The 142,779-nt window shown below is 50.0% G+C and overlaps 2 pseudogenes; both read right to left on the bottom strand.

Moving 5' to 3' along the window:
• Positions 1-30,398: 30,398 nt before the first annotated feature.
• On the bottom strand, positions 30,399-97,440 carry LOC148140779 (uncharacterized; annotated as a pseudogene).
• Positions 97,441-99,955: 2,515 nt separating this feature from the next.
• LOC148140778 (zinc-binding protein A33-like) lies at positions 99,956-120,450 on the bottom strand (annotated as a pseudogene).
• Positions 120,451-142,779: the final 22,329 nt, after the last annotated feature.

The following is a 142,779-nucleotide window of genomic DNA, read 5'->3' as shown; positions in this document are numbered from 1 at the left end:
CCCCATGTCTGTGTGGAGTTTGCACTTTCACCCCATGTCTGTGTGGAGTTTGCACATTCTCCCCGTGCCTGTGTGGAGTTTGCACACACTCCCCGTGTCTGTGGGGAGTTTGCAAATTCTCCCCGTGTCTGTGTGGAGTTTGCACATTTCACCATGCCTGTGTGGAGTTTGCACACACTCCCCATGTCTGTGTGCAGTTTGCACATTCTCCCCATGCCTGTGTGGAGTTTGCACTTTCTCCTCGTGTCCTTGTGGAGTTTGCACATTCTCCCCGTGTGTGTGTGGAGTTTGCACATTCTCCCTGTGTCTGTGTGGTGTTTGCACATTCTCCCCGTTTCTGTGTGGATTTTGCACATTCTCCCCTTGTCTGTGTTGAGTTTATACATTCTCCCCCTGTCTGTGTGGAGTTTGCACATTCTCCCCGTGTCTGTGTTGAGTTTGCACATTCTCTCCTTGTCTGTGTGGAGTTTGCACATTCTCTCCGAGTCTGTGTGGGGTTTGCACATTCTTCTCGTGACCGAGTGGAGTTTGCACATTCTCCCCGTGTCTGCGTGGTGTTTGCACATTCTCCCTGTCTTTGTGTGGCGTTTGAACATTCTCCCCGTGTCTGTGTGCAGTTTGCACATTCTCCCCGTGTCTGTGTGGAGTTTACACTTTCTCCCCGTGCCTGCGTGGTGTCTGCATATTCTCCCCGTGTCTGTGTTGAGTTTGCACATTCTCACCGTGTCTGTGTGGGGTTTGCACATTCTTCCCATGTCTGTGTGGTGTTTGCACATTCTCCCCGTGTCTTTGTGGAGTTTGCACATTCTCCCCGTGTCTGTGTGGGGTTTGCACATTTTCCCCGTGTCTGTGTTGAGTTTGCACATTCTCCCCGTTTCTGCGTGGTGTTTGGACAATCTCCCCGTGTCTGTGTTGAGTTTGCGCATCCTCCCCGTTTCTGTGTGGTATTTGCACATTCTCCCTGTGGATGTGTGGTGTTTGCACATTCTCCCCGTGTCTTTGTGGATTTTGCACATTCTCCCAGTGTCTTTGTGGAGTTTGCACATTCTCCCCGTGTCTGTGTGGGGTTTGCACATTCTCCCCGTGTCTGTTTTCAGTTTGCACATTCTCCCCGTATCTGTGTCGTGTTTGCACATTCTTTCTGTGTCTGTGTGGAGTTTGCACATTCTCCCTGTGTCTGTGTTAAATTTGCATATTCTCCCCGCGTCTGTGTGGAGTTTGCACATTCCCCCCGTGTCTGTTGAGTTTGCACATTCTCCCTGTGTCTGCGTGAATTTTGCACATTCTCCCCGTGTCTGTGTGGAGTTTGCACATTCTCCCCATGTCTTTGCGGAGTTTGCACATTCTCCCCGTGTCTGTGTGGGGTTTGCACATTTTCCCCGTGTCTGTGTGGAGTTTGCACATTCTCCCCGTGTCCGTGTGGAGTTTGCACATTCTCACTGTGTCTGCATGGAGTTTGCACATTCTCTCCATGTCTGCGTGGATTTTGCACATTCTCCCCCATTCTGTGTGGAGTTTGCACATTCTCCCCGTGTCTGTGTGGAGTTTGCACTTTCTCCCCATATCTGTGTGGGGTTTGCACATTCTCCCCGTGTCTTTGTGGAGTTTGCACATTCTCCCCGTATCTGTGTGGAGTTTGCACATTCTCCCCCTGTCTGTGTTTAGTTTGCATATTCTCCCCGTGCCTGTGTGGAGTTTGCACATTCTCCCCATGTCTGTGTTGAGTTTTCACGTTCTCCCCGTATCTGTGTGGAGTTTGCACATTCTCCCCGAGTCTGTGTGGGGCTTGCACATTCTTCCCGTGTCCGAGTGGAGTTTGCACATTCTCCCTGCGTCTGTATGGAGTTTGCTCATTCTCCCCGTGTCTGTGTGGGGTTTGCACATTCTCCCCGTGCCTGTTTTGAGTTTGCACATTCTCCACGTGTCCGTGCAGTGTTTGCACATTCTCCCCATGTCTGCGTGGTGTTTGCACATTCGCCCCGTGTCTGTGTGCAGTTTGCACATTCTCCCCGTGTCTGTGTTGAGTTTGCGCATTCTCCCCATTTCTGTGTGGCGTTTGCACATTCTCCCCGAGTCTTTGTGGGGTTTGCGCATTCTCCCCGTGTCCGTGTGGAGTTTGCACATTCTCCCCGTGTCCGTGTGGTGTTTGCGCATTCTCCCAATTTCTATGTGGCGTTTGCACATTCTCCCCGAATCTATGTGGGGTTTGCGTATTCTCACCGTTTCTGTGTGGTGTTTGCACATTCTCCCCGTGTCCTTGTGGAGTTTGCACATTCTCCCCGTGTGTGTGTGGAGTTTGCACATTCTCCCTGTGTCTGTGTGGTGTTTGCACATTCTCCCCGTTTCTGTGTGGATTTTGCACATTCTCCCCTTGTCTGTGTTGAGTTTATACATTCTCCCCCTGTCTGTGTGGAGTTTGCACATTCTCCCCGTGTCTGTGTTGGGTTTGCACATTCTCTCCATGTCTGTGTGGAGATGGCACATTCTCCCCGTGTCTGTGTTACGTTCGCATTTTCTCCCCGTGTCTGTGCGGAGATTGCACATTCTCCCCGAGTCTGTGTTGAGTTTGCACATTCTCCCCGTGTCTGTGTGGAGTTTGCACATTCTCTTCGTATCCGTGTGGTGTATGTACATTCTCCCCGTGACTGTCTGGAGTTTGCACTTTCACCCCGTGTCTGTGTGGAGTTTGCACATTCTCCCCCAACCTGTGTGGAGTTTGCACACACTGCCCGTGTCTGTGTGGAGTTTGCACATTCTCCCCATGTCTGCGTGGTGTTTGCACATTCTCCCCGTGTCTGTGTGGGGTTTGCACATTCTCCCCATGCCTGTGTGGAGTTTGCACACACTCCCCATGTCTGTGTGGAGTTTGCACTTTCACCCCATGTCTGTGTGGAGTTTGCACATTCTCCCCGTGCCTGTGTGGAGTTTGCACACACTCCCCGTGTCTGTGGGGAGTTTGCACATTCTCCCCGTGTCTGTGTGGAGTTTGCACATTCTCCCCGTGCCTGTGTGGAGTTTGCACACACTCCCCGTGTCTGTGGGGAGTTTGCACATTCTCCCCGTGTCTGTGTGCAGTTTGCACATTCTCCCCGTGCCTGTGTGGAGTTTGGACAATCTCCCCGTGTCTGTGGGGAGTTTGCACATTCTCCCCATGTCTGCGTGGATTTTCCACATTGTCCCCGCGTCTGTGTGGAGTTTGCACTTTCTCCTCGTGTCTGTGTGGGGTTTGCACATTCTCCCCGTGTCTATCTTGTTTTGCAGATTCTCCCCGTATCTGTGTTTAGTTTGCATATTCTCCCCTTGTCTGTGTGGAGTTTGCACATTCTCCCCGTGTCTGTATTGAGTTTTCACATGCTCCCCGTAACTTTGTGGAGTTTGCACATTCTCCCCGTGCCTGTGTGGAGTTTGCACACACTCGCCGTGTCTGTGGGGAGTTTGCACATTCTCCCCATGTCTGTGTGGAGTTTGCACACACTGCCCGTGTCTGTGTGGAGGTTGCACTTTCACCCCGTGACTGTGTGGGGTTTGCACATTCTCCCCATGCCTGTGTGGAGTTTGCACACACTCCCCATGTCTGTGTGGAGTTTGCACTTTCACCCCATGTCTGTGTGGAGTTTGCACATTCTCCCCGTGCCTGTGTGGAGTTTGCACACACTCCCCGTGTCTGTGGGGAGTTTGCACATTCTCCCCGTGTCTGTGTGGAGTTTGCACATTTCACCATGCCTGTGTGGAGTTTGCACACACTCCCCATGTCTGTGTGCAGTTTGCACATTCTCCCCGTGCCTGTGTGGAGTTTGCACTTTCTCCTCGTGTCCTTGTGGAGTTTGCACATTCTCCCCGTGTGTGTGTGGAGTTTGCACATTCTCTCTGTGTCTGTGTGGTGTTTGCACATTCTCCCCGTTTCTGTGTGGATTTTGCACATTCTCCCCTTGTCTGTGTTGAGTTTATACATTCTCCCCCTGTCTGTGTGGAGTTTGCACATTCTCCCCGTGTCTGTGTTGAGTTTGCACATTCGCTCCTTGTCTGTGTGGAGTTTGCACATTCTCGCCTTGTCTGTGTTACGTTCGCATTTTCTCCCCGTGTCTGTGCGGAGTTTGCACATTCTCCCCGTTTCTGTGTTGAGTTCACACATTTCCCCTGCATCTATGTGGGCTTTGCACATTCTCTCCGTGTCTGTGTGGAGTTTGCACATTCTCTTCGTATCCGTGTGGTGTATGTACATTCTCCCCGTGACTGTCTGGAGTTTGCACTTTCACCCCGTGTCTGTGTGGAGTTTGCACATTCTCCCCCAACCTGTGTGGAGTTTGTACACACTGCCCGTGTCTGTGTGGAGTTTGCACATTCTCCCCATGTCTGCGTGGTGTTTGCACATTCTCCCCGTGTCTGTGTGGGGTTTGCACATTCTCCCCATGCCTGTGTGGAGTTTGCACACACTCCCCATGTCTGTGTGGAGTTTGCACTTTCACCCCATGTCTGTGTGGAGTTTGCACATTCTCCCCGTGCCTGTGTGGAGTTTGCACACACTCCCCGTGTCTGTGGGGAGTTTGCACATTCTCCCCGTGTCTGTGTGGAGTTTGCACATTCTCCCCGTGCCTGTGTGGAGTTTGCACACACTCCCCGTGTCTGTGGGGAGTTTGCACATTCTCCCCGTGTCTGTGTGCATTTTGCACATTCTCCCCGTGCCTGTGTGGAGTTTGCACAATCTCCCCGTGTCTGTGGGGAGTTTGCACATTCTCCCCATGTCTGCGTGGATTTTGCACATTCTCCCCGTGTCTATCTTGTTTTGCAGATTCTCCCCGTATCTGTGTTTAGTTTGCATATTCTCCCCTTGTCTGTGTGGAGTTTGCACATTCTCCCCGTGCCTGTATTGAGTTTTCACATGCTCCCCGTAACTTTGTGGAGTTTGCACATTCTCCCCGTGCCTGTGTGGAGTTTGCACACACTCCCCGTGTCTGTGGGGAGTTTGCACATTCTCCCCATGTCTGCGTGGGTTTTGCACATTCTCCCCGCGTCTGTGTGGAGTTTGTACTTTCACCCCGTGTCTGTGTGGGGTTTGCACATTCTCCCCATGCCTGTGTGGAGTTTGCACACACTCCCCATGTCTGTGTGGAGTTTGCACTTTCACCCCATGTCTGTGTGGAGTTTGCACATTCTCCCCGTGCCTGTGTGGAGTTTGCACACACTCCCCGTGTCTGTGGGTAGTTTGCACATTCTCCCCGTGTCTGTGTGGAGTTTGCACATTCTCCCCATGCCTGTGTGGAGTTTGCACACACTCCCCATGTCTGTGTGCAGTTTGCACATTCTCCCCGTGCCTGTGTGGAGTTTGCACAATCTCCCCGTGTCTGTGGGGAGTTTGCACATTCTCCCCATATCTGCGTGGATTTTGCACATTCTCCCCGCGTCTGTGTGGAGTTTGCACTTTCTCCTCGTGTCTGTGTGGGGTTTGCACATTCTCCCCGTGTCTATCTTGTTTTGCAGATTCTCCCCGTATCTGTGTTTAGTTTGCATATTCTCCCCTTGTCTGTGTGGAGTTTGCACATTCTCCCCGTGTCTGTATTGAGTTTTCACATGCTCCCCGTAACTTTGTGGAGTTTGCACATTCTCCCCGTGCCTGTGTGGAGTTTGCACACACTCGCCGTGTCTGTGTGGAGTTTGCACTTTCACCCCATGTCTGTGTGGAGTTTGCACATTCTCCCCGTGCCTGTGTGGAGTTTGCAAACACTCCCCGTGTCTGTGGGGAGTTTGCACATTCTCCCCGTGTCTGTGTGGAGTTTGCACATTTCACCATGCCTGTGTGGAGTTTGCACACACTCCCCATGTCTGTGTGCAGTTTGCACATTCTCCCCGTGCCTGTGTGGAGTTTGCACTTTCTCCTCGTGTCCTTGTGGAGTTTGCACATTCTCCCCGTGTGTGTGTGGAGTTTGCACATTCTCCCTGTGTCTGTGTGGTGTTTGCACATTCTCCCCGTTTCTGTGTGGATTTTGCACATTCTCCCCTTGTCTGTGTTGAGTTTATACATTCTCCCCCTGTCTGTGTGGAGTTTGCACATTCTCCCCGTGTCTGTGTTGAGTTTGCACATTCTCTCCTTGTCTGTGTGGAGTTTGCACATTCTCGCCTTGTCTGTGTTACGTTCGCATTTTCTCCCCGTGTCTGTGCGGAGTTTGCACATTCTCCCCGTTTCTGTGTTGAGTTCACACATTTCCCCTGCATCTATGTGGGCTTTGCACATTCTCTCCGTGTCTGTGTGGAGTTTGCACATTCTCTTCGTATCCGTGTGGTGTATGTACATTCTCCCCGTGACTGTCTGGAGTTTGCACTTTCACCCCGTGTCTGTGTGGAGTTTGCACATTCTCCCCCAACCTGTGTGGAGTTTGCACACACTGCCCGTGTCTGTGTGGAGTTTGCACATTCTCCCCATGTCTGCGTGGTGTTTGCACATTCTCCCCGTGTCTGTGTGGGGTTTGCACATTCTCCCCATGCCTGTGTGGAGTTTGCACACACTCCCCATGTCTGTGTGGAGTTTGCACTTTCACCCCATGTCTGTGTGGAGTTTGCACATTCTCCCCGTGCCTGTGTGGAGTTTGCACACACTCCCCGTGTCTGTGGGGAGTTTGCACATTCTCCCCGTGTCTGTGTGGAGTTTGCACATTCTCCCCGTGCCTGTGTGGAGTTTGCACACACTCCCCGTGTCTGTGGGGAGTTTGCACATTCTCCCCGTGTCTGTGTGCATTTTGCACATTCTCCCCGTGCCTGTGTGGAGTTTGCACAATCTCCCCGTGTCTGTGGGGAGTTTGCACATTCTCCCCATGTCTGCGTGGATTTTGCACATTCTCCCCGTGTCTATCTTGTTTTGCAGATTCTCCCCGTATCTGTGTTTAGTTTGCATATTCTCCCCTTGTCTGTGTGGAGTTTGCACATTCTCCCCGTGTCTGTATTGAGTTTTCACATGCTCCCCATGTCTGTGTGCAGTTTGCACATTCTCCCCGTGCCTGTGTGGAGTTTGCACACACTCCCCGTGTCTGTGGGGAGTTTGCACATTCTCCCCATGTCTGCGTGGGTTTTGCACATTCTCCCCGCGTCTGTGTGGAGTTTGTACTTTCACCCCATGTCTGTGTGGGGTTTGCACATTCTCCCCATGCCTGTGTGGAGTTTGCACACACTCCCCATGTCTGTGTGGAGTTTGCACTTTCACCCCATGTCTGTGTGGAGTTTGCACATTCTCCCCGTGCCTGTGTGGAGTTTGCACACACTCCCCGTGTCTGTGGGTAGTTTGCACATTCTCCCCGTGTCTGTGTGGAGTTTGCACATTCTCCCCATGCCTGTGTGGAGTTTGCACACACTCCCCATGTCTGTGTGCAGTTTGCACATTCTCCCCGTGCCTGTGTGGAGTTTGCACAATCTCCCCGTGTCTGTGGGGAGTTTGCACATTCTCCCCGTGTCTGTGTGGAGTTTGCACATTTCACCATGCCTGTGTGGAGTTTGCACACACTCCCCATATCTGTGTGCAGTTTGCACATTCTCCCCGTGCCTGTGTGGAGTTTGCACTTTCTCCTCGTGTCCTTGTGGAGTTTGCACATTCTCCCCGTGTGTGTGTGGAGTTTGCACATTCTCCCTGTGTCTGTGTGGTGTTTGCACATTCTCCCCGTTTCTGTGTGGATTTTGCACATTCTCCCCTTGTCTGTGTTGAGTTTATACATTCTCCCCCTGTCTGTGTGGAGTTTGCACATTCTCCCCGTGTCTGTGTTGAGTTTGCACATTCTCTCCTTGTCTGTGTGGAGTTTGCACATTCTCGCCTTGTCTGTGTTACGTTCGCATTTTCTCCCCGTGTCTGTGCGGAGTTTGCACATTCTCCCCGTTTCTGTGTTGAGTTCACACATTTCCCCTGCATCTATGTGGGCTTTGCACATTCTCTCCGTGTCTGTGTGGAGTTTGCACATTCTCTTCGTATCCGTGTGGTGTATGTACATTCTCCCCGTGACTGTCTGGAGTTTGCACTTTCACCCCGTGTCTGTGTGGAGTTTGCACATTCTCCCCCAACCTGTGTGGAGTTTGCACACACTGCCCGTGTCTGTGTGGAGTTTGCACATTCTCCCCATGTCTGCGTGGTGTTTGCACATTCTCCCCGTGTCTGTGTGGGGTTTGCACATTCTCCCCATGCCTGTGTGGAGTTTGCACACACTCCCCATGTCTGTGTGGAGTTTGCACATTCTCCCCGTGCCTGTGTGGAGTTTGCACACACTCCCCGTGTCTGTGGGGAGTTTGCACATTCTCCCCGTGTCTGTGTGGAGTTTGCACATTCTCCCCGTGCCTGTGTGGAGTTTGCACACACTCCCCGTGTCTGTGGGGAGTTTGCACATTCTCCCCGTGTCTGTGTGCATTTTGCACATTCTCCCCGTGCCTGTGTGGAGTTTGCACAATCTCCCCGTGCCTGTGTGGAGTTTGCACATTCTCCCCATGTCTGCGTGGATTTTGCACATTCTCCCCGTGTCTATCTTGTTTTGCAGATTCTCCCCGTATCTGTGTTTAGTTTGCATATTCTCCCCTTGTCTGTGTGGAGTTTGCACATTCTCCCCGTGTCTGTATTGAGTTTTCACATGCTCCCCGTAACTTTGTGGAGTTTGCACATTCTCCCCGTGCCTGTGTGGAGTTTGCACACACTCCCCGTGTCTGTGGGGAGTTTGCACATTCTCCCCATGTCTGCGTGGGTTTTGCACATTCTCCCCGCGTCTGTGTGGAGTTTGTACTTTCACCCCGTGTCTGTGTGGGGTTTGCACATTCTCCCCATGCCTGTGTGGAGTTTGCACACACTCCCCATGTCTGTGTGGAGTTTGCACTTTCACCCCATGTCTGTGTGGAGTTTGCACATTCTCCCCGTGCCTGTGTGGAGTTTGCACACACTCCCCGTGTCTGTGGGTAGTTTGCACATTCTCCCCGTGTCTGTGTGGAGTTTGCACATTCTCCCCATGCCTGTGTGGAGTTTGCACACACTCCCCATGTCTGTGTGCAGTTTGCACATTCTCCCCGTGCCTGTGTGGAGTTTGCACAATCTCCCCGTGTCTGTGGGGAGTTTGCACATTCTCCCCATATCTGCGTGGATTTTGCACATTCTCCCCGCGTCTGTGTGGAGTTTGCACTTTCTCCTCGTGTCTGTGTGGGGTTTGCACATTCTCCCCGTGTCTATCTTGTTTTGCAGATTCTCCCCGTATCTGTGTTTAGTTTGCATATTCTCCCCTTGTCTGTGTGGAGTTTGCACATTCTCCCCGTGTCTGTATTGAGTTTTCACATGCTCCCCGTAACTTTGTGGAGTTTGCACATTCTCCCCGTGCCTGTGTGGAGTTTGCACACACTCGCCGTGTCTGTGTGGAGTTTGCACTTTCACCCCATGTCTGTGTGGAGTTTGCACATTCTCCCCGTGCCTGTGTGGAGTTTGCAAACACTCCCCGTGTCTGTGGGGAGTTTGCACATTCTCCCCGTGTCTGTGTGGAGTTTGCACATTTCACCATGCCTGTGTGGAGTTTGCACACACTCCCCATGTCTGTGTGCAGTTTGCACATTCTCCCCGTGCCTGTGTGGAGTTTGCACTTTCTCCTCGTGTCCTTGTGGAGTTTGCACATTCTCCCCGTGTGTGTGTGGAGTTTGCACATTCTCCCTGTGTCTGTGTGGTGTTTGCACATTCTCCCCGTTTCTGTGTGGATTTTGCACATTCTCCCCTTGTCTGTGTTGAGTTTATACATTCTCCCCCTGTCTGTGTGGAGTTTGCACATTCTCCCCGTGTCTGTGTTGAGTTTGCACATTCTCTCCTTGTCTGTGTGGAGTTTGCACATTCTCGCCTTGTCTGTGTTACGTTCGCATTTTCTCCCCGTGTCTGTGCGGAGTTTGCACATTCTCCCCGTTTCTGTGTTGAGTTCACACATTTCCCCTGCATCTATGTGGGCTTTGCACATTCTCTCCGTGTCTGTGTGGAGTTTGCACATTCTCTTCGTATCCGTGTGGTGTATGTACATTCTCCCCGTGACTGTCTGGAGTTTGCACTTTCACCCCGTGTCTGTGTGGAGTTTGCACATTCTCCCCCAACCTGTGTGGAGTTTGCACACACTGCCCGTGTCTGTGTGGAGTTTGCACATTCTCCCCATGTCTGCGTGGTGTTTGCACATTCTCCCCGTGTCTGTGTGGGGTTTGCACATTCTCCCCATGCCTGTGTGGAGTTTGCACACACTCCCCATGTCTGTGTGGAGTTTGCACTTTCACCCCATGTCTGTGTGGAGTTTGCACATTCTCCCCGTGCCTGTGTGGAGTTTGCACACACTCCCCGTGTCTGTGGGGAGTTTGCACATTCTCCCCGTGTCTGTGTGGAGTTTGCACATTCTCCCCGTGCCTGTGTGGAGTTTGCACACACTCCCCGTGTCTGTGGGGAGTTTGCACATTCTCCCCGTGTCTGTGTGCATTTTGCACATTCTCCCCGTGCCTGTGTGGAGTTTGCACAATCTCCCCGTGTCTGTGGGGAGTTTGCACATTCTCCCCATGTCTGCGTGGATTTTGCACATTCTCCCCGTGTCTATCTTGTTTTGCAGATTCTCCCCGTATCTGTGTTTAGTTTGCATATTCTCCCCTTGTCTGTGTGGAGTTTGCACATTCTCCCCGTGTCTGTATTGAGTTTTCACATGCTCCCCATGTCTGTGTGCAGTTTGCACATTCTCCCCGTGCCTGTGTGGAGTTTGCACACACTCCCCGTGTCTGTGGGGAGTTTGCACATTCTCCCCATGTCTGCGTGGGTTTTGCACATTCTCCCCGCGTCTGTGTGGAGTTTGTACTTTCACCCCATGTCTGTGTGGGGTTTGCACATTCTCCCCATGCCTGTGTGGAGTTTGCACACACTCCCCATGTCTGTGTGGAGTTTGCACTTTCACCCCATGTCTGTGTGGAGTTTGCACATTCTCCCCGTGCCTGTGTGGAGTTTGCACACACTCCCCGTGTCTGTGGGTAGTTTGCACATTCTCCCCGTGTCTGTGTGGAGTTTGCACATTCTCCCCATGCCTGTGTGGAGTTTGCACACACTCCCCATGTCTGTGTGCAGTTTGCACATTCTCCCCGTGCCTGTGTGGAGTTTGCACAATCTCCCCGTGTCTGTGGGGAGTTTGCACATTCTCCCCGTGTCTGTGTGGAGTTTGCACATTTCACCATGCCTGTGTGGAGTTTGCACACACTCCCCATATCTGTGTGCAGTTTGCACATTCTCCCCGTGCCTGTGTGGAGTTTGCACTTTCTCCTCGTGTCCTTGTGGAGTTTGCACATTCTCCCCGTGTGTGTGTGGAGTTTGCACATTCTCCCTGTGTCTGTGTGGTGTTTGCACATTCTCCCCGTTTCTGTGTGGATTTTGCACATTCTCCCCTTGTCTGTGTTGAGTTTATACATTCTCCCCCTGTCTGTGTGGAGTTTGCACATTCTCCCCGTGTCTGTGTTGAGTTTGCACATTCTCTCCTTGTCTGTGTGGAGTTTGCACATTCTCGCCTTGTCTGTGTTACGTTCGCATTTTCTCCCCGTGTCTGTGCGGAGTTTGCACATTCTCCCCGTTTCTGTGTTGAGTTCACACATTTCCCCTGCATCTATGTGGGCTTTGCACATTCTCTCCGTGTCTGTGTGGAGTTTGCACATTCTCTTCGTATCCGTGTGGTGTATGTACATTCTCCCCGTGACTGTCTGGAGTTTGCACTTTCACCCCGTGTCTGTGTGGAGTTTGCACATTCTCCCCCAACCTGTGTGGAGTTTGCACACACTGCCCGTGTCTGTGTGGAGTTTGCACATTCTCCCCATGTCTGCGTGGTGTTTGCACATTCTCCCCGTGTCTGTGTGGGGTTTGCACATTCTCCCCATGCCTGTGTGGAGTTTGCACACACTCCCCATGTCTGTGTGGAGTTTGCACATTCTCCCCGTGCCTGTGTGGAGTTTGCACACACTCCCCGTGTCTGTGGGGAGTTTGCACATTCTCCCCGTGTCTGTGTGGAGTTTGCACATTCTCCCCGTGCCTGTGTGGAGTTTGCACACACTCCCCGTGTCTGTGGGGAGTTTGCACATTCTCCCCGTGTCTGTGTGCATTTTGCACATTCTCCCCGTGCCTGTGTGGAGTTTGCACAATCTCCCCGTGCCTGTGTGGAGTTTGCACATTCTCCCCATGTCTGCGTGGATTTTGCACATTCTCCCCGTGTCTATCTTGTTTTGCAGATTCTCCCCGTATCTGTGTTTAGTTTGCATATTCTCCCCTTGTCTGTGTGGAGTTTGCACATTCTCCCCGTGTCTGTATTGAGTTTTCACATGCTCCCCGTAACTTTGTGGAGTTTGCACATTCTCCCCGTGCCTGTGTGGAGTTTGCACACACTCCCCGTGTCTGTGGGGAGTTTGCACATTCTCCCCATGTCTGCGTGGGTTTTGCACATTCTCCCCGCGTCTGTGTGGAGTTTGTACTTTCACCCCGTGTCTGTGTGGGGTTTGCACATTCTCCCCATGCCTGTGTGGAGTTTGCACACACTCCCCATGTCTGTGTGGAGTTTGCACTTTCACCCCATGTCTGTGTGGAGTTTGCACATTCTCCCCGTGCCTGTGTGGAGTTTGCACACACTCCCCGTGTCTGTGGGTAGTTTGCACATTCTCCCCGTGTCTGTGTGGAGTTTGCACATTCTCCCCATGCCTGTGTGGAGTTTGCACACACTCCCCATGTCTGTGTGCAGTTTGCACATTCTCCCCGTGCCTGTGTGGAGTTTGCACAATCTCCCCGTGTCTGTGGGGAGTTTGCACATTCTCCCCATATCTGCGTGGATTTTGCACATTCTCCCCGCGTCTGTGTGGAGTTTGCACTTTCTCCTCGTGTCTGTGTGGGGTTTGCACATTCTCCCCGTGTCTATCTTGTTTTGCAGATTCTCCCCGTATCTGTGTTTAGTTTGCATATTCTCCCCTTGTCTGTGTGGAGTTTGCACATTCTCCCCGTGTCTGTATTGAGTTTTCACATGCTCCCCGTAACTTTGTGGAGTTTGCACATTCTCCCCGTGCCTGTGTGGAGTTTGCACACACTCGCCGTGTCTGTGTGGAGTTTGCACTTTCACCCCATGTCTGTGTGGAGTTTGCACATTCTCCCCGTGCCTGTGTGGAGTTTGCAAACACTCCCCGTGTCTGTGGGGAGTTTGCACATTCTCCCCGTGTCTGTGTGGAGTTTGCACATTTCACCATGCCTGTGTGGAGTTTGCACACACTCCCCATGTCTGTGTGCAGTTTGCACATTCTCCCCGTGCCTGTGTGGAGTTTGCACTTTCTCCTCGTGTCCTTGTGGAGTTTGCACATTCTCCCCGTGTGTGTGTGGAGTTTGCACATTCTCCCTGTGTCTGTGTGGTGTTTGCACATTCTCCCCGTTTCTGTGTGGATTTTGCACATTCTCCCCTTGTCTGTGTTGAGTTTATACATTCTCCCCCTGTCTGTGTGGAGTTTGCACATTCTCCCCGTGTCTGTGTTGAGTTTGCACATTTTCTCCTTGTCTGTGTGGAGTTTGCACATTCTCGCCTTGTCTGTGTTACGTTCGCATTTTCTCCCCGTGTCTGTGCGGAGTTTGCACATTCTCCCCGTTTCTGTGTTGAGTTCACACATTTCCCCTGCATCTATGTGGGCTTTGCACATTCTCTCCGTGTCTGTGTGGAGTTTGCACATTCTCTTCGTATCCGTGTGGTGTATGTACATTCTCCCCGTGACTGTCTGGAGTTTGCACTTTCACCCCGTGTCTGTGTGGAGTTTGCACATTCTCCCCCAACCTGTGTGGAGTTTGCACACACTGCCCGTGTCTGTGTGGAGTTTGCACATTCTCCCCATGTCTGCGTGGTGTTTGCACATTCTCCCCGTGTCTGTGTGGGGTTTGCACATTCTCTCCATGCCTGTGTGGAGTTTGCACACACTCCCCATGTCTGTGTGGAGTTTGCACATTCTCTCCTTGTCTGTGTGGAGTTTGCACATTCTCACCTTGTCTGTGTTACGTTCACATTTTCTCCCCGTGTCTGTGCGGAGTTTGCACATTCTCCCCGTTTCTGTGTTGAGTTCGCACATTTCCCCTGCATCTATGTGGGCTTTGCATATTCTCTCCGTGTCTGTGTGAAGTTTGCACATTCTCTTCGTATCCGTGTGGTGTATGTACATTCTCCCCGTGACTGTCTGGAGTTTGCACTTTCACCCCGTGTCTGTGTGGAGTTTGCACATTCTCCCCGTGCCTGTGTGGAGTTTGCACAATCTCCCCGTGTCTGTGGGGAGTTTGCACATTCTCCCCGTGTCTGTGTGGAGTTTGCACATTTCACCATGCCTGTGTGGAGTTTGCACACACTCCCCATATCTGTGTGCAGTTTGCACATTCTCCCCGTGCCTGTGTGGAGTTTGCACTTTCTCCTCGTGTCCTTGTGGAGTTTGCACATTCTCCCCGTGTGTGTGTGGAGTTTGCACATTCTCCCTGTGTCTGTGTGGTGTTTGCACATTCTCCCCGTTTCTGTGTGGATTTTGCACATTCTCCCCTTGTCTGTGTTGAGTTTATACATTCTCCCCCTGTCTGTGTGGAGTTTGCACATTCTCCCCGTGCCTGTGTGGAGTTTGCAAACACTCCCCGTGTCTGTGGGGAGTTTGCACATTCTCCCCGTGTCTGTGTGGAGTTTGCACATTTCACCATGCCTGTGTGGAGTTTGCACACACTCCCCATGTCTGTGTGCAGTTTGCACATTCTCCCCGTGCCTGTGTGGAGTTTGCACTTTCTCCTCGTGTCCTTGTGGAGTTTGCACATTCTCCCCGTGTGTGTGTGGAGTTTGCACATTCTCCCTGTGTCTGTGTGGTGTTTGCACATTCTCCCCGTTTCTGTGTGGATTTTGCACATTCTCCCCTTGTCTGTGTTGAGTTTATACATTCTCCCCCTGTCTGTGTGGAGTTTGCACATTCTCCCCGTGTCTGTGTTGAGTTTGCACATTCTCTCCTTGTCTGTGTGGAGTTTGCACATTCTCGCCTTGTCTGTGTTACGTTCGCATTTTCTCCCCGTGTCTGTGCGGAGTTTGCACATTCTCCCCGTTTCTGTGTTGAGTTCACACATTTCCCCTGCATCTATGTGGGCTTTGCACATTCTCTCCGTGTCTGTGTGGAGTTTGCACATTCTCTTCGTATCCGTGTGGTGTATGTACATTCTCCCCGTGACTGTCTGGAGTTTGCACTTTCACCCCGTGTCTGTGTGGAGTTTGCACATTCTCCCCCAACCTGTGTGGAGTTTGCACACACTGCCCGTGTCTGTGTGGAGTTTGCACATTCTCCCCATGTCTGCGTGGTGTTTGCACATTCTCCCCGTGTCTGTGTGGGGTTTGCACATTCTCCCCATGCCTGTGTGGAGTTTGCACACACTCCCCATGTCTGTGTGGAGTTTGCACTTTCACCCCATGTCTGTGTGGAGTTTGCACATTCTCCCCGTGCCTGTGTGGAGTTTGCACACACTCCCCGTGTCTGTGGGGAGTTTGCACATTCTCCCCGTGTCTGTGTGGAGTTTGCACATTCTCCCCGTGCCTGTGTGGAGTTTGCACACACTCCCCGTGTCTGTGGGGAGTTTGCACATTCTCCCCGTGTCTGTGTGCATTTTGCACATTCTCCCCGTGCCTGTGTGGAGTTTGCACAATCTCCCCGTGTCTGTGGGGAGTTTGCACATTCTCCCCATGTCTGCGTGGATTTTGCACATTCTCCCCGTGTCTATCTTGTTTTGCAGATTCTCCCCGTATCTGTGTTTAGTTTGCATATTCTCCCCTTGTCTGTGTGGAGTTTGCACATTCTCCCCGTGTCTGTATTGAGTTTTCACATGCTCCCCATGTCTGTGTGCAGTTTGCACATTCTCCCCGTGCCTGTGTGGAGTTTGCACACACTCCCCGTGTCTGTGGGGAGTTTGCACATTCTCCCCATGTCTGCGTGGGTTTTGCACATTCTCCCCGCGTCTGTGTGGAGTTTGTACTTTCACCCCATGTCTGTGTGGGGTTTGCACATTCTCCCCATGCCTGTGTGGAGTTTGCACACACTCCCCATGTCTGTGTGGAGTTTGCACTTTCACCCCATGTCTGTGTGGAGTTTGCACATTCTCCCCGTGCCTGTGTGGAGTTTGCACACACTCCCCGTGTCTGTGGGTAGTTTGCACATTCTCCCCGTGTCTGTGTGGAGTTTGCACATTCTCCCCATGCCTGTGTGGAGTTTGCACACACTCCCCATGTCTGTGTGCAGTTTGCACATTCTCCCCGTGCCTGTGTGGAGTTTGCACAATCTCCCCGTGTCTGTGGGGAGTTTGCACATTCTCCCCGTGTCTGTGTGGAGTTTGCACATTTCACCATGCCTGTGTGGAGTTTGCACACACTCCCCATATCTGTGTGCAGTTTGCACATTCTCCCCGTGCCTGTGTGGAGTTTGCACTTTCTCCTCGTGTCCTTGTGGAGTTTGCACATTCTCCCCGTGTGTGTGTGGAGTTTGCACATTCTCCCTGTGTCTGTGTGGTGTTTGCACATTCTCCCCGTTTCTGTGTGGATTTTGCACATTCTCCCCTTGTCTGTGTTGAGTTTATACATTCTCCCCCTGTCTGTGTGGAGTTTGCACATTCTCCCCGTGTCTGTGTTGAGTTTGCACATTCTCTCCTTGTCTGTGTGGAGTTTGCACATTCTCGCCTTGTCTGTGTTACGTTCGCATTTTCTCCCCGTGTCTGTGCGGAGTTTGCACATTCTCCCCGTTTCTGTGTTGAGTTCACACATTTCCCCTGCATCTATGTGGGCTTTGCACATTCTCTCCGTGTCTGTGTGGAGTTTGCACATTCTCTTCGTATCCGTGTGGTGTATGTACATTCTCCCCGTGACTGTCTGGAGTTTGCACTTTCACCCCGTGTCTGTGTGGAGTTTGCACATTCTCCCCCAACCTGTGTGGAGTTTGCACACACTGCCCGTGTCTGTGTGGAGTTTGCACATTCTCCCCATGTCTGCGTGGTGTTTGCACATTCTCCCCGTGTCTGTGTGGGGTTTGCACATTCTCCCCATGCCTGTGTGGAGTTTGCACACACTCCCCATGTCTGTGTGGAGTTTGCACTTTCACCCCATGTCTGTGTGGAGTTTGCACATTCTCCCCGTGCCTGTGTGGAGTTTGCACACACTCCCCGTGTCTGTGGGGAGTTTGCACATTCTCCCCGTGTCTGTGTGGAGTTTGCACATTCTCCCCGTGCCTGTGTGGAGTTTGCACACACTCCCCGTGTCTGTGGGGAGTTTGCACATTCTCCCCGTGTCTGTGTGCATTTTGCACATTCTCCCCGTGCCTGTGTGGAGTTTGCACAATCTCCCCGTGCCTGTGTGGAGTTTGCACATTCTCCCCATGTCTGCGTGGATTTTGCACATTCTCCCCGTGTCTATCTTGTTTTGCAGATTCTCCCCGTATCTGTGTTTAGTTTGCATATTCTCCCCTTGTCTGTGTGGAGTTTGCACATTCTCCCCGTGTCTGTATTGAGTTTTCACATGCTCCCCGTAACTTTGTGGAGTTTGCACATTCTCCCCGTGCCTGTGTGGAGTTTGCACACACTCCCCGTGTCTGTGGGGAGTTTGCACATTCTCCCCATGTCTGCGTGGGTTTTGCACATTCTCCCCGCGTCTGTGTGGAGTTTGTACTTTCACCCCGTGTCTGTGTGGGGTTTGCACATTCTCCCCATGCCTGTGTGGAGTTTGCACACACTCCCCATGTCTGTGTGGAGTTTGCACTTTCACCCCATGTCTGTGTGGAGTTTGCACATTCTCCCCGTGCCTGTGTGGAGTTTGCACACACTCCCCGTGTCTGTGGGTAGTTTGCACATTCTCCCCGTGTCTGTGTGGAGTTTGCACATTCTCCCCATGCCTGTGTGGAGTTTGCACACACTCCCCATGTCTGTGTGCAGTTTGCACATTCTCCCCGTGCCTGTGTGGAGTTTGCACAATCTCCCCGTGTCTGTGGGGAGTTTGCACATTCTCCCCATATCTGCGTGGATTTTGCACATTCTCCCCGCGTCTGTGTGGAGTTTGCACTTTCTCCTCGTGTCTGTGTGGGGTTTGCACATTCTCCCCGTGTCTATCTTGTTTTGCAGATTCTCCCCGTATCTGTGTTTAGTTTGCATATTCTCCCCTTGTCTGTGTGGAGTTTGCACATTCTCCCCGTGTCTGTATTGAGTTTTCACATGCTCCCCGTAACTTTGTGGAGTTTGCACATTCTCCCCGTGCCTGTGTGGAGTTTGCACACACTCGCCGTGTCTGTGTGGAGTTTGCACTTTCACCCCATGTCTGTGTGGAGTTTGCACATTCTCCCCGTGCCTGTGTGGAGTTTGCAAACACTCCCCGTGTCTGTGGGGAGTTTGCACATTCTCCCCGTGTCTGTGTGGAGTTTGCACATTTCACCATGCCTGTGTGGAGTTTGCACACACTCCCCATGTCTGTGTGCAGTTTGCACATTCTCCCCGTGCCTGTGTGGAGTTTGCACTTTCTCCTCGTGTCCTTGTGGAGTTTGCACATTCTCCCCGTGTGTGTGTGGAGTTTGCACATTCTCCCTGTGTCTGTGTGGTGTTTGCACATTCTCCCCGTTTCTGTGTGGATTTTGCACATTCTCCCCTTGTCTGTGTTGAGTTTATACATTCTCCCCCTGTCTGTGTGGAGTTTGCACATTCTCCCCGTGTCTGTGTTGAGTTTGCACATTTTCTCCTTGTCTGTGTGGAGTTTGCACATTCTCGCCTTGTCTGTGTTACGTTCGCATTTTCTCCCCGTGTCTGTGCGGAGTTTGCACATTCTCCCCGTTTCTGTGTTGAGTTCACACATTTCCCCTGCATCTATGTGGGCTTTGCACATTCTCTCCGTGTCTGTGTGGAGTTTGCACATTCTCTTCGTATCCGTGTGGTGTATGTACATTCTCCCCGTGACTGTCTGGAGTTTGCACTTTCACCCCGTGTCTGTGTGGAGTTTGCACATTCTCCCCCAACCTGTGTGGAGTTTGCACACACTGCCCGTGTCTGTGTGGAGTTTGCACATTCTCCCCATGTCTGCGTGGTGTTTGCACATTCTCCCCGTGTCTGTGTGGGGTTTGCACATTCTCCCCATGCCTGTGTGGAGTTTGCATCACTCCCCATGTCTGTGTGGAGTTTGCACATTCTCTCCTTGTCTGTGTGGAGTTTGCACATTCTCACCTTGTCTGTGTTACGTTCACATTTTCTCCCCGTGTCTGTGCGGAGTTTGCACATTCTCCCCGTTTCTGTGTTGAGTTCGCACATTTCCCCTGCATCTATGTGGGCTTTGCATATTCTCTCCGTGTCTGTGTGAAGTTTGCACATTCTCTTCGTATCCGTGTGGTGTATGTACATTCTCCCCGTGACTGTCTGGAGTTTGCACTTTCACCCCGTGTCTGTGTGGAGTTTGCACATTCTCCCCCAACCTGTGTGGAGTTTGCACACACTGCCCGTGTCTGTGTGGAGTTTGCACATTCTCCCCATGTCTGCGTGGTGTTTGCACATTCTCCCCGTGTCTGTGTGGGGTTTGCACATTCTCCCCATGCCTGTGTGGAGTTTGCACACACTCCCCATGTCTGTGTGGAGTTTGCACTTTCACCCCATGTCTGTGTGGAGTTTGCACATTCTCCCCGTGCCTGTGTGGAGTTTGCACACACTCCCCGTGTCTGTGGGGAGTTTGCACATTCTCCCCGTGTCTGTGTGGAGTTTGCACATTCTCCCCGTGCCTGTGTGGAGTTTGCACACACTCCCCGTGTCTGTGGGGAGTTTGCAGATTCTCCCCGTGTCTGTGTGCATTTTGCACATTCTCCCCGTGCCTGTGTGGAGTTTGCACAATCTCCCCGTGTCTGTGGGGAGTTTGCACATTCTCCCCATGTCAGCGTGGATTTTGCACATTCTCCCCGTGTCTATCTTGTTTTGCAGATTCTCCCCGTATCTGTGTTTAGTTTGCATATTCTCCCCTTGTCTGTGTGGAGTTTGCACATTCTCCCCGTGTCTGTATTGAGTTTTCACATGCTCCCCGTATCTTTGTGGAGTTTGCACATTCTCCCCGTGCCTGTGTGGAGTTTGCACACACTCCCCGTGTCTGTGGGGAGTTTGCACATTTTCCCCATGCCTGCGTGGGTTTTGCACATTCTCCCCGCGTCTGTGTGGAGTTTGCACTTTCACCGCGTGTCTGTGTGGGGTTTGCACATTCTCCCCATGCCTGTGTGGAGTTTGCACACACTCCCCATGTCTGTGTAGAGTTTGCACTTTCACCCCATGTCTGTGTGGAGTTTGCACATTCTCCCCATGTCTTTGCGGAGTTTGCACATTCTCCCCGTATCTGTGTGGGGTTTGCACATTTTCCCCGTGTCTGTGTGGGGTTTGCACATTCTCCCCGTGTCCGTGTGGAGTTTGCACATTCTCACTGTGTCTGTGTGGAGTTTTCACATTCTCCCCTTGTCTGCGTGAATTTTGCACATTCTCCATGTCTCTGGGTGCGGTATGCACATTCTCTCCATGTCTGCGTGGATTTTGCACATTCTCCCCCATTCTGTGTGGAGTTTGCACATTCTCCCCGTGTCTGTGTGGAGTTTGCACTTTCTCCCCATATCTGTGTGGGGTTTGCACATTCTCCCCGTGTCTTTGTGGAGTTTGCACATTCTCCCCGTATCTGTGTGGAGTTTGCACATTCTCCCCCTGTCTGTGTTTAGTTTGCATATTCTCCCCGTGCCTGTGTGGAGTTTGCACATTCTCCCCGTGTCTGTGTTGAGTTTTCACGTTCTCCCCGTATCTGTGTGGAGTTTGCACATTCTCCCCGAGTCTGTGTGGGGCTTGCACATTCTTCCCGTGTCCGAGTGGAGTTTGCACATTCTCCCTGCGTCTGTATGGAGTTTGCTCATTCTCCCCGTGTCTGTGTGGGGTTTGCACATTCTCCCCGTGCCTGTTTTGAGTTTGCACATTCTCCACGTGTCCGTGCAGTGTTTGCACATTCTCCCCATGTCTGCGTGGTGTTTGCACATTCGCCCCGTGTCTGTGTGCAGTTTGCACATTCTCCCCGTGTCTGTGTTGAGTTTGCGCATTCTCCCCATTTCTGTGTGGCGTTTGCACATTCTCCCCGAGTCTTTGTAGGGTTTGCGCATTCTCCCCGTGTCCGTGTGGAGTTTGCACATTCTCCCCGTGTCCGTGTGGTGTTTGCACATTCTCCCCGTGTCTGTGTGGAGTTTGCACATTCTCCCCGTGTCTGTGTTGAGTTTGCGTATTCTCCCTGTTTCTGTGTGGTGTTTGCACATTCTCCCCGTGTCCTTGTGGAGTTTGCACATTCTCCCCGTGTGTGTGTGGAGTTTGCACATTCTCCCTGTGTCTGTGTGGTGTTTGCACATTCTCCCCGTTTCTGTGTGGATTTTGCACATTCTCCCCGAGTCTTTGTGGGGTTTGCGCATTCTCCCTGAGTCTATGTGGGGTTTGCGTATTCTCACCGTTTCTGTGTGGTGTTTGCACATTCTCCCCGTGTCCTTGTGGAGTTTGCACATTCTCCCCGTGTGTGTGTGGAGTTTGCACATTCTCCCTGTGTCTGTGTGGTGTTTGCACATTCTCCCCGTTTCTGTGTGGATTTTGCACATTCTCCCCTTGTCTGTGTTGAGTTTATACATTCTCCCCCTGTCTGTGTGGAGTTTGCACATTCTCCCCGTGTCTGTGTTGAGTTTGCACATTCTCTCCATGTCTGTGTGGAGTTTGCACATTCTCGCCTTGTCTGTGTTACGTTCGCATTTTCTCCCCGTGTCTGTGCGGAGATTGCACATTCTCCCCGAGTCTGTGTTGAGTTTGCACAATCTCCCCGTGTCTGTGTGGAGTTTGCACATTCTCCCCGTTTCTGTGTTGAGTTCGCACATTTCCCCTGCATCTATGTGGGCTTTGCACATTCTCCCCGTGTCTGTGTGGAGTTTGCACATTCTCTTCGTATCCGTGTGGTGTATGTACATTCTCCCCGTGACTGTCTGGAGTTTGCACTTTCACCCCGTGTCTGTGTGGAGTTTGCACATTCTCCCCCAACCTGTGTGGAGTTTGCACACACTGCCCGTGTCTGTGTGGAGTTTGCACATTCTCCCCATGTCTGCGTGGTGTTTGCACATTCTCCCCGTGTCTGTGTGCAGTTTGCACATTCTCCCCGTGCCTGTGTGGAGTTTGCACACACTCCCCATGTCTGTGTGGAGTTTGCACTTTCACCCCGTGTCTGTGTGGAGTTTGCACATTCTCCCCATGCCTGTGTGGAGTTTGCACACACTCCCCGTGTCTGTGGGGAGTTTGCACATTCTCCCCGTGTCTGTGTGCAGTTTGCACATTCTCCCCGTGCCTGTGTGGAGTTTGGACAATCTCCCCGTGTCTGTGGGGAGTTTGCACATTCTCCCCATGTCTGCGTGGATTTTGCACATTCTCCATGTCTCTGGGTGCGGTATGCACATTCTCTCCATGTCTGCGTGGATTTTGCACATTCTCCCCCATTCTGTGTGGAGTTTGCACATTCTCCCCGTGTCTGTGTGGAGTTTGCACTTTCTCCCCATATCTGTGTGGGGTTTGCACATTCTCCCCGTGTCTTTGTGGAGTTTGCACATTCTCCCCGTATCTGTGTGGAGTTTGCACATTCTCCCCCTGTCTGTGTTTAGTTTGCATATTCTCCCCGTGCCTGTGTGGAGTTTGCACATTCTCCCCGTGTCTGTGTTGAGTTTTCACGTTCTCCCCGTATCTGTGTGGAGTTTGCACATTCTCCCCGAGTCTGTGTGGGGCTTGCACATTCTTCCCGTGTCCGAGTGGAGTTTGCACATTCTCCCTGCGTCTGTATGGAGTTTGCTCATTCTCCCCGTGTCTGTGTGGGGTTTGCACATTCTCCCCGTGCCTGTTTTGAGTTTGCACATTCTCCACGTGTCCGTGCAGTGTTTGCACATTCTCCCCATGTCTGCGTGGTGTTTGCACATTCGCCCCGTGTCTGTGTGCAGTTTGCACATTCTCCCCGTGTCTGTGTTGAGTTTGCGCATTCTCCCCATTTCTGTGTGGCGTTTGCACATTCTCCCCGAGTCTTTGTAGGGTTTGCGCATTCTCCCCGTGTCCGTGTGGAGTTTGCACATTCTCCCCGTGTCCGTGTGGTGTTTGCACATTCTCCCCGTGTCTGTGTGGAGTTTGCACATTCTCCCCGTGTCTGTGTTGAGTTTGCGTATTCTCCCTGTTTCTGTGTGGTGTTTGCACATTCTCCCCGTGTCCTTGTGGAGTTTGCACATTCTCCCCGTGTGTGTGTGGAGTTTGCACATTCTCCCTGTGTCTGTGTGGTGTTTGCACATTCTCCCCGTTTCTGTGTGGATTTTGCACATTCTCCCCGAGTCTTTGTGGGGTTTGCGCATTCTCCCTGAGTCTATGTGGGGTTTGCGTATTCTCACCGTTTCTGTGTGGTGTTTGCACATTCTCCCCGTGTCCTTGTGGAGTTTGCACATTCTCCCCGTGTGTGTGTGGAGTTTGCACATTCTCCCTGTGTCTGTGTGGTGTTTGCACATTCTCCCCGTTTCTGTGTGGATTTTGCACATTCTCCCCTTGTCTGTGTTGAGTTTATACATTCTCCCCCTGTCTGTGTGGAGTTTGCACATTCTCCCCGTGTCTGTGTTGAGTTTGCACATTCTCTCCATGTCTGTGTGGAGTTTGCACATTCTCGCCTTGTCTGTGTTACGTTCGCATTTTCTCCCCGTGTCTGTGCGGAGATTGCACATTCTCCCCGAGTCTGTGTTGAGTTTGCACAATCTCCCCGTGTCTGTGTGGAGTTTGCACATTCTCCCCGTTTCTGTGTTGAGTTCGCACATTTCCCCTGCATCTATGTGGGCTTTGCACATTCTCCCCGTGTCTGTGTGGAGTTTGCACATTCTCTTCGTATCCGTGTGGTGTATGTACATTCTCCCCGTGACTGTCTGGAGTTTGCACTTTCACCCCGTGTCTGTGTGGAGTTTGCACATTCTCCCCCAACCTGTGTGGAGTTTGCACACACTGCCCGTGTCTGTGTGGAGTTTGCACATTCTCCCCATGTCTGCGTGGTGTTTGCACATTCTCCCCGTGTCTGTGTGCAGTTTGCACATTCTCCCCGTGCCTGTGTGGAGTTTGCACACACTCCCCATGTCTGTGTGGAGTTTGCACTTTCACCCCGTGTCTGTGTGGAGTTTGCACATTCTCCCCATGCCTGTGTGGAGTTTGCACACACTCCCCGTGTCTGTGGGGAGTTTGCACATTCTCCCCGTGTCTGTGTGCAGTTTGCACATTCTCCCCGTGCCTGTGTGGAGTTTGGACAATCTCCCCGTGTCTGTGGGGAGTTTGCACATTCTCCCCATGTCTGCGTGGATTTTGCAAATTCTCCCCGCGTCTGTGTGGAGTTTGCACTTTCTCCTCGTGTCTGTGTGGGGTTTGCACATTCTCCCCGTGTCTATCTTGTTTTGCAGATTCTCCCCATATCTGTGTTTAGTTTGCATATTCTCCCCTTGTCTGTGTGGAGTTTGCACATTCTCCCCGTGTCTGTATTGAGTTTTCACATGCTCCCCGTAACTTTATGGAGTTTGCACATTCTCCCCGTGCCTGTGTGGAGTTTGCACACACTCCCCGTGTCTGTGGGGAGTTTGCGCATTCTCCCCATGTCTGTGTGGAGTTTGCACACACTGCCCGTGTCTGTGTGGAGTTTGCACTTTCACCCCGTGTCTGTGTGGGGTTTGCACATTCTCCCCATGCCTGTGTGGAGTTTGCACACACTCCCCATGTCTGTGTGGAGTTTGCACATTCTCCCCGTGCCTGTGTGGAGTTTGCACATTCCCCCCGTGTCTGTTGAGTTTGCACATTCTCCCTGTGTCTGCGTGAATTTTGCACATTCTCCCCGTGTCTGTGTGGAGTTTGCACATTCTCCCCATGTCTTTGCGGAGTTTGCACATTCTCCCCGTGTCTGTGTGGGGTTTGCACATTTTCCCCGTGTCTGTGTGGAGTTTGCACATTCTCCCCGTGTCCGTGTGGAGTTTGCACATTCTCACTGTGTCTGTGTGGAGTTTGCACATTCTCCCCTTGTCTGCGTGAATTTTGCACATTCTCCATGTCTCTGGGTGCGGTTTGCACATTCTCCCCGTGACTGTGTGGAGTTTGCACACACTGCCTGTGTCTGTGTGGAGTTTGCACATTCTCCCCGTGTTTGCGTGGAGTTTGCACATTCTCCCCATGTCTGTGTGGAGTTTGCACTTTCACCCCGTGTCTGTGTGGAGTTTGCACTTTCACCCCGTGTCTGTGTGGAGTTTGCACATTCTCCCCGTGTCTGCATGGAGTTTGCACATTCTCTCCATGTCTGCGTGGATTTTGCACATTCTCCCCCATTCTGTGTGGAGTTTGCACATTCTCCCCGTGTCTTTGTGGATTTTGCACTTTCTCCCCATATCTGTGTGGGGTTTGCACATTCTCCCCGTGTCTTTGTGGAGTTTGCACATTCTCCCCGTATCTGTGTGGAGTTTGCACATTCTCCCCCTGTCTGTGTTTAGTTTGCATATTCTTCCCGTGCCTGTGTGGAGTTTGCACATTCTCCCCGTGTCTGTGTTGAGTTTTCACGTTCTCCCCGTATCTGTGTGGAGTTTGCACATTCTCCCCGAGTCTGTGTGGGGCTTGCACATTCTTCCCGTGTCCGAGTGGAGTTTGCACATTCTCCCTGCGTCTGTATGGAGTTTGCTCATTCTCCCCGTGTCTGTGTGGGGTTTGCACATTCTCCCCGTGCCTGTTTTGAGTTTGCACATTCTCCACGTGTCCGTGCAGTGCTTGCACATTCTCCCCATGTCTGCGTGGTGTTTGCACATTCGCCCCGTGTCTGTGTGCAGTTTGCACATTCTCCCCGTGTCTGTGTTGAGTTTGCGCATTCTCCCCGAGTCTTTGTGGGGTTTGCGCATTCTCCCCGTGTCCGTGTGGAGTTTGCACATTCTCCCCGTGTCCGTGTGGTGTTTGCGCATTCTCCCCATTTCTATGGGGCGTTTGCACATTCTCCCCGAGTCTATGTGGGGTTTGCGTATTCTCACCGTTTCTGTGTGGTGTTTGCACATTCTCCCCGTGTCCTTGTGGAGTTTGCACATTCTCCCCGTGTGTGTGTGGAGTTTGCACATTCTCCCTGTGTCTGTGTGGTGTTTGCACATTCTCCCCGTTTCTGTGTGGATTTTGCACATTCTCCCCTTGTCTGTGTTGAGTTTATACATTCTCCCCCTGTCTGTGTGGAGTTTGCACATTCTCCCCGTGTCTGTGTTGAGTTTGCACATTCTCTCCATGTCTGTGTGGAGTTTGCACATTCTCGCCTTGTCTGTGTTACGTTCGCATTTTCTCCCCGTGTCTGTGCGGAGATTGCACATTCTCCCCGAGTCTGTGTTGAGTTTGCACAATCTCCCCGTGTCTGTGTGGAGTTTGCACATTCTCCCCGTTTCTGTGTTGAGTTCGCACATTTCCCCTGCATCTATGTGGGCTTTGCACATTCTCCCCGTGTCTGTGTGGAGTTTGCACATTCTCTTCGTATCCGTGTGGTGTATGTACATTCTCCCCGTGACTGTCTGGAGTTTGCACTTTCACCCCGTGTCTGTGTGGAGTTTGCACATTCTCCCCCAACCTGTGTGGAGTTTGCACACACTGCCCGTGTCTGTGTGGAGTTTGCACATTCTCCCCATGTCTGCGTGGTGTTTGCACATTCTCCCCGTGTCTGTGTGCAGTTTGCACATTCTCCCCGTGCCTGTGTGGAGTTTGGACAATCTCCCCGTGTCTGTGGGGAGTTTGCACATTCTCCCCATGTCTGCGTGGATTTTGCAAATTCTCCCCGCGTCTGTGTGGAGTTTGCACTTTCTCCTCGTGTCTGTGTGGGGTTTGCACATTCTCCCCGTGTCTATCTTGTTTTGCAGATTCTCCCCATATCTGTGTTTAGTTTGCATATTCTCCCCTTGTCTGTGTGGAGTTTGCACATTCTCCCCGTGTCTGTATTGAGTTTTCACATGCTCCCCGTAACTTTATGGAGTTTGCACATTCTCCCCGTGCCTGTGTGGAGTTTGCACACACTCCCCGTGTCTGTGGGGAGTTTGCGCATTCTCCCCATGTCTGTGTGGAGTTTGCACACACTGCCCGTGTCTGTGTGGAGTTTGCACTTTCACCCCGTGTCTGTGTGGGGTTTGCACATTCTCCCCATGCCTGTGTGGAGTTTGCACACACTCCCCATGTCTGTGTGGAGTTTGCACATTCTCCCCGTGCCTGTGTGGAGTTTGCACATTCCCCCCGTGTCTGTTGAGTTTGCACATTCTCCCTGTGTCTGCGTGAATTTTGCACATTCTCCCCGTGTCTGTGTGGAGTTTGCACATTCTCCCCATGTCTTTGCGGAGTTTGCACATTCTCCCCGTGTCTGTGTGGGGTTTGCACATTTTCCCCGTGTCTGTGTGGAGTTTGCACATTCTCCCCGTGTCCGTGTGGAGTTTGCACATTCTCACTGTGTCTGTGTGGAGTTTGCACATTCTCCCCTTGTCTGCGTGAATTTTGCACATTCTCCATGTCTCTGGGTGCGGTTTGCACATTCTCCCCGTGACTGTGTGGAGTTTGCACACACTGCCTGTGTCTGTGTGGAGTTTGCACATTCTCCCCGTGTTTGCGTGGAGTTTGCACATTCTCCCCATGTCTGTGTGGAGTTTGCACTTTCACCCCGTGTCTGTGTGGAGTTTGCACTTTCACCCCGTGTCTGTGTGGAGTTTGCACATTCTCCCCGTGTCTGCATGGAGTTTGCACATTCTCTCCATGTCTGCGTGGATTTTGCACATTCTCCCCCATTCTGTGTGGAGTTTGCACATTCTCCCCGTGTCTGTGTGGATTTTGCACTTTCTCCCCATATCTGTGTGGGGTTTGCACATTCTCCCCGTGTCTTTGTGGAGTTTGCACATTCTCCCCGTATCTGTGTGGAGTTTGCACATTCTCCCCCTGTCTGTGTTTAGTTTGCATATTCTTCCCGTGCCTGTGTGGAGTTTGCACATTCTCCCCGTGTCTGTGTTGAGTTTTCACGTTCTCCCCGTATCTGTGTGGAGTTTGCACATTCTCCCCGAGTCTGTGTGGGGCTTGCACATTCTTCCCGTGTCCGAGTGGAGTTTGCACATTCTCCCTGCGTCTGTATGGAGTTTGCTCATTCTCCCCGTGTCTGTGTGGGGTTTGCACATTCTCCCCGTGCCTGTTTTGAGTTTGCACATTCTCCACGTGTCCGTGCAGTGCTTGCACATTCTCCCCATGTCTGCGTGGTGTTTGCACATTCGCCCCGTGTCTGTGTGCAGTTTGCACATTCTCCCCGTGTCTGTGTTGAGTTTGCGCATTCTCCCCGAGTCTTTGTGGGGTTTGCGCATTCTCCCCGTGTCCGTGTGGAGTTTGCACATTCTCCCCGTGTCCGTGTGGTGTTTGCGCATTCTCCCCATTTCTATGGGCCGTTTGCACATTCTCCCCGAGTCTATGTGGGGTTTGCGTATTCTCACCGTTTCTGTGTGGTGTTTGCACATTCTCCCCGTGTCCTTGTGGAGTTTGCACATTCTCCCCGTGTGTGTGTGGAGTTTGCACATTCTCCCTGTGTCTGTGTGGTGTTTGCACATTCTCCCCGTTTCTGTGTGGATTTTGCACATTCTCCCCTTGTCTGTGTTGAGTTTATACATTCTCCCCCTGTCTGTGTGGAGTTTGCACATTCTCCCCGTGTCTGTGTTGAGTTTGCACATTCTCTCCATGTCTGTGTGGAGTTTGCACATTCTCCCCGTGTCTGTGTTACGTTCGCATTTTCCCCCCGTGTCTGTGCGGAGATTGCACATTCTCCCCGAGTCTGTGTTGAGTTTGCACAATCTCCCCGTGTCTGTGTGGAGTTTGCACATTCTCCCCGTTTCTGTGTTGAGTTCGCACATTTCCCCTGCATCTATGTGGGCTTTGCACATTCTCCCCGTGTCTGTGTGGAGTTTGCACATTCTCTTCGTATCCGTGTGGTGTATGTACATTCTCCCCGTGACTGTCTGGAGTTTGCACTTTCACCCCGTGTCTGTGTGGAGTTTGCACATTCTCCCCCAACCTGTGTGGAGTTTGCACACACTGCCCGTGTCTGTGTGGAGTTTGCACATTCTCCCCATGTCTGCGTGGTGTTTGCACATTCTCCCCGTGTCTGTGTGGGGTTTGCAGATTCTCCCCATGCCTGTGTGGAGTTTGCACACACTCCCCATGTCTGTGTGGAGTTTGAACTTTCACCCCATGTCTGTGTGGAGTTTGCACATTCTCCCCGTGCCTGTGTGGAGTTTGCACACACTCCCCGTGTCTGTGGGGAGTTTGCACATTCTCCCCGTGTCTGTGTGGAGTTTGCACATTCTCCCCATGCCTGTGTGGAGTTTGCACACACTCCCCGTGTCTGTGGGGAGTTTGCACATTCTCCCCGTGTCTGTGTGGAGTTTGGACAATCTCCCCGTGTCTGTGGGGAGTTTGCACATTCTCCCCATGTCTGCGTGGATTTTGCAAATTCTCCCCGCGTCTGTGTGGAGTTTGCACTTTCTCCTCGTGTCTGTGTGGGGTTTGCACATTCTCCCCGTGTCTATCTTGTTTTGCAGATTCTCCCCGTATCTGTGTTTAGTTTGCATATTCTCCCCTTGTCTGTGTGGAGTTTGCACATGCTCCCCGTAACTTTGTGGAGTTTGCACATTCTCCCCGTGCCTGTGTGGAGTTTGCACACACTCCCCGTGTCTGTGGGGAGTTTGCACATTCTCCCCATGTCTGTGTGGAGTTTGCACACACGGCCCGTGTCTGTGTGGAGTTTGCACTTTCACCCCGTGTCTGTGTGGAGTTTGCACATTCTCCCCATGCCTGTGTGGAGTTTGCACACACTCTCCATGTCTGTGTGGAGTTTGCACTTTCACCCCATGTCTGTGTGGAGTTTGCACATTCTCCCCGTGCCTGTGTGGAGTTTGCACACACTCCCCGTGTCTGTGGGGAGTTTGCACATTCTCCCCGTGTCTGTGTGGAGTTTGCACATTTCACCATGCCTGTGTGGAGTTTGCACACACTCCCCATGTCTGTGTGCAGTTTGCACATTCTCCCCGTGCCTGTGTGGAGTTTGCACTTTCTCCTCGTGTCCTTGTGGAGTTTGCACATTCTCCCCGTGTGTGTGTGGAGTTTGCACATTCTCCCTGTGTCTGTGTGGTGTTTGCACATTCTCCCCGTTTCTGTGTGGATTTTGCACATTCTCCCCTTGTCTGTGTTGAGTTTATACATTCTCCCCCTGTCTGTGTGGAGTTTGCACATTCTCCCCGTGTCTGTGTTGAGTTTGCACATTCTCTCCTTGTCTGTGTGGAGTTTGCACATTCTCGCCTTGTCTGTGTTACGTTCGCATTTTCAACCCCGTGTCTGTGCGGAGTTTGCACATTCTCCCCGTTTCTGTGTTGAGTTCACACATTTCCCCTGCATCTATGTGGGCTTTGCACATTCTCTCCGTGTCTGTGTGGAGTTTGCACATTCTCTTCGTATCCGTGTGGTGTATGTACATTCTCCCCGTGACTGTCTGGAGTTTGCACTTTCACCCCGTGTCTGTGTGGAGTTTGCACATTCTCCCCCAACCTGTGTGGAGTTTGCACACACTGCCTGTGTCTGTGTGGAGTTTGCACATTCTCCCCATGTCTGCGTGGTGTTTGCACATTCTCCCCGTGTCTGTGTGGGGTTTGCACATTCTCCCCATGCCTGTGTGGAGTTTGCACACACTCCCCATGTCTGTGTGGAGTTTGCACTTTCACCCCATGTCTGTGTGGAGTTTGCACATTCTCCCCGTGCCTGTGTGGAGTTTGCACACACTCCCCGTGTCTGTGGGGAGTTTGCACATTCTCCCCGTGTCTGTGTGGAGTTTGCACATTCTCCCCGTGCCTGTGTGGAGTTTGCACACACTCCCCGTGTCTGTGGGGAGTTTGCACATTCTCCCCGTGTCTGTGTGCATTTTGCACATTCTCCCCGTGCCTGTGTGGAGTTTGCACAATCTCCCCGTGTCTGTGGGGAGTTTGCACATTCTCCCCATGTCTGCGTGGATTTTGCACATTCTCCCCGTGTCTATCTTGTTTTGCAGATTCTCCCCGTATCTGTGTTTAGTTTGCATATTCTCCCCTTGTCTGTGTGGAGTTTGCACATTCTCCCCGTGTCTGTGTTGAGTTTGCACATGCTCCCCGTATCTTTGTGGAGTTTGCACATTCTCCCCGTGCCTGTATGGAGTTTGCACACACTCCCCGTGTCTGTGCGGAGTTTGCACATTCTCCCCGTTTCTGTGTTGAGTTCACACATTTCCCCTGCATCTATGTGGGCTTTGCACATTCTCTCCGTGTCTGTGTGGAGTTTGCACATTCTCTTCGTATCCGTGTGGTGTATGTACATTCTCCCCGTGACTGTCTGGAGTTTGCACTTTCACCCCGTGTCTGTGTGGAGTTTGCACATTCTCCCCCAACCTGTGTGGAGTTTGCACACACTGCCTGTGTCTGTGTGGAGTTTGCACATTCTCCCCATGTCTGCGTGGTGTTTGCACATTCTCCCCGTTTCTGTGTGGGGTTTGCACATTCTCCCCATGCCTGTGTGGAGTTTGCACACACTCCCCATGTCTGTGTGGAGTTTGCACTTTCACCCCATGTCTGTGTGGAGTTTGCACATTCTCCCCGTGTCTGTGTGGATTTTGCACTTTCTCCCCATATCTGTGTGGGGTTTGCACATTCTCCCCGTGTCTTTGTGGAGTTTGCACATTCTCCCCGTATCTGTGTGGAGTTTGCACATTCTCCCCCTGTCTGTGTTTAGTTTGCATATTCTTCCCGTGCCTGTGTGGAGTTTGCACATTCTCCCCGTGTCTGTGTTGAGTTTTCACGTTCTCCCCGTATCTGTGTGGAGTTTGCACATTCTCCCCGAGTCTGTGTGGGGCTTGCACATTCTTCCCGTGTCCGAGTGGAGTTTGCACATTCTCCCTGCGTCTGTATGGAGTTTGCTCATTCTCCCCGTGTCTGTGTGGGGTTTGCACATTCTCCCCGTGCCTGTTTTGAGTTTGCACATTCTCCACGTGTCCGTGCAGTGCTTGCACATTCTCCCCATGTCTGCGTGGTGTTTGCACATTCGCCCCGTGTCTGTGTGCAGTTTGCACATTCTCCCCGTGTCTGTGTTGAGTTTGCGCATTCTCCCCGAGTCTTTGTGGGGTTTGCGCATTCTCCCCGTGTCCGTGTGGAGTTTGCACATTCTCCCCGTGTCCGTGTGGTGTTTGCGCATTCTCCCCATTTCTATGGGGCGTTTGCACATTCTCCCCGAGTCTATGTGGGGTTTGCGTATTCTCACCGTTTCTGTGTGGTGTTTGCACATTCTCCCCGTGTCCTTGTGGAGTTTGCACATTCTCCCCGTGTGTGTGTGGAGTTTGCACATTCTCCCTGTGTCTGTGTGGTGTTTGCACATTCTCCCCGTTTCTGTGTGGATTTTGCACATTCTCCCCTTGTCTGTGTTGAGTTTATACATTCTCCCCCTGTCTGTGTGGAGTTTGCACATTCTCCCCGTGTCTGTGTTGAGTTTGCACATTCTCTCCATGTCTGTGTGGAGTTTGCACATTCTCCCCGTGTCTGTGTTACGTTCGCATTTTCCCCCCGTGTCTGTGCGGAGATTGCACATTCTCCCCGAGTCTGTGTTGAGTTTGCACAATCTCCCCGTGTCTGTGTGGAGTTTGCACATTCTCCCCGTTTCTGTGTTGAGTTCGCACATTTCCCCTGCATCTATGTGGGCTTTGCACATTCTCCCCGTGTCTGTGTGGAGTTTGCACATTCTCTTCGTATCCGTGTGGTGTATGTACATTCTCCCCGTGACTGTCTGGAGTTTGCACTTTCACCCCGTGTCTGTGTGGAGTTTGCACATTCTCCCCCAACCTGTGTGCAGTTTGCACACACTGCCCGTGTCTGTGTGGAGTTTGCACATTCTCCCCATGTCTGCGTGGTGTTTGCACATTCTCCCCGTGTCTGTGTGGGGTTTGCAGATTCTCCCCATGCCTGTGTGGAGTTTGCACACACTCTCCATGTCTGTGTGGAGTTTGCACTTTCACCCCATGTCTGTGTGGAGCTTGCACATTCTCCCCGTGCCTGTGTGGAGTTTGCACACACTCCCCGTGTCTGTGGGGAGTTTGCACATTCTCCCCGTGTCTGTGTGGAGTTTGCACATTTCACCATGCCTGTGTGGAGTTTGCACACACTCCCCATGTCTGTGTGCAGTTTGCACATTCTACCCGTGCCTGTGTGGAGTTTGCACTTTCTCCTCGTGTCCTTGTGGAGTTTGCACATTCTCCCCGTGTGTGTGTGGAGTTTGCACATTCTCCCTGTGTCTGTGTGGTGTTTGCACATTCTCCCCGTTTCTGTGTGGATTTTGCACATTCTCCCCTTGTCTGTGTTGAGTTTATACATTCTCCCCCTGTCTGTGTGGAGTTTGCACATTCTCCCCGTGTCTGTGTTGAGTTTGCACATTCTCTCCTTGTCTGTGTGTAGTTTGCACAATCTCCCCGTGTCTGTGGGGAGTTTGCACATTCTCCCCATGTCTGCGTGGATTTTGCACATTCTCCCCGTGTCTATCTTGTTTTGCAGATTCTCCCCGTATCTGTGTTTAGTTTGCATATTCTCCCCTTGTCTGTGTGGAGTTTGCACATTCTCCCCGTGTCTGTGTTGAGTTTGCACATGCTCCCCGTATCTTTGTGGAGTTTGCACATTCTCCCCGTGCCTGTATGGAGTTTGCACACACTCCCCGTGTCTGTGCGGAGTTTGCACATTCTCCCCGTTTCTGTGTTGAGTTCACACATTTCCCCTGCATCTATGTGGGCTTTGCACATTCTCTCCGTGTCTGTGTGGAGTTTGCACATTCTCTTCGTATCCGTGTGGTGTATGTACATTCTCCCCGTGACTGTCTGGAGTTTGCACTTTCACCCCGTGTCTGTGTGGAGTTTGCACATTCTCCCCCAACCTGTGTGGAGTTTGCACACACTGCCTGTGTCTGTGTGGAGTTTGCACATTCTCCCCATGTCTGCGTGGTGTTTGCACATTCTCCCCGTTTCTGTGTGGGGTTTGCACATTCTCCCCATGCCTGTGTGGAGTTTGCACACACTCCCCATGTCTGTGTGGAGTTTGCACTTTCACCCCATGTCTGTGTGGAGTTTGCACATTCTCCCCGTGTCTGTGTGGATTTTGCACTTTCTCCCCATATCTGTGTGGGGTTTGCACATTCTCCCCGTGTCTTTGTGGAGTTTGCACATTCTCCCCGTATCTGTGTGGAGTTTGCACATTCTCCCCCTGTCTGTGTTTAGTTTGCATATTCTTCCCGTGCCTGTGTGGAGTTTGCACATTCTCCCCGTGTCTGTGTTGAGTTTTCACGTTCTCCCCGTATCTGTGTGGAGTTTGCACATTCTCCCCGAGTCTGTGTGGGGCTTGCACATTCTTCCCGTGTCCGAGTGGAGTTTGCACATTCTCCCTGCGTCTGTATGGAGTTTGCTCATTCTCCCCGTGTCTGTGTGGGGTTTGCACATTCTCCCCGTGCCTGTTTTGAGTTTGCACATTCTCCACGTGTCCGTGCAGTGCTTGCACATTCTCCCCATGTCTGCGTGGTGTTTGCACATTCGCCCCGTGTCTGTGTGCAGTTTGCACATTCTCCCCGTGTCTGTGTTGAGTTTGCGCATTCTCCCCGAGTCTTTGTGGGGTTTGCGCATTCTCCCCGTGTCCGTGTGGAGTTTGCACATTCTCCCCGTGTCCGTGTGGTGTTTGCGCATTCTCCCCATTTCTATGGGGCGTTTGCACATTCTCCCCGAGTCTATGTGGGGTTTGCGTATTCTCACCGTTTCTGTGTGGTGTTTGCACATTCTCCCCGTGTCCTTGTGGAGTTTGCACATTCTCCCCGTGTGTGTGTGGAGTTTGCACATTCTCCCTGTGTCTGTGTGGTGTTTGCACATTCTCCCCGTTTCTGTGTGGATTTTGCACATTCTCCCCTTGTCTGTGTTGAGTTTATACATTCTCCCCCTGTCTGTGTGGAGTTTGCACATTCTCCCCGTGTCTGTGTTGAGTTTGCACATTCTCTCCATGTCTGTGTGGAGTTTGCACATTCTCCCCGTGTCTGTGTTACGTTCGCATTTTCCCCCCGTGTCTGTGCGGAGATTGCACATTCTCCCCGAGTCTGTGTTGAGTTTGCACAATCTCCCCGTGTCTGTGTGGAGTTTGCACATTCTCCCCGTTTCTGTGTTGAGTTCGCACATTTCCCCTGCATCTATGTGGGCTTTGCACATTCTCCCCGTGTCTGTGTGGAGTTTGCACATTCTCTTCGTATCCGTGTGGTGTATGTACATTCTCCCCGTGACTGTCTGGAGTTTGCACTTTCACCCCGTGTCTGTGTGGAGTTTGCACATTCTCCCCCAACCTGTGTGCAGTTTGCACACACTGCCCGTGTCTGTGTGGAGTTTGCACATTCTCCCCATGTCTGCGTGGTGTTTGCACATTCTCCCCGTGTCTGTGTGGGGTTTGCAGATTCTCCCCATGCCTGTGTGGAGTTTGCACACACTCCCCATGTCTGTGTGGAGTTTGCACTTTCACCCCATGTCTGTGTGGAGTTTGCACATTCTCCCCGTGCCTGTGTGGAGTTTGCACACACTCCCCGTGTCTGTGGGGAGTTTGCACATTCTCCCCGTGTCTGTGTGGAGTTTGCACATTCTCCCCATGCCTGTGTGGAGTTTGCACACACTCCCCGTGTCTGTGGGGAGTTTGCACATTCTCCCCGTGTCTGTGTGGAGTTTGGACAATCTCCCCGTGTCTGTGGGGAGTTTGCACATTCTCCCCATGTCTGCGTGGATTTTGCAAATTCTCCCCGCGTCTGTGTGGAGTTTGCACTTTCTCCTCGTGTCTGTGTGGGGTTTGCACATTCTCCCCGTGTCTATCTTGTTTTGCAGATTCTCCCCGTATCTGTGTTTAGTTTGCATATTCTCCCCTTGTCTGTGTGGAGTTTGCACATGCTCCCCGTAACTTTGTGGAGTTTGCACATTCTCCCCGTGCCTGTGTGGAGTTTGCACACACTCCCCGTGTCTGTGGGGAGTTTGCACATTCTCCCCATGTCTGTGTGGAGTTTGCACACACGGCCCGTGTCTGTGTGGAGTTTGCACTTTCACCCCGTGTCTGTGTGGGGTTTGCACATTCTCCCCATGCCTGTGTGGAGTTTGCACACACTCTCCATGTCTGTGTGGAGTTTGCACTTTCACCCCATGTCTGTGTGGAGTTTGCACATTCTCCCCGTGCCTGTGTGGAGTTTGCACACACTCCCCGTGTCTGTGGGGAGTTTGCACATTCTCCCCGTGTCTGTGTGGAGTTTGCACATTTCACCATGCCTGTGTGGAGTTTGCACACACTCCCCATGTCTGTGTGCAGTTTGCACATTCTACCCGTGCCTGTGTGGAGTTTGCACTTTCTCCTCGTGTCCTTGTGGAGTTTGCACATTCTCCCCGTGTGTGTGTGGAGTTTGCACATTCTCCCTGTGTCTGTGTGGTGTTTGCACATTCTCCCCGTTTCTGTGTGGATTTTGCACATTCTCCCCTTGTCTGTGTTGAGTTTATACATTCTCCCCCTGTCTGTGTGGAGTTTGCACATTCTCCCCGTGTCTGTGTTGAGTTTGCACATTCTCTCCTTGTCTGTGTGGAGTTTGCACAATCTCCCCGTGTCTGTGGGGAGTTTGCACATTCTCCCCATGTCTGCGTGGATTTTGCACATTCTCCCCGTGTCTATCTTGTTTTGCAGATTCTCCCCGTATCTGTGTTTAGTTTGCATATTCTCCCCTTGTCTGTGTGGAGTTTGCACATTCTCCCCGTGTCTGTGTTGAGTTTGCACATGCTCCCCGTATCTTTGTGGAGTTTGCACATTCTCCCCGTGCCTGTATGGAGTTTGCACACACTCCCCGTGTCTGTGCGGAGTTTGCACATTCTCCCCGTTTCTGTGTTGAGTTCACACATTTCCCCTGCATCTATGTGGGCTTTGCACATTCTCTCCGTGTCTGTGTGGAGTTTGCACATTCTCTTCGTATCCGTGTGGTGTATGTACATTCTCCCCGTGACTGTCTGGAGTTTGCACTTTCACCCCGTGTCTGTGTGGAGTTTGCACATTCTCCCCCAACCTGTGTGGAGTTTGCACACACTGCCTGTGTCTGTGTGGAGTTTGCACATTCTCCCCATGTCTGCGTGGTGTTTGCACATTCTCCCCGTTTCTGTGTGGGGTTTGCACATTCTCCCCATGCCTGTGTGGAGTTTGCACACACTCCCCATGTCTGTGTGGAGTTTGCACTTTCACCCCATGTCTGTGTGGAGTTTGCACATTCTCCCCGTGTCTGTGTGGATTTTGCACTTTCTCCCCATATCTGTGTGGGGTTTGCACATTCTCCCCGTGTCTTTGTGGAGTTTGCACATTCTCCCCGTATCTGTGTGGAGTTTGCACATTCTCCCCCTGTCTGTGTTTAGTTTGCATATTCTTCCCGTGCCTGTGTGGAGTTTGCACATTCTCCCCGTGTCTGTGTTGAGTTTTCACGTTCTCCCCGTATCTGTGTGGAGTTTGCACATTCTCCCCGAGTCTGTGTGGGGCTTGCACATTCTTCCCGTGTCCGAGTGGAGTTTGCACATTCTCCCTGCGTCTGTATGGAGTTTGCTCATTCTCCCCGTGTCTGTGTGGGGTTTGCACATTCTCCCCGTGCCTGTTTTGAGTTTGCACATTCTCCACGTGTCCGTGCAGTGCTTGCACATTCTCCCCATGTCTGCGTGGTGTTTGCACATTCGCCCCGTGTCTGTGTGCAGTTTGCACATTCTCCCCGTGTCTGTGTTGAGTTTGCGCATTCTCCCCGAGTCTTTGTGGGGTTTGCGCATTCTCCCCGTGTCCGTGTGGAGTTTGCACATTCTCCCCGTGTCCGTGTGGTGTTTGCGCATTCTCCCCATTTCTATGGGGCGTTTGCACATTCTCCCCGAGTCTATGTGGGGTTTGCGTATTCTCACCGTTTCTGTGTGGTGTTTGCACATTCTCCCCGTGTCCTTGTGGAGTTTGCACATTCTCCCCGTGTGTGTGTGGAGTTTGCACATTCTCCCTGTGTCTGTGTGGTGTTTGCACATTCTCCCCGTTTCTGTGTGGATTTTGCACATTCTCCCCTTGTCTGTGTTGAGTTTATACATTCTCCCCCTGTCTGTGTGGAATTTGCACATTCTCCCCGTGTCTGTGTTGAGTTTGCACATTCTCTCCATGTCTGTGTGGAGTTTGCACATTCTCCCCGTGTCTGTGTTACGTTCGCATTTTCCCCCCGTGTCTGTGCGGAGATTGCACATTCTCCCCGAGTCTGTGTTGAGTTTGCACAATCTCCCCGTGTCTGTGTGGAGTTTGCACATTCTCCCCGTTTCTGTGTTGAGTTCGCACATTTCCCCTGCATCTATGTGGGCTTTGCACATTCTCCCCGTGTCTGTGTGGAGTTTGCACATTCTCTTCGTATCCGTGTGGTGTATGTACATTCTCCCCGTGACTGTCTGGAGTTTGCACTTTCACCCCGTGTCTGTGTGGAGTTTGCACATTCTCCCCCAACCTGTGTGCAGTTTGCACACACTGCCCGTGTCTGTGTGGAGTTTGCACATTCTCCCCATGTCTGCGTGGTGTTTGCACATTCTCCCCGTGTCTGTGTGGGGTTTGCAGATTCTCCCCATGCCTGTGTGGAGTTTGCACACACTCCCCATGTCTGTGTGGAGTTTGCACTTTCACCCCATGTCTGTGTGGAGTTTGCACATTCTCCCCGTGCCTGTGTGGAGTTTGCACACACTCCCCGTGTCTGTGGGGAGTTTGCACATTCTCCCCGTGTCTGTGTGGAGTTTGCACATTCTCCCCATGCCTGTGTGGAGTTTGCACACACTCCCCGTGTCTGTGGGGAGTTTGCACATTCTCCCCGTGTCTGTGTGGAGTTTGGACAATCTCCCCGTGTCTGTGGGGAGTTTGCACATTCTCCCCATGTCTGCGTGGATTTTGCAAATTCTCCCCGCGTCTGTGTGGAGTTTGCACTTTCTCCTCGTGTCTGTGTGGGGTTTGCACATTCTCCCCGTGTCTATCTTGTTTTGCAGATTCTCCCCGTATCTGTGTTTAGTTTGCATATTCTCCCCTTGTCTGTGTGGAGTTTGCACATGCTCCCCGTAACTTTGTGGAGTTTGCACATTCTCCCCGTGCCTGTGTGGAGTTTGCACACACTCCCCGTGTCTGTGGGGAGTTTGCACATTCTCCCCATGTCTGTGTGGAGTTTGCACACACGGCCCGTGTCTGTGTGGAGTTTGCACTTTCACCCCGTGTCTGTGTGGGGTTTGCACATTCTCCCCATGCCTGTGTGGAGTTTGCACACACTCTCCATGTCTGTGTGGAGTTTGCACTTTCACCCCATGTCTGTGTGGAGTTTGCACATTCTCCCCGTGCCTGTGTGGAGTTTGCACACACTCCCCGTGTCTGTGGGGAGTTTGCACATTCTCCCCGTGTCTGTGTGGAGTTTGCACATTTCACCATGCCTGTGTGGAGTTTGCACACACTCCCCATGTCTGTGTGCAGTTTGCACATTCTACCCGTGCCTGTGTGGAGTTTGCACTTTCTCCTCGTGTCCTTGTGGAGTTTGCACATTCTCCCCGTGTGTGTGTGGAGTTTGCACATTCTCCCTGTGTCTGTGTGGTGTTTGCACATTCTCCCCGTTTCTGTGTGGATTTTGCACATTCTCCCCTTGTCTGTGTTGAGTTTATACATTCTCCCCCTGTCTGTGTGGAGTTTGCACATTCTCCCCGTGTCTGTGTTGAGTTTGCACATTCTCTCCTTGTCTGTGTGGAGTTTGCACATTCTCGCCTTGTCTGTGTTACGTTCGCATTTTCAACCCCGTGTCTGTGGGGAGTTTGCACATTCTCCCCGTTTCTCTGTTGAGTTCACACATTTCCCCTGCATCTATGTGGGCTTTGCACATTCTCTCCGTGTCTGTGTGGAGTTTGCACATTCTCTTCGTATCCGTGTGGTGTATGTACATTCTCCCCGTGACTGTCTGGAGTTTGCACTTTCACCCCGTGTCTGTGTGGAGTTTGCACATTCTCCCCCAACCTGTGTGGAGTTTGCACACACTGCCTGTGTCTGTGTGGAGTTTGCACATTCTCCCCATGTCTGCGTGGTGTTTGCACATTCTCCCCGTGTCTGTGTGGGGTTTGCACATTCTCCCCATGCCTGTGTGGAGTTTGCACACACTCCCCATGTCTGTGTGGAGTTTGCACTTTCACCCCATGTCTGTGTGGAGTTTGCACATTCTCCCCGTGCCTGTGTGGAGTTTGCACACACTCCCCGTGTCTGTGGGGAGTTTGCACATTCTCCCCGTGTCTGTGTGGAGTTTGCACATTCTCCCCGTGCCTGTGTGGAGTTTGCACACACTCCCCGTGTCTGTGGGGAGTTTGCACATTCTCCCCGTGTCTGTGTGCATTTTGCACATTCTCCCCGTGCCTGTGTGGAGTTTGCACAATCTCCCCGTGTCTGTGGGGAGTTTGCACATTCTCCCCATGTCTGCGTGGATTTTGCACATTCTCCCCGTGTCTATCTTGTTTTGCAGATTCTCCCCGTATCTGTGTTTAGTTTGCATATTCTCCCCTTGTCTGTGTGGAGTTTGCACATTCTCCCCGTGTCTGTGTTGAGTTTGCACATGCTCCCCGTATCTTTGTGGAGTTTGCACATTCTCCCCGTGCCTGTATGGAGTTTGCACACACTCCCCGTGTCTGTGCGGAGTTTGCACATTCTCCACGTTTCTGTGTTGAGTTCACACATTTCCCCTGCATCTATGTGGGCTTTGCACATTCTCTCCGTGTCTGTGTGGAGTTTGCACATTCTCTTCGTATCCGTGTGGTGTATGTACATTCTCCCCGTGACTGTCTGGAGTTTGCACTTTCACCCCGTGTCTGTGTGGAGTTTGCACATTCTCCCCCAACCTGTGTGGAGTTTGCACACACTGCCTGTGTCTGTGTGGAGTTTGCACATTCTCCCCATGTCTGCGTGGTGTTTGCACATTCTCCCCGTTTCTGTGTGGGGTTTGCACATTCTCCCCATGCCTGTGTGGAGTTTGCACACACTCCCCATGTCTGTGTGGAGTTTGCACTTTCACCCCATGTCTGTGTGGAGTTTGCACATTCTCCCCGTGCCTGTGTGGAGTTTGCACACACTCCCCGTGTCTGTGGGGAGTTTGCACATTCTCCCCGTGTCTGTGTGGAGTTTGCACATTCTCCCCGTGCCTGTGTGGAGTTTGCACACACTCCCCGTGTCTGTGGGGAGTTTGCACATTCTCCCCGTGTCTGTGTGCATTTTGCACATTCTCCCCGTGCCTGTGTGGAGTTTGCACAATCTCCCCGTGTCTGTGGGGAGTATGCACATTCTCCCCATGTCTGCGTGGATTTTGCACATTCTCCCCGTGTCTATCTTGTTTTGCAGATTCTCCCCGTATCTGTGTTTAGTTTGCATATTCTCCCCTTGTCTGTGTGGAGTTTGCACATTCTCCCCGTGTCTGTATTGAGTTTTCACATGCTCCCCGTATCTTTGTGGAGTTTGCACATTCTCCCCGTGCCTGTATGGAGATTGCACACACTCCCCGTGTCTGTGGGGAGTTTGCACATTCTCCCCATGTCTGCGTGGGTTTTGCACATTCTCCCCGCGTCTGTGTGGAGTTTGTACTTTCACCCCGTGTCTGTGTGGGGTTTGCACATTCTCCCCATGCCTGTGTGGAGTTTGCACACACTCCCCATGTCTGTGTGGAGTTTGCACTTTCACCCCATGTCTGTGTGGAGTTTGCACATTCTCCCCGTGCCTGTGTGGAGTTTGCACACACTCCCCGTGTCTGTGGGTAGTTTGCACATGCTCCCCGTGTCTGTGTGGAGTTTGCACATTCTCCCCATGCCTGTGTGGAGTTTGCACACACTCCCCATGTCTGTGTGCAGTTTGCACATTCTCCCCGTGCCTGTGTGGAGTTTGCACAATCTCCCCGTGTCTGTGTGGAGTTTGCACATTCTCCCCGTGTCTGTATTGAGTTTTCACATGCTCCCCGTAACTTTGTGGAGTTTGCACATTCTCCCCGTGCCTGTGTGGAGTTTGCACACACTCGCCGTGTCTGTGTGGAGTTTGCACTTTCACCCCATGTCTGTGTGGAGTTTGCACATTCTCCCCGTGCCTGTGTGGAGTTTGCAAACACTCCCCGTGTCTGTGGGGAGTTTGCACATTCTCCCCATGTCTGTGTGGAGTTTGCACATTCTCCCCATGCCTGTGTGGAGTTTGCACACACTCCCCGTGTCTGTGTGGAGTTTGCACATTCTCCCCGTGTCTGTGTGCAGTTTGCACATTCTCCCCGTGCCTGTGTGGAGTTTGGACAATCTCCCCGTGTCTGTGGGGAGTTTGCACATTCTCCCCATGTCTGCGTGGATTTTGCACATTCTCCCCGCGTCTGTGTGGAGTTTGCACTTTCTCCTCGTGTCTGTGTGGGGTTTGCACATTCTCCCCGTGTCTATCTTGTTTTGCACATTCTCCCCGTATCTGTGTTTAGTTTGCATATTCTCCCCTTGTCTGTGTGGAGTTTGCACATTCTCCCCGTGTCTGTATTGAGTTTTCACATGCTCCCCGTAACTTTGTGGAGTTTGCACATTCTCCCCGTGCCTGTGTGGAGTTTGCACACACTCCCCGTGTCTGTGGGGAGTTTGCACATTCTCCCCATGTCTGTGTGGAGTTTGCATCCACTGCCCGTGTCTGTGTGGAGTTTGCACTTTCACCCCGTGTCTGTGTGGGGTTTGCACATTCTCCCCATGCCTGTGTGGAGTTTGCACACACTCCCCATGTCTGTGTGGAGTTTGCACTTTCACCCCATGTCTGTGTGGAGTTTGCACATTCTCCCCGTGCCTGTGTGGAGTTTGCACACACTCCCCGTGTCTGTGGGGAGTTTGCAAATTCTCCCCGTGTCTGTGTGGAGTTTGCACATTTCACCATGCCTGTGTGGAGTTTGCACACACTCCCCATGTCTGTGTGCAGTTTGCACATTCTCCCCGTGCCTGTGTGGAGTTTGCACTTTCTCCTCGTGTCCTTGTGGAGTTTGCACATTCTCCCTGTGTGTGTGTGTGGAGTTTGCACATTCTCCCTGTGTCTGTGTGGTGTTTGCACATTCTCCCCGTTTCTGTGTGGATTTTGCACATTCTCCCCTTGTCTGTGTTGAGTTTATACATTCTCCCCCTGTCTGTGTGGAGTTTGCACATTCTCCCCGTGTCTGTGTTGAGTTTGCACATTCTCTCCTTGTCTGTGTGGAGTTTGCACATTCTCGCCTTGTCTGTGTTACGTTCACATTTTCTCCCCGTGTCTGTGCGGAGTTTGCACATTCTCCCCGTTTCTGTGTTGAGTTCGCACATTTCCCCTGCATCTATGTGGGCTTTGCATATTCTCTCCGTGTCTGTGTGGAGTTTGCACATTCTCTTCGTATCCGTGTGGTGTATGTACATTCTCCCCGTGACTGTCTGGAGTTTGCACTTTCACCCCGTGTCTGTGTGGAGTTTGCACATTCTCCCCCAAGCTGTGTGGAGTTTGCACACACTGCCCGTGTCTGTGTGGAGTTTGCACATTCTCCCCATGTCTGCGTGGTGTTTGCACATTCACCCCGTGTCTGTGTGGGGTTTGCACATTCTCCCCATGCCTGTGTGGAGTTTGCACACACTGCCCGTGTCTGTGTGGAGTTTGCACTTTCACCCCGTGTCTGTGTGGGGTTTGCACATTCTCCCCATGCCTGTGTGGAGTTTGCACACACTCCCCATGTCTGTGTGGAGTTTGCACTTTCACCCCATGTCTGTGTGGAGTTTGGACAATCTCCCCGTGTCTGTGGGGAGTTTGCACATTCTCCCCATGTCTGTGTGGAGTTTGCACACACTGCCCGTGTCTGTGTGGAGTTTGCACTTTCACCCCATGTCTGTGTGGGGTTTGCACATTCTCCCCATGCCTGTGTGGAGTTTGCACACACTCCCCATGTCTGTGTGGAGTTTGCACTTTCACCCCATGTCTGTGTGGAGTTTGCACATTCTCCCCGTGCCTGTGTGGAGTTTGCACACACTCCCCGTGTCTGTGGGGAGTTTGCACATTCTCCCCGTGTCTGTGGGGAGTTTGCACATTCTCCCCGTGCCTGTGTGGAGTTTGCACACACTCCCCGTGTCTGTGGGGAGTTTGCAGATTCTCCCCGTGTCTGTGTGGAGTTTGCACATTCTCCCCGTGCCTGTGTGGAGTTTGCACACACTCCCCGTGTCTGTGGGGAGTTTGCACATTCTCCCCGTGTCTGTGTGCATTTTGCACATTCTCCCCGTGCCTGTGTGGAGTTTGCACAATCTCCCCGTGTCTGTGGGGAGTTTGCACATTCTCCCCATGTCTGCGTGGATTTTGCACATTCTCCCCGTGTCTCTCTTGTTTTGCAGATTCTCCCCGTATCTGTGTTTAGTTTGCATATTCTCCCCTTGTCTGTGTGGAGTTTGCACATTCTCCCCGTGTCTGTATTGAGTTTTCACATGCTCCCCGTATCTTTGTGGAGTTTGCACATTCTCCCCGTGCCTGTATGGAGTTTGCACACACTCCCCGTGTCTGTGGGGAGTTTGCACATTCTCCCCATGTCTGCGTGGGTTTTGCACATTCTCCCCGCGTCTGTGTGGAGTTTGCACTTTCACCCCGTGTCTGTGTGGGGTTTGCACATTCTCCCCATGCCTGTGTGGAGTTTGCACACACTCCCCATGTCTGTGTGGAGTTTGCACTTTCACCCCATGTCTGTGTGGAGTTTGCACATTCTCCCCGTGCCTGTGTGGAGTTTGCACACACTCCCCGTGTCTGTGGGTAGTTTGCACATTCTCCCCGTGTCTGTGTGGAGTTTGCACATTCTCCCCATGCCTGTGTGGAGTTTGCACACACTCCCCATGTCTGTGTGCAGTTTGCACATTCTCCCCGTGCCTGTGTGGAGTTTGCACAATCTCCCCGTGTCTGTGGGGAGTTTGCACATTCTCCCCATATCTGCGTGGATTTTGCACATTCTCCCCGCGTCTGTGTGGAGTTTGCACTTTCTCCTCGTGTCTGTGTGGGGTTTGCACATTCTCCCCGTGTCTATCTTGTTTTGCAGATTCTCCCCGTATCTGTGTTTAGTTTGCATATTCTCCCCTTGTCTGTGTGGAGTTTGCACATTCTCCCCGTGTCTGTATTGAGTTTTCACATGCTCCCCGTAACTTTGTGGAGTTTGCACATTCTCCCCGTGCCTGTGTGGAGTTTGCACACACTCGCCGTGTCTGTGTGGAGTTTGCACTTTCACCCCATGTCTGTGTGGAGTTTGCACATTCTCCCCGTGCCTGTGTGGAGTTTGCAAACACTCCCCGTGTCTGTGGGGAGTTTGCACATTCTCCCCATGTCTGTGTGGAGTTTGCACATTCTCCCCATGCCTGTGTGGAGTTTGCACACACTCCTCGTGTCTGTGGGGAGTTTGCACATTCTCCCCGTGTCTGTGTGCAGTTTGCACATTCTCCCCGTGCCTGTGTGGAGTTTGGACAATCTCCCCGTGTCTGTGGGGAGTTTGCACATTCTCCCCATGTCTGCGTGGATTTTGCACATTCTCCCCGCGTCTGTGTGGAGTTTGCACTTTCTCCTCGTGTCTGTGTGGGGTTTGCACTTTCTCCCCGTGTCTATCTTGTTTTGCAGATTCTCCCCGTATCTGTGTTTAGTTTGCATATTCTCCCCTTGTCTGTGTGGAGTTTGCACATTCTCCCCGTGTCTGTATTGAGTTTTCACATGCTCCCCGTAACTTTGTGGAGTTTGCACATTCTCCCCGTGCCTGTGTGGAGTTTGCACACACTCCCCGTGTCTGTGGGGAGTTTGCACATTCTCCCCATGTCTGTGTGGAGTTTGCATCCACTGCCCGTGTCTGTGTGGAGTTTGCACTTTCACCCCGTGTCTGTGTGGGGTTTGCACATTCTCCCCATGCCTGTGTGGAGTTTGCACACACTCCCCATGTCTGTGTGGAGTTTGCACTTTCACCCCATGTCTGTGTGGAGTTTGCACATTCTCCCCGTGCCTGTGTGGAGTTTGCACACACTCCCCGTGTCTGTGGGGAGTTTGCAAATTCTCCCCGTGTCTGTGTGGAGTTTGCACATTTCACCATGCCTGTGTGGAGTTTGCACACACTCCCCATGTCTGTGTGCAGTTTGCACATTCTCCCCGTGCCTGTGTGGAGTTTACACTTTCTCCTCGTGTCCTTGTGGAGTTTGCACATTCTCCCCGTGTGTGTGTGTGGAGTTTGCACATTCTCCCTGTGTCTGTGTGGTGTTTGCACATTCTCCCCGTTTCTGTGTGGATTTTGCACATTCTCCCCTTGTCTGTGTTGAGTTTATACATTCTCCCCCTGTCTGTGTGGAGTTTGCACATTCTCCCCGTGTCTGTGTTGAGTTTGCACATTCTCTCCTTGTCTGTGTGGAGTTTGCACATTCTCGCCTTGTCTGTGTTACGTTCACATTTTCTCCCCGTGTCTGTGCGGAGTTTGCACATTCTCCCCGTTTCTGTGTTGAGTTCGCACATTTCCCCTGCATCTATGTGGGCTTTGCATATTCTCTCCGTGTCTGTGTGGAGTTTGCACATTCTCTTCGTATCCGTGTGGTGTATGTACATTCTCCCCGTGACTGTCTGGAGTTTGCACTTTCACCCCGTGTCTGTGTGGAGTTTGCACATTCTCCCCCAAGCTGTGTGGAGTTTGCACACACTGCCCGTGTCTGTGTGGAGTTTGCACATTCTCCCCATGTCTGCGTGGTGTTTGCACATTCTCCCCGTGTCTGTGTGGGGTTTGCACATTCTCCCCATGCCTGTGTGGAGTTTGCACACACTCCCCATGTCTGTGTGGAGTTTGCACATTCTCCCCGTGCCTGTGTGGAGTTTGCACACACTCCCCGTGTCTGTGGGGAGTTTGCACATTCTCCCCGTGTCTGTGTGGAGTTTGCACATTCTCCCCGTGCCTGTGTGGAGTTTGCACACACTCCCCGTGTCTGTGGGGAGTTTGCAGATTCTCCCCGTGTCTGTGTGCATTTTGCACATTCTCCCCGTGCCTGTGTGGAGTTTGCACAATCTCCCCGTGTCTGTGGGGAGTTTGCACATTCTCCCCATGTCTGCGTGGATTTTGCACATTCTCCCCGTGTCTATCTTGTTTTGCAGATTCTCCCCGTATCTGTGTTTAGTTTGCATATTCTCCCCTTGTCTGTGTGGAGTTTGCACATTCTCCCCGTGTCTGTATTGAGTTTTCACATGCTCCCCGTATCTTTGTGGAGTTTGCACATTCTCCCCGTGCCTGTGTGGAGTTTTCACACACTCCCCGTGTCTGTGGGGAGTTTGCACATTCTCCCCATGCCTGCGTGGGTTTTGCACATTCTCCCCGCGTCTGTGTGGAGTTTGCACTTTCACCCCGTGTCTGTGTGGGGTTTGCACATTCTCCCCATGCCTGTGTGGAGTTTGCACACACTCCCCATGTCTGTGTAGAGTTTGCACTTTCACCCCATGTCTGTGTGGAGTTTGCACATTCTCCCCGTGCCTGTGTGGAGTTTGCACACACTCCCCGTGTCTGTGGGTAGTTTGCACATTCTCCCCGTGTCTGTGTGGAGTTTGCACATTCTCCCCATGCCTGTGTGGAGTTTGCACACACTCCCCGTGTCTGTGTGCAGTTTGCACATTCTCCCCGTGCCTGTGTGGAGTTTGCACAATCTCCCCGTGTCTGTGGGGAGTTTGCACATTCTCCCCATATCTGCGTGGATTTTGCACATTCTCCCCGCGTCTGTGTGGAGTTTGCACTTTCTCCTCGTGTCTGTGTGGGGTTTGCACATTCTCCCCGTGTCTATCTTGTTTTGCAGATTCTCCCCGTATCTGTGTTTAGTTTGCATATTCTCCCCTTGTCTGTGTGGAGTTTGCACATTCTCCCCGTGTCTGTATTGAGTTTTCACATGCTCCCCGTAACTTTGTGGTGTTTGCACATTCTCCCCGTGCCTGTGTGGAGTTTGCACACACTCGCCGTGTCTGTGGGGAGTTTGCACATTCTCCCCATGTCTGTGTGGAGTTTGCACACACTGCCCGTGTCTGTGTGGAGTTTGCACTTTCACCCCGTGTCTGTGTGGGGTTTGCACATTCTCCCCATGCCTGTGTGGAGTTTGCACTTTCACCCCATGTCTGTGTGGAGTTTGCACATTCTCCCCATGCCTGTGTGGAGTTTGCACTTTCACCCCATGTCTGTGGGGAGTTTGCACATTCTCCCCGTGTCTGTGTGGAGTTTGCACATTTCACCATGCCTGTGTGGAGTTTGCACACACTCCCCATGTCTGTGTGCAGTTTGCACATACTCCCCGTGCCTGTGTGGAGTTTGCACTTTCTCCTCGTGTCCTTGTGGAGTTTGCACATTCTCCCCGTGTGTGTGTGGAGTTTGCACATTCTCCCTGTGTCTGTGTGGTGTTTGTACATTCTCCCCGTTTCTGTGTGGATTTTGCACATTCTCCCCTTGTCTGTGTTGAGTTTATACATTCTCCCCCTGTCTGTGTGGAGTTTGCACATTCTCCCCGTGTCTGTGTTGAGTTTGCACATTCTCTCCTTGTCTGTGTGGAGTTTGCACATTCTCGCCTTGTCTGTGTTACGTTCGCATTTTCTCCCCGTGTCTGTGCGGAGTTTGCACATTCTCCCCGTTTCTGTGTTGAGTTTGCACATTTCCCCTGCATCTATGTGGGCTTTGCACATTCTCTCCGTGTCTGTGTGGAGTTTGCACATTCTCTTCGTATCCGTGTGGTGTATGTACATTCTCCCCGTGACTGTCTGGAGTTTGCACTTTCACCCCGTGTCTGTGTGGAGTTTGCACATTCTCCCCCAAGCTGTGTGGAGTTTGCACACACTGCCCGTGTCTGTGTGGAGTTTGCACATTCTCCCCATGTCTGCGTGGTGTTTGCACATTCTCCCCGTGTCTGTGTGGGGTTTGCACATTCTCCCCATGCCTGTGTGGAGTTTGCACACACTCCCCATGTCTGTGTGGAGTTTGCACTTTCACCCCATGTCTGTGTGGAGTTTGCACATTCTCCCCGTGCCTGTGTGGAGTTTGCACACACTCCCCGTGTCTGTGGGGAGTTTGCACATTCTCCCCGTGTCTGTGTGGAGTTTGCACATTCTCCCCGTGCCTGTGTGGAGTTTGCACACACTCCCCGTGCCTGTGTGGAGTTTGCACAATCTCCCCGTGTCTGTGGGGAGTTTGCACATTCTCCCCATGTCTGCGTGGATTTTGCACATTCTCCCCGTGTCTATCTTGTTTTGCAGATTCTCCCCGTATCTGTGTTTAGTTTGCATATTCTCCCCTTGTCTATGTGGAGTTTGCACATTCTCCCCGTGTCTGTATTGAGTTTTCACATGCTCCCCGTATCTTTGTGGAGTTTGCACATTCTCCCCGTGCCTGTGTGGAGTTTGCACATTCTCCCCGTGTCTGTGGGGAGTTTGCACATTCTCCCCATGTCTGCGTGGGTTTTGCACATTCTCCCCGCATCTGTGTGGAGTTTGCACTTTCACCCCGTGTCTGTGTGGGGTTTGCACATTCTCCCCATGCCTGTGTGGAGTTTGCACACACTCCCCATGTCTGTGTGGAGTTTGCACTTTCACCCCATGTCTGTGTGGAGTTTGCACATTCTCCCCGTGCCTGTGTGGAGTTTGCACACACTCCCCGTGTCTGTGGGTAGTTTGCACATTCTCCCCGTGTCTGTGTGGAGTTTGCACATTCTCCCCATGCCTGTGGGGAGTTTGCACACACTCCCCATGTCTGTGTGCAGTTTGCACATTCTCCCCGTGCCTGTGTGGAGTTTGCACAATCTCCCCGTGTCTGTGGGGAGTTTGCACATTCTCCCCATATCTGCGTGGATTTTGCACATTCTCCCCGCGTCTGTGTGGAGTTTGCACTTTCTCCTCGTGTCTGTGTGGGGTTTGCACATTCTCCCCGTGTCTATCTTGTTTTGCAGATTCTCCCCGTATCTGTGTTTAGTTTGCATATTCTCCCCTTGTCTGTGTGGAGTTTGCACATTCTCCCCGTGTCTGTATTGAGTTTTCACATGCTCCCCGTAACTTTGTGGAGTTTGCACATTCTCCCCGTGCCCGTGTGGAGTTTGCACACACTCGCCGTGTCTGTGGGGAGTTTGCACATTCTCCCCATGTCTGTGTGGAGTTTGCACACACTGCCCGTGTCTGTGTGGAGTTTGCACTTTCACCCCATGTCTGTGTGGGGTTTGCACATTCTCCCCATGCCTGTGTGGAGTTTGCACACACTCCCCATGTCTGTGTGGAGTTTGCACTTTCACCCCATGTCTGTGTGGAGTTTGCACATTCTCCCCGTGCCTGTGTGGAGTTTGCACACACTCCCCGTGTCTGTGGGGAGTTTGCAAATTCTCCCTGTGTCTGTGTGGAGTTTGCACATTTCACCATGCCTGTGTGGAGTTTGCACACACTCCCCATGTCTGTGTGCAGTTTGCACATTCTCCCCGTGCCTGTGTGGAGTTTGCACATTCTCCCTGTGTCTGTGTGGTGTTTGCACATTCTCCCCGTTTCTGTGTGGATTTTGCACATTCTCCCCTTGTCTGTGTTGAGTTTATACATTCTCCCCCTGTCTGTGTGGAGTTTGCACATTCTCCCCGTGTCTGTGTTGAGTTTGCACATTCTCTCCTTGTCTGTGTGGAGTTTGCACATTCTCGCATTGTCTGTGTTACGTTCGCATTTTCTCCCCGTGTTTGTGCGGAGTTTGCACATTCTCCCCGTTTCTGTGTTGAGTTCGCACATTTCCCCTGCATCTATGTGGGCTTTGCACATTCTCTCCGTGTCTGTGTGGAGTTTGCACATTCTCCCCGTGTCCTTGTGGAGTTTGCACATTCTCCCTGTGTGTGTGTGGAGTTTGCACATTCTCCCTGTGTCTGTGTGGTGTTTGCACATTCTCCCCATTTCTGTGTGGATTTTGCACATTCTCCCCTTGTCTGTGTTGAGTTTATACATTCTCCCCCTGTCTGTGTGGAGTTTGCACATTCTCTCCGTGTCTGTGTTGAGTTTGCACATTCTCTCCATGTCTGTGTGGAGTTTGCACATTCTCGCCTTGTCTGTGTTACGTTCGCAATTTCTCCCCGTGTCTGTGCGGAGTTTGCACATTCTCCCCGAGTCTGTGTTGAGTTTGCACAATCTCCCCGTGTCTGTGTGGAGTTTGCACATTCTCCCCATTTCTGTGTTGAGTTCGCACATTTCCCCTGCATCTATGTGGGCTTTGCACATTCTCCCCGTGTCTGTGTGGAGTTTGCACATTCTCTTCGTATCCGTGTGGTGTATGTACATTCTCCCCGTGACTGTCTGGAGTTTGCACTTTCACCCCGTGTCTGTGTGGAGTTTGCACATTCTCCCCCAAACCTGTGTGGAGTTTGCACATTCTCTCCGTGTCCGTGTGGAGTTTGCACATTCTCCCCGAGTCTTTGTGGGGTTTGCGCATTCTCCCCGTGTCCGTGTGGTGTTTGCACATTCTCCCCGTGTCTGTGTGGAGTTTGCACATTCTCCCCGTGTCTGTGTTGAGTTTGCGTATTCTCACCGTTTCTGTGTGGTGTTTGCACATTCTCCCCGTGTCCTTGTTGAGTTTGTACATTCTCCCCGTGTGTGTGTGGAGTTTGCACATTCTCCCTGTGTCTGTGTGGTGTTTGCACATTCTCCCCGTTTCTGTGTGGATTTTGCACATTCTCCCCTTGTCTGTGTTGAGTTTATACATTCTCCCCCTGTCTGTGTCAAGTTTGCACATTCTCTCCGTGTCTGTGTTGAGTTTGCACATTCTCGCCTTGTCTGTGTTATGTTCGCATTTTCTCCCCGTGTCTGTGCGGAGTTTGCACATTCTCCCCGAGTCTGTGTTGAGTTTGCACAATCTCCCCGTGTCTGTGTGGAATTTGCACATTCTCCCCGTTTCTGTGTTGAGTTCGCACATTTCCCCTGCATCTATGTGGGCTTTGCACATTCTCCCCGTGTCTGTGTGGAGTTTGCACATTCTCTTCGTATCCGTGTGGTGTATGTACATTCTCCCCGTGACTGTCTGGAGTTTGCACTTTCACCCCGTGTCTGTGTGGAGTTTGCACATTCTCCCCCAACCTGTGTGGAGTTTGCACACACTGCCCGTGTCTGTGTGGAGTTTGCACATTCTCCCCATGTCTGCGTGGTGTTTGCACATTCTCCCCGTGTCTGTGTGGGGTTTGCACATTCTCCCCATGCCTGTGTGGAGTTTGCACACACTCCCCATGTCTGTGTGGAGTTTGCACTTTCACCCCATGTCTGTGTGGAGTTTGCACATTCTCCCCGTGCCTGTGTGGAGTTTGCACACACTCCCCGTGTCTGTGTGGAGTTTGCACATTTCACCATGCCTGTGTGGAGTTTGCACACACTCCCCATGTCTGTGTGCAGTTTGCACATACTCCCCGTGCCTGTGTGGAGTTTGCACTTTCTCCTCGTGTCCTTGTGGAGTTTGCACATTCTCCCCGTGTGTGTGTGGAGTTTGCACATTCTCCCTGTGTCTGTGTGGTGTTTGTACATTCTCCCCGTTTCTGTGTGGATTTTGCACATTCTCCCCTTGTCTGTGTTGAGTTTATACATTCTCCCCCTGTCTGTGTGGAGTTTGCACATTCTCCCCGTGTCTGTGTTGAGTTTGCACATTCTCTCCTTGTCTGTGTGGAGTTTGCACATTCTCGCCTTGTCTGTGTTACGTTCGCATTTTCTCCCCGTGTCTGTGCGGAGTTTGCACATTCTCCCCGTTTCTGTGTTGAGTTTGCACATTTCCCCTGCATCTATGTGGGCTTTGCACATTCTCTCCGTGTCTGTGTGGAGTTTGCACATTCTCTTCGTATCCGTGTGGTGTATGTACATTCTCCCCGTGACTGTCTGGAGTTTGCACTTTCACCCCGTGTCTGTGTGGAGTTTGCACATTCTCCCCCAAGCTGTGTGGAGTTTGCACACACTGCCCGTGTCTGTGTGGAGTTTGCACATTCTCCCCATGTCTGCGTGGTGTTTGCACATTCTCCCCGTGTCTGTGTGGGGTTTGCACATTCTCCCCATGCCTGTGTGGAGTTTGCACACACTCCCCATGTCTGTGTGGAGTTTGCACTTTCACCCCATGTCTGTGTGGAGTTTGCACATTCTCCCCGTGCCTGTGTGGAGTTTGCACACACTCCCCGTGTCTGTGGGGAGTTTGCACATTCTCCCCGTGTCTGTGTGGAGTTTGCACATTCTCCCCGTGCCTGTGTGGAGTTTGCACACACTCCCCGTGCCTGTGTGGAGTTTGCACAATCTCCCCGTGTCTGTGGGGAGTTTGCACATTCTCCCCATGTCTGCGTGGATTTTGCACATTCTCCCCGTGTCTATCTTGTTTTGCAGATTCTCCCCGTATCTGTGTTTAGTTTGCATATTCTCCCCTTGTCTATGTGGAGTTTGCACATTCTCCCCGTGTCTGTATTGAGTTTTCACATGCTCCCCGTATCTTTGTGGAGTTTGCACATTCTCCCCGTGCCTGTGTGGAGTTTGCACATTCTCCCCGTGTCTGTGGGGAGTTTGCACATTCTCCCCATGTCTGCGTGGGTTTTGCACATTCTCCCCGCATCTGTGTGGAGTTTGCACTTTCACCCCGTGTCTGTGTGGGGTTTGCACATTCTCCCCATGCCTGTGTGGAGTTTGCACACACTCCCCATGTCTGTGTGGAGTTTGCACTTTCACCCCATGTCTGTGTGGAGTTTGCACATTCTCCCCGTGCCTGTGTGGAGTTTGCACACACTCCCCGTGTCTGTGGGTAGTTTGCACATTCTCCCCGTGTCTGTGTGGAGTTTGCACATTCTCCCCATGCCTGTGGGGAGTTTGCACACACTCCCCATGTCTGTGTGCAGTTTGCACATTCTCCCCGTGCCTGTGTGGAGTTTGCACAATCTCCCCGTGTCTGTGGGGAGTTTGCACATTCTCCCCATATCTGCGTGGATTTTGCACATTCTCCCCGCGTCTGTGTGGAGTTTGCACTTTCTCCTCGTGTCTGTGTGGGGTTTGCACATTCTCCCCGTGTCTATCTTGTTTTGCAGATTCTCCCCGTATCTGTGTTTAGTTTGCATATTCTCCCCTTGTCTGTGTGGAGTTTGCACATTCTCCCCGTGTCTGTATTGAGTTTTCACATGCTCCCCGTAACTTTGTGGAGTTTGCACATTCTCCCCGTGCCTGTGTGGAGTTTGCACACACTCGCCGTGTCTGTGGGGAGTTTGCACATTCTCCCCATGTCTGTGTGGAGTTTGCACACACTGCCCGTGTCTGTGTGGAGTTTGCACTTTCACCCCATGTCTGTGTGGGGTTTGCACATTCTCCCCATGCCTGTGTGGAGTTTGCACACACTCCCCATGTCTGTGTGGAGTTTGCACTTTCACCCCATGTCTGTGTGGAGTTTGCACATTCTCCCCGTGCCTGTGTGGAGTTTGCACACACTCCCCGTGTCTGTGGGGAGTTTGCAAATTCTCCCTGTGTCTGTGTGGAGTTTGCACATTTCACCATGCCTGTGTGGAGTTTGCACACACTCCCCATGTCTGTGTGCAGTTTGCACATTCTCCCCGTGCCTGTGTGGAGTTTGCACATTCTCCCTGTGTCTGTGTGGTGTTTGCACATTCTCCCCGTTTCTGTGTGGATTTTGCACATTCTCCCCTTGTCTGTGTTGAGTTTATACATTCTCCCCCTGTCTGTGTGGAGTTTGCACATTCTCCCCGTGTCTGTGTTGAGTTTGCACATTCTCTCCTTGTCTGTGTGGAGTTTGCACATTCTCGCATTGTCTGTGTTACGTTCGCATTTTCTCCCCGTGTTTGTGCGGAGTTTGCACATTCTCCCCGTTTCTGTGTTGAGTTCGCACATTTCCCCTGCATCTATGTGGGCTTTGCACATTCTCTCCGTGTCTGTGTGGAGTTTGCACATTCTCCCCGTGTCCTTGTGGAGTTTGCACATTCTCCCTGTGTGTGTGTGGAGTTTGCACATTCTCCCTGTGTCTGTGTGGTGTTTGCACATTCTCCCCATTTCTGTGTGGATTTTGCACATTCTCCCCTTGTCTGTGTTGAGTTTATACATTCTCCCCCTGTCTGTGTGGAGTTTGCACATTCTCTCCGTGTCTGTGTTGAGTTTGCACATTCTCTCCATGTCTGTGTGGAGTTTGCACATTCTCGCCTTGTCTGTGTTACGTTCGCAATTTCTCCCCGTGTCTGTGCGGAGTTTGCACATTCTCCCCGAGTCTGTGTTGAGTTTGCACAATCTCCCCGTGTCTGTGTGGAGTTTGCACATTCTCCCCATTTCTGTGTTGAGTTCGCACATTTCCCCTGCATCTATGTGGGCTTTGCACATTCTCCCCGTGTCTGTGTGGAGTTTGCACATTCTCTTCGTATCCGTGTGGTGTATGTACATTCTCCCCGTGACTGTCTGGAGTTTGCACTTTCACCCCGTGTCTGTGTGGAGTTTGCACATTCTCCCCCAAACCTGTGTGGAGTTTGCACATTCTCTCCGTGTCCGTGTGGAGTTTGCACATTCTCCCCGAGTCTTTGTGGGGTTTGCGCATTCTCCCCGTGTCCGTGTGGTGTTTGCACATTCTCCCCGTGTCTGTGTGGAGTTTGCACATTCTCCCCGTGTCTGTGTTGAGTTTGCGTATTCTCACCGTTTCTGTGTGGTGTTTGCACATTCTCCCCGTGTCCTTGTTGAGTTTGTACATTCTCCCCGTGTGTGTGTGGAGTTTGCACATTCTCCCTGTGTCTGTGTGGTGTTTGCACATTCTCCCCGTTTCTGTGTGGATTTTGCACATTCTCCCCTTGTCTGTGTTGAGTTTATACATTCTCCCCCTGTCTGTGTCAAGTTTGCACATTCTCTCCGTGTCTGTGTTGAGTTTGCACATTCTCGCCTTGTCTGTGTTATGTTCGCATTTTCTCCCCGTGTCTGTGCGGAGTTTGCACATTCTCCCCGAGTCTGTGTTGAGTTTGCACAATCTCCCCGTGTCTGTGTGGAATTTGCACATTCTCCCCGTTTCTGTGTTGAGTTCGCACATTTCCCCTGCATCTATGTGGGCTTTGCACATTCTCCCCGTGTCTGTGTGGAGTTTGCACATTCTCTTCGTATCCGTGTGGTGTATGTACATTCTCCCCGTGACTGTCTGGAGTTTGCACTTTCACCCCGTGTCTGTGTGGAGTTTGCACATTCTCCCCCAACCTGTGTGGAGTTTGCACACACTGCCCGTGTCTGTGTGGAGTTTGCACATTCTCCCCATGTCTGCGTGGTGTTTGCACATTCTCCCCGTGTCTGTGTGGGGTTTGCACATTCTCCCCATGCCTGTGTGGAGTTTGCACACACTCCCCATGTCTGTGTGGAGTTTGCACTTTCACCCCATGTCTGTGTGGAGTTTGCACATTCTCCCCGTGCCTGTGTGGAGTTTGCACACACTCCCCGTGTCTGTGGGGAGTTTGCACATTCTCCCCGTGCCTGTGTGGAGTTTGCACAATCTCCCCGTGTCTGTGGGGAGTTTGCACATTCTCCCCATGACCGTGTGGTTTTTGCACATTCTCCCCGCGTCTGTGTGGAGTTTGCACTTTCTCCTCGTGTCTGTGTGGGGTTTGCACATTCTCCCCGTGTCTATCTTATTTTGCAGATTCTCCCCGTATCTGTGTTTAGTTTGCATATTCTCCCCTTGTCTGTGTGGAGTTTGCAAATTCTCCCCGTGTCTTTGTTGAGTTTTCACATTCTCCCCATATCTTTGTGGAGATTGCACATTCTCCCCGTGCCTGTGTGAAGTTTGCACACACTCCCCGTGTCTGTGGGGAGTTTGCACATTTTCCCCATGTCTGCGTGGATTTTGCACATTCTCCCCGCGTCTGTGTGGAGTTTGCACTTTCTCCTCGTGTCTGTGTGGGGTTAGCACATTCTCCCCGTGTCTATCTTGTTTTGCACATTCTCCCCGTGTGTGTGTTTAGTTTGCATATTCTCCCCTTGTCTGTGTGGAGTTTACACTTTCTCCCCATGTCTGTGTGGTGTGTGCAAATTCTCCCCGTGTTTGTGTTGAGTTTGCACATTCTCCCCGTGCCTGTGTGGAGTTTGCACATTCTCCCCGTGTCTGTGTTGAGTTTTCACATTCTCCCCGTATCTGTGTGGAGTTTGCACATTCTCCCCGAGTCTGTGTGTTGTTTGCACATTCTTCCCGTGTCCGAGTGGAGTTTGTACCTTCTCCCTGTGTCTGCGTGGAGTTTGCACATTCTCCCCGTGTCTGTGTGGAGTTTACACATTCTCCCCGTGTCCGTGAGGTGTTTGCATATTCTCCCCATGTCTGCGTGCTGTTTGCACATTCTCCCTGTCTTTGTGTGGTGTCTGCACCTTCTCCCCGCGTGTGAGTTGAGTTTGCACATTCTCCCCATGACTGTGTGGGGTTTGCACATTCTCCCCGTGTCTGTGTGGTGTTTGCACATTCTCCACGTGTCTTTGTGGAGTTTGCACATTCTCCCCGTGTCTGTGTTGAGTTTGCGCATTCTCCCTGTTTCTGTGTGGTGTTTGCATATTCTCCCCGAGTCTGTGTGGGGTTTGCACATTCTCGCCGTGGCCGTGTGGAGTTTGCACATTCACCCCGTGTCTGCGTGGTGTTTATACATTCTCCACGTGTCTGTGTTGAGTTTGCACGCTCTACCCGTGTCTGTGTGGAGTTTGCACATTCTCCCCGTGTCTACGTGGTATTTGCACATTCTCCCCGTGTCTGAGTGGAGTTTATACATTCTCCCCGTGTCTGTGTTGAGTTTGCACATTCTCCCCGTATCTGTGTTGAGTTTGCACATTCTCCCCGTATCTGTCTGGAGTTTGCACATTCTCCCCGTGTCTGTGTTTAGTTTGCATATACTCCCCGTGCCTGTGTGGAGTTTGCATATTCTCCGCGTGTCTGTGTTGAGTTTTCACATTCTCCCCGTATCTGTGTGGAGTTTGCACATTCTCCCCGAGTCTGTGTGGGGCTTGCACATTCTTCCCTTGTCCGAGTGGAGTTTGCACATTCTCCCTGTGTCTGTATGGAGTTTGCACATTCTCCCCGAGTTTGTGTGGAGTTTGCACATTCTCCCCGTGTCTGTTTGGAGTTTGCACATTCTCCACGTGTCCGTGCAGTGTTTGCACATTCTCCCTCTGTCTGTGTGGTGTTTGCACATTCTCCCCGTATTTGTGTTGAGTTTGCACATTCTCACCGTAACTGTCTGGAGTTTGCACATTCTCCCCGTCTCTGTGTTTAGTTTGCATATTCTCCCCATGCCTGTGTGGAGTTTGCACATTCTCCCCGTGTCTGTGTTGAGTTTTCACATTCTCCCCGTATCTGTGTGGAGTTTGCACATTCTCCCCGAGTCTGTGTGGGGCTTGCACATTTTTCCCTTGTCCGAGTGGAGTTTGCACATTCTCCCTATGTCTGTATGGAGTTCGCACATTCTCCCCGTGTCTGTGTGGAGTTTGCACATTCTCCCCGTGTCTGTTTTGAGTTTGCGCATTCTCCCCGTTTCTGTGTGGCGTTTGCACATTCTCCCCATGTCTGCGTGGTGTTTGCACATTCTCTCTGTCTTTGTGTGGAGTTTGAACATTCTCCCCGTGTCTGTGTGCAGTTTGCACATTCTCCACGTGTCTGTGTTGAGTTTGCGCATTCTCCCCGTTTCTGTGTGGCGTTTGCACATTCTCCCCGAGTCTGTGTGGGGTTTGCACATTCTCCCCGTGTCCGTGTGGAGTTTGCACATTCTCCCCGTGTCCGTGTGGTGTTTGCACATTCTCCCCGTGTCTGTGTGGAGTTTGCACATTCTCCCCGTGTCTGTGTTGTGTTTGTGTATTCTCCCCGTTTCTGTGTGGTGTTTGCACATTCTCCCCGTGTCCGTGTGGAGTTTGCACATTCTCCCCGTTTGTATGTGGAGTTTGCACATTCTCCCCGTGTCTGTGTGGTGTTTGCACATTCTCCCCATTTCTGTGTGGAATTTGCACATTCTCCCCGTGTCTTTGTGGAGTTTGCACATTCTCCACGTGTCTGTGTGGAGTTTGTATATTCTCCCCGTGTCTGTGTGGAATTTGCACATTCTCCCCGTGTCTGTGTGGTATTTGCACATTCTCCCCGTGTCTGCGTGGAGTTTATACATTCGCCCCCTGTCTGTGTGGAATTTGCACATTCTCCCCGTGTCTGTGTGGATTTTGCACATTCTCCCCCTGTCTGTGTTGAGTTTGCACTTTCTCCCCGTGTCTGTGTGGAGTTTGCACATTCTCGCCTTGTCTGTGTTACGTTTTCATATTCTCCCCGTGTCTGTGCGGAGTTTGCACATTCTCCCCATGTCTGTGTTGAGTTTGCACAATCTCCCCGTGTCTGTGAGGAGTTTGCACATCTCCCCGTGTCTGTGTTGAGTTTGCACATTTTCCCTGTGTCTATGTGGACTTTGCACATTCTCCCCGTGTCTGTGTGGAGTTTGCACATTATCCCCGTGTCTGCGTGGGGTTTGCACATTCTCCCCGTGTCCCTGTGGAGTTTGCAGATTCTCCCTATGTCTGTGTGGAGTTTGCACATTCTCCCCGTGTCTGCGTGGAGTTTGCACATTCTCCCTCTGTCTGTGTGGTGTTTGCACATTCTCCCCGTATCTGTGTTGAGTTTGCACACTCTCCCAGTGTCTGTGTTAAGTTTGCACATTCTCCCCGTGTCTGTGTTAATTTTGCATATTCTCCCCGTCCCAGTGTGGAGTTTGCACATTCTTCCCGTGTCCGAGTGGAGTTTGTACATTCTCCCTGTGTCTGTATGGAGTTTGCACATTCTCCCCGTGTCTGTGTTGAGTTTGCACATTCTCCCCGTGTCTGTGTTGTGTTTGTGTATTCTCCCCGTTTCTGTGTGGTGTTTGCACATTCTCCCCGTGTCCGTGTGGAGTTTGCACATTCTCCCCGTTTGTATGTGGAGTTTGCACATTCTCCCCGTGTCTGTGTGGTGTTTGCACATTCTCCCCATTTCTGTGTGGAATTTGCACATTCTCCCCGTGTCTTTGTGGAGTTTGCACATTCTCCACGTGTCTGTGTGGAGTTTGTATATTCTCCCCGTGTCTGTGTGGAATTTGCACATTCTCCCCGTGTCTGCGTGGTATTTGCACATTCTCCCCGTGTCTTTGTGGAGTTTGCACATTCTCCACGTGTCTGTGTGGAGTTTGTATATTCTCCCCGTGTCTGTGTGGAATTTGCACATTCTCCCCGTGTCTGCGTGGTATTTGCACATTCTCCCCGTGTCTGCGTGGAGTTTATACATTCGCCCCCTGTCTGTGTGGAATTTGCACATTCTCCCCGTGTCTGTGTGGAGTTTGCGCATTCTCCCCCTGTCTGTGTTGAGTTCGCACTTTCTCCCCGTGTCTGTGTGGGGTTTGCACATTCTCGCCTTGTCTGTGTTACGTTTTCATATTCTCCCCGTGTCTGTGCGGTGTTTGCACATTCTCCCCATGTCTGTGTTGAGTTTGCACAATCTCCCCGTGTCTGTGAGGAGTTTGCACATCTCCCCGTGTCTGTGTTGAGTTTGCACATTTTCCCTGTGTCTATGTGGACTTTGCACATTCTCCCCGTGTCTGTGTGGAGTTTGCACATTATCCCCGTGTCTGCGTGGGGTTTGCACATTCTCCCCGTGTCCCTGTGGAGTTTGCAGATTCTCCCTATGTCTGTGTGGAGTTTGCACATTCTCCCCGTGTCTGCGTGGAGTTTGCACATTCTCCCTCTGTCTGTGTGGTGTTTGCACATTCTCCCCGTATCTGTGTTGAGTTTGCACACTCTCCCAGTGTCTGTGTTAAGTTTGCACATTCTCCCCGTGTCTGTGTTAATTTTGCATATTCTCCCCGTCCCAGTGTGGAGTTTGCACATTCTTCCCGTGTCCGAGTGGAGTTTGTACATTCTCCCTGTGTCTGTATGGAGTTTGCACATTCTCCCCGTGTCTGTGTTGAGTTTGCGCATTCTCCCCATTTCTGTGTGGCGTTTGCACATTCTCCCCGAGTCTGTGTGGGGCTTGCACATTCTTCCCGTGTCCGAGTGGACTTTGCACATTCTCCCTGTGTCTGTATGGAGTTTGCACATTCTCCCCATGTCTGTTTTGAGTTTGCGCATTCTCCCCATTTCTGTGTGGCGTTTGCACATTCTCCCCGAGTCTGTGTGGTGTTTGCACATTCTCCCTGTCTTTGTGTGGAGTTTGAACATTCTCCCCGTGTCTGTGTGGAGTTTGAACATTCTCGCCGTGTCTGTGTTGAGTTTGCACATTCTCCCCGTTTCTGTGTGGCGTTTGCACATTCTCCCCGAGTCTGTGTGGGGTTTGCACATTCTCCCCGTGTCCGTGTGGAGTTTGCACATTCTCCCCGTGTCCGTGTGGTGTTTGCACATTCTCCCCGAGTCTGTGTGGAGTTTGCACATTCTCCCCATGTCTGTGTTGAGTTTGCGTATTCTCCCTGTTTCTGTGTGGTGTTTGCACATTCTCCCCGTGTCCGTGTGGAGTTTGCCCAATCTCCCCGTGTGTGTGTGGAGTTTGCCCAATCTCCCCGTGTCTGTGAGCAGTTTGCACATCTCCCCGTGTCTGTGTTGAGTTTGCACATTTTCCCTGTGTCTATGTGGACTTTGCACATTCTACCCGTGTCTGTGTGGAGTTTGCACATTCTCTTCGTGTCCGTGTGGAGTTTGCACATTCTCCCCGTGTGTGTGTGGAGTTTGCCCAATCTCCCCGTGTCTGTGAGCAGTTTGCACATCTCCCCGTGTCTGTGTTGAGTTTGCACATTTTCCCTGTGTCTATGTGGACTTTGCACATTCTCCCCGTGTCCGTTTGGAGTTTGCACATTCTCCCTGTGTCTGTATGGAGTTTGCACATTCTCCCCGTGTCTGTGTTGAATTTGCACACTCTTCCAGTGTCTGTGTTGAGTTTTCACATTCTCCCCGTATCTGTGTGGAGTTTGCACATTCTCCCCGAGTCTGTGTGGGGCTTGCACATTCTTCCCGTGTCCGAGTGGAGTTTGCACATTCTCCCTGTGTCTGTATGGAGTTTGCACATTCTCCCCGTGTCTGTGTGGAGTTTGCACATTCTCCCCGTGTCTGTTTTGAGTTTGCGCATTCTCCCCGTTTCTGTGTGGCGTTTGCACATTTTCCCCGAGTCTGTGTGGTGTTTGCACATTCTCCCTGTCTTTGTGTGGAGTTTGAACCTTCTCCTCGTGTCTGTGTGCAGTTTGCACATTCTCCCCGTGTCTGTGTTGAGTTTGCACATTCTCCCCGTTTCTGTGAGGCGTTTGCACATTCTCCCCGAGTCTGTGTGGGGTTTGTACATTCTCCCCGTGTCCGTGTGGAGTTTGCACATTCTCCCCGTGTCCATGTGGTGTTTGCACATTCTCCCCGTGTCTGTGTGGAGTTTGCACATTCTCCCCGTGTCTGTGTTGAGTTTGCGTATTCTCCCCGTTTCTGTGTGGTGTTTGCACATTCTCCCCGTGTCCGTGTGGAGTTTGCACATTCTCCCCGCGTCTGTGTGGGGTGTGCACATTCTCGCCGTGTCCGTGTGGCGTTTGCCCATTCTCCCCGTGTGTGTGTGTGGAGTTTGCACATTCTCCCTGCGTCTTTGTGGAGTTTGCACATTCTCCCCTTGTCTGTGTGGTGTTTGCACATTCTCACCGTGTCTGTGTGGATTTTGCACATTCTCCCCGTGTCTTTGTGGAGTTTGCACATTCTCCCCATGTCTGCGTGGAGTTTGCACACTCTACCCGTGTCTGTGTGGAGTTTGCACATTCTCCCCGTGTCTGCGTGGTATTTGCACATTCTCCCCGTGTCTGCGTGGAGTTTATACATTCTCCCCGTGTCTGTGTTGAGTTTGCACATTTTCCCCGTGGCTGTTTGGAGTTTGCACATTCTCGCCTTGTCTGTGTTACGTTTTCCAATTCTCCCCGTGTCTGTGCGGAGTTTGCACATTCTCCCCATGTCTGTGTTGAGTTTGCACAATCTCCCCGTGTCTGTGGGGAGTTTGCACATTCTCCCCGTGTCTGTGTTGAGTTTGCACATTTTCCCTATGTCTATGTGGACTTTGCACATTCTCCCCGTGTCTGTGTGGAGTTTGCACATTCTCTTTGTGTCCGTGTGGTGTATGCACATTCTCCCCGTGTCTGTGTGGGGTTTGCACATTCTCCCCGTGTCCCTGTGGAGTTTGCAGATTCTCCCTATGTCTGTGTGGAGTTTGCACATTCTCCCCGTGTCTGCGTGGAGTATGCACATTCTCCCTCTGTCTGTGTGGTGTTTGCACATTCTCCCCGTATCTGTGTTGAGTTTGCACACTCTCCCAGTGTCTGTGTTAAGTTTGCACATTCTCCCCGTGTCTGTGTTGAGTTTGCGCATTCTCCCCATTTCTGTGTGGCGTTTGCACATTCTCCCCGAGTCTGTGTGGGGCTTGCACATTCTTCCCATGTCCGAGTGGAGTTTGCACATTCTCCCTGTGTCTGTATGGAGTTTGCACATTCTCCCCATGTCTGTTTTGAGTTTGTGCATTCTCCCCATTTCTGTGTGGCGTTTGCACATTCTCCCCGAGTCTGTGTAGTGTTTGCACATTCTCCCTGTCTTTGTGTGGAGTTTGAACATTCTCCCCGTGTCTGTGTGGAGTGTGAACATTCTCGCCATGTCTGTGTTGAGTTTGCTCATTCTCCCCGTTTCTGTGTGGCGTTTGCACATTCTCCCCGAGTCTGTGTGGGGTTTGCACATTCTCCCCGTGTCCGTTTGGAGTTTGCACATTCTCCCCGTGTCCGTGTGGAGTTTGCACATTCTCCCCGTGTCCGTGTGGTGTTTGCACATTCTCCCCGAGTCTGTGTGGAGTTTGCACATTCTCCCCATGTCTGTGTTGAGTTTGCGTATTCTCCCTGTTTCTGTGTGGTGTTTGCACATTCTCCCCGTGTCCGTGTGGAGTTTGCACATTCTCCCCGTGTGTGTGTGGAGTTTGCCCAATCTCCCCGTGTCTGTGAACAGTTTGCACATCTCCCCGTGTCTGTGTTGAGTTTGCACATTTTCCCTGTGTCTATGTGGACTTTGCACATTCTACCCGTGTCTGTGTGGAGTTTGCACATTCTCTTCGTGTCCGTGTGGAGTTTGCACATTCTCCCCGTGTGTGTGTGGAGTTTGCCCAATCTCCCCGTGTCTGTGAGCAGTTTGCACATCTCCATGTGTCTGTGTTGAGTTTGCACATTTTCCCTGTGTCTATGTGGACTTTGCACATTCTCCCCGTGTCCGTTTGGAGTTTGCACATTCTCCCTGTGTCTGTATGGAGTTTGCACATTCTCCCTGTGTCTGTGTTGAGTTTGCACACTCTCCCAGTGTCTGTGTTGAGTTTTCACATTCTCCCCGTATCTGTGTGGAGTTTGCACATTCTCCCCGAGTCTGTGTGGGGCTTGCACATTCTTCCCGTGTCCGAGTGGAGTTTGCACATTCTCCCTGTGTCTGTATGGAGTTTGCACATTCTCCCCGTGTCTGTGTGGAGTTTGCACATTCTCCCCGTGTCTGTTTTGGGTTTGCGCATTCTCCCCGTTTCTGTGTGGCGTTTGCACATTTTCCCCGAGTCTGTGTGGTGTTTGCACATTCTCCCTGTCTTTGTGTGGAGTTTGAACATTCTCCTCGTGTCTGTGTGCAGTTTGCACATTCTCCCCGTGTCTGTGTTGAGTTTGCGCATTCTCCCCGTTTCTGTGAGGCGTTTGCACATTCTCCCCGAGTCTGTGTGGGGTTTGTACATTCTCCCCGTGTCCGTGTGGAGTTTGCACATTCTCCCCGTGTCCATGTGGTGTTTGCACATTCTCCCCGTGTCTGTGTGGAGTTTGCACATTCTCCCCGTGTCTGTGTTGAGTTTGCGTATTCTCCCCGTTTCTGTGTGGTGTTTGCACATTCTCCCCGTGTCCGTGTGGAGTTTGCACATTCTCCCCGCGTCTGTGTGGGGTGTGCACATTCTCGCCGTGTCCGTGTGGCGTTTGCCCATTCTCCCCGTGTGTGTGTGTGGAGTTTGCACATTCTCCCTGCGTCTTTGTGGAGTTTGCACATTCTCCCCGTGTCTGTGTGGTGTTTGCACATTCTCCCCGTGTCTGCGTGGAGTATGCACATTCTCCCTCGGTCTGTGTGGTGTTTGCACATTCTCCCCGTATCTGTGTTGAGTTTGCACACTCTCCCAGTGTCTGTGTTAAGTTTGCACATTCTCCCCGTGTCTGTGTTAAGTTTGCATATTCTCCCGTCCCAGTGTGGAGTTTGCACATTCTTCCCGTGTCCGAGTGGAGTTTGTACATTCTCCCTGTGTCTGTATGGAGTTTGCACATTCTCCCCGTGTCTGTGTTGAGTTTGCACATTCTCCCCATTTCTGTGTGGCGTTTGCACATTCTCCCCGAGTCTGTGTGGGGCTTGCACATTCTTCCCGTGTCCGAGTGGACTTTGCACATTCTCCCTGTGTCTGTATGGAGTTTGCACATTCTCCCCATGTCTGTTTTGAGTTTGCGCATTCTCCCCATTTCTGTGTGGTGTTTGCACATTCTCCCTGTCTTTGTGTGGAGTTTGAACATTCTCCCCGTGTCTGTGTGGAGTTTGAACATTCTCGCCGTGTCTGTGTTGGGTTTGCTCATTCTCCCCGTTTCTGTGTGGCGTTTGCACATTCTCCCCGAGTCTGTGTGGGGTTTGCACATTCTCCCCGTGTCCGTTTGGAGTTTGCACATTCTCCCCGTGTCCGTGTGGAGTTTGCACATTCTCCCCGTGTCCGTGTGGTGTTTGCACATTCTCCCCGAGTCTGTGTGGAGTTTGCACATTCTCCCCGTGTCGGTGTTGAGTTTGCGTATTCTCCCTGTTTCTGTGTGGTGTTTGCACATTCTCCCCGTGTCCGTGTGGAGTTTGCACATTCTCCCCGTGTGTGTGTGGAGTTTCCCCAATCTCCCCGTGTCTGTGAGCAGTTTGCACATCTCCCCGTGTCTGTGTTGAGTTTGCACATTTTCCCTGTGTCTATGTGGACTTTGCACATTCTCCCCGTGTCTGTGTGGAGTTTGCACATTCTCTTCGTGTCCGTGTGTTGTATGCACATTCTCCCCGTGTCTGTGTGGGGTTTGCGCATTCTCCCCGTGTCCCTGTGGAGTTTGCAGATTCTCCCTATGTCTGTGTGGAGTTTGCACATTCTCCCCCTATCTGTGTTGAGTTTGCACACTCTCCCAGTGACTGTGTGGAGTTTGCACATTCTCCCCGTGTCTGTGTTGAGTTTTCACATTCTCCCCGTATCTGTGTGGAGTTTGCACATTCTCCCCGAGTCTGTGTGGGGCTTGCACATTTTTCCCTTGTCCGAGTGGAGTTTGCACATTCTCCCTGTGTCTGTATGGAGTTCGCACATTCTCCCCGTGTCTGTGTGGAGTTTGCACATTCTCCCCGTGTCTGTTTTGAGTTTGCGCATTCTCCCCGTTTGTGTATGGCGTTTGCACATTCTCCCCATGTCTGCGTGGTGTTTGCCCATTCTCCCTGTCTTTGTGTCGAGTTTGAACATTCTCCCCGTGTCTGTGTGCAGTTTGCACATTCTCCCCGTGTCTGTGTTGAGTTTGCACATTCTCCCCGTTTCTGTGTGGCTTTTGCACATTCTCCCCGAGTCTGTGTGGGGTTTGCACATTCTCCCCGTGTCCGTGTGGAGTTTGCACATTCTCCCCGTGTCCGTGTGGTGTTTGCACATTCTCCCCGTGTCTGTGTGGAGTTTGCACATTCTCCCCGTGTCTGTGTTGTGTTTGTGTATTCTCCCCGTTTCTGTGTGGTGTTTGCACATTCTCCCCGTGTCCGTGTGGAGTTTGCACATTCTCCCCGTTTGTATGTGGAGTTTGCACATTCTCCCCGTGTCTGTGTGGTGTTTGCACATTCTCCCCATTTCTGTGTGGAATTTGCACATTCTCCCCGTGTCTTTGTGGAGTTTGCACATTCTCCACGTGTCTGTGTGGAGTTTGTATATTCTCCCCGTGTCTGTGTGGAATTTGCACATTCTCCCCGTGTCTGCGTCGTATTTGCACATTCTACCCGTGTCTGCGTGGAGTTTATACATTCGCCCCCTGTCTGTGTGGAATTTGCACATTCTCCCCGTGTCTGTGTGGAGTTTGCACATTCTCCCCCTGTCTGTGTTGAGTTTGCACTTTCTCCCCGTGTCTGTGTGGAGTTTGCACATTCTCGCCTTGTCTGTGTTACGTTTTCATATTCTCCCCGTGTCTGTGCGGAGTTTGCACATTCTCCCCATGTCTGTGTTGAGTTTGCACAATCTCCCCGTGTCTGTGTTGAGTTTGCACATATTCCCTGTGTCTATGTGGACTTTGCACATTCTCCCCGTGTCTGTGTGGAGTTTGCACATTATCCCCGTGTCTGCGTGGGGTTTGCACATTCTCCCCGTGTCCCTGTGGAGTTTGCTGATTCTCCCTATGTCTGTGTGGAGTTTGCACATTCTCCCCGTGTCTGCGTGGAGTTTGCACATTCTCCCTCTGTCTGTGTGGTGTTTGCACATTCTCCCCGTATCTGTGTTGAGTTTGCACACTCTCCCAGTGTCTGTGTTAAGTTTGCACATTCTCCCCGTGTCTGTGTTAAGTTTGCATATTCTCCCCGTCCCAGTGTGGAGTTTGCACATTCTTCCCGTGTCCGAGTGGAGTTTGTACATTCTCCCTGTGTCTGTATGGAGTTTGCACATTCTCCCCGTGTCTGTGTTGAGTTTGCGCATTCTCCCCATTTCTGTGTGGCGTTTGCACATTCTCCCCGAGTCTGTGTGGGGCTTGCACATTCTTCCCGTGTCTGAGTGGATTTTGCACATTCTCCCTGTGTCTGTATGGAGTTTGCACATTCACCCCGTGTCTGTTTTGAGTTTGCACATTCTACCCATTTCTGTGTGGCGTTTGCACATTCTCCCCGAGTCTGTGTGGTGTTTGCACATTCTCCCTGTCTTTGTGTGGAGTTTGAACATTCTCCCCGTGTCTGTGTGGAGTTAGAACATTCTCCCCGTGTCTGTGTTGAGTTTGCTCATTCTCCCCGTTTCTGTGTGGCGTTTGCACATTCTCCCGATGTCCGTTTGGAGTTTACACATTCTCCCTGTGTCTGTATGGAGTTTGCACATTCTCCCCGTGTCTGTGTTGAGTTTGCACACTCTCCCAGTGTCTGTGTTGACTTTTCACATTCTCCCCGTATCTGTGTGGAGTTTGCACATTCTCCCCGAGTCTGTGTGGGGCTTGCACATTCTTCCCGTGTCCGAGTGGAGTTTGCACATTCTCCCTGTGTCTGTATGGAGTTTGCACATTCTCCCCGTGTCTGTCTGGAGTTTGCACATTCTCCCCGTGTCTGTTTTGAGTTTGCGCATTCTCCCAGTTTCTGTGTGGCGTTTGCACATTTTCCCCGAGTCTGTGTGGTGTTTGCACATTCTCCCTGTCTTTGTGTGGAGTTTGAACATTCTCCTCGTGTCTGTGTGCAGTTTGCACATTCTCCCCGTGTCTGTGTTGAGTTTGCGCATTCTCCCCGTTTCTGTGAGGCGTTTGCACATTCTCCCCGAGTCTGTGTGGGGTTTGTACATTCTCCCCATGTCCGTGTGGAGTTTGCACATTCTCCCCGTGTCCATGTGGTGTTTGCACATTCTCCCCGTGTCTGTGTGGAGTTTGCACATTCTCCCCGTGTCTGTGTTGAGTTTGCGTATTCTCCCCATTTCTGTGTGGTGTTTGCACATTCTCCCCGTGTCCGTGTGGAGTTTGCACATTCTCCCTGCGTCTGTGTGGGGTGTGCACATTCTCGCCGTGTCCGTGTGGAGTTTGCCCATTCTCCCCGTGTGTGTGTGTGGAGTTTGCACATTCTCCCTGTGTCTTTGTGGAGTTTGCACATTCTCCCCGTGTCTGTGTGGTGTTTGTACATTCTCCCCGTGTCTGTGTGGATTTTGCACATTCTCCCCGTGTCTTTGTGGAGTTTGCACATTCTCCCCGCGTCTGTGTGGGGTGTGCACATTCTCGCCGTGTCCGTGTGGAGTTTGCCCATTCTCCCCGTGTGTGTGTGTGGAGTTTGCACATTCTCCCTGTGTCTTTGTGGAGTTTGCACATTCTCCCCGTGTCTGTGTGGTGTTTGCACATTCTCCCCGTGTCTGTGTTGAGTTTGCTCATTCTCCCCGTTTCTGTGTGGCGTTTGCACATTCTCCCCGTGTCCGTTTGGAGTTTGCACATTCTCCCTGTGTCTGTATGTTTTTTGCACATTCTCCCCGTGTCTGTGTTGAGTTTGCACACTCTCCCTGTGTCTGTGTTGAGTTTTCACATTCTCCCCATATCTGTGTGGAGTTTGCACATTCTCCCCGAGTCTGTGTGGGGCTTGCACATTCTTCCCGTGTCCGAGTGGAGTTTGCACATTCTCCCTGTGTCTGTATGGAGTTTGCACATTCTCCCCGTGTCTGTGTGGAGTTTGCACATTCTCCCCGTGTCTGTTTTGAGTTTGCGCATTCTCCCCGTTTCTGTGTGGCGTTTGCACATTTTCCCCGAGTCTGTGTGGTGTTTACACATTCTCCCTGTCTTTGTGTGGAGTTTGAACATTCTCCTCGTGTCTGTGTGCAGTTTGCACATTCTCCCCGTGTCTGTGTTAAGTTTGCGCATTCTCCCCGTTTCTGTGAGGCGTTTGCACATTCTCCCCGAGTCTGTGTGGGGTTTGTACATTCTCCCGGTGTCCGTGTGGAGTTTGCACATTCTCCCCGTGTCCATGTGGTGTTTGCACATTCTCCCCGTGTCTGTGTGGAGTTTGCACATTCTCCCCGTGTCTGTGTTGAGTTTGCGTATTCTCCCCGTTTCTGTGTGGTGTTTGCACATTCTCCCCGTGTCCGTGTGGAGTTTGCACATTCTCCCCGCGTCTGTGTGGAGTGTGCACATTCTCGCGGTGTCCGTGTGGAGTTTGCCCATTCTCCCCGTGTGTGTGTGTGGAGTTTGCACATTCTCCCTGTGTCTTTGTGGAGTTTGCACATTCTCCCCGTGTCTGTGTGGTGTTTGCACATTCTCCCCGTGTCTGTGTGGATTTTGCACATTCTCCCCGTGTCTTTGTGGAGTTTGCACATTCTCCCCGTGTCCGTGTGGAGTTTGCACACTCTACCCGTGTCTGTGTGGAGTTTGCACATTCTCCCCGTGTCTGCGTGGTATTTGCACATTCTCCCCGTGTCTGCGTGGAGTTTATACATTCTCCCTGTGTCTGTGTTGAGTTTGCACATTCTCCCCGTGGCTGTGTGGAGTTTGCACATTCTCGCCTTGTCTGTGTTACGTTTTCCAATTCTCCCCGTGTCTGTGCGGAGTTTGCACATTCTCCCCATGTCTGTGTTGAGTTTGCACAATCTCCCCATGTCTGTGGGGAATTTGCACATTCTCCCCGTGTCTGTGTTGAGTTTGCTCATTTTCCCTATGTCTATGTGGACTTTGCACATTCTCCCCGTGTCTGTGTGGAGTTTGCACATTCTCTTTGTGTCCGTGTGGTGTATGCACATTCTCCGCGTGTCTGTGTGGGGTTTGCACATTCTCCCCGTGTCCCTGTGGAGTTTGCAGATTCTCCCTATGTCTGTGTGGAGTTTGCACATTCTCCCCGTGTCTGCGTGGAGTTTGCACATTCTCCCTCTGTCTGTGTGGTGTTTGCACATTCTCCCCGTATCTGTGTTGAGTTTGCACACTCTCCCAGTGTCTGTGTTAAGTTTGCACATTCTCCCCGTGTCTGTGTTAAGTTTGCATATTCTCCCCGTCCCAGTGTGGAGTTTGCACATTCTTCCCGTGTCCGAGTGGAGTTTGTACATTCTCCCTGTGTCTGTATGGAGTTTGCACATTCTCCCCATGTCTGTTTTGAGTTTGCGCATTCTCCCCATTTCTGTGTGGCGTTTGCACATTCTCCCCGAGTCTGTGTGGTGTTTGCACATTCTCCCTGTCTTTGTGTGGAGTTTGAACATTCTCCCCGTGTCTGTGTGGAGTTTGAACATTCTCGCCGTGTCTGTGTTGAGTTTGCTCATTCTCCCCGTTTCTGTGTGGCGTTTGCACATTCTCCCCGAGTCTGTGTGGGGTTTGCACATTCTCCCCGTGTCCGTTTGGAGTTTGCACATTCTCCCCGTGTCCGTGTGGAGTTTGCACATTCTCCCCGTGTCCGTGTGGTGTTTGCACATTCTCCCCGAGTCTGTGTGGAGTTTGCACATTCTCCCCGTGTCTGTGTTGATTTTGCGTATTCTCCCTGTTTCTGTGTGGTGTTTGCACATTCTCCCCGTGTCCGTGTGGAGTTTGCACATTCTCCCCGTGTGTGTGTGGAGTTTGCCCAATCTCCCCGTGTCTGTGAGCAGTTTGCACATCTCCCCGTGTCTGTGTTGAGTTTGCACATTTTCCCTGTGTCTATGTGGACTTTGCACATTCTACCCATGTCTGTGTGGAATTTGCACATTCTCTTCGTGTCCGTGTGGAGTTTGCACATTCTCCCCGTGTGTGTGTGGAGTTTGCCCAATCTCCCCATGTCTGTGAGCAGTTTGCACATCTCCCTGTGTCTGTGTTGAGTTTGCACATTTTCCCTGTGTCTATGTGGACTTTGCACATTCTCCCCGTGTCCGTTTGGAGTTTGCACATTCTCCCTGTGTCTGTATGGAGTTTGCACATTCTCCCCGTGTCTGTGTTGAGTTTGCACACTCTCCCAGTGTCTGTGTTGACTTTTCACATTCTCCCCGTATCTGTGTGGAGTTTGCACATTCTCCCCGAGTCTCTGTGGGGCTTGCACATTCTTCCCGTGTCCGAGTGGAGTTTGCACATTCTCCCTGTGTCTGTATGGAGTTTGCACATTCTCCCCGTGTCTGTGTGGAGTTTGCACATTCTCCCCGTGTCTGTTTTGAGTTTGCGCATTCTCCCCGTTTCTGTGTGGCGTTTGCACATTTTCCCCGAGTCTGTGTGGTGTTTGCACATTCTCCCTGTCTTTATGTGGAGTTTGAACATTCTCCTCGTGTCTGTGTGCAGTTTGCACATTCTCCCCGTGTCTGTGTTGAGTTTGCGCATTCTCCCCGTTTCTGTGAGGCGTTTGCACATTCTCCCCGAGTCTGTGTGGGGTTTGTACATTCTCCCCGTGTCCGTGTGGAGTTTGCACATTCTCCCCGTGTCCATGTGGTGTTTGCACATTCTCCCCGTGTCTGTGTGGAGTTTGCACATTCTCCCCGTGTCTGTGTTGAGTTTGCGTATTCTCCCCATTTCTGTGTGGTGTTTGCACATTCTCCCCGTGTCCGTGTGGAGTTTGCACATTCTCACCGCGTCTGTGTGGGGTGTGCACATTCTCGCCGTGTCCGTGTGGAGTTTGCCCATTCTCCCCGTGTGTGTGTGTGGAGTTTGCACATTCTCCCTGTGTCTTTGTGGAGTTTGCACATTCTCCCCGTGTCTGTGTGGTGTTTGTACATTCTCCCCGTGTCTGTGTGGATTTTGCACATTCTCCCCGTGTCTTTGTGGAGTTTGCACATTCTCCCCGCGTCTGTGTGGGGTGTGCACATTCTCGCCGTGTCCGTGTGGAGTTTGCCCATTCTCCCCGTGTGTGTGTGTGGAGTTTGCACATTCTCCCTGTGTCTTTGTGGAGTTTGCACATTCTCCCCGTGTCTGTGTGGTGTTTGCACATTCTCCCCGTGTCTGTGTTGAGTTTGCTCATTCTCCCCGTTTCTGTGTGGCGTTTGCACATTCTCCCCGTGTCCGTTTGGAGTTTGCACATTCTCCCTGTGTCTGTATGGAGTTTGCACATTCTCCCCGTGTCTGTGTTGAGTTTGCACACTCTCCCTGTGTCTGTGTTGAGTTTTCACATTCTCCCCATATCTGTGTGGAGTTTGCACATTCTCCCCGAGTCTGTGTGGGGCTTGCACATTCTTCCCGTGTCCGAGTGGAGTTTGCACATTCTCCCTGTGTCTGTATGGAGTTTGCACATTCTCCCCGTGTCTGTGTGGAGTTTGCACATTCTCCCCGTGTCTGTTTTGAGTTTGCGCATTCTCCCCGTTTCTGTGTGGCGTTTGCACATTTTCCCCGAGTCTGTGTGGTGTTTGCACATTCTCCCTGTCTTTGTGTGGAGTTTGAACATTCTCCTCGTGTCTGTGTGCAGTTTGCACATTCTCCCCGTGTCTGTGTTGAGTTTGCGCATTCTCCCCGTTTCTGTGAGGCGTTTGCACATTCTCCCCGAGTCTGTGTGCGGTTTGTACATTCTCCCCGTGTCCGTGTGGAGTTTGCACATTCTCCCCGTGTCCATGTGGTGTTTGCACATTCTCCCCGTGTCTGTGTGGAGTTTGCACATTCTCCCCACGTCTGTGTGGAGTGTGCACATTCTCGCTGTGTCCGTGTGGAGTTTGCCCATTCTCCCCGTGTGTGTGTGTGGAGTTTGCACATTCTCCCTGTGTCTTTGTGGAGTTTGCACATTCTCCCCGTGTCTTTGTGGTGTTTGCACATTCTCCCGTGTCTGTGTGGATTTTGCACATTCGCCCCGTGTCTTTGTGGAGTTTGCACATTCTCCCCATGTCTGCCTGCAGTTTGCACACTCTACCCGTGTCTGTGTGGAGTTTGCACATTCTCCCCGTGTCTGCGTGGTATTTGCACATTCTCCCCGTGTCTGCGTGGAGTTTAGACATTCTCCCCGTGCCTGTGTTGAGTTTGCACATTCTCCCCGTGGCTGTGTGGAGTTTGCACATTCTCGCCTTGTCTGTGTTACGTTTTCCAATTCTCCCCGTGTCTGTGCGGAGTTTGCACATTCTCCCCATGTCTGTGTTGAGTTTGCACAATCTCCCCGTGTCGGTGGGGAGTTTGCACATTCTCCCCGTGTCTGTGTTGAGTTTGCACATTTTCCCTATGTCTATGTGGACTTTGCACATTCTCCCCGTGTCTGTGTGGAGTTTGCACATTCTCTTTGTGTCCGTGTGGTGTATGCACATTCTCCCCGTGTCTGTGTGGGGTTTGCACATTCTCCCCGTGTCCCTGTGGAGTTTGCAGATTCTCCCTATGTCTGTGTGGAGTTTGCACATTCTCCCCGTGTCTGCGTGGAGTTTGCACATTCTCCCTCTGTCTGTGTGGTGTTTGCACATTCTCCCCGTATCTGTGTTGAGTTTGCACACTCTCCCAGTGTCTGTGTTAAGTTTGCACATTCTCCCCGTGTCTGTGTTAAGTTTGCATATTCTCCCCGTCCCAGTGTGGAGTTTGCACATTCTTCCCGTGTCCGAGTGGAGTTTGTACATTCTCCCTGTGTCTGTATGGAGTTTGCACATTCTCCCCGTGTCTGTGTTGAGTTTGCGCATTCTCCCCATTTCTGTGTGGCGTTTGCACATTCTCCCCGAGTCTGTGTGGGGCTTGCACATTCTTCCCGTGTCCGAGTGGAGTTTGCACATTCTCCCTGTGTCTGTATGGAGTTTGCACATTCTCCCCGTGTCTGTTTTGAGTTTGCGCATTCTCCCCATTTCTGTGTGGCGTTTGCACATTCTCCCCGAGTCTGTGTGGTGTTTGCACATTCTCCCTGTCTTTGTGTGGAGTTTGAACATTCTCCCCGTGTCTGTGTGGAGTTTGAACATTCTCGCCGTGTCTGTGTTGAGTTTGCTCATTCTCCCCGTTTCTGTGTGGCGTTTGCACATTCTCCCCGAGTCTGTGTGGGGTTTGCACATTCTCCCCGTGTCCGTTTGGAGTTTGCACATTCTCCCCGTGTCCGTGTGGTGTTTGCACATTCTCCCCGTGTCCGTGTGGTGTTTGCACATTCTCCCCGAGTCTGTGTGGAGTTTGCACATTCTCCCCGTGTCTGTGTTGAGTTTGCGTATTCTCCCTGTTTCTGTGTGGTGTTTGCACATTCTCCCCGTGTCCGTGTGGAGTTTGCACATTCTCCCCGTGTGTGTGTGGAGTTTGCCCAATCTCCCCGTGTTTGTGAGCAGTTTGCACATCTCCCCGTGTCTGCGTTGAGTTTGCACATTTTCCCTGTGTCTATGTGGACTTTGCACATTCTCCCCGTGTCTGTGTGGAGTTTGCACATTCTCTTCGTGTCCGTGTGGAGTTTGCACATTCTCCCCGTGTGTGTGTGGAGTTTGCCCAATCTCCCCGTGTCTGTGAGCAGTTTGCACATCTCCCCGTGTCTGTGTTGAGTTTGCACATTTTCCCTGTGTCTATGTGGACTTTGCACATTCTCCCCGTGTCCGTTTGGAGTTTGCACATTCTCCCTGTGTCTGTATGGAGTTTGCACATTCTCCCCGTGTCTGTGTTGAGTTTGCACACTCTCCCAGTGTCTGTGTTGAGTTTTCACATTCTCCCCGTATCTGTGTGGAGTTTGCACATTCTCCCCGATTCTGTGTGGGGCTTGCACATTCTTCCCGTGTCCGAGTGGAGTTTGCACATTCTCCCTGTGTCTGTATGGAGTTTGCACATTCTCCCCGTGTCTGTGTGGAGTTTGCACATTCTCCCCGTGTCTGTTTTGAGTTTGCGCATTCTCCCCGTTTCTGTGTGGCGTTTGCACATTTTCCCCGAGTCTGTGTGGTGTTTGCACATTCTCCCTGTCTTTGTGTGGAGTTTGAACATTCTCCTCGTGTCTGTGTGCAGTTTGCACATTCTCCCCGTGTCTGTGTTGAGTTTGCGCATTCTCCCCATTTCTGTGAGGCGTTTGCACATTCTCCCCGAGTCTGTGTGGGGTTTGTACATTCTCCCCGTGTCCGTGTGGAGTTTGCACATTCTCCCCGTGTCCATGTGGTGTTTGCACATTCTCCCCGTGTCTGTGTGGAGTTTGCACATTCTCCCCGTGTCTGTGTTGAGTTTGCGTATTCTCCCCGTTTCTGTGTGGTGTTTGCACATTCTCCCCGTGTCCGTGTGGAGTTTGCACATTCTCCCCGTGTGTGTGTGTGGAGTTTGCACATTCTCCCTGCGTCTTTGTGGAGTTTGCACATTCTGCCCGTGTCTGTGTGGTGTTTGCATATTCTCCCCGTGTCTGTGTGGATTTTGCACATTCTCCCCGTGTCTTTGAGGAGTTTGCACATTCTCCCCATGTCTGCGTGGAGTTTGTACACTCTACCCGTGTCTGTGTGGAGTTTGCACATTCTCCCCGTGTCTGCGTGGTATTTGCACATTCTCCCCGTGTCTGCGTGGAGTTTATACATTCTCCCCGTGTCTGTGTTGAGTTTGCACATTCTCCCCGTGGCTGTGTGGAGTTTGCACATTCTCGCCTTGTCTGTGTTACGTTTTCCAATTCTCCCCGTGTCTGTGCGGAGTTTGCACATTCTCCCCATGTCTGTGTTGAGTTTGCACAATCTCCCCGTGTCTGTGGGGAGTTTGCACATTCTCCCCGTGTCTGTGTTGAGTTTGCACATTTTCCCTCTGTCTGTGTGGACTTTGCACATTCTCCCCGTGTCTGTGTGGAGTTTGCACATTCTCTTTGTGTCCGTGTGGTGTATGCACATTCTCCCCGTGTCTGTGTGGGGTTTGCACATTCTCCCCGTGTCCCTGTGGAGTTTGCAGATTCTCCCTGTGTCTGTATGGAGTTTGCACATTCTCCCCGTGTCTGTGTTGAGTTTGCACACTCTCCCAGTGTCTGTGTTGAGTTTTCACATTCTCCCCGTATCTGTGTGGAGTTTGCACATTCTCCCCGAGTCTGTGTGGGGCTTGCACATTCTTCCCATGTCCGAGTGGAGTTTGCACATTCTCCCTGTGTCTGTATGGAGTTTGCACATTCTCCCCGTGTCTGTGTGGAGTTTGCACATTCTCCCCGTGTCTGTTTTGAGTTTGCGCATTCTCCCCGTTTCTGTGTGGCGTTTGCACATTTTCCCCGAGTCTGTGTGGTGTTTGCACATTCTCCCTGTCTTTGTGTGGAGTTTGAACATTCTCCTCGTGTCTGTGTGCAGTTTGCACATTCTCCCCGTGTCTGTGTTGAGTTTGCGCATTCTCCCCGTTTCTGTGAGGCGTTTGCACATTCTCCCCGAGTCTGTGTGGGGTTTGTACATTCTCCCCGTGTCCGTGTGGAGTTTGCACATTCTCCCCGTGTCCATGTGGTGTTTGCACATTCTCCCCGTGTCTGTGTGGAGTTTGCACATTCTCCCCGTGTCTGTGTTGAGTTTGCGTATTCTCCCCGTTTCTGTGTGGTGTTTGCACATTCTCCCCGTGTCCGTGTGGAGTTTGCACATTCTCCCCGCGTCTGTGTGGGGTGTGCACATTCTCCCTGTGTCTATGTGGACTTTGCACATTCTCCCCGTGTCCATGTGGTGTTTGCACATTCTCCCCGTGTCTGTGTGGAGTTTGCACATTCTCCCCGTGTCTGTGTTGAGTTTGCGTATTCTCCCCGTTTCTGTGTGGAGTTTGCCCAATCACCCCGTGTCTGTGAGCAGTTTGCACATCTCCCCGTGTCTGTGTTGAGTTTGCACATTTTCCCTGTGTCTATGTGGACTTTGCACATTCTCCCCGTGTCCGTTTGGAGTTTGCACATTCTCCCTGTGTCTGTATGGAGTTTGCACATTCTCCCCGTGTCTGTGTTGAGTTTGCACACTCTCCCAGTGTCTGTGTTGAGTTTTCACATTCACCCCGTATCTGTGTGGAGTTTGCACATTCTCCCCGAGTCTGTGTGGGGCTTGCACATTCTTTCCGTGTCCGAGTGGAGTTTGCACATTCTCCCTGTGTCTGTATGGAGTTTGCACATTCTCCCCGTGTCTGTGTGGAGTTTGCACATTCTCCCCGTGTCTGTTTTGAGTTTGCGCATTCTCCCCGTTTCTGTGTGGCGTTTGCACATTTTCCCCGAGTCTGTGTGGTGTTTGCACATTCTCCCTGTCTTTGTGTGGAGTTTGAACATTCTCCTCGTGTCTGTGTGCAGTTTGCACATTCTCCCCGTGTCTGTGTTGAGTTTGCGCATTCTCCCCGTTTCTGTGAGGCGTTTGCACATTCTCCCCGAGTCTGTGTGGGGTTTGTACATTCTCCCCGTGTCCGTGTGGAGTTTGCACATTCTCCCTGTGTCCATGTGGTGTTTGCACATTCTCCCCGTGTCTGTGTGGAGTTTGCACATTCTCCCCGTGTCTGTGTTGAGTTTGCGCATTCTCCCCGTTTCTGTGAGGCGTTTGCACATTCTCCCCGAGTCTGTGTGGGGTTTGTACATTCTCCCCGTGTCCGTGTGGAGTTTGCACATTCTCCCTGTGTCCATGTGGTGTTTGCACATTCTCCCCGTGTCTGTGTGGAGTTTGCACATTCTCCCCGTGTCTGTGTTGAGTTTGCGTATTCTCCCCGTTTCTGTGTGGTGTTTGCACATTCTCGCCGTGTCCGTGTGGCGTTTGCCCATTCTCCCCGTGTGTGTGTGTGGAGTTTGCACATTCTCCCTGCGTCTTTGTGGAGTTTGCACATTCTCCCCGTGTCTGTGTGGTGTTTGCATATTCTCCCCGTGTCTGTGTGGATTTTGCACATTCTCCCCGTGTCTTTGAGGAGTTTGCACATTCTCCCCATGTCTGCGTGGAGTTTGCACACTCTACCCGTGTCTGTGTGGAGTTTGCACATTCTCCCCGTGTCTGCGTGGTATTTGCACATTCTCCCCGTGTCTGCGTGGAGTTTATACATTCTCCCCGTGTCTGTGTTGAGTTTGCACATTCTCCCCGTGGCTGTGTGGAGTTTGCACATTCTCGCCTGGTCTGTGTTACTTTTTCCAATTCTCCCCGTGTCTGTGCGGAGTTTGCACATTCTCCCCATGTCTGTGTTGAGTTTGCACAATCTCCCCGTGTCTGTGGGGAGTTTGCACATTCTCCCCGTGTCTGTGTTGAGTTTGCACATTTTCCCTATGTCTGTGTGGACTTTGCACATTCTCCCCGTGTCTGTGTGGAGTTTGCACATTCTCTTTGTGTCCCTGTGGGGTATGCACATTCTCCCCGTGTCTGTGTGGGATTTGCACATTCTCCCCGTGTCCCTGTGGAGTTTGCAGATTCTCCCTGTGTCTGTATGGAGTTTGCACATTCTCCCCGTGTCTGTGTTGAGTTTGCACACTCTCCCAGTGTCTGTGTTGAGTTTGCACATTCTCCCCGAGTCTGTGTGGGGCTTGCACATTCTTCCCGTGTCCGAGTGGAGTTTGCACATTCTCCTTGTGTCTGTATGGAGTTTTCACATTCTCCCCGTATCTGTGTGGAGTGTGCACATTCTCCCCGAGTCTGTGTGGGGCTTGCACATTCTTCCCGTGTCCGAGTGGAGTTTGCACATTGTCCTTGTGTCCGTGTGGTGTTTCCACATTCTCCCCGAGTCTGTGTGGAGTTTGCACATTCTCCCCGTGTCTGTGTTGAGTTTGCGTATTCTCCCTGTTTCTGTGTGGTGTTTGCACATTCTCCCCGTGTCCGTGTGGAGTTTGCACATTCTCCCCGTGTGTGTGTGGAGTTTGCCCAATCTCCCCGTGTCTGTGAGCAGTTTGCACATCTCCCCGTGTCTGCGTTGAGTTTGCACATTTTCCCTGTGTCTATGTGGACTTTGCACATTCTCCCCGTGTCTGTGTGGAGTTTGCGTATTCTCCCCGTTTCTGTGTGGTGTTTGCACATTCTCCCCGCGTCTGTGTGGGGTGTGCACATTCTCGCCGTGTCCGTGTGGCGTTTGCCCATTCTCCCCGTGTGTGTGTGTGGAGTTTGCACATTCTCCCTGCGTCTTTGTGGAGTTTGCACATTCTCCCCGTGTCTGTGTGGTGTTTGCACATTCTCCCCGTGTCTGTGTGGATTTTGCACATTCTCCCCGTGTCTTTGTGGAGTTTGCACATTCTCCCCATGTCTGCGTGGAGTTTGCACACTCTACCCGTGTCTGTGTGGAGTTTGCACATTCTCCCCGTGTCTGCGTGGTATTTGCACATTCTCCCCGTGTCTGCGTGGAGTTTAGACATTCTCCCCGTGTCTGTGTTGAGTTTGCACATTCTCCCCGTGGCTGTGTGGAGTTTGCACATTCTCGCCTTGTCTGTGTTACGTTTTCCAATTCTCCCCGTGTCTGTGCGGAGTTTGCACATTCTCCCCATGTCTGTGTTGAGTTTGCACAATCTCCCCGTGTCTGTGGGGAGTTTGCACATTCTCCCCGTGTCTGTGTTGAGTTTGCACATTTTCCCTATGTCTATGTGGACTTTGCACATTCTCCCCGTGTCTGTGTGGAGTTTGCACATTCTCTTTGTGTCCGTGTGGTGTATGCACATTCTCCCCGTGTCTGTGTGGGGTTTGCACATTCTCCCCGTGTCCCTGTGGAGTTTGCAGATTCTCCCTATGTCTGTGTGGAGTTTGCACATTCTCCCCGTGTCTGCATGGAGTATGCACATTCTCCATCTGTCTGTGTGGTGTTTGCACATTCTCCCCGTATCTGTGCTGAGTTTGCACACTCTCCCAGTGTCTGTGTTAAGTTTGCACATTCTCCCCGTGTCTGTGTTAAGTTTGCATATTCTCCCCGTCCCAGTGTGGAGTTTGCACATTCTTCCCGTGTCCGAGTGGAGTTTGTACATTCTCCCTGTGTCTGTATGGAGTTTGCACATTCTCCCCGTGTCTGTGTTGAGTTTGCGCATTCTCCCCATTTCTGTGTGGCGTTTGCACATTCTCCCCGAGTCTGTGTGGGGCTTGCACATTCTTCCCGTGTCCGAGTGGAGTTTGCACATTCTCCCTGTGTCTGTATGGAGTTTGCACATTCTCCCCATGTCAGTTTTGAGTTTGCGCATTCTCCCCATTTCTGTGTGGCGTTTGTACATTCTCCCCGAGTCTGTGTGGTGTTTGCACATTCTCCCTGTCTTTGTGTGGAGTTTGAACATTCTCCCCGTGTCTGTGTGGAGTTTGAACATTCTCGCCGTGTCTGTGTTGAGTTTGCTCATTCTCCCCGTTTCTGTGTGGCGTTTGCACATTCTCCCCGAGTCTGTGTGGGGTTTGCACATTCTCCCCGTGTCCGTTTGGAGTTTGCACATTCTCCCCGTGTCCGTGTGGAGTTTGCACATTCTCCCCGTGTCCGTGTGGTGTTTGCACATTCTCCCCGAGTCTGTGTGGAGTTTGCACATTCTCCCCGTGTCTGTGTTGAGTTTGCGTATTCTCCCTGTTTCTGTGTGGTGTTTGCACATTCTCCCCGTGTCCGTGTGGAGTTTGCACATTCTCCCCGTGTGTGTGTGGAGTTTGCCCAATCTCCCCGTGTCTGTGAGCAGTTTGCACATCTCCCCGTGTCTGTGTTGAGTTTGCACATTTTCCCTGTGTCTATGTGGACTTTGCACATTCTCCCCGTGTCTGTGTGGAGTTTGCACATTCTCTTCGTGTCCGTGTGTTGTATGCACATTCTCCCCGTGTCTGTGTGGGGTTTGCGCATTCTCCCCGTGTCCCTGTGGAGTTTGCAGATTCTCCCTATGTCTGTGTGGAGTTTGCACATTCTCCCCGTGTCTGCGTGGAGTTTGCACATTCTCCCTCTGTCTGTGTGGTGTTTGCACATTCTCCCCGTATCTGTGTTGAGTTTGCACACTCTCCCAGTGTCTGTGTGGAGTTTGCACATTCTCCCCGTGTCTGTGTTTAGTTTGCATATTCTCCCCGTGCCTGTGTGGAGTTTGCACATTCTTCCCGTGTCCGAGTGGAGTTTGCACATTCTCCCTGTGTCTGTATGGAGTTTGCACATTCTCCCCGTGTCTGTGTTGAGTTTGCACACTCTCCCAGTGTCTGTGTTGAGTTTTCACATTCTCCCCGTGTCTGTGTGGAGTTTGCACATTCTCCCCGCGTCTGTGTGGAGTTTGCAATTTCTCCTCGTGTCTGTGTGGGGTTTGCACATTCTCCCCGTGTCTGTGTGGAGTTTGCACTTTCTCCTCGTGTCTGTGTTGGGTTTGCACATTCTCCCCGTATCTATCTTGTTTTGCACATTCTCCCCGTATCTCTGTGGAGTTTGCACATTCTCCCCGTGTCTGTGTTTAGTTTGCATATTCTTCCCGTGTCCGAGTGGAGTTTGCACATTCTCCCTGTGTCTGTGTGGAGTTTGCACATTCTCCCCATGTCTGTTTTGAGTTTGCAATTTCTCCCCATGTCCGTGCGGTGTTTGCACATTCTCCCCATGTCTGCGTGGTGTTTGCACATTCTCCCTGTCTTTGTTTGGAGTTTGAACATTCTCCCCGTGTCTGTGTGCAGTTTGCACATTCTCCCCGTGTCTGTGTGGAGTTTACACATTCTCCCCGTGTCCGTGCGGTGTTTGCACATTCTCCCCATGTCTGCGTGGTGTTAGCACATTCTCCCTGTCTTTGTGTGGTGTCTGCACATTCTCCCCGCGTGTGTGTTGAGTTTGCACATTCTCCCCGTGTCCGTGTGGTGTTTGCACATTCTCCCCATGTCTGTGTGGAGTTTGCACATTCTCCCCGTGTCTGTGTTGAGTTTGCGCATTCTCCCCGTTTCTGTGTGGTGTTTGCACATTCTCCCCGAGTCTGTGTGGGGTTTGCACATTCTCCCTGTGTCCGTGTGGAGTTTGCACATTCTCCCCGTGTGTGTGTGTGGAGTTTGCACATTCTCCCTGTGTCTGTGTGAAGTTTGCACATACTCCCCGTGTCTGTGTGGTGTTTGCACATTCTCCCCGTGTCTGTGTGAATTTTGGACATTCTCCCCGTGTCTGTGTGGAGTTTGCATATTCTCCCCGAGTCTGTGTTGAGTTTGCACAATCTCCCCGTGTCTCTGTGTAGTTTGCACATTCTCCCCGTGTCTGTGTTGAGTTTGCACATTTCCCCTGAATCGATGTGGGCTTTGCACATTCTCCCCGTGTCTGTGTGGAGTTTGCACACACTCCCCGTGTCTGTGGGGAGTTTGCACATTCTCCCCATGTCTGCGTGGAGTTTGCACATTCTCCCCGTGTCTGTGTCGAGTTTGCACACACTCCCCGTGTCTGTGGGGAGTTTGCACATTCTCCCCATGTCTGCGTGGATTTTGCACATTCTCCCCGCGTCTGTGTGGAGTTTGCACTTTCTCCTCGTGTCTGTGTGGGGTTTGCACATTCTCCCCGTGCCTGTGTGGAGTTTGCAGACTCTCCCCGTGTCTGTGGGGAGTTTGCACTTTCACCCCATGTCTGTGTGGAGTTTGCACATTCTCCCCGTGCCTGTGTGGAGTTTGCACACACTCCCCGTGTCTGTGGGGAGTTTGCACATTCTCCCCGTGCCTATGTGGAGTTTGCACGCACTCCCCATGTCTGTGAGGAGTTTGCACTTTGACCCCATATCTGTGTGGAGTTTGCACATTCTCCCCGTGCCTGTGTGGAGTTTGCACACACTCCCCGTGTCTGTGCGGAGTTTGCACTTTCTCCCCATGTCTGCGTGGATTTTGCACATTCTCCCCGCGTCTGTGTGGAGTTTGCACTTTCTCCTCGTGTCTGTGTGGGGTTTGCACATTCTCCCCGTGTCTGTGTGGAGTTTGCACTTTCTCCTCGTGTCTGTGTGGGGTTTGCACATTCTCCCCGTGTCTATCTTGTTTTGCACATTCTCCCCGTATCTCTGTGGAGTTTGCACATTCTCCCCGTGTCTGTGTTTAGTTTGCATATTCTTCCCGTGTCCGAGTGGAGTTTGCACATTCTCCCTGTGTCTGTGTGGAGTTTGCACATTCTCCCCGTGTCTGTTTTGAGTTTGCAATTTCTCCCCATGTCCGTGCGGTGTTTGCACATTCTCCCTGTCTTTGTTTGGAGTTTGAACATTCTCCCCGTGTCTGTGTGCAGTTTGCACATTCTCCCCGTGTCTGTGTGGAGTTTACACATTCTCCCCGTGTCCGTGCGGTGTTTGCACATTCTCCCCATGTCTGCGTGGTGTTAGCACATTCTCCCTGTCTTTGTGTGGTGTCTGCACATTCTCCCCGCGTGAGTGTTGAGTTTGCACATTCTCCCCGTGTCCGTGTGGTGTTTGCACATTCTCCCCATGTCTGTGTGGAGTTTGCACATTCTCCCCGTGTCTGTGTTGAGTTTGCGCATTCTCCCCGTTTCTGTGTGGTGTTTGCACATTCTCCCCGAGTCTGTGTGGGGTTTGCACATTCTCCCTGTGTCCGTGTGGAGTTTGCACATTCTCCCCGTGTGTGTGTGTGGAGTTTGCACATTCTCCCTGTGTCTGTGTGGAGTTTGCACATACTCCCCGTGTCTGTGTGGTGTTTGCACATTCTCCCCGTGTCTGTGTGAATTTTGGACATTCTCCCCGTGCCTGTGTGGAGTTTGCACATTCTCCCCGTGTCTGTGTGGAGTTTGCTTATTCTCCCCGAGTCTGTGTTGAGTTTGCACAATCTCCCCGTGTCTCTGTGTAGTTTGCACATTCTCCCCGTGTCTGTGTTGAGTTTGCACATTTCCCCTGTATCTATGTGGGCTTTGCACATTCTCCCCGTGTCTGTGTGGAGTTTGCACACACTCCCCGTGTCTGTGGGGAGTTTGCACATTCTCCCCATGTCTGCGTGGAGTTTGCACATTCTCCCCGTGTCTGTGTCGAGTTTGCACACACTCCCCGTGTCTGTGGGGAGTTTGCACATTCTCCCCATGTCTGCGTGGATTTTGCACATTCTCCCCGCGTCTGTGTGGAGTTTGCACTTTCTCCTCGTGTCTGTGTGGGGTTTGCACATTCTCCCCGTGCCTGTGTGGAGTTTGCAGACTCTCCCCGTGTCTGTGGGGAGTTTGCACTTTCACCCCATGTCTGTGTGGAGTTTGCACATTCTCCCCGTGCCTGTGTGGAGTTTGCACACACTCCCCGTGTCTGTGGGGAGTTTGCACATTCTCCCCGTGCCTATGTGGAGTTTGCACGCACTCCCCATGTCTGTGAGGAGTTTGCACTTTGACCCCATATCTGTGTGGAGTTTGCACATTCTCCCCGTGCCTGTGTGGAGTTTGCACACACTCCCCGTGTCTGTGCGGAGTTTGCACTTTCTCCCCATGTCTGCGTGGATTTTGCACATTCTCCCCGCGTCTGTGTGGAGTTTGCACTTTCTCCTCGTGTCTGTGTGGGGTTTGCACATTCTCCCCGTGTCTGTGTGGAGTTTGCACTTTCTCCTCGTGTCTGTGTGGGGTTTGCACATTCTCCCCGTGTCTATCTTGTTTTGCACATTCTCCCCGTATCTCTGTGGAGTTTGCACATTCTCCCCGTGTCTGTGTTTAGTTTGCATATTCTTCCCGTGTCCGAGTGGAGTTTGCACATTCTCCCTGTGTCTGTGTGGAGTTTGCACATTCTCCCCGTGTCTGTTTTGAGTTTGCAATTTCTCCCCATGTCCGTGCGGTGTTTGCACATTCTCCCCTTGTCTGCGTGGTGTTTGCACATTCTCCCTGTCTTTGTTTGGAGTTTGAACATTCTCCCCGTGTCTGTGTGCAGTTTGCATATTCTCCCCGTGTCTGTGTGGAGTTTACACATTCTCCCCGTGTCCGTGCGGTGTTTGCACATTCTCCCCATGTCTGCGTGGTGTTAGCACATTCTCCCTGTCTTTGTGTGTTGTCTGCACATTCTCCCCGCGTGTGTGTTGCGTTTGCACATTCTCACCGTGTCCGTGTGGTGTTTGCACATTCTCCCCATGTCTGTGTGGAGTTTGCACATTCTCCCCGTGTCTGTGTTGAGTTTGCGCATTCTCCCCGTTTCTGTGTGGTGTTTGCACATTCTCCCCGAGTCTGTGTGGGGTTTGCACATTCTCCCTGTGTCCGTGTGGAGTTTGCACATTCTCCCCGTGTGTGTGTGTGGAGTTTGGACATTCTCCCTCTGTCTGTATGGAGTTTGCACATACTCCCCGTGTCTGTGTGGAGTTTGCACATTCTCCCCGTGTCTGTATGGAGTTTGCACATTCTCCCCGTGTCTGTGTTGAGTTTGCACATTTTCCCTGTGTCTATGTTGACTTTGCACATTCTCCCTATGTCTGTGTGGATTTTGGACATTCTCCCCGTGTCTGTGTGGAGTTTGCACATTCTCCCCGTGTCTGTGTGGAGTTTGCACATTCTCCCCATGTCTGTGTTGAGTTTGCACAATCTCCCCGTGTCTGTGTGGAGTTTGCACATTCTCCCCGTGTCTGTGTTGAGTTTGCACATTTTCCCTGTGTCTATCTGGACTTTGCACATTCTCCCCGTGTCAGTGTTGAGTTTGCACATTCTCTTCGTGTCCGTGTGGGGTATGCACATTCTCCCCGTGTCTGTGTGGGGTTTGCACATTCTCCCCGTGTCCCTGTGGAGTTTGCAGATTCTCCCTTTGTCTGTGTGGAGTTTGCACATTCTCCCCGTGTCTGCGTGGAGTTTGCACATTCTCCCTCTGTCTGTGTGGTGTTTGCACACTCTCCCAGTGTCTGTGTGGAGTTTGCACATTCTCCCCGTGTCTGTGTTTAGTTTGCATATTCTCCCCGTGCCTGTGTGGAGTTTGCACATTCTTCCCGTGTCCGAGTTGAGTTTGCACACTCTCCCAGTGTCTGTGTTGAGTTTTCACATTCTCCCCGTATCTGTGTGGAGTTTGCACATTCTCCCCGTGTCTGTTTTGAGTTTGCGCATTCTCCCCATTTCTGTGTGGCGTTTGCACATTCTCCCCGAGTCTGTGTGGTGTTTGCACATTCTCCCTGTCTTTGTGTGGAGTTTGAACATTCTCCCCGTGTCTGTGTGCAGTTTGCACATTCTCCCCGTGTCTGTGTTGAGTTTACGCATTCTACCCGTTTCTGTGTGGCGTTTGCATATTCTCCCCGAGTCTGTGTGGGGTTTGCACATTCTCCCCGTGTCCGTGTGGAGTTTGCACATACTCCCCATGTCCGTGTGGTGTTTGCACATTCTCCCCGTGTCTGTGTGGAGTTTGCACATTCTCCCCATGTCTGTGTTGAGTTTGCGTATTCTCCCCGTGTCTGTGTGGTGTTTGCACATTCTCCCCGTGTCCGTGTGGAGTTTGCACATCTCCCCGTGTCTGTGTTGAGTTTGCACATTTTCCCTGTGTCTATGTGGACTTAGCACATTCTCCCCGTGTCTGTGTGGAGTTTGTACATTCTCTTCGTGTCCGTGTGGTGTATGCACATTCTCCCCGTGTCTGTGTGGAGTTTGCACATTCTCCCCGTGTCCCTGTGGAGTTTGCAGATTCTCCCTATGCCTGTGTGGAGTTTGCACATTCTCCCCGTGTCTGCGTGGAGTTTGCACATTCTCCCTCTGACTGTGTGGTGTTTGCACATTCTCCCCATGTCTGTATTGAGTTTGCACAATCTCCCCGTGTCTGTGTGGAGTTTGCACATTCTCCCCGTGTCTGCGTGGAGTTTGCACATTCTCCCTCTGTCTGTGTGGTGTTTGCACACTCTCCCAGTGTCTGTGTGGAGTTTGCACATTCTCCCCGTGTCTGTGTTTAGTTTGCATATTCTCCCCGTGCCTGTGTGGAGTTTGCACATTCTTCCCGTGTCCGAGTTGAGTTTGCACACTCTCCCAGTGTCTGTGTTGAGTTTTCACATTCTCCCCGTATCTGTGTGGAGTTTGCACATTCTCCCCGAGTCTGTGTGGGGCTTGCACATTCTTCCCGTGTCCGAGTGGAGTTTGCACATTCTCCCTGTGTCAGTATGGAGTTTGCACATTCTCCCCGTGTCTGTTTTGAGTTTGCGCATTCTCCCCATTTCTGTGTGGCGTTTGCACATTCTCCCCGAGTCTGTGTGGTGTTTGCACATTCTCCCTGTCTTTGTGTGGAATTTGAACATTCTCCCCGTGTCTGTGTGCAGTTTGCACATTCTCCCCGTGTCTGTGTTGAGTTTACGCATTCTACCCGTTTCTGTGTGGCGTTTGCATATTCTCCCCGAGTCTGTGTGGGGTTTGCACATTCTCCCCGTGTCCGTGTGGAGTTTGCACATACTCCCCATGTCCGTGTGGTGTTTGCACATTCTCCCCGTGTCTGTGTGGAGTTTGCACATTCTCCCCGTGTCTGTGTTGAGTTTGCGTATTCTCCCCGTGTCTGTGTGGTGTTTGCACATTCTCCCGTGTCCGTGTGGAGTTTGCACATCTCCCCGTGTCTGTGTTGAGTTTGCACATTTTCCCTGTGTCTATGTGGACTTAGCACATTCTCCCCGTGTCTGTGTGGAGTTTGTACATTCTCTTCGTGTCCGTGTGGTGTATGCACATTCTCCCCGTGTCTGTGTGGAGTTTGCACATTCTCCCCGTGTCCCTGTGGAGTTTGCAGATTCTCCCTATGCCTGTGTGGAGTTTGCACATTCTCCCCGTGTCTGCGTGGAGTTTTCACATTCTCCCTCTGACTGTGTGGTGTTTGCACATTCTCCCCGTATCTGTGTTGAGTTTGCACATTCTCCCAGTGTCTGTGTGGAGTTTGCACATTCTCCCCGTGTCTGTGTTTAGTTTGCATATTCTCCCCGTGCCTGTGTGGAGTTTGCACATTCTTCCCGTGTCCGAGTGGAGTTTGCACATTCTCCCTGTGTCTGTATGGAGTTTGCACATTCTCCCCGTGTCTGTGTTGAGTTTGCACACTCTCCCAGTGTCTGTGTTGAGTTTTCACATTCTCCCCGTTTCTGTGTGGCGTTTGCACATTTTCCCCGAGTCTGTGTGGTGTTTTCACATTCTCCCCGTGTCCGTGTGGAGTTTGCACATTCTCCCCGTGTCTGTGTGGAGTTTGCGTATTCTCCCCGTTTCTGTGTGGCGTTTGCACATTCTCCCCAAGTCTGTGTGGGGTTTGCACATTCTCCCCGTGTCCGTGTGGAGTTTGCACATTCTCCCCGTGTCCGTGTGGTGTTTGCACATTCTCCCCGTGTCTGTGTGGAGTTTGCACATTCTCCCCGTGTCTGTGTTGAGTTTGCGTATTCTCCCCGTTTCTGTGTGGTGTGTGCACATTCTCCCCATGTCCGTGTGGAGTTTGCACATTCTCCCCGTGTGTGTGGAGTTTGCACATTCTCCCCGTGTCTGTGTGGAGTTTGCACATTCTCCCCGTGTCTGTGTGGTATTTGCACATTCTCCCCGTGTCTGCGTGGAGTTTATACATTCTCCCTGGGTCTGTGTTGAGTTTGCACATTCTCCCCGTGTCTGTGTGGAGTTTGCACATTCTCGCCTTGTCTGTGTTACGTTTTCATATTCTCCCCGTGTCTGTGCGGAGTTTGCACATTCTCCCCATGTCTGTGTTGAGTTTACACAATCTCCCCGTGTCTGTGTGGAGTTTGCACATTCTCCCCGTGTCTGTGTTGAGTTTGCACATTCTCCCCGTGTCTGTGTGGAGTTTGCACATTCTCTTCGTGTCCGTGTGGTGTATGCACATTCTCCCCGTGTCTGTGTGGGGTTTGCACATTCTCCCCGTGTCCCTGTGGAGTTTGCAGATTCTCCATGTGTCTGTGTGGAGTTTGCACATTCTCCCTGTGTCTGCGTGGAGTTTGCACATTCTCCCTCTGTCTGTGTGGTGTTTGCACATTCTCCCCGTATCTGTGTTGAGTTTGCACACTCTCCCAGTGTCTGTATGGAGTTTGCACATTCTCCCCGTGTCTGTGTTGAGTTTGCCCATTCTCCCCATGTCTGTGTTGAGTTTGCACATTTTCCCCGTGTCTGTGTGGAGTTTCCACATTCTCCACGTGTCTGTGTTAAGTTTGCATATTCTCCCTGCGTCTCTGTGGAGTTTGCACATTCTCCCCATGTCTGTCAAGTTTGCACATTTTCCCCGTGTCTTTGTGGAGTTTGCACATTCTCCCCGTGTCTGTGTGGAGTTTGCACATTCTCCCCGTGTCTGCGTGGTATTTGAACATTCTCCCCGTGTCTGCGTGGAGTTTATACATTCGCCCCCTGTCTGTGTGGAGTTTGCACATTCTCCCCGTGTCTGAGTTGAGTTTGCACATTCTCCCCGTGTCTGTGTGCAGTTTGCACAATCTCGCCTTGTCTGTGTTACGTTCGCATATTCTCCCCGTGTCTGTGCGGAGTTTGCACATTGTCCCCGAGTCTGTGTTGAGTTTGCACAATCTCCCCGTGTCTGTGTGGAGTTTGCACATTCTCCCCGTGTCTGTGTTGAGTTTGCACATTTCCCCTGTATCTATGTGGGCTTTGCACATTCTCCCCGTGTCTGTGTGGAGTTTGCACACACTCCCCGTGTCTGTGGGGAGTTTGCACATTCTCCCCATGTCTGCGTGGATTTTGCACATTCTCCCCGTGTCTGTGTGGAGTTTGCACACACTCCCCGTGTCTGTGGGGAGTTTGCACATTCTCCCCAAGTCTGCGTGGATTTTGCACATTCTCCCCGCGTCTGTGTGGAGTTTGCACTTTCTCCTCGTGTCTGTGTGGGGTTTGCACATTCTCCCCGTGTCTGTGTGGAGTTTGCACTTTCTCCTCGTGTCTGTGTGGGGTTTGCACATTCTCCCCGTGTCTATCTTGTTTTGCACATTCTCCCCGTATCTGTGTGGAGTTTGCACATTCTCCCCGTGTCTGTGTTTAGTTTGCATATTCTTCCCGTGTCCGAGTGGAGTTTGCACATTCTCCCTGTGTCTGCGTGGTGTTTGCACATTCTCCCTGTCTTTGTGTGGAGTTTGAACATTCACCCCGTGTCTGTGTGGAGTTTGCACATTCTCCCCGTGTCTGTGTGGAGTTTACACATTCTCCCCGTGTCTGTGCGGTGTTTGCACATTCTCCCCATGTCTGCGTGCTGTTTGCACATTCTCCCCATGTCTTTGTGGAGTTTGCGCATTCTCCCCATTTCTGTGTGGTGTTTGCACATTCTCTCCGAGTCTGTGTGGGGTTTGCACATTCTCCCCGTGTCCGTGTGGAGTTTGCACATTCTCCCCGTGTCCGTGTGGTGTTTGCACATTCTCCCCATGTCTGTGTTGAGTTTGCGCATTCTACTCGTTTCTGTGTGGGGTTTGCACATTCTCCCCGTGTCTGTGTGGAGTTTGCACATTCTCCCCATGTCTGTGTTGAGTTTGCGCATTCTACTCGTTTCTGTGTGGTGTTTGCACATTCTCCCCGTGTCTGTGTGGAGTTTGCGCATTCTCCCCATTTCTGTGTGGTGTTTGCACATTCTCTCCGAGTCTGTGTGGGGTTTGCACATTCTCCCCGTGTCCGTGTGGAGTTTGCACATTCTCCCCGAGTCTGTGTGGGGTTTGCACATTCTCCCCGTGTCCGTGTGGAGTTTGCACATTCTCCCCGTGTGTGTGTGTGGAGTTTGCACATTCTCCCTGTGTCTGTGTTGTGTTTGCACATTATACCCGTGTCTGTGTGGATTTTGGACATTCTCCCCGTGTCTGTGTGGAGTTTGCACATTCTCCCCGTGTCTGCGTGGAGTTTATACATTCGCCCCCTGTCTGTGTGGATTTTGCACATTCTCCCCGTGTCTGTGTGGAGTTTGCACATTCTCCCCGTGTCTGTGTGGAGTTTGCACACTCTACCCGTGTGTGTGTGGAGTTTGCACATTCTCGCTGTGTCTGTGTGGAGTTTGCACATTCTCCCCGTGTCTGTGTGGTGTTTGCACATTCTCCCCGTGTCTGTGTGGAGTTTGTATATTCTCCCCGTGTCTGTGTGGAGTTTGCACATTCTCCCCGTGTCTGCGTGGTATTTGCACATTCTCCCCGTGTCTGCGTGGAGTTTATCCATTCTCCCCGGGTCTGTGTTGAGTTTGCACATTCTCCCCGTGTCTGTGTGGAGTTTGCACATTCTCGCCTTGTCTGTGTTACGTTTTCATATTCTCCCCGTGTCTGTGCGGAGTTTGCACATTCTCCCCATGTCTGTGTTGAGTTTACACAATCTCCCCGTGTCTGTGTGGAGTTTGCACATTCTCCCCGTGTCTGTGTTGAGTTTGCACATTTTCCCTGTGTCTATGTGGACTTTGCACATTCTCCCCGTGTCTGTGTGGAGTTTGCACATTCTCTTCATGTCCGTGTGGTGTATGCACATTCTCCCCGTGTCTGTGTGGGGTTTGCACATTCTCCCCGTGTCCCTGTGGAGTTTGCAGATTCTCCATGTGTCTGTGTGGAGTTTGCACATTCTCCCTGTGTCTGCGTGGAGTTTGCACATTCTCCCTCTGTCTGTGTGGTGTTTGCACATTCTCCCCATCTCTGTGTTGAGTTTGCACACTCTCCCAGTGTCTGTGTGGAGTTTGCACATTCTCCCCGTGTCTGTGTTGAGTTTGCCCATTCTCCCCGTGTCTGTGTTGAGTTTGCAGATTTTCCCCGTGTCTGTGTGGAGTTTCCACATTCTCCCCGTGTCTGTGTTAAGTTTGCATATTCTCCCCGCGTCTCTGTGGAGTTTGCACATTCTCCCCATGTCTGTTGAGTTTGCACATTTTCCCCGTGTCTTTGTGGAGTTTGCATATTCTCCCCGTGTCTGTGTGGAGTTTGCACATTCTCCCCATGTCTGTTGAGTTTGCACATTTTCCCCGTGTCTGTGTGAGGTTTGCACATTCTCCCCGTTTCCGTGTGTTGTTTGCACATTCTCCCTGTGTCTGTGTGGAGTTTCCACATTGTCCGAGTGTCTGCGTGGGTTTCCTCTGGGTGCTCTGGTTTCCTCCCACCATCCAAAGATGTGCAGTGCAGTGTGGATTGGCCACAGTAACATGCCCCATAGTGTCCTGGGATGTGCAGGTTAGGGTGGAATGGCCCACGTGCAGGCTAGGTGCATTATCCATGAGGAGGGCTGGGATAGGGTCAAGGATGGGTGTGGGTGGGATGCCCTTTGGGAAGGTTGGTGTGGATCTGTTGGGCCCAATGGCCTGTTTCCACACTTGTGTGGATTCTATCTCTTCCCTAAATGCACAAAGATTAATCCTGGTCTGCTCCATTCCCCGGGACGCTGCGAGTTGCAAGCAGAGATCTGTTTAAGTGATAGACCCACGGATACATAAGTGTTCAAAAAGACACGATGAGTTCTCTATCATGTGACCTCTCAGTGTTGTATACATGAGTCTGTGCAACAGAGAAAAAGTACAAACTTGCCCATCTCCACGCTCTGACTCAAAACAGCAAGCGACCAGCCACCAGTTCAGGCCCCACCCTCTGGCCAGTGACAGGCATTGGGTGATACAGTTGGAATGCATCAACGGAGCCCTTTACAAAGCAGACTCAGGGATGGGTCTGCAGAACTGTCTGCCCCAGGCTGGGACTAGCCCATATACAAAACAAGTAGTGGCTCTGTTTTGGTGTCCAACAAGTAACTATTTTCCTTTTCAGCTGTGATTCCTCAATTATCACAGAGAGCAAAATGGGCTGTCGCAGATTAACAGTTCACTTCAGTATAGGAGTTGGAGGTCATGTTGTAGTTGTACAGGACATTGGTTTGGTCGCTTTTGGAATATTGCGTTCAGTTCTGGTCTCCCTGCTGTAGGAAGGATGTTGTGAAACTTGAAAGGGTTCAGAGGGATCTGGGTCAAATGCTGACAAAAGGGAGTTGATTAATTTCGGATATCTGGTCAGCATGGAGGAGTTGGACTGAAGGGTCTGTTTCCATGCTGTATATCTCTGAGACCCGATGACCTCATACTCATTACAGGTCTGGCAGCATCCAAGGAACAGGAGAATCGACGTTTCGGGCATAAGCCCTTCTTCAGGAATGAGGAATGTTCCTCATTCCTGAATAAGGGCTTATGCCCAAAACGTCGATTCTCCTGTTCCTTGGAAGATTTCTCATTCCTGAAGAAGGGCTTATGCCTGAAACGTCGATTCTCCTGTTTCCTTGGATGCTGCCTGACCTGCTGCGCTTTTCCAGCAACACATTTTCAGCTCTGATCTCCAGCATCTGCAGCCCTCACTTTCTCTCATACTCATTACATCTTGTTCTGAATCACTGGGGTCGCTGGTGGTTAAGCCTCATTGTTCCCAGTGTCATTAGGAACATTAACAATTTCAAGGAGTATTCCCCAGTTTCCCTGAATTTCTGATAGAAATCACAGACCAGGTTTCTGCATTGAACCAGAATCAATATTTATTACAAGAAATTAGTCTCTAACTTCAGGTAACCAGGATGTGGAGGAGCCGTGTTGGACTGGGGTGGGCCAAGTTAGAAACCATGCAACACTTGGTTATAGTCCAAGTTTATCTGGAAACACTAGCTTACTTCCAAATAAGCCTTTTGGACTATAACCTGGTATTGTGCAATTTTTAACTTCAGGTAATCAGTTAGAAACCACCGGCATATAATTACCAACTTCTAATCCCCTTCGAAACTCCCCTGTCACACACATACACCCACAGTCAAATGACAGGGTAAAACAGATTATGATCATAGGAAAGACTGGAAAGACAGTTCAATAGTATTCATTCCCAGATTCTGTTGTTGAAATGATTTACAAGGATGTTGCCAGGGTTGGAGATTTTGAGCTGTAGGGAGAGGTTGAACAGGCTTGGGGCTGTTTTCCCTGGAGCATCAGAGATTGAGAGGTGACCTTGTAGATGTTTACAAAATCAAGATGAGTATGGATAGGATAAATAGACAAAGTCTTTTCCCTGGGGTAGGTGAGTACAGCATGGAAACAGACCCTTTGGTCCATGCAGACCAGATATCCCAACCCAATCTAGTCCCACCTTTCAGCACCCAGCCCATATCCCTCCAAATCCTTCCTATTCATATACCCATCCAATGCCTCTTAAATGTTGCAATTGTACCAGCCTCCACTACTTCCTCTGGCAGCTCATTCCATACACGTGCCACCCTCTGTGCGAAAAAGTTACCTCTTAGTTCTCTTTTATATCTTTCCCCTCTCACCCTAAACCTATGCCCTCTAGTTCTGGACTCACCTACCACAGGGAAAAGACTTTGTCTATTTATCCTATCCATGCCCATCCTGATTTTGTGAACATCTACAAGGTCACCCCTCAACCTCTGACGCTCCAGGGAAAACAGCCCCAAGCCTGTCAACCTCTCCCTGCAGCTCAAAATCTCCAACCCTGGCAACATTCTTGTAAATCTTTTTTGAAGTCTTTCAAGTTTCACAACATCTTTCCAATAATTGGAAGGAGACCAGAATTGCATGCGATATTCCAACTATGGCCTAACCAATGTCCGGTATAGCCGCAACATGACCTCCCAACTCCTGTACTCAATACTCTGACCAATAAAAGAAAGCATACCAAACGCCTTCTTCACTATTCTATCTACCTGTGACTTCACTTTCAAAGAGCTATGAACCTGCAGACCAAGGTCTCTTTGATCAGCAATACTCCCTAGGACTCTACCATTAAGTGTATAAGTCCTTCTGCTGGCCAGCACATTGCAGTGCTCTTTACTCTGAATACTTGCAGAGGCAGCGGATGGCTGGTATCACATAAAAAATGACTCTGACTTATCAGTTACAAGCCACAACTTACAACTATTGATACAGGAAAGATAAGACCATAAGCATGGAGCAGAAATTAGGCCATTCAGCCCATCAAGTCTGCTCCACCATTCAGTCATGTCTGATAAAGTTTGCAACACCATTCTCCCATTTTCTCCCCATAACCCTTGATACTCAAACTGCTTTTCATCAGGTCTACAGTGTGCTTTGACTGCAGTGAACAGAGAGTCTGCTCCTGAGCTGAGGAAGTACTGTACTCCCCTCTTTCTCTCTGTTCCCAGCTTCAGGCTTTCCAGAGACCTGAGAACCAATCACTCAGTTGTTGCCAGGCAGAACAGTCTCTGTGTGGGAGAAGGGAATACCATTTTGCCTACTGACCACTTCCTTACAGAAAACATGTTTGGCTCTAGCGAAAGAGGGCCTACCCACAATGCCACTGATACCTCAAATTAGCTATACTCAGGAACTAACAGTAAAAGAGCCAATACCTAAGCCATTACCTAATCGAAGGAATATGTTATCTAAACAACCAGCTAATGGGATTCTCGACCTCACAATGGCACTGCACCTCCAGAATCCACAAAGGCTCTCTCTGTCTCCCCAGGAGTCCAGCCGACACAATGCCCCCACAGACTAAATGGCACCAGGGTATTCCATATGGATGACCACTGTCCTATGGAACTATTGTGAACAGGATGCTACCCCTTACTGTTTCAATGCCTTTAGATTAGCTAACCTCCTGTGGGCATTGTTTACCTGACAGATACTGCTGGACATGCAGCATTGATTCAACAATCTCAAACTATCAACTATAATCAGAACGGTATTGTCCTGTAATTAACATCAGTCTCTTGTGACCCTATAAAGAACGGAATATGCCTGTACTTCAGGGAACAGAGCTGAGGCTCATCTGTACAGAGTACCCATTATGTATACGTGTGGTTAATTTCTCTTCCCACGATAGCATGAAATAAACCAGTGTGGATCAATTTCACAAGATCTTCATACAAGTTTTATTAATAAATGGACAATTCTCTGATACGCTGTCATCGGCTATTGGTCACTCATCCATAGACCAGTCAACTTCTTGTAGCCAGCAAAGGCTGCATCTGTACGTCCCTCCCTCTCCCCCCCCCCCCCCCCCCCAGCTCCAGATTATCTGCAACTCTTCAGTCATTGTTTTCTCAAACAGTTGCTTTAAAAACACATATTTAAAATATGCCAACATTTTTATTTCCATCACACATTCTGTGCCCTGTGCAAGTCAAACTTAATTCCTTTCATTTCTTCAGGACAGTTCTCAAGGACAGCAGGCATGAAAAGAAGTGATCCCACCTTTCACCAACATTGTGTTTAATCTGAGCAAATCTAGACTTGATCTCTACAAACTGCAACAGTCAGTCAGCAATGAGCCTGCACCGGAGATTAACATGTAATTAGGACATCTAAGAGCATGCCACTTACTTCTGCCTTTGAGTTATATTTTCTAACAATAAATAACATTTTGCATAACTTGAGTTAGAGTGCCAGTATTAGGTCTTTGTATTGCACATTACTCTGACAGTTTTCACACAGTTAGGTTTCTATGGAACTAGATTGACCAGTCTGACTAGGCTGTGTGGGACCTGCCAAACAAACAAACCAGAGAGAAATGTGAATTATTGCAAGAATAGGGAACATGGTTAAACCAGTCAGTCATTGCAATGCAACAGTTCAAATACCTCAATGAACATAATGCTCCAAAAAGCAAGGATTCTCTCAAAATGAATCAGAGTTGGAATGGGGTCTGAGTTAATTTGCAAAGAGCATTCAAACCCTCAATGAAATGTCTGCCTCCTTTTGTAATGGGAGGACATTCTCAGCCGATTCCCTGGAAACATTATCGTTACAGAAGTGAAGGTGGGACGATATAGATTTGTACGAAGAGTAAATGATTGTGTGCCATGTCACATAGAGACAGGGTAATCCGGTTCTGGTGCTGCCTCACACTTTGTGCTGCAGCTCCCACCTTTATAAACCCATCAGCGAAAGACCGACTGGGCCTGTCGCTGGGTCCCATCAGCGAGACACAGCACAAACCCGATGGGGTTTCGGGTTGGACACGAAGCCGATTCTCGGGCTGGTGTCCAGGTTGGTCACGCCTGGTGGGGCCTGGAAGTGGAACTTCTGCAGCAGGGTAATGAAGAACAGGAAAAGCTCCATTTTAGCCAGTGCCTCACCAGCACACACCCTCCGACCTGAAAAAGAACGGGGACGGTCAGTACCTCACCCACACACACACAGACACAGACACACACACACATACACACACACAGACACACACACATGCACACACATACACACACACAGACACACACATACACAGATAGACACACACACACTCGCACATACACAGATAGACACACACACACACACACACACTCACACATACACAGATAGACACACACACACACTCGCACATACACAGATTGACACACGCACCCATAGACACACACTCGCACATACACAGATAGGCACACACACACAGACACACACTCCCACATACACAGACAGACACACACTCCCACATACACAGATAGACACACACACAGACACACATTCGCACATACACAGATAGACACACACACACACACTCGCACATACACAGATAGACACACACACACAGACACACAGATAGACACACACACACAGACACACACTCGCACATACACACACTCGCACATACACAGATAGACACACACACACAGACACACAGATAGACACACACACAGACACACACTCGCACATACACACACAGACACACACTCGCACATACACAGATAGACACACACATACATAGATAGACACACAAACACACAGTCTCTCACACACACACACAGATCGACACACACAGATAGACACACACACACACATACATAGATAGACACACAAACACACAGTCTCTCACACACACACACAGATAGACACACACACACACACAGACAGGCGCACACACACACACACACACACACACAGTCTCACACACACACACACACACATACAGTCTCACACACACACACAGCACGGTTCGTTCATCTTCCAAACCCCCATCGCTGAAACCATCCCAATGGTCACCAATTGAGAGCAATTCCATTCCCAGCAGTGTGTCTCTCCATCCCTGTACAGACAGAACTCGAACAGCTGGGAGTATGTTCGGCCCTTCATGCTCTTTGCTCATTCAATAAGAACCTGGCTGATCTGCTCCCTCCACCCCACCTTCCCAAACCTTCCCCATTCCTATCCATTTAATTCGGATCCAATAGCCTGGTCCTGAATCAACTCAATGACTGAACATCCACAGACCCTCAGGGCAGGGAATTCCAAAGACACACCCCACTCTGAGTGAGAGAACATTGTCTTCTCCCCGTCCGAAATGGACACTCCTTTACTGTGAGACTGTCCATTGAACAGAAATAATCTCCCAGCACATCCCCACTCCAGGGCCTGAAGAATTATCCTTTTTTTATTTCAAAAATATATTTATTCATAAATATTTTGATGATCTGTACAATTGGTCATGCCAGACATATATAAACATTCAATTTCTTGGTATACAGAGACAGAGTAATCATTCATATATACAGGTCTGTACCATTACATGTTTAGTTGTGGGGTCTGCAGAGCCCCCTTACTGCGTCGGACCCCTGTGCTTAGGCAGGCAGATGTTACACGGTGGTCTTTCCCCACCGCGCCTTGGCTTCAGCGCGTTCCTCAACATGTAGTCCTGGACCTTGGAATGTGCCAGTCTGCAACACTCAGTTGGGGTCAACTCCTTCAGCTGGAAGATCAGCAGGTTTCGGACCGCCCAGAGAGCGGCCTTCACCAAGTTGATGATCCTCCAGGCACAGTTGATGTTCGTCTCGGTCTGCGTCCCGGGGAACAGGCCGTAGAGCACGGAGTCCCGCGTCAGGGCGCTGCTCAGGACGAACCTCGACAAACACCACTGCATTCCTCTCCAGACTTCTTCTGCGTAGGAACATTCCAGAAGGAGGTGTGTGCTTCCGAATTGGCATCTTTGCTGCTGGGTAATGGTCAGTACGGCTTGTGTGACAAACAGGATGGTGTCGTTTTACCTGAATCACATACGGAGATGTGTTGCTGGAAAAGCGCAGCAGGTCAGGCAGCATCCAGGGAACAGGAGAATCGACGTTTCGGGCATAAGCCCTTCTTCAGGGAGGAGGATGAGGGGGTGAGGGAGTGTTCTTAATTACTGTGAGAATTTGATATCCCTATTCTGGCTCTCCTGCATCTTTCTGTGTCATGTCCCCTTAAAAATGGGTTGATTACTCAGCAACAGGAGCAGCTTAATGGCCCATTCATGAGTTAGTCAGAAATGGTGAGCAGGCAGCGGATTTGGGAACTCCTTCCCTTCTCCCACCAGAGTGAGTGACAGCACTTACAAGTGAGTGGGAAGGTGGTGAGCTGACCAGCCCTTGTATGTAATGTGACCCTTACCCCATCAAAAACACGCCCAGCATGGGTGAGGTGTAAAATTCATCTCGTGGCATGGTCAGTTACAGTTTCCTACAGCCTTCAGATTGAGTCCAATTTGTTCTTGTTTTATTAATGCATGGGACATGGATGTCACAGGCCAGGCCAACATTTATTGTCCACTCCCAGTTACCTCTGAGAAAGCGGGGGGTAAGCTGCCTCCTTGAACTGCTGTAGTTACACCCACGCTACCATGCGGGAGCCAGTTCCAGGATTCTGACCCACTGACAGTAAAGGCACAGCGATGTATTTCCAAGTCAGGAAGGTGGGAGGGGCACTTGCAGGTTTTCAGGTATCTGCTGCCCTTCTCCTGCGACACAGCAGTGGTCGTGAGGTTAGAAGGAGCTGTCCAAGGAGCCTTGGTGAACTTCTGCAGTGCAGCTTCTGGATGGTACACACTGCTGCGACTGAACATTGATTGCGGGAGGGAGGAAATGTTTCTCAATGGGGTGCCAACCAAGCAGGCTGCTTTTTCCTGCATGTCGTCAAAATCCTTGCATGTCCTACCTTGCTGGACATGTGCGTTGATGACATCACCTCAGGTGAGGAAGTGGGAGCACAGGGAACAGCAGGACTGACCATCCTGAGAGTTAAAGATGGAGAAGACAATGGAGGAATGTGTGGTGAAGAACGCAGTATCATTTAGGATCAATATCGGGTACAGAAAGAGAAACAGAGGGAAAGATGTACTGGACTGAGAATAAGGGAAAGAAGATGCAGAATACATTTTCAAATGACAAGGCTTCAACTTTAAAAAACTCCAGGGTGACTCAGTCTGCAGATTGGCATGGCATTAAGAAAGATGAATCCATGAGATGGGCACCAGTTTAAACTGCTTGTCAGGGTGAGGGGACGGGGGGTGTTAATGTGGATAACTAGCAAGTGCTGACAAATAATGGAGAGGCTGAGGCAGGGTGAGGCAGACACCAGGAGGCAGTGGATTGACTGGCAAATTCCGGACACTCCCAACTGGCTGAGGCCTTGACCTGCTGGATTTCCCAGGAGATTTGTGCATCACGTTTCCCCAACCAACGTTAGAGCTCTGACGAGGTGTGCCCCATTCCCCCTTCCCCTGAACCCGTTACAGTTTCACGTGGCACAGTTTGAGGGGCTCGGAGTTCCTGGTGTTTAACCAGGGGTTGAAGAAGGGGAAGAGTTTGCCGTTGAAGGTGTCGGTGAAGGTGTAGAGGTGGCTCATGCTGTTGGCATCATAAAAGGAGATTTGCCCTCCCTCGTAATCCAGGTAGACCCCTATCTTCTTGGGCTTGGCGCCCAGTTTGAGGAGGGTGGAGGGAGCAGTCAGGGCCCTGTAGATGTGCTCTCGCCTCTGACATATGGTCCAATAGCCAATCGAGGGCATCAGCGTGATCTGGCCCTTCATTTGGGCATTCTCCCGGGCCAAGCCCAAGTCCCAGTCGGTCTTGTTAGCCACCTCCCCACCCAGTAGTGCCGGCCGGAGCTGAAGTCCTGGCTGCTCAGCACGCAGGTGCAGGTCTCGAACCTCTCCCTGTTGTTCGGTAGGTTTCTCCTCTCATCGCTGGCGCAGACCACGGTCAGGTCCTCGGACAGCAGGAGCCTGGCCTGCGCTGTGCCAGGATCCAGGGTGAGCGGCGCTGGCACTTTGTTTGTGAAAATAACAAGAAGGTTAGAAACGCGCGACACGGGAACAATCAAAACCAGACACTATCAAGAGAAGAGCTGTCAACTGTTGTGGCGACATGGTGGCTCAGGGATCAGCGCTGCTGCCTCACAGCGCCAGAGACCCAGGTTCAATTCCCACCTCGGGCAACTGTCTGTGTGGCGTTTGCACATTCTCCCCGAGTCTGCGTGGGTTTCTGCCGGGTGCTCTGGTTTCTTCCCACAGGCTAAACATGTGCGGGTTCAGTGAACTGGCCATGCTAAATAATCCCATAGTGTTCAGGAATGTGTAGGTTAGGTAAATTAGTCAGGGTAAGTATAGGGGAATGAACAATGGGATTGGGTGGGATACTCTTCAGAGGGTCAGTGTGGACTTGTTGGGCCAAAGGGCCTGTTTCCACACTGTAGGGATTCTATAAAATCCAGTCAGGGAAATCAACTGGTTAGCAAGTTTAGATTTCATGGAATACAGGGGGAACTAGCCAGAACTGGCTTAAAGGTAGAAGACAGAGGGTGGTGGTGGAGGCTTGTTTTTCAGACTGGAGGCCTGTGTCCAGTGGAGTGGCACAAGGATCGGTGCTGGGTCCTCTACTTTTCGTCATATTTATAAATGATTCGGATGCGAGCTAAGAGGTACAGTTAGTGAGTTTGCAGATGACACCAAAATTGGAGGTGTAGTGGACAGCGAAGAGGGTTACCTCAGATTACAACAGGATCTTGACCAGATGGGCCAATGGGCTGAGAAGTGGCAGATGAAGTTTAATTCAGATAAATGTGAGGTGCTGCATTTTTGGAAAGCAAACCTTAGCAGGACTTGTACACTTAATGGTAAGGTCCTAGGGAGTGTTGCTGAATAAAGAGACCTTGGAGTGCAGGTTCATAGCTCCTTGAAAGTAGTGTCACAGGTAGATAGGACAGTGAAGAAGGCGTTTGGTATGCTTTCCTTTATTGGTCAGAGTATTGAGTACAGGAGTTGGGAGGTCATGTTGCAGCTGTACAGGACATTGGTTAGGCCACTGTTGGAATATTGCGTGCAATTCTGGTCTCCTTCCTATCGGAAAGATGTTGCGACACTTGAAAGGGTTCAGAAAAGATTTACAAGGATGTTGCCAGGGTTGGAGGATTTGAGCTATAGGAAGAGGCTGAACAAGCTGGGCCTGGAGCATCGGAGGCTGAGGGGGTGACCTTATAGAGGTTTACAAATTAATGAGGGGCATGGATAGGGTAGAGAGGCAAAGTCTTTTCCCTGGGGTGGGGGAGTCCAGAACTAGAGGGCATAGGTTTTATGTGAGAGGGGAAAGATATAAAAGAGACCAAAGAGGCAACACTTTCATGCAGACTGTGGTCCCTGAATGGAATGAGCTGCCAGAGGAAGTGGCTGGTACAATTGCAACATTTAAGAGGCATTTGGATGGGTATATGAATAGGAAGGATTTGGAGGGATATGGGCCGGGTGCTGGCAGGTGGGACTAGATTGGGTGGGGTTATATGGTTGGCATGGACAAGTTGGACTGAAGCGTCAGTTTCCATGCTGTACATCTCTATGACTCTAGAATAGAAACATCTTTCGAATAGAATCCCTACAGTGGGGAAACAGGCCCTTTGGCCCAACAAATCCACATCGAACTTCCGAAGAGTATCCGACCCAAATCCATTCCGCTACCCCTGACTAATGCACCTAACCTCCACATCCCTGAACACTATGGGGCAATTTCGCATGGCGTATCCACCCTAACCCGCACATCTTTGGACTGCAGGAGGGAACCAGAACAAACCCACGCAGAGATGGAGAGAATGTGCAAATCCCAGTCACCCAAGGCTGGAATCGAACCCAGGTTCCTGGCGCTGCAAGACTGCAGTGCTAACCACTGAGCCACTGTACAGGACAGGAAAAAACATGCAGCTTGCTGCCATAGGGAGTGTTTGGATTGGAGAGTGTGTGCATTTCAGGGGAAGCTGGATAAGTGAATGAGGAAACATCAATAGAGAGTCACAGCGGGAAGGGGTAGGCTGTAGTGGAGTGTAACACTTCATGGAGTTGGGCAGGAAGCTCAGACAGGTACTGTGTGAGTTAAATGACTCTAAGGTCCGAGGTTTGGTCCCCAAACTGGTTAAGCCTGTTGGCTTCACGCCAGGAACGCAATAATCCGCGTGTTTGTCTGAGCCATGTCTTTGTGCCAATGTTAGATATCTGGAATGTGGCCTAGTGTTCCGAGGTGCTCGGTTACAACCTCTCACGGGGCGTTAGTTCAAATCCCAATGCTACCTGAGTTTCAGTGTAGTGGTAGCGTCCCTACCTTTGGAAGCAGTGCTGTAATGGTAGTGTCACTGAGTTAGTAATGCAGCATCTCAAGCTAACATTCTGTTCAAATCCCCCAACGGCAGATATTGACATCTTACTTGAAGAGAAAAATGTGATGAAAAGCTGACCTAATGGCAACCATGTCACAACTGGAAAAAACCTCATGCAGTTTATTAACGTCCCTGACATAAGCATTGCCCCTTTCGGGCTTTGCTTATTACTGGTTCCCAGCCACATTGAAGTTTTTCCTGATGAAGGAGTATTCAATACAATTATTTCTGCAATTGGTATCTTTGCTGAGTCCCTGCACAACATGGGTGATGTGAGGAAAAATAAGCACTATCGCAGGGGAGAAGAAAGATAAAATAAAGAAAAATATAACCAGGAGATCTGGAACCTCCTCAGTTCAGGGGACTGACTCTGAGCTTGCTGGTCACCGCCAGTGAACTGTGAGGGCACTTCCTGTGATGGTGACTCTCTTGGCTGTGAAAGAAAAACACAGCGTGGACTGACATAAACATTGAGACTGAGGGGGAGATTTGTTACAAGTGTCTGAGATTATGTCAGGTTCAGACATTATGGACAAGGAAAGGAAATCTCTTCATCAGCTCATGGCGCAAACACTGGAGGGACTCAGGAACACGTTTTATTCATACACGTGGGTATCTCTGGCTAGGCCAGCATTCATTACCCATCACTGTGGCTGTGGAGTCACATCTAGGCCAGGTAAGGATGGCAGTTTCTTTCCCTAGGAGACATTCATGAACTAATTCTGCTTTTACCAATAATCAAAATTGGCTTTATGGTCATCATTTGGTTCATAAGTTCAAATATTTTTTCATTGAATTCAAATTCCACCATCTGCCATTCCCTAGAACGTTATCTGGATCTCTGGTTAACAGTCCAGGGATAATAGCACTAGGTCACTGTCTCCCCCATTTGGTGTTTATATGTTAGTCCATGTTTTACATTGCACTACAGCCCATTCCTAACCCTTCCCAGTGTGGCTCTCCATTCTTTCCCCACTTCCGAAGAGAAACTGAAATCCAGTTCTACAGGGTGTGCAGGAACAGAGGAACTGGCAGGGCTTGTGTACAGCTCTTTGATGTTGGCAGGATGTGTAAAGATATCATTCGGAGCAGGAGTAAGGCCATTCAGCCCCTCTAGGCTGCTCCACCATTCAGTCAGGTCACGCTGATCTGACGGCTCTACATTCCCACCTACTCCCATGCCCAACCCACCTCATTCATCAACAATCTATCTGTCTCTGCCTTAAAAAGATTCAAGAGCTCTGCTTCCTCTGCCTTTCAAAGGAAAGGTCTCCAAAGACACACGGTCTCTTCATTCCTGCCTTAAATAGGACACACCGAGAGAGAACCAGAGGCTACACAGCCTGGGAGATGTTGGCCATCAGAAGAAACAAGTACAAAAGCAGGGAGTGTTATCCTGGACCTTGGTCAAGCTCCGATTAGGCCTCAGGTCCAGGTTACCCTACTTTAGAAAAGATGTCCTTTAGAGGGGGCAAGCCGAGGTTTCCCAGAATAGCTCCAGCTACAAGGCTGGGGTGGAGAAGCTAAACTTGTTCTCTATGCAGCACAAGCACTCGTGGGCAGATGTGATACAAGCCTCCAACATTATGCTCAGTTTGGATAATGCGGGCAAGGACAATAGTCTTCCCATCTGCTCATAGTACAAACACGAAGGGACATTTAAAGTTTTGGATACATGGTGCAACATCTTTCTAATGCAGCAAGTGGTAACGCCCTGAACTTGGTTACTCACAAGGTCAGTGCAAACTGAAACAATCCATGGCTTTGGAAGGAAACTGGTTTGGTTGTTTGAATGAAGTAAACTTTGGAGGCACACATGGATAAAGTGGAGAAATAGGACTAACTGAATACTTTACAGAAGGCCATCATTGACTCAGAATTTGACTCTAATTCTCTTAATTAGAAAAACATCTGCACACAACACACAGCTCCCCAATGTGACACATTCCCCCTCTCGTTCGGTTACTAATAAGCCTCTTGTTACAAAATGACTCTCCTTCCACAAAACAGGCAATTTTTTTTACTTTTTAATTCCATTTCTCTATTTCTGCAGATGGAATTGATTGACCCCTTCTTAAGGAAAACCCAGTAAAATTTGCAAATGAAGCATACTTCATTTGGGCGGCACGGTGGCACAGTGGTTAGCACTGCTGCCTCACAGCACCAGAGACCCGGGTTCAATTCCCACCTCAGGCGATTGACTGTGTGGACTTTGCACATTCTCCCCGTGTCTGCGTGGGTTTCCTCCGGGTGCTCCGGTTTCCTCCCACAGTCCAAAGATGTGCAGGTCAGGTGAATTGGCCACGCTAAATTGCGCATAGTGTTAGGTAAGGGGTAAATGTAGGGGTATGGGTGGGTTGTGCTTCGGCGGGTCGGTGTGGACTTGTTGGGTCGAAGGGCCTGTTTCCACACTGTAAGTAATCTAATCTAAAAATACTGGTCCAACTTGTACAGCTCAGAATAGTACAAGCAGCATGTTCATTTCTAATTACACTATTACGTTTTGTTTTAAACTATGTTTTTTCTCCTCTGAGTTTGCTCAAATAGTATAGACCCGTTGTGCCTTCAGTATCCACAGAGAAAGAGTGACTCAGAGAGTGGTTTTCTGACAGCATTGTGGCATAGTGGTTAGTGCTGCTGCCTCACAGCACCAGGGACCCAGGCTCAACTCCAGCCTCGAGCAACAGTCTGCACATTCTCCCTACATCTGCGTGGGCTCTCTCTGGATGCTCTGGTTTCTTCCCACAGTCCCAAGATGTGCAGGTTAGGCAGATTGATCATACAAAATTGCCCATAGTGTGCAGGTCTGTGCAGGCTGGGTGGATTAGCCACGGGATACGCAGGGTTACAGAGATGGGCTCGGGGAGTGGGTTTGGGAGGGATGCTCTTCAGACAGTTGGTGTCGATAGGCCAAAGGGCCTGCTTCCACAATGCAGGGACTGTCTGATTCTATGAATGAGTTTGTGAGTGAATAAGAGGCTCTGTATGTGTGTGAGAGTGAATGTGAGTGAACCCTGAGACTGGGAGTGAACTGGATATGTACACACCCTCCTTCTTGTCCAGACACCATTGCAGAAAAACCCAGGGTAAAAGGCAGCTTGTTTCTGATCCCCACTTTCATATGAATTCCACCCAGAGTGCATGTTCCATGATAACATCAGATGCAAAAATAGTCTCAGTTAAACTAATTCCTTTGCTCAGCTTGGGTCCTCACCAATCACCCTGCTGACCAAGATTAAAGGCACAAGTTTCTCTCCCTCTCTGACACCTTCTTAAGTGAAAGAGTAAAACAGATTTTATTGATTAGCTTTGCTGACTTGGCATTTTCTAATGGTCATGTTTATGAATTGGTCATTTTCAAAAATGATCAAATTATTGCATTCACATTGATATTTTTTTCAACTCATATTTACTGTTGTGTCAAACCCTTCCTTTCAGTAATTTGCTCATCAGCACCTTCAGTGAGATATAGTTTGAAATGTAGTTCCTCTCATGTGAAGGCTGGATATTCCCTTGACATTTGACTTGCATACATCAGAACATTTAACAAGAATTCCAATTCAAAATACAAGCTCACACTTATGTGAGAGGAGAGTGATGATTGCTTGATAAATGGACTGCAATTGGTAGAGGCATTGCCATGGAGAATGCACCAGTTAATGGTGATTGACAGTGAACTGCCAGACTTCGATAAATTTTAAATCAGGAAGGTTGGCTCTAATTGGTCAAGATATTGCCCTGTGAAATGAATGGGCAAATGGCTGTCCCCTATTTTGTTGAGTAGAAACAGACACTCTGTAGGTACATCTCTTTCTGCATGTTAAGAAAAGAGCCCTGTGCATTAATTTATACTGCCTCCAGTAAACACAAAAGCACCACTGTGAGCCTGACTGACAATTCTAAATTGGTTTTCAGCATAATTCCTCATTTTTAAGGATATTCCAGAAAATTCTGCCCAATTGCAGAATCACATCGAGAATTGGACTCTGTGTTGTGAGTTTTGGGTCTGTCCAGTACCTTGCATGTTTGGTGAACAGCCAAACAGACTGCCATTTGATATGATCTGCCTGTCTTTGATGTATATGGTCTACATACCAGTCATCACACTGGCACTGAGTTCCACATACCATATTATGAATTAGTGTGATCGCAGAACAAGACGTTTATCTATTGGTTTGACTGGGAAAGTAAAAGGATTGCAATAAATCCATCTGTATTTACCAGAAAGAGATAATTGTAGTAAATCTATCAATTTTTACTGGAGAGAGAATTATAACCAAGGAGAAAGTGAGGTCTGCAGATGCTGGAGATCAAAGTTGAAACTTTATTGCTGGAACAGCACAGCAGGTCAGGCAGCATCCAGGGAACAGGAGATTCGACGTTTCGGGCACAGGCCCTTCTTCAGGAATTAGAACCAACCCATACGCCACTTACCAGGTGAGAGGATTTGTAACATTTCTTTCCAGACAGTGTATTGCAGGGGTCCCTTGAATATTCCCAATTCCAGGCCTTTGCTTATCACACTCGCTTCCGTTTTTTGTCCCATTTCCTGGAGTCTGAGAAAATGGATTAACAACATGTTTGCTTGAAATATTAACTAAAATAGTTAAAATTAAATACACCAATGGTGAATATGTAAGTCATATAATGTACACTCACCGCTTTCTTAATCCTTTGAATTCCCGTGTACAATTAAGAAGAACACAACGGTTAATAACGAGTAAAGCATTCTCACTGTTGATAACCTGCATTGATCTTTGCAGTCAGACAAATCTTAGGGAGGCAATGGTCAATTGTCCCAGACATTGCCTGGCATTGTATACAGACCAGAATAAGCTTGTAATTATTTGGGACCCCTCAGAAGGTCAAGACATTTTACAGTCAAACATGTGCATAGTATAGAACCAAATTCACCGTTGTAATATGCGAAATGTGGCACTGAATCTGTGCACTGTTATATCCCACAATTAACAGCATGGTAACTATTAGATGACCTGACATTTTTTAGATGCTGATGGAAGGATAGATATTAGCCAGGAAACCAGCAGAGCTGGTGAAGAGGCAGCTAGACTCCAAATGTTAGCTTGGATTCTGGGTAATCCAAGATGGTGGACGGGAAAAATTTCTGGCTGTAAGAGCTGCTCCTTTTTTTCTGAGGTATTTTAGGTGCTGGAGGTGATTTCCTCGAATTCCAGGAGCAACACAGAATCAGATAAGTTAATTGTTGTTTTAAGTCTGTCCAAGAGAAAGGCTGTATTAGTGAGTACAGTGGGTTCTTTCTTGATTATATGTTTTTGGAGATAGGTCTCTTGACTAATCTTAAAATATAAGCCATAGCTAATAATTTAACCTGGAGCAGTGTTTGTCGAGGAATAAGACGGTGTTATTTTCTGGGTCTGTAGATTGTGAAGGAGCAAAAACAGTCTTTGCAGTGAGATGTACTTCTTGTCAGATGTGGGAGTTTAAAGAGAGTTTAAGGGTTACTGCAGATTATATCTGCCATAAATGCTGTTGGATGCAAATCTTCTCAGATAGAGTGGATCGGTTAGAGAGACAGATAGAAGCAATGAGGAATTTGCAACAGCAACAGTATGTGATGGATGGCAGTTATAGAAAGGGGGGGAAGTCTCAGATACAGTCCCAAAGATGGGTGAACTCCAGTAAGGGTAAGAGAGGTAGGCACCTACAGCAGGAGTCTTTTGTGGGTATACCCATTTCAAACAGGTATGCTGTTTTGGAAAATGTAGGGGTGATGGATTCTCAGGGGAACGTAGCACAAACAGCCAAGTTTCTGGTATTGAGACTGGCTCTAATGCAACAAAGGGTACGTCGGCTTCCAAGAGATCAATTGTGTTAGGGGATTCTGTAGTCCGAGGTACAGACAGATATTTCTGTGGCCAGCAGAAAAAAAAGCAGAATGGTGTGTTGTTTCCCTGGTGCCAGGATCAAGGATGTCTCAGAGAGGGTGCAGAATGTTCTCACAGGGGAGAGGGGCCAGCAGGAGGTCATTGTCCACATTGGAACCAACGACATTGGAAGGGAAAAGGTTGAGATTCTGAAGTGAGATTACACAGAGTTAGTCAAACATTTAAAAAGGAGGTCCTCAAGGGTAGTAATATCTGGATTGCTCCCAGTGCTATGAGATAGTGAGGGCAGGAACAGGAGGATAGAGCAGATGAATTCATGGCTGAGGAGCTGGTGTATGGGCAAAGGATTCACATTTTTGGATCATTGGAATCTCTTTTGGGATAGAAGTCACCTGTACAAGAAGGACGGATTGCACCTAAATTGGAAGAGGACTAATATATTGTCAGGGAAATTTGGTAGAACTCCTGGAAGAATTTAAACTAGTAAGTTGGGGGTAGGGTGGGACCTCAGGAGATAGTGAGGAAAGAGATCAATCTGAGACTGGTACAGTTGAGAACAGAAGTGAGTCAAACAGTTAAGGTAGGCAGGGACAAGGTAGGACTAATAAATTAAACTGCATTTATTTCAATGCAAGGGGCCTATCAGAGAAGGCAGATGAACTCAGGGCATGGTTAGGAACATGGGACTGGGATATCATAGCAATTACGGAAACATGGCTCAGGGATGGGCAGGACTGGCAGCTTAATGTTCCAGGATACAAATGCTACAGGAAGGATAGGAAGGGAGGCAAGAGAGGAGATGGAGTGGCATTTTTGATAAGGGATAGCATTACAGCTGTGCTGAGGGAGCATTCCTGTGAAATCTCTCATAAGCCGAAATGGCATAAAGCGAAGAAGCATTAATTTATATGGGAAAAATTTCATCTTTCTTCGTAAAAGCGAAATCCCTCCAGATTTCTTTCGGTTAGCAAAAACAGGGGCTAATGTTGAAGCAAACGTGCATAAAGCAAACTTTAAAAAAACAGAGAATGCCTGTATTTGCTGTCCTTAATCAGAATAATACTGCTTCACACCCATTCATTCAATTTGTCATTTGTCAAACATCAGTCACATCCCGAAATACATCTCTACTTGCTAAAACAAAGCTCAAATATCCAGAAAAGTTGTTTGTGTCAGGAATGAGACACAATGCAGGTACAGGACACTTGTAAAAGGTGGCTCCAGATCATCAACAACAGAGTGTTATTTAAACGGAGAAGGGCTGCAGAGTGCTGCAACACAAAGGGATTTGTGCAGGAAACACAAAATGTGAGGACACGGGTACAGCAGGTAATCAGGAATGTTGTGGAAGGTTGGCCCTTATTTGAAGGGGTTGGAGGATAACAGTAGGGAAGTCCTAATGCAACTGTGCAAGGTGCCGGTGAGACGACATGTGGAATACTGTGGACAGTTTTGGTCCACCTATTTAAGGAAAGATATTATTTCATGGGTACAGTTCAGACAAGGTTCACCAGGATGATCCCTGGTATGGAGGGACTGCCTTATGAGGAAAGGCTCAACCGGTTAGGACTCTACTCACTGGAGTTTAGGAGAATGGGAGGTGATCTCTTTGAAACAGATAGGATTCTTAAGGGGCTTGGCAGGGTAAAGGATGTTTCCTCTCATGAGGCAGTCTCGAACCAGACAGCATAGTCTCAGAATAAAGGAGTGCCAATTTAAGACTGAGAAGAGATGGGATTTCTTGTCTCTGTGGGTTGAGAGTCTTTAAACACCTTGTCACAGAAAGCTGTGGGAGCAAGATCCTTGTGTATTTCTAAGGCGGAGATAGATAGTTTCTTGATCAGTAAGCAAATCAAGAGTTCGAGGGAAAGATGTACAGAATGTCGGATCAGCCACGATCCTATTAATGGAGAACCAGGCTCGAGCAGCTGAATGGTCAACTCCGATTTCATAGGATCTTGTGGCCCTAACAATTATTTATATACACACAGAACACCTTCCAGGGAATGAAACATCCCCTGTTCATTTTGGCATCACAAAACGCAGTGTGACACTGAGCCACACAGGAGATATTAGGTCACAAGAGCAAAAGCTTAGTCAACAGGTATGTTTTAATATCTTAGGGCAGAAGGAAGAGAGTGAAGGAATGACACAGAGGGGTTTAGGAAGGAAATTTGAGAGTTTGAGGCCTAGGCGACTGGAAATTTTGTTAAAAGGATAGATTGGCAAGGTTGGGACTGTTCTCCTTGGAGAGAAGCAGGCTAAATGGAGAAGACATTGAAGACATGAGGGGCAACTCTTTTAAACAGTGACTGTTTCATGTGTGGAATGAACACCAACAGAAAGTGGTGGATGTGGGTACAGTTACAACGTTTAAAAGAGATTTGGGTAAGTACACGAATAGGAAAGGTTTGGAGGGCTACGGGCCAAGCGCAGACAGGTGGGACTAGTTTGGTTTGAGATGATGGTAGGCATGGGCCAGTTGGACCGAAGGGTCAGTTTACGTGCTCTATGACTCTCCGTAAGTATTCAAAGTCATGAGAGGTATGGACAGAGGGAGAAATTGTTCCCAATTCAGAAAAGGATTAAAACAAGAGGACAGAGATTTCAAGTGATTTGCAAAATACAGAGAAAATACAGAGTGGTACATGTCTATAATGCATTGCATTGGTGGAGATTGGTTCACAAGGACATTTGATGATTAGTTTGAAACAATGAGCAATGGTATGGGAGAAGAGAAAAACAAGAAACTGGCAGTAAGTGAGTTGTCATTTGGAGGGCCAGTACAGACTCGAGAGGCCAAATGGCCTCCACCTGTGTGGTAACACTTCAGTGATTCTGCAAACTGATGGCACCATCTTCAGTGCTGGAGCTGGAGAATCAGAGCTCAAGAGGCCAGAATTAGAAGAGTACAGATCCCTCAGAGAGTTGAGAGGTCGGGGTAGATTGTAGAGTTAGGGAAGGGGCAAGGATAAGGATTTTCCATCACAACCAGTGAGAAATGGAGCAAACTGCTCGAAACCGGTTCCAATTCTCCAGAGTTTTCATCCATCTCCTCACCTGAAGGACAGAATAAATATCACTCATGGTTGGACTCAGTGGTTAGCACTGCTGCTTCACAACGCCAGGGACCTGGGTTCGATTCCAGCCTCAGGCGACTGTCTGTGTGGAGTTTGCACTTTCTCCCTGTGTCTGTGTGAATTTCCTCCCACCATCCAAAGATGTGCAGGTTAGGTGAATTGGCCATGCTAGATTGCCCATAGTGTTAAGGGATGTGTAGGTTAGGGGCATCAGTTAGGGATAAATATAGATTAATAGGGTAGGGGAGTGGGTCTGGGTGGGTTACTCTTCAGAGGGTCAGTGAGGAATTGTTGGGCCAAAGGGCCTACTGGTTTTCACACTGTAGGGTTTCTATGGTTGATAATGGTGGACCAGACATGGGGCGAAATGAGTAAGAAATGGACTAATGCCAGGTTAAGATCTTATTAAATTCCAGGCTGTTTTTCTTCATAGTTACAGTGTATTGGGAGCCCTGTACACACCTTGAGAAACAGGCAGTCAGCTTGCTGAGTGATTCTGGCTCGGAGCTGGGAAAGATCATGCTCTGTGACTGACCAGACCGTCTCAATCGCAGTCAGATTCTCCTCCATCGTTTGCAGGCACTGCTCCTTCTCTCACTCGAGCTCTTCGCTTAAACGCTGCTCTTTTTCCACTAGGAATTGGTGCATCTTCGAGAATTCCGAGGAGAGGTGATGCAAGAGTTCCCCAGAGGTTTCCTGTGGAAGAGATACAGGATCATTCTTCCATCAGCCCGAACTCCTGGTCAAAACCACACTGCATGGCTGAACGTACAGTACATTCAGTGACAGTTCAAAGGAAACAATTAGTCAGGGAATGAAGTATGGAAAAGATTGGAAATGTGATTGTGAATGAAATATCCATCTGAATTTTGCAATGGAAAACTGAATGCATTATTCCAAATTTAAGTGTACTGTAAATGGGAATTTTGTTCTTTTAATGATAAGAACAAAGAACAAAGAAAATTTACAGCCCAGGAGCAGGCCCTTCAGCCCTCCAAGCCTGAGCCAATCCAGATGTACTGTCTAAACCTGTTGGTCAATTCCTAAGCATCTGTATTCCTCTACTCCCCACCTACTCATGTATCTGTCTAGACACATCTTAAATGAACCTACCGTGCCTGCCTCTACCACCTCTGCTGGCAACGCGTTCCAAATGCCCACCACCCTCTGTGTGAAGTATTGCCACATGTATCCCCCTTAAACTTTCCACCTCTCACCTTGAAAGTGTGACCTCTCGTTATTGAATCCTTCACCCTGGGAAAAAGCTTGTCTCTATCCACCCTGTCTATACCCTTCATGATTTTGTAGACCTCAATCACGTTCCCCCTTGATCTCCTTTTTTCTAATGAAAGTAAAGCTAACCTACTCAACCTCTCTTCATAGCTCGCACCTTCCATACCAGGTAACATCCTCATAAAACTTCTCTGCACCCTCTCCAAAGCGTCCACATCCTTTTGGTAATGTGGCGACCAGAACTGTACACAGTATTCTAAATGTAGCCGAACCAATGTCTTGTACAATGTTAACATGACTTGCCAGCTCTCATACTCAATACCCCGTCCAATGACGGCAAGCATACTATATGCCTTCTTGACCACTGTATCCACCTGTGCAGCAACCTTCAGGGTACAATGGACCTACACACCCAGATCTCTCTGCCTATCAACTTTTCCCAAAGCTCTTCCGTTCATTGTGTAATCCGCTCTAGAATTAGACTGGCCTAAGTACATCACCTCATATTTGTCTGGATTGAAAGCCATCTGCCACTTTTCCACCCGACTCTCCAGTCTATCTATATCCTCCTGTATTCTCGGATAGTCCCTTATGCTTTCTGCTACTCCACCAATCTTTGTGTCATCTGCAAACTTGCTGATCATACCAACAGTGCTCTCTTCCAGAGCATTTATATATATTACAAACCACAGTGACCCCAACACTGACCCCTGTGGAACACCACTGGTCACCTTTCTCCACTTCGAGAAACTCCCTTCAACTACTACTCTCTGTCTCCTGTTGCTCAACCAGTTCTTTATCCACCTAGCTAGAACACCCTGCACACCATGTGACTTCACTTTCTCCATCAGTCTACCATGGGGAACCTTATCAAACGCCTTACTAAAGTCCATGTATATGACATCAACAGCCCTTCCTTCATCTCTCAACTTAGTCAGTTCCTGGTAAGGCATGATCTCCCCCGCACAAAACCATGTTGCCTATCACTGATAAGCCCATTCTTTTCTCAGTATAAATAGATCCTATCCCTCAGTACCTTCTCCAGCAACTTTCCCACCACTGTCAGGCTCACTGTAGTTACTCTGAATATTCCTACTACCCTTCTTGTACAGGGGGACAACATGAGCAACCTTCCAATCTTCCGGCACCTCACCTGTATTTAAGGATGCCACAAAGATATCTGTCAGGGTCCCAGCTATTTCCTCCCTCGCCTCCCTCAGCAACCTGGAATAGATCCCATCTGGTCCTGGGGATCTGTCCACCTTAATAACCTCTAGCCGACCCAACACATCTTCCCTATTTATGTCAAAGTGATCCAGACTAATCAAACTTCTACTTTTAATCTCAGCATTCATCATGTCCCTCTCCTCAGTGAACACTGATGCAAAGTAATCATTCAGAATCTCACTCATTCTCTCAGGTTCAACACACAGCCTTCCTTCCTTATCCTTTAGTGGACCAATCCTTTCTCTAGTTACCTGCTTGCTTCTTATATAAGAATAAAATGCTTTGGTATTCTCCTTAATTCTGCTCACTAAAGCTATTTCATGACCCCTTTTAGCCCGCTTGATTCCTCGTTTAAGACTTATCCTACTCTTCCGATATTCTTCAGGGCCCATTCTGTTCTTAGCTGCCTAGACCTTATGTATGCTTCCCTTTTCCTCTTGGCTAGTCGTACAATTTCTCCTGTCATCCACGGTTCACGAATCTTACCCTTCCAATCCTTTGCCTTCAACGGGACATGCCTTTCCTGCACTATCTTTGAAAACCTCCCACTTCTGAAATGTGGACTTCTCTTCAAATAGCTGTGTCCAATCCACATTTCCGAGCTCCTGCCTAATTTTGATATAATTGGCCTTGGCCCAGTTTAGTACTCTTCCCTTAGGACCACTCTCTTCTTGATCTATGATTATTCTAAAACTTACAGAATTGTGGTCACTGTTCCCAAAGAAATCCCCCCACCGCAACTTCAATCACCTGTCCTGGCTCGTTCCCCAATACTAGGTCCAATATGGCCCCTCCCCTCATCGGACTGTTAACATACTGCTCCAGAAAACTCTCCTGGACACTTCTTACAAATTCTACCCCATCTAGACCTCTGACGTTAAGTGTATCCCAGTCAATGTTGGGAAAATGAAAATCACCCATCACCACTCCCTATTGCCTCTACATCTTTCCATAATAATTTCCATAGGTTAGGTGAATTGCCCATGCTAAATTGCCCATGGTGTTAGGTGAAGGGGTAAATGTAGGGGAATGGGTCTGGGTGAGTTGCTGTTTGGAGGGTCGGTGTGGACTTATTGGGCCGAATGGCCTGTTTCCACACTAAGTAATCTAATCTAATCTGTTTACCTATTTGTTCTTCTACCTCACGCTCACTGTTGGGAGGCCTGTAATCCAGCCCCAACATTAACAACACTAAAAGTGGTCACTGGTTAGGCCACTTTTGGAACACTGTATTCAATCTGGTCTTGCTGCGATGGGAAGGATGTTACTAAACATGAAAGGGTGCAGAAGAGATTTACAAGGATGTTGCTGGGGTTGGAAGGGTTGAGCTGTAGAGAGGTGCTGAATTGGCTGGGGCTGTTTTCCCTGGGACATTGAAGGCTGAGGGGTGACCTTACAGAGGTTTATAAAATCATGAGGGCCATAGATAGTGTAAATAGGCAAGGTGTCTTTCTCCCAGAGTCCAGAACTAGAGGTGAAAATGTGTTGCTGGAAAAGCGCAGCAGGTCAGGCAGCATCCAAGGAACAGGAGAATCGACGTTTCGGGCATAAGCCCTTCTTCAGGAAATTTCCTGAAGAAGGGCTTATGCCCGAAACGTCGATTCTCCTGTTCCTTGGATGCTGCCTGACCTGCTGCGCTTTTCCAGCAACACATTTTCAGCTCTGATCTCCAGCATCTGCAGCCCTCACTTTCTCCTTGAAGATTTTAACCTACTGTGAATCTTCTTACAAGGATGCCTTCCTTGAAGAAGCTCTCTTCCTCCCTCATTTCCTGAAGAAGGGCTTATGCCCGAAACGTCGATTCTCCTGTTCCTTGGATGCTGCCTGACCTGCTGCGCTTTTCCAGCAACACATTTTCAGCTCTGATCTCCAGCATCTGCAGCCCTCACTTTCTCTTCCAGAACTAGAGGGCATGGTTTTAAAGTGAGAGGGGAAAGATATAAACAGGACCTAAGTGGTGACTCTTTCACACAGAGGGTGGTGTGTGTACTGAGGAAGTGGTGGAGGCTGGTAAAAATACAACATTTATAAGGCACCTGGATGAATAGGAAGGGTTCAGAGGCATATGGACCAAATGCTGGCAAATGGGACAAGATTAACTTAGGATATTTGGTCGGCAATGATGAGTTGGACCGAAGGGTCTATTTTCATACTGTACAACTCTCTGACTTCAATTAATATAGTACCTTCCATTTAAGGAGTAATCCAATGCACTTCACATTATAAACAAAGTATGATAACAAACCACAGAAGGCAATGTTAGATTATAGGATCAGAAGCTTGATCAGAGAGTTTTAAGAAATGCTTTAAAGGAGGAAAATGAGGTAAAGATGTGGAGAGGTGTTGTAAGGGAATTACTAACTTTGGTGCTGAGGCAAGTGAAGGTATAGACATCAATAGAATAAGGTTGGCAGAGCACAGGAGGCCAGCATTCGAGATGTGCAGATATCGCTGGAGGTAATAACTGAGATAGTAAGGGCTTTTTAAAAAAAGAATTTTATAATGAAGATAGACCCCTGACTGCGAGACGAAGTACATCAATGGGCACAGATGAAGGAGTAAGCAATCGGAACATTGTGAGCACTAAAACATGGACTGGATAGTTTGAGATGACTCTACTGAGGATAGGATAAGGGTGAGCAGTCAGGAAGATATTGAGGAGGTGTGCATGAAGATTGTTAATGTAATGGACAGTACAAAAACCACTGTACTGATGGAAATAAAGATTTGGAAATATCAGCAACAAAGGAAAATGGAATTACAGAGGCGTTGACTACAATTTATGTTCCACCCGGAGGGAAGTGTGTAAATTGATTTTAAATCAAGATATTATAGGATCGGCTCAGAGGATATTCATGCAAGGTCAAAGAAGAGGTAACACAATGAGCTGAAGTAAGGAATAAGACACATTTTACCAAAGCTTTTCATCTTGCATTGAACAGGACCAATTAAAAGGGAAATTTATGCTGTGTGGAACCTGCCTGGGTTTAAAATTTAAACAACATCCGACTGGAAACTGTCAATCTGCATTAATTATTGCATTTTTCATGGCAATGTTGTTACCAATCGGGATATCAATCAATCAGCATTCTCCTTTTAAGCGGAATAAATGATAAACCCACCTGGAATTGGTATTCTTGCACATTGCCCTGATCAGTCCAAGGTGAAAACTTTTGACAAAACTTTTTTTTCAGCAAGATTACCAGATTTCTATGTTACCAAATGACTATTAGGAGTAACAAGATGAAACCAGGATGAATTTGAGTTGTTAAATAGCCATAGTTTTCTGGATACGAAACCAGGAATGAGTTCTATAGCCCGATGAGCAGGATGTACAGGATAATGGATATGTGTGGCTGTTCCATTATCGCCTGTTATCCACTCCCTCAGCAGGAGTTAGAACTCCCCTCTTGCCCAAGAAGGTGACACAGTGGAGCTGAACATACCTCCAGCACAGCAATCTTCTCCTGTTGCTGGGTGATGAGGAGACTCCTCTTCCTCTGTTTTCGTTCTTCCACTGCGAGAAGCTCATTGAACTCATTCTGAGGGTCAAAATGCACAGTTAAACAATCTCCACATACACCGAAGGTCAAAATACAGTGTGTCCCCAAAGACTGCCCTAACATGAGGGTTAAGGCAGTCAATGTTAGAGAGCTGCGGGTGCGGATTTACCTTCATTCTATTTCATTCCTCAGCACTGACAATTTCACTCTTAAACACTTAATCTGGTTCACTCACATTCTTTCGGCGATGACCACATGTGACTGCACAGCCATGCCAAAGTGTATAACTGTTGACTGCCTTCTCGCACGACCAGAGAGCTAACTGGTAATCCCGAGGATTAGTTTTACAGAAAAGGATCCAGAGGGGGAAAATTGTGTTTAAAAAGAACAGAAATATTTCAGACTAAGTGTACTGGTCATGCTGGAACTTCATTTGGAGGAGGTACATGCTATCGGTCACCAGTTGTACTGTGTTTTCTCCTCAGTTGTATCATTTGCTCCTATCCCTCTCTTGCCCCATCAAGGAGGTGCTTGCCCTCATTGGTCAGTGCACTAAGCAATGGAGTTAGGAAATCATGTTACAGCCGCACAATGGTAACATTGGTTAGGCCACCTTTGGAATACTGCACAAAATTCTGGTCACCCTTCTATCGGAAAGATGCTGTGAAACTAGAAAAGGTACAGAAAAGATTTATAAGGATGTTACTGGGACTGGAGGGTTTGAGTTATAAGCCAGAGGAAATGGTAGATGCAGATACAGTTCCAACATTTAAAATCCATTAGGACAAGGACATGAAGAGCAAAGGTTTAGGTGCTCTATGACTTTATGGCAGGTTGGAAAGCTGAAACCTTTTTTCCCTGGAGCATTGGATGCTGAGGGGTGACCTTGTAGAGGCTATAAAATCATGGGAGCCAGAGATAAGGTGAATAGCTTTTCTCAAGGATGATGGAGTCCAAAACTAGAGGGCATGGGTTTAAGGTGAGAGGGGAAAGATTCGAAAGCGACCTGAGGGGCAACTTTTTCACGCAGAGGGTGTGTGTATGGAAAGAGCTGCCATAGGAAGTGGCCAATGTGGGTACAATTATAACATTTAAAAGACATTTGGGCATGAACAGGAAAGGTTTAGAGGGATATGCAGGCAAATGAGACTAGCTCAGTTTGGGTTACGTGGTCAGCATGTTGGGCCGAAGGGTCTGTTCCTGTACTGTATGGTTTTCTGACTCCATATCAATCTCATAAAAAAGCCCAATGTTAATTGAAAAGCCAGCCCACACCACTATTACATTATTAATATTCTGACCCACCTATGGAGCAGGTGTCCAGATTAGATTAGATTAGATTACAGTGTGGAAACAGGCCCTTCGGCCCAACAAGTCCACACCGACCCGCCGAAGCGCAACCCACCCATACCCCTACATTTACCCCTTACCTAACACTACAGGCAATTTAGTATGGCCAATTCACCTAACCTGCACATCTTTGGACTGTGGGAGGAAACCGGAGCACCCGGAAGAAACCCACGCAGACACGGGGAGAACGTGCAAACTCCACACAGTCAGTTGCCTGAGGCGGGAATTGAACCCAGGTCTCTGGCGATGTGAGGCAGCAGTGCTAACCACTGGGCCACCGTGCCGCCCTGGTTCAGAGACAGAGACATTGTCCCTGTACAACAAAAGTCCCTCAGTTCCACCAATGGGATTTGAACCTTTGTTTTGAGAATATGAGCCTGGATTCCTGGACTCCTGGTCTAGTAACATCACTATGATACCAGTATCTGCCATGCGCACATCACATTGTAAATATCTTCAATATGTATCAATCTGTTCACAGATGTTAACACACACCTCTGAGGCAGGTGGGAATTGAACCCTGGTCTCTTGGCTGAAAGGTAGGGATATTACCCCTGCACCAAGAGCGCCCCTTAACAAGCCTCAGACTGGCACTTTCACCGCAAAGTGGGCAGACCCTTGAAAACTGCCCAGTGTTTCGGTCAGCTGCCAGCTTTTGCAGACTCAGTGGCGCTGGAGATCTTTAGTGGCCATCACTGGAACTGCAAGAGGTCGCTCAGCGATGAGAGCAATGCATTCAGGGGGCTGGGGGTAAATAAATGACAAAGGGTCAAATTAGCATGGCAGAGGGTCAGCTGGCCTTGATATTATGGCCCAGGCCATAAGACCAGTACCACATGGAAACAGAGTGGAGTAGAAATGTCTTTTGTCAAGAAAATTATTTAATTTCCACGAGGAAGGAGAGGGGTGCCATTTGTCAGTGATAAATATTCCATCCCCTTTGAAGAACTTGCTCTGTAAAAACTCTCAATCCTCTCCTCCCCCTTCCCTGAACACGTGCCCAAATCAACCATCGTCTCTTTGATCATGGATCCGAGGGAGCATCCAATACCAAGAGTTTGGCATCGCCGGTATAGCTGACACTGATGGCACGAGTCCCCTTCTGCCCTTGCTGGGAAAGCCTGTAACTTGTTATGGTAACACCACCCCCACCCACCTCCACCTTCTTTCCTGTTTTATCACAACATTTGGTGATAGGACAGCCTGCCCACTCTGTTCAGCCTTCTCCTGCTAACCATATTGCAGCAGCAGGGGCAGGAATCCACCCTTAATCACACCATAGTTGGGCAGTTAAGGCCTACAAAGAGGCCATTAGGCCAGGCTGGCTAGCGGGCACCTTGTCCATGCACCATTCAAATGTTATACATCATGGGAAAGATCTGCATGCACCCAGACCCATTCCATTACCCTATTACCCTCTATTTACCCCTGACTAATGCACCTAACCAGAATACGGTGTGGCAATGTGAGGCAGCAGTGCTAACCACCGAGTCACTGTGTCACCTCAAACTAGTTCTGTCATGATTAAAACCTAGAGAGCTGACCTTTCATTAAACAAAGTTGTTCCTGCTTGTAAAATGAACAAGAATGCGAAGGCATAGATTTAAAGTGATGTGCAAAAAGGGTGAGAAAACTTTGCGCTCAGCGAGTAATTGAGGTACGGAATGTACCACCTGGAATTGTAATGGAGGCAGGTTCAAATCAGGCACTCAAGACAGCATTGGAAGATTACATGGATAGAAATAATGTAGGGACATTAGGAACAGGCAGGAGTATGGCACGAGTTAATAAAATCAGTGAACATAAGGGGCCAAATGTCCTCATTCTCTGCCATAACAATTCTGTGTTCTTTTCACTGAAGAATGGGTTGGGGGAGGGCAAGAATGTGGTGTGCTAACCACACATCCTATTTTACGTGGACTTCCCCACACCCACCCCGAGCAAAAATGCCCCAGTGAGGGTGGTGCCAAAAATGCATCCCTCAGAAATCCGTCAGGATGATTAACAATGCTTGGCTCGCCGGCAACACCCAAGTCAGGCAACGAAAGTAATGTGTCATAGAGCATGGGAACAGGCCCTTCGGCCCAACTTGTCCATGGTTCTCACAAATTTAACTAGTTCCATTTGCCTGCATTTGGTCCATATCCCTCCATATCTAGCCCATCCATGTACCTGTCCAAATGTTTCTTAAATGTCGAAAATCCACTTACCACCACTACTGCCTCAGCAGCCCGTTCCAGACATTCACCACCCTCTATGTGAAAAAGCTTGCCCCTTTGGACCCTTTTATATCACTCCCCTCTCACCTTAAACCTATGCCCTCTAGTCTTAGACTCCCCTACCCTTGGGAAAAGCTGTCACCCCTCACTCTCTTATGCTCCAGGGAAAGAAGCCCCCTCCACCAGCACACTCCCCTCCCCCAGCTTATTGAACCTCGCCTTATAATTCAAACTGTCCAGTCCAGGCAGCAATCTTGTAAATCTTTTCTGCAATCTTTTAATAATATCTTTTCTATAGTTGGGTGACCCAAACGTGCAGTTGATTGTGTATTAATTTTTATTCGTGCTTCAGCAGTGAAACTCCTCCTAACTCCCTTTGCCCCTGTTTCTTCCCTTCCCTCTGACCTGCAACTCTACTCAAACCATCATTCCTGAGTTGGCCCAGTGGTTAGCCCTGCTGCCTCACGGCGCCAGGGACCCGCGTTTGATTCTAGCCTCAGCGACTGTCAGTGTGGAGTTTGCACATTGTCTGCATGGTTTCCTCCCACTGTCCAAAGACGTGCAGATTAGGTGAATTGGCCGTGCTAAATTGCCCCTTGTGTTCAGCGACGTGTAGGTTAGATGCATTAGTCTAGGGAAATGTAAAGTAATAAGGGAATGGGTCTGGGTGGATACTCTTTGGAGGGTCAGTGTGGACCTGTTGGGCCAAATGGTCTATTTTCACACTTTATGGACTCTATGAGTTCTTGGCCAGGCCTCCTCCCTGCCCCAAGTGTTTGTTGCCTCGTCCCACAACAGCAGCAAATTTGATTTGAAGGTAAGGGGTGGGATAGGATTGACTAGGGACATTGTCAGAGCTCAACCAAATCACTGTACCATCTTACAGTGGGGGGATAGCAGCCAGGGACCCACAGGAACCTAGGCAGAGGATTCAGGAGTCAGGCCAAACAGGGAATGCCTCTGGGATAAAGTTTTCCAGTCCTGAAGCACAGCGAGCATTTAGCCAAGAACAAATTTCAACTGTTAATGACCAGTGAAGGGTTGGTAGGGGTTTCCTATCACTCTTACTATGTCTTTGGAGAGATAGTTAGGGTAGGATCCCTTTAAATGTTCATCAAATCACGTGATGCTGAGAGAGGGGTTCCTTTAACTGTTCCCAGTCTCAGTAGCGCTGGTGATGTTGGGCTCCCTTTAAATGTTCCAGACCCCTGCAGCACTGATCAGGGAGAGATCCCCTCAGTGTCCCTTTAAATGTTCCAGACCCCTGCAGCACTGATCGAGCAGAGATCGCCTCAGTGTCCCTTTAAATGTTCCAAACCCCTGCAGCACTGATCAGGGAGAGATCCCCTCAGTGCCCCTTTAAATGTTCCAGACCCCTGCAGCACTGATCAGGGAGAGATCCCCTCAGTGCCCATTTAAATTTTCCAGACCCCTGCAGCACTGATCAGGGAGAGATCCCCTCAGTGTCCCTTTAAATGTTCCAGACCCCTGCAGCACTGATCAGGGAGAGATCCCCTCAGTGTCCCTTTAAATGTTCCAGACCCCCGCAGCACTGATCGAGCAGAGATTCCCTCAGTGTCCCTTTAAATGTTCCAGACCCCGCAGCACTGATCAGGGAGAGATCCCCTCAGTGCCCATTTAAATGTTCCAGACCCCTGCAGCACTGATCAGGGAGAGATCCCCTCAGTGTCCCTTTAAATGTTCCAGACCCCTGCAGCACTGATCAGGGAGAGATCCCCTCGGTGTCCCTTTAAATGTTCCAGACCCCTGCAGCGCTGATCAGGGAGAGATCCCCTCGGTGTCCCTTTAAATGTTCCAGACCCCTGCAGCACTGATCGAGCAGAGATCCCCTCAGTGTTGCTGGCCCCCTGGAGTAAAGGTGACTACCTGAATGATTTTAACCCGTGAGTGCACGGGTTTTAAGTGCGGCCTGACCACTTGCTGACATAGGTTCCTGCCTGTACCACTGCACACATGGCAGGATTTTACACAGCACGTTTTAAACCTGCAATATTTTACATTCCACAAGATCTTATACCTGCAAAATGTCACACATTTTTACACCGCACATGAGTTTGCACACCACACCATCGGAGAATCCCTCCTGTGTGGAAACAGGCTGTTCAAATCCTAACTCACTCTTCAAAAAGGAGCCCAGTCTCCTGCCTCTAACCCTGCATTTCCCACTTAACATGCACATCGCGAGACACTGTGGGCCATTTAGCATGGCCAATCCACCCTAGCCTGCACATCTTTAGACCGTGGGAGAAACAGGAGCACCCCGAGGAAACCCACACACACACAGGGAGAACTTGCAAACTCCACACAGACAGTCGAACCTGGGTCCCTGGAGCTGTTAGGCAGCAGTGCTCACCACTGAGCCCAACATGCTGCCCACAATCTTTCATCCCACAAAGATAATACACACCACACAATTTACACCTCACAATCTTTACATCCCACAGAATTTTGCACCCATACTATTTCACACACATCATCTTACACCCAATGATTGAACACACACCAAACTTAACACAATTTTATACCCTAGGAATTTTACAACCACAGAACTGTACACCCCACATTATAGGGAGGCTGTAATTGTACTCGATAGGATGCAGGGCAGATTTACCAGACTGTTAATGTTGCACTAGAAAAGCACATCAGGTCAGGCAGCATCAAAGAGGCAGGAGGATTGACGTTTCGAGCATAAGCCCTTCATCAGGAATGAGACTTGTGGGCCAGGGGGCTGAGAGATTAATGGGAGGGAGGCAGGGTTAGATGCAAGGTAGCTGAGAATGTGATAGGAGGATGAAAGTGGGGGAGAAGGTGATAGGTCAAAGAGGAGGGTGGAGTGGATAGATGGGAAAGGTGATGAACAGGTCAAGATGGTAGTGCCGTGTTGGAGGCTTGGGACTGGTATAAGGTGAGGGGGAGGCCAAATAATGAAACTGGTGAAATCCACATTAATCCCATATGGTTTCAGGGTCCTGAGGCAGAAGATGAGGCGTTTTGCCTCCAGGCGTTGGATGGTTAGGGTTTGGCAATGGATGGAGGAGGCCCAGGACCTGCATGTCCTTGGTGGGAGTGGATGGGGAAGTTGAAGTAGGCAGAAGTGGGTACTGCAGATGCTGGAGATTAGAATCAAGATGAGTGTGGTGCTGGAAAAGCACAGCAGGTCAGGCAGCATCCGAGGAGCAGGAAAATCGACATTTCAGGCAAAAGCCCTTCATCGGGGGAGTCGAAGTGTTCAGCCACAGGGCAGTGGGGTTGGTGCGGGTGTCCCAGAAATGTTCTCTGAAACGATCCGCAAGTTGGCATCCTGTCTCCCCAATATCCAGGAGACCTCATCAGGTGCAACGGATACAGTGGATGACATTTGTGTCAGATGTGGAAGACTCCTTTGGGGCCTTGGACGGAGGTGGGGGGGGGGGGGAGGGGGGAGGTGTTGGCGCAGGTTTTGCACTTCCTGCTATGGTAGGGGAAGGTGTTGGGAGTGGAGGGTGGGTTGGGAGGGACTCTCCCAAATGCTGGTAGGGGTGTGGAGGGAAACTGAAAGGATTCAGCTGTGAAGGAGAAGGAGGGAGACTGACGTTGTCTTCCTTGGACCAGAGATGACTGTGGGGAAGGCGCGGTGCGGGGGTGAGGGAAAATATGTACTTCATTTCCATATATACAACTCTGAAGGGCATAGTTAGCAATCCTGAAACCATATGGGATTAATGTGGATTTCACCAGTTTCAACAGCGACAGGCAGATCGGCCAGGTCAGCTCCTCGGCTCGGCTCTGCACCTCTCGACTGGATGCCATGGCTGTCCCAGAGCTTCTCCCCACCTTGGATGCAGATCAATGGACAGAATTCCCTCCAAATAAAAAATCCTGCCAACAATCGCTTTCACTTCTGCCAGTTGTCCCAAATTTTAACCCTGAAGGGTTTGAAATATACAACTTGTCTTTGTTCAGAGATGTTATTTCTCTAGAGCAGGTGGGACTTGAACTTTGGCTAGGAACTGTGTCTCAAAATGTCCCTTTAAACCCTTCCTTGTTTTCATGTGAATGGAATTGGCTGAAGATGCTAGAGGCCACTGGACTAGGCCGCATCCACCATCAGGCATGGCAGGATTTGAACCAGGGTCCCCTGAACATTATCTGGCTCTCCAGGTTAACAGACCAGTGATAATGCCACTAAACCATTGCCTCCCCTACATGGTGCTGGTGATGTTTGGGACATAGTCTGTAAAGTGTGATTCCATGAACATGACTGTGTTTAGGCTTTTGCTTGACTGGTCTGTGAGAGAGCTCTCCCAATTTTGGCACTAGCCCCCAGATGTACAGAAGGAGCAGTTTGCAGGATCAACAGGGCTGTTTATTGCCATTGTCTTTCTCGGTGTCGAGGCCAATCCCAGGTGGTCCATCCAGTTTCATTTCTTTGAGCTTTTGTTGTTATTGATACAACTGACCAGCTTGCTAGGCCATTTCAGAGGGCAGGTGAGAGTCAACCACATTGTTGTGGGGGTCTAGAGTCACATGTAGACCAGATTAGGTGAGGATGGCAGATTTCCTTCCCTGAAATGCATTAGGGAACCAATTGGATTTTTCTAAACAATCCACAATGGTATGATGCTCATCAGCAGATTCTTAATTCCAGTTTTTTTATTGAATTCAGATTCCTCCAACTGCTATGATAGGATTCAGACCTGAGTCCCAAAACATCACCAGAGTTTCTGGGCTAATAGCCTAGTGATGGCACCACTAGGCAATGGTCCCACCTGCATTTCCACTCGAGTCTAATTTCTCAAGGTCTCATCTGATCTCTGCCCCTCACCCCATTGAATTCAAGCTGGTCAAAATGACTTAAGGTTATTTTAGAAAAAGTGATTGAAATCAATGCACGCGAGTATATCAGTGTCTCTAAAAACAGCTTAAATGGAACTGTGGAATTTTGGGCTTTATTAGTCAGGATATTGAACACAAGAACAAGGAAGTGTTGAAGGAGTAGTATATAACGTTAGTGAGTTCACAGCTGGGGTATTGTGTACAGTTTTAATGACCACACTATAGGGAGGATCATAGAATCCCGACAGTGTGGAAACAGGCCATTTGGCCCAACATGTCCACACGAACCCTCTGAAGAGTAACCCATCCAGACCCATTCCCCTACCCTATTGTCCACACATTTACCCCTGACTAATGTACCTAACCTACATATTCCTGAACGTTGCCTGAATTGGCAATTTAGCATGACCACTTCACTAGGCCTGAACATCTTTGGACTATGGGAGGAAACTGGAGCACCTGGAGGAAACCCACACAGACAGTCGTCCGAGGCTGGAATCAAACCCAGGTCCTTGGTGCTGTGAGGCTGCAGTGCAAACCACTGAGTCACCCGTGCCATGAGAGAGGGTGCAAAGGATGTTCACCTGAAGGTTGCCTTGCCTGGATAGTTTCAGCTATTAAGAAAGACTGTAGAGTCTGGGGTTGCTTTCCCTCGAGCAGAGAAATTTGAGGGGGGAAATCCAATTCAGATGTACCATATTTTGACAGGGTATGATGGGAAGAAATGTTTCCCCTTAATGGAGGGATGAATCGTCAGCTTTTCAGATAAGGAGCAGGAGCTTTATTTTTAAGATTAGATTAGATTCCCTACAGTGTGGAAACAGGCCCTTCGGCCCAACCAGTCCCTCCAAAGAGTAACCCACAGAGAGCCATTTCCCTCTGACTAATGCACCTAACACTGTGGGCAATTTACCTGACCCACACATCTTTGGACTGTGGGAGGAAACCCACCCAGACATGGGGAGAATGTGCAAACTCCACGCAGACAGTCACCCAAGGCTAGAATTGAACCTGGGACTCTGGTGCTGTGAGGCAGCAGTGCTAACCACAAGCCACTGTGCTGCCCCAATTTGGGGAAATAAACATTCACTCAGAGAGTTGTGGGTATCTGAAACTTTATACCTGAAAGTGTAGAGGTAGCAAGAATCCTCAAGATATTTATGAATGATTTAGATAAGCACTTGAAATGTCATAACATAGAAGGCTGTGGGCTAAGTGCTGCAGAATATAATAGGGGGATAAAAATCAGTTCTGAGTCTTACCAGATTCAAAGCATGAACTCATTCAGTCACAGTGGTTTATAGCACGGAAACAGGCCCTTCAGCCCAACTTGTCCATGCCACTCCGTTTTCACAGATAGTCACAATTTTCACAACTCTATTTTTCTCCACAGTTGCTGACAGAACTGCTGAGTTTCTCCAGTACTCTCTGTGTTGGTTTTAGAATATAATGGTGGATAACATGGCAACGCTGCTGCCTCACAGACCCAGGATCCCTCACCCTCCATTGGGTGACTGTCTTTGTGGAGTTTGCATCTGTGTGGGTTTCTGCAGGACACTCCAGTTTCCTCCCACAGCCCAAAGTCCAACGCAGGTTAGGTTGTGCTAAATTGCCCCAAAGTGTCCAATGATATGCAGGCTAGGTGGATTAACTATGGTAGAGTTGGGGTTACAGGGATAGGGTGGGGGTCTGGATGGGATGCTTTTGGGAGGGTGAGGGTCGACTCGATGGGTTAAATGGCCTCTTTCTGCGCTCTATAATATGATGATTAGTGTGGATTCATGAGGTCTAAGGGCCTCTTTCGGCACTATAAACACTCCACGACTCTTTCATGGGGTCTGCCAGCACTGACAAGGTCAACAGTTGTTGCCCGTAAGCTGAGTAGCTCACAAGATCATGTCAGAGGGCCGTTAAGGGTTGACCACACTGTGTTGGGTCTGGAGTTACTTGTAGACCAGGTTAAGGTTAATTCCTGATGAAGGGCTCCTCAGATGCTGCCTGACCTGCTGTGCTTTTCCAGCATCTACACTCACTCTCATTAGTGAGCCGCATGGGTTTTATAACAACTGGCGTCAATAGTTGTTGCTCACTTTTATTTTCCAAATGAATTAATTGAAATTAGATTCCACCAATTGTCCCCGTGGGACTGGTGCATTGATCGCCCAGTGTCGAAACCAGAGTTTCTAGTTCACTGATGTTGCTACTGCACCATCGCCTCTTCCTTATTGGTGAAGTATTTCATCAATGCTGATCTCATGGGGTGAACCTCACCTAACATTGGATCAAAATCAAACAGAAATATAATAAAGAAACCAAAACAAAGAAATTGTTGGAGAAACTCAGCAGGTCTGGCAGCATCTTTGGGGAAAAAAAAGCCAAGTTAATGTTTTGGGTCCAGTGACTCTTTATCAGAACACTGAACCTAAATCTGTCAGTTCACTGAGTTTAAACCTGTTTGACAATGCTGCTTGCAATCTTTCTAGGTGATATGGTGGATCGGTGGTTTGCACTGCTGCCGTATAGTCCCAGGAGCCCTAGTTCGATTCCAGCCTCAGGTGACTGTCTGTGTGGATTTCCTCTGGGTGCTCTGGTTTCTTCCCACTGTCCAACAATATGCAGGTTAGGGTGGATTGCCCATGCTAAATTGCTCATAGTGTCCAGGTATGCACAGGATTAGCCATGGTAAATGCAGGGGTTACAAGGATGGAGTGGGTCTGTGTGGGATACTCTTTGGAGGGTCAGTGTGGATTCAATGGGCTGAATGGTCTGCTTCCATACTACAGAGATTCTATGACTCCAGTTGAATGGGGGTGTATACCAGCCTGGCCCCTGAACCTGATGGTCTCCCACACTAGCTGGTTTCAATTAGAATTGTCACTGGTGAGTTTGGGTAAATTGGCATGGGGCTGAGGGCATCGTTCCCCCCCAAGGGATTACCATTCCCATTCAATCCAGGCTGTAATGGACCCTGGAGATTTTACAGGTGAAATGTTTTGTGGGAGTGGGGGAGCTAGGGGTGAAATGCTAACCCATCCCCTGCCCTCTTCAATTATAAACCAGTCTGTATCTGACTGATAGCAAGGAATGCCTGCTCCATGCCCTTATCATAGAGTGGGCTGTGTTAAACAAGGGCACAGTTGGATTGCCAACCCCTCGCCGGGGTGGTAATGCTCCACAGGCTGATAGCTCTTGAAATCCCTGAGCAGTGCCAAGCTTAGTTGTAAATGCAACCTGGATTTCTGGAAGGAGAGTACAGAGAGCCCCTGTCGATAGGGCCACCCTGTGTTTTCTGCCTTTCAAAAGTCATTTCTTGGAGAAAAAAAGCAACCAGTCCCTTCCGCCAACACCATCCCTGTTGTGGGATGGGATGAGATCACATGGCCTCGTACGAGCTCAATCGACCCTCAATGGTTAATTTATTTCAGAGCCACCCACCACACCATGCTGTCAGGAACAGCTCAGGGAAGTTGATGGGTGTCCATCCCATTTGATGTCACCCTCCCCACCTCTGGCCAAAGAATGGGGGGTATGTAAAACCCAGCTCTGCGTTTCTGTTGAGTGCTCTGTTTTCCCCTGAGACTTTGCTTCAAGGTTGTGACTGAATTGGTAGCAGAGACAAGGAGCTCTGGTTCACCCTCCAGAGATCGGAGTGCAGGAATGTCTGCTGTTTAATCCAGTACAGTACTGAGGGAGTGCTGCACTGTCAGAGCTTGCACCTTTTAACATCAAAGAGACGTTAAGCTGACACCCCATCTGCCTATCTGGATACATGTGGAAGTTCCCATGGCAATATTTCAAAGAGGGGGGTTTTCTGGGCACATTTCGCTGCCACGTTTCCTACTTAAAACAATGGCTCTGTGTCAAAGTTGACCAATGAGAGCTGAGGTTGTGAAAGGCCTTACTTCAATGCATTTTGTTATTTTCTGTGTTTTCCCCTGACTCCATCCCATGATGTGGGAATGACTTGACTCTCGGCCAACAACAGTTGCTATTTCCCATAAATGAACCCGCAGCTTGTATCGTCCCTCAGACATTCAATGCAGCTGCCAAGGTCAGGCTGCGTTTCAACCAGCAGGGTCTCTGTGTGGCAGGATGGATCTGCCATTCGGTTTGAACATAAAAAGCACATTAATTATTGGCAGATGGCTCAAGGAGCAGGGAAAGGCTTGGTTTATAGAATTGGGACAGTTTTGTTCACTTCATGCTGGATCGTTATAATGATGTGAGCATTCCAGGGAGAGGATTACCATGATATTTCTCAAACTCTCCGGGCGGGGAAAAGCAACTGTTGTCCATCAAAACGCGGGGGCACCTCTATCTGCCGAGTTACATCTCAACTTAGATAAGCAACTTACCCACTGATACTGCATTTTGTCTCCACAGAAAGTCAACCGACAGCAAACCACACCCACAGCCTTGATAACTAAGTGGTCATGAATTACTGTCACCAGAGGTCACAGCAGGGTCATGACAGCATTAACGGTGCTTCATTCAACAGGCGGCTAGAGCTCTGAAACAAAAAAACACCAGGAGGTCAGTCAGCGTGAAATGGTCCCTCATCGATCAGTGCAATTAACCGCGAAAGATATTTTAAAAGAAAGCAAAATTCTTGCGTTGATCTAGCACCCTTCAGGATGATGTGATCTCTCACAGTGGTCACTGTGGAGTATGGTCACTGTTGTGGTATAGGGAAAGCAGTAACCCAACATGTGTACAGCACAATGCCATAGGCTGCCATGCAATGGATGAGCAGTGAATTTGTTGGAAATTGCAAACAGCTTCTGCCATGACTTTCTGCAAGGCGTAAGTCAGATGGGATTCTCCCCCACGTGCCTGGATGTGTGCAGCTCCAACAACACTGAAGAAGGTCAGAAGTCACACGACACCAGGTTATAGTCCACCAGGTTTATTTGAAATCACAAGCTTTCTGAGCGCTGCATCTTTGTCAGGCAATGGAGCAGTGCTATGAAAGCTTGTGATTTCAAATAAACCTGTTGAACTATGACCTTGTGTCGTATCCACTCCAGTCCGACACTGGCACCTCCACATCACCATTGAAGAAACTTGACAAAGCTGGGTGGCACGGTGGCTCAGTGGTTATCATAGCGCTGGGGACCCGGGTTCAATTCCTGCCTTGGGGGACTGTCTGTGTGGAGTTTGCACATTCTCCATGTGTCTGTTTCCTCCCACAATCTAACAATGTGCAGGTCATGTGACTTGGCCATGCTAAATTGCCCATACTGTTAGCTGCATTAGTTGAAGTAAATATTAGATGGGGGGATGGGTCTGGGTGAGTTGCTCTCCTTTGGAGGGTCAGTGTGGACTTGTTGGGCTGAAGGGTCTGTTTCCATACCATATAATCTAAAGGAGCCCACGAGATCCACTAAATTCAGTTCCTCTCCCAATGATGCTCAGTACCGTGAGTGTATACAGTACTATCTCCAAGATGCACTGCAGAAATTCACCAAGGCACCTCACGTAACACCTTCCAAGCCCATGACCAGTACCATCTACTTCTTGTTTATATTATCTGATTGAAAGCTTAGGAAAATGTCACTAAGAGATTGTGGAGTCATGCCTCGGGTTAAAAAGTTGGAAGTATCACTCGGCCATTAATAACCAGTGAGACGCAGAAACCAGATAAGAAAAGAATTGCTGGAATCACAGTGAGTGTGAAGTGATTGAACAGTCAATGTGGATCTGTGAAGGGAAGGATGTGCCTGTCTTATTAGGCCGAAGTGTTTTATGTTTCCCTGGATAAGATCGCATCGGTCCCTATCTCTGCATTGCAGCAGACACAACAATGATGTTTCTACTCAGTGGCTCTACACACGCGGTTGACAGGGGGTATCTCACCATAATCGGTTGTGGTTTTGGGCCTCACCTCACGAGTGAAAACTCCTTTGAGGATTTTGAGCATATACTTTTACTTTGGAGAAGTTGGTGCTAAGCCATTTCCCTGAGCTGCTACAGTCATTTGAGAGAAGGGAGTTTCAGGATTTTGACCCAGCGACACTGAAGGCAGAGCCATACAGTTCCAAGTCAGGATGCTGAACTAACTTGAGGGGAACCTGCAGGGCTCGGTGTTCTCATGCATCTGCTGCCCTTGCCCTCCTAGATGGTAGAGGGCATGGGTTTGGAAGGCGCTGTCAAAGGAGTACTGGCAAGTTGCTGTGTTGCACCTTGTGACTGGCACACACTGTGTATCAATATGGAGGGAGTGAATGCTTACATAGGATGCTGATTGAGTGGGCTGTTTTGTTACAGCTGGTGTTAGACTTGGAGAGTGTTGAAGCTGCAATCCAGGAAAGTGGAGAGTATTCCATTACACTCTGAACTTGTAGATGGGAGACAGGGGAGTCAGAAGGTGAGTTGGGGAAGATAAAGTGGCTTAGTGGTTAGCACTGCCGTCACACTGCTCTCGGGACCCAGATTTGATTCCAGCTCCAGTCGACTGTGTGGAGTTTGCACATTTTGCCATGCCTGCGTGGGTTTCCTCTGGGTGCTCCAATTTCCTCCCAAAGCCAGGACAGCACGGTGGCTCAGGGGTTAGCACTGCTGCCTCACAGCGCCAGGGGCCTGGGTTCAATTTCAGCCTCGGGGGACTGTCTGTGTGGAGTTTGCACATTCTCCTCGTGTCTGCATGGGTTTCCCACAATCCATAGTATTCAGGAATGTGTAGGTGAGGTAAATTAGTCAGGGGAAAATGAAGAGTATTAGGGAAGGGGAATGGGTCTGGGTGGGTTACTGTTCGGAGGGTCGGTGTGGATTGTTGGACCAGAAGGCCTGTTTCCACACTATGGGATTATATGATATGATTAGATTAGATTCCCTCCAGGGCAGAAACAGGCCCTTCGGCCTATCCAGACCCATCTCCGTCATGCACCTAGAAGTATGGGCAATTTAGCATGGCCAATTCACTTAACCTGCACATCTTTGGACTGTATGAGGAAACCGGAGCACTCGGAGGAAACCCACGCAGACACGGGAACAATGTATAAGACTCCATAGTCAGTCACCCAGGCTGGAATTGAACCTGGGACCCTGGTGCTGTGAGGCAGCAGTGCTAACTACTGAGCCACCGTGCCGCCTTATGAGTCGTAAGTTGTGCGGGTCAGGTGAATTGGCCATGCTAATTTGCCCATAGTGTTAGGTGCATTAGTCAGAGGAAGATGGGTATGGGTGAGTTACTCTTCGGAGGTTGGTGTGGACTTGTTGGGCCGGAGGGCTTGTTTCCACACTGTAGGGAATCTAATTTAATCTAAATTATAGTGTCCAAGGATGTGCAGGCTGGGTGGGTTAGCCATGGTGAATGCAGGGTTTTTAGGATAGGATGAGGTCTTGGGTCTAGGTGGGATGATCTTCAGTGGGTTGGCGCAGAATCACTGGGCCGAATGACCTCTGCCTGCCTTGGCGGGATTCTGTGATTCGATACCCGCTGCAGGATTTCTGACCTCTGATCTGCTCTGTAGCCTTTGCAATAATATGGCGACAGCGTTCAGGATTCACACTCAACAACAATCACAACTATTCCCTCCCTGCATCACTGATCCTCAATCGCAGCAGAGTCTACCATCTACAAGATGCACTGCAGAAATTCACCAAAGATCCTCAGACAGCACTTTCCAAACACACAATCACTCCTATCTGGAAGAAGGAGGGTAGCAGATACATGGGAACACCTCCACCAACCTACAAGCTCCTCTTTAAGCCTCTCGCCATCCTGACTCGGAAATGTATTTTCTGTTGCTCACCTCATCTACAAGCGGAAGGGGAAGAGGGAGGAACTCAGAAATTGTGGACCAATCTCACTATTGCATGCGGATTACAAAATTCTGTCAAAGGTAATCGCCAACCGGGTCAGGTCTGCTCTGGGGTCGGTGATTCACCCTGACCAAACCTGTGCTGTACCAGGCAAGAAGATCGCTGAGAGTCTCGCACTCCTCAGGGATACGATCGCCTACGTGCAGGACAGAGGGTTGGACACTGCCTGATCAGCCTGGACTAGGAAAAAGCCTTTGACAGGATATCACACAGGTATATGAGAGATGTTCTCTCCAAAATGGGCTTTGGGGAGTTAATCTGCAATTGGATCAGACTGCTCTACACCAACATTGTCAGTGCAGTTTCAATCAATGGGTGGGAATCAGATAGCTTCCAGTCAGATCTGGACTCAGGCAGGGCTGCCCTCTCTCTCCTGCCTTGTTTGTGTGCTGCATAGAGCCATTTGCTGAGTCCATCAGGAAGGATGCGAGCCTGAGAGGGGTGACTATTCCTGGCAGCGGGGGCCTGCAGGTTAAGGCCTCCCTGTACATGGATGACGTCGCTGTTTTCTGCTCGGATCCGCTGTCCGTGCGCAGACTCATGTGCATATGTGACCAGTTCGAATGGGCCTCGGGGGCCAAGGTAAACCGAGGCAAGAGCGAGGCCATGCTCTTCGGGAACTGGGCCGACCAATCCTCGATCCCCTTCACCATCAGGACCGACCACCTGAAGGTGCTGGGTATTTGGTTCGGAGGGGCTGTGGCATGCGCCAAATCTTGGGAGGAGCATATCAGCAAAGTGAGGCAGAAACTGGGCAGATGGATGCTACGGTCGCTCTCCATCGCGGGAAAAAACCTGGTCATCAGGTGTGAGGCACTGTCATTGCTGTTATACGTGGCACAGGTCTGGCCTATTCCCAGAACCTGTGCCGCTGCAGTCACCCGGGCCATCTTCCAGTTTATATGGAGGTCAAAGATGGACCGGGTCCGAAGGGACTCGCTGTACAAAGATCTGAGCAACGGGGGAAAAAATACACCCAATGCCACCCTCAACCTGATGGCCACCTTTGTGTGTGGCTGCATCAAGCTGTGCGTGGATCCCCGGTACACAAACACCAAGTGTCACTACGTACTGAGGTTCTACCTGTCCCCGGTGTTGCGAAGGATGGGCCTGGCCTCGCTGCCGCGGAACGCTCCGAGTAGTTGGACTGTTCCGTATCACCTGTCCTTCGTGGAGAAGTTTATGAAGAAAAACACCTTTGACCACAAGTCCATCAGGAAGTGGTCAGCACGTAGTGTCCTTGAGACCCTTCGGGAAAAGGAGAGGGCGGATCCTATCGAGCGGTTCCCCGAGCAGACTGTCAAAGCCATTTGGCAGAATGCCTCATCGCCAGAACTTTCCAACAAGCACCAAGACATGGCTTGGCTGGTGGTGAGAAGTGCTCTGCCTGTGAGATCCTTTATGCACGCCCGGACTCTCAGCCACACCGCACGCTGCCCTCGAAGCGGCTGCGGAGGGGACGAGACTGTCACACACCTCCTTCTGGAATGTGCCTACGCAGAAGAAGTCTGGAGAGGAATGCAGTGGTGTTTGTCGAGGTTCGTCCCGAGCAGCGCCATGATGCGGGACTCCGTGCTCTACGGCCTGTTCCCCGGGACGCACACCGAGACGAACATCAACTGTCCCTGGAGGATCATCAACTCGGTGAAGGACGCTCTCTGGGCGGTCCGAAACCTGCTGATCTTCCAGCTGAAGGAGTTGGCCCCGACTGAGTGCTGCAGACTGGCACATTCCAAGGTCCAGGACTACGTGTTGAGGGACGCGCTGAAGCTTGGGGCAGCTGCTGCCAAGGCCCGGTGGGGAAAGACCACCGTGTAACATCTGCCTGCCTAAGCACAGGGGTCCGACGCACTAACGGGACTCTGCTGACCCCCCCCCTGCTAAATATGTGAATCGTAATCGTACAGACTTGTATCTTTGAATGATTACTCTGCCTCATATGCCAAGAAATGGAATGTTTACGTATGTATGGCATGACCAATTGTACGGATCATAAAAATATGTTATGAATAAAGTATATTTTTGAAATAAAAAATTAATTTTTAGTTGCTCACAGGATGAGGGTGTCACTCGGTGGAGCAGCATTTATTACCCATCCATAATTTCCCAGAAGGCAGTAGATAGTCAACCATGGCCATGTTTTGGGGACATTTCACCTCATTCAACGGGCAGGTTTCTCAGGGACTGGGGTCCCTTCCTGGTCTTAATGTACCTGTTCTCCATAACCTGCAGAGGTGGTGGGGCTGTGCCAGTAAAGTCAGGGCAGAGATACACAAGTGTCCTTCCCACATCCCCTCTTCGTCCACCATTCAAGATTGATAATTGAGGGTCAAAGAGACCAGTGCAAATCCAGTGCCATAGAAACTAACGTAATTGAGATTTTGAAGAGGGAGCAAAGAGGATTCATGAGGTCAGAGCAGAAGATGTGATCCATATGGACTTCAGTAAGGCGTTCGACAAGGTTCCTCATGGGAGACTGGTTAGCATGCTTAGATCACATGGAATACAGAGAGAACTAGCCATTTGGATACAGAACTGGCTCAAAAGTTGAAGACAGAGGGTGGTAGTGGACGGCTGCTTTTCAGATTGGAGGCCTGTGACCAGTGAAGTGCCACAAGGATCAGTGTTGGGTCTGCTGCTTTCCATCATTTATATAAATGATTTGGATGTGAGCATAAGAGGTAAAGTTAGTAAGTTTGCAGATGACAGAGAAGAGGGTTACCTCTGAGTACAACGGGATCTTGATCAGATGGGCCTTGGCTGAGGAGTGGCAGATGGAGTTTAATTTAGATAAATGGGAGGTGCTGCATTTTGGAAAGGCAAAGCAGGGCTAGACTGAAACACTTAATGGTCAGGTCCTAGGGAGTGTTGTTGAACAAAGAGACCTTGGAGTGCAGGTTCATAGCTCTGTGAAAGTAGAGTCAAAAGTAGATACAATCGTGAAAGAGGCACTTAGTATGCTTTCATTTATTGGTCAGAACATTAAGAATAGGAGTTGGGAGGTCATGTTGCAGGTGTACAGGACATTGGTCAGGCCACTTTTGGAATACAGTGTGCAATTCTGGTCTCTCTCCTATTGGAAGGATTTTGTGAAACTTGAAAGGGTTCAGAAAAAGATTTGCAAAGATGTTGCCAGGGTTGGCGGTTTTGAGCTGTAGGGGGAGGTTGAATAAGCTGGAGCATCAGAGGCTGAGGGGTCAATTTGTAGAAGTTTATAAATCATGAGGGGCAGGGATAGGGTGAACAGCCATGGGGTGGGGGGGTCCAGAACTAGAGGCATAGGTTTAGGGTGAGAGGGTGAATATACGAAAGGAGCATAAGGGAAACTTTTTCACCCAGGGGATAGTGTGTGTATGGAATGAGCTGCCAGTGGAAGTGGTGGAAGCTGGTCCAATTACAATATTGAAAAGGCATCTGGATGGATATATGAAGAGGAAGGGTTTAGAGGGATTTGGGCCAAGTGCTGGCAAATGAGACTAGATTGGTTTCGGATATCTGTTTGGCATGGAGAAGTTGGGCCAAAGGGTTTGTTTCTGTGCTGTACAACTCTAAGAATCTGTAAATGGTTCCCAACAGGGGGTTGGCTTTGATACCAAGTAAACGAGCTATCAGACCGGGCCTATAATGGGTGTCCAGTGTGCTACTGCCAGTGTCATGTGACCTTCCGAGACCACTCCCAAACCTGCTGCCTCTGGTACATGACCCAGGGCCCTGCAAATTATCCTAAGGCCCACTGTATGGTCTACTGACCCTTTTCCATCTGTCACACAGTTCATGGCAGTTTTACAGGATTCTGAGGAGCATGGGAAGAACAGATAGTCGGAATCTTTTCCCCAGTGTAGGAATGCCAATTTCTAGGGGACATAGTTAGAGTTGAAAGGGGGCTCGCATCCTTCCTGATGGACTTGGCAAATGGTTCTATGCAGCACACAAACAAGGCAGGAGAGAGGGGGCAGCCCTGCCTGACTCCAGATCTGACTGGGAAGCTATCTGATTCCCACCCATTGATTGAGACTGCACTGACAATGTTGGTGTAGAGCAGTCTGATCCAATTGCAGATTCCCTCCCCAAAGCCCATTTTGGAGAGAACATCTCTCATATACCTGTGTGATATCCTGTCAAAGGCTTTCTCCTGGTCCAGGCTGATCAGGCAGGTGTCCAACCCTCTGTCCTGCACAGAGGCGATCGTATCCCTGAGGAGTGCGAGACTCTCAGCGATCTTCCTGCCCGGCACAGCACAGGTTTGGTCAGGGTGAATCACCGACCCCAGAGCAGACCTGACCCGGTTGGCGATTACCTTTGACAGAATTTTGTAATCCGCATTCAACAGTGAGATTGGTCTCCAATTTTTGAGTTCCTCCCTCTCCCCCTTCTGCTTGTAGATGAGGGTGATGATGCCTTTCCTCATGGATTCACTCATGGTACCTGCCCGAAGCTGACTGACATCCACCTCCAGCAGGTCCTGGCCAATCAAGTCCCACAGAGCGGAATAGAGCTCGACCGGTAAGCCATCGCTTCCGGGATTTTTATTCTTTTCGAAGGACTCGAGGGCCCTGGTCAGCTCATCCAGAGATAGCGGCTGGTCCAGCCTCTCCCGTGTTCTGTTGTCTAAGACCGCCGTGATAGAGGACTGAAACGACTGGGAGGCCGCGTTGTCGGTCGGCTTCGCGTCATACAGACTGGCATAGAAGGATTTACTGATCCTCATGACGTCAGCCTGAGATGACGCTAGCGAGCCATCTTCTTCCTTCAGGCTGCAGAGCACAGAGCTCTCTTTGTGCACCTTCGGGAAGAAGAAACGTGAGCACGTCTCGTCCTGCTCCACCGAGCGGACCCTGGACCGGAAGATTATCTTGGAGGCCTCCGAAGCAAAGAGCGAGGCTTGCTGGCCCTTCACCTCCTTGAGGTCCTCCGTGACATCCACCCCCATCGTCTGCAGCAGGAGCAGGTTCTGCATACTTTCCTGGAGCTGGAACAGTTTTCCCCGCCTCTCTCTCGCCTCCTGAACACTTTTGAGGATGAAGAACCTCTTGATGTTCCCTTTTACTGTTTCCCACCAGTCCGCTGGGGACTCAAAGAGGGGCTTCACGGTTCTCCAACCCGTGCAGTCCCTCTTGAGCTCCTCAATGTTTCCCGGGGTCAACAGCTTTGTGTTCAGCTTCCACGTTCCCTTACCAGCCCACTGCTCGTCCTGTAGGTGACAGTCGGCCAGCAGGAGGCAGTGGTCAGAGAAGAACACCGGCTTGACGTCGGTGGATCTGACCGAGAGCGTTCGGGACACAAACAGGTAATCTATCCTTGAGCGGATAGACCCGTCTGCCTGTGACCAGGTGTTTCACACTTAGAATGATTCTAGTTTCCTAATGTTCCCATTTCAAATGCCAATCGCCTGGTCAGACTCACACTCAGAATGATCCCGGTTGAATCAGATTCAAACATGGACTCAGACTGTCCTGGTCGGATCACATTCAGAATTATTCCAGTGTAGACAGATTTGTACTAATCACGGCTGGTCACATTCACACTCAGAACGATTGTGCTCTGGTCTGATTCACACTCAATCATTTGGCACTAGTCAGACTCACTATCAGAGTGATTCTAGAGGAGTCACATTCACACTCAGAATGGGAACCATCTCATCAGATTCACACTCAAAATTCATCCAGTTTTATCAGACTGAGCCGAAGAGTGATTCCAATCTGTCAGAGTGCCATTCAGCATCATTCTGTGATCCTCAGATCCACTCTCAGGATGCTGCAGGCCTGTCAGACTGACAACAGATTGGTTTTCTGTTCAGGTCATAGTTAATCCAGTGAATCAGATTCACATTTGGAATGATTCCAGTCTACTCCGATTCACACTCAGCTTGATTCGGACCAAATCAGACTCACACTCGGAATAATTTTGTCCAAGTTATATTCTCACTGTGAATGTTTCTGGTGGAATCATGGTCTCACTGAGCATGATTCTGGATGAGTCAGAGTGAAACTGGGAATGTTTCCGATCCAAAAAAACCAAGTTGGAAACCTGAGACAAAACCAGAAATTGCTGGAAGATCTCAGCAAGTGCTTCAGCATCTGTGGAGAGAAATCAGAGTTAATATTTTGGGTCCAGTTACTCTTCTTCAGAACTGACAGTAGTTGTGAAACAGACTCTTCCTTTCAACTCATCATGCCAACCAGACACCCTGAACTGATCTAATCCCATTTACCAGCATTTGACCTGTATGCCTCTAAACCTTCCTGCCCATGTGCTGGTCCAGATGCCTTGTAAATGTTCTATTTTCACACATCTCCATCACTTCCTCTGGCAGTTCATTCCATCCACCGAACACCCACCGAGTGAAAATGTTGCTGTTCAGGTCCCTTTTCAAGCTTCCTACTCCTCCCTTAAACCTATGCACCTCGAGTTATGGACTGCACCAACTTGGGGAAAAATTACTTTGGTCATTCATCCTATCCAAGTCTCTCATGAATATATGAGCCTCCATAAAGTCAATCCTCAGCCTCTGACTCTCCAGTGAAAAAAGCCTCAGCATATTCAGCCTCTCCCTGTATCTCAAAGCCGCCTCAATCCTGGCAACATCCTTGTAAATCTTTTGTGAACCCTTTGATGTTTGATAACATCCTTCCTGTAGCAGGGAGACCAGAATTGAATGTAATATTGCAAAAGTGGCCAAGCCAATGTCCTGTAGTGCCACAACATGACCTCCCAACTCCTATACTCAATGCTCTGACCAATAAAGGAAAGCATACCAAATGCCTTCTTCACTATCCTATCTACCTGCGTCTCCACTTTCAAGGAGCTATGAACCTGCACTGACAGCATCCTTCCTATAGCAGGGAGAATTGAATGTAATATTGTAAAAGTGGCATAACCAATGTCCTGTACAGCCAGAAAATGACATCCTAACTCCGAAACTCAATGCACTGATCAATGACGGCGGGGTCTCCCAATGCCTTTTACACCACCCTGTCTCCCAGTGACTCCACTTTTAAGGAACTGAACTTCCAGCCCTCAGTCTCTTTGTGCAGCAACACACCCCAGGGCCCGAACGTTATCTGGATAAGTCCTCTGATGATTTGCCTAAGAAAAATGCAATACCTCACATTTACCTCAAAACTACCTTATCATTTGTGAGGACAGCGTGGAACAGGCGGATACACTTGAACAGGTTGATGTAAAGACTGAGGATATCCTGGAAAGTTTGAAAAACATGAGGCTAGGTAAGTCCTCTGGGCCAGACGTGATATACCCAAGGTTACGAGGAGAAGCAAGGCAAGAGCCTGCTGTTCCTTTGGCAATGATCTTTGCACCCTCACTATCCACTGGAGTAGTGACAGATGATTGAAGGATGGCACAAATTATTCCCTTGTTCAAGGAAGGGAATAGGGATAACCCTGGGAATCAAAGAGCAGTCAGTCTTATATCAGTGATGTGGAAAGTATTGGAGAGCATCCTGAGAAACAGGATTTATCATTATTTGGAAAAGCACAGCTTGGTTAAGGATTAGATTAGATTAGATTAGATTACTTACAGTGTGGAAACAGGCCCTTCGGCCCAACAAGTCCACACCGACCCGCCGAAGCGAAACCCACCCATACCCCTACATTTACCCCCTACCTAACACTATGGGCAATTTAGCGTGGCCAATTCACCTGACCTGCACATCTTTGGACTGTGGGAGGAAACCGGAGCACCCGGAGGAAACCCACGCAGACACGGGGAGAACGTGCAAACTCCACACAGTCAGTCGCCTGAGGCGGGAATTGAACCCGGGTCTCTGGCGCTGTGAGGCAGCAGTGCTAACCACTGTGCCACCGTGCCGCCCACACGGTTGGTTTTGTGAGGGGCAGGTCATGCCTCACAAAAATAATTGAAT

The sequence above is a fragment of the Chiloscyllium plagiosum genome, unplaced genomic scaffold, assembly GCF_037043375.1.
Source record: "Chiloscyllium plagiosum isolate Xiang-an unplaced genomic scaffold, Cpla_swu_hap1 HiC_scaffold_35, whole genome shotgun sequence".
In the NCBI taxonomy this organism is placed as follows: Eukaryota; Metazoa; Chordata; class Chondrichthyes; order Orectolobiformes; family Hemiscylliidae; genus Chiloscyllium; species Chiloscyllium plagiosum.
The sequence above is the reverse complement of the archived record's forward strand: the minus strand, read 5'-3'. Positions and strand labels throughout refer to the sequence as shown.